General features: G+C 40.4%; 1 protein-coding gene across 12 annotated transcripts; it reads left to right on the forward strand.

The window, feature by feature from the left end:
* Window positions 1–5,720: 5,720 nt before the first annotated feature.
* On the forward strand, window positions 5,721–99,261 carry CA8 (carbonic anhydrase 8). Of its 12 annotated transcripts, none has more exons than XR_010410694.1 (9): window positions 5,721–6,097; window positions 7,271–7,462; window positions 18,286–18,410; window positions 49,557–49,652; window positions 55,194–55,256; window positions 57,948–57,996; window positions 59,607–59,719; window positions 68,239–68,550; window positions 71,474–71,607. XR_010410694.1 is itself a non-coding variant. In XM_045896511.3 (9 exons), the coding sequence occupies exons 1-8, from the start codon at window positions 5,998–6,000 to the stop codon at window positions 71,606–71,608; spliced, it is 873 nt and encodes a 290-aa protein (XP_045752467.1). In that variant the 5' UTR covers window positions 5,721–5,997; the 3' UTR covers window positions 71,609–71,643; window positions 96,623–99,261. The 12 variants fall into 12 exon arrangements, 7 of the variants coding, with proteins under 7 accessions (XP_045752467.1, XP_064444359.1, XP_064444360.1 ...); XR_010410695.1 differs by lacking the exon at window positions 71,474–71,607 and adding an exon at window positions 58,587–58,788 and having other exon boundaries at window positions 68,239–68,254; XM_045896511.3 differs by lacking the exon at window positions 68,239–68,550 and adding an exon at window positions 96,623–99,261 and having other exon boundaries at window positions 71,474–71,643.
* Window positions 99,262–144,179: the final 44,918 nt, after the last annotated feature.

Below are 144,179 nucleotides of genomic sequence, written 5' to 3' on the forward strand. Positions count from 1 at the left end.
TGTTGATTGGAGGAGGAGATGGCTATAAAGGACATATTTTAAACACAATCATAATTTCAGGGCTAGAGATCTGTACACGGTATATGGAAGCACTCTAACCACTTGAGTGGGAGTTTCATTTGGCAGAATACTAGGAAGGTTCCCTAAAAAAAGTTTTGCTTTCTAATACAGGTAGATTCGAGAAGCATCACTATAATGATCTCACATCCCAGTTGCAGCCTTTGTCATTTTGGTGCTAGATGTGGGGTCCCACGCATAAGTGGTATGACCTCAGAAGTTATAGCCTATGTTTACTTAGAGTGGATGGGGATTTCTGATGGATAAGGGCTTTCTCACTGTGTGGTAAGATTATGAGGATCCTACTTAGGGCCAGGGCTTCTAAGACCTTCGCAAGGTGGGATAAGGGCACAGCTTGAGACTGTTCAGTTTCCTTGCAGGCCAGAGAGGTACTTTTACGCTGAAGAAAAAGATGAAAAAAGCATTTGAGGAAAGGAAAATTATCCTTGGACTCACCTTTACCCAATGGGCTACTGTAACAGCTAGATTGTGCTCGGTTATGCTGCTGTAACAGATTATCCCCAGATTTCAGTGGCTTTTAAAACAAAGGTTTACTTCTCACTGACATTACATGTCAACTTCTGGTTGCCTGTGGCTCTGATCTATGGGTCTTCTTCATGCCAGGATCCAGAGTGACTGAAGAAGCAGTGCCTTTCTTGGATAATTTGGGGACAGATGGACAAATAGGAGGTGTAACCACATGACAACTCCTTAAGGCTTCTATTGGAAGTGGCATGTGCATATCTACCCATATTCAATTGGTCAAAGCAGGTTCTATGGTCAGTCAGTGAAGTATAATCTCATGGAGAGGGGCAGCGAATGACAGAAACAATAAGACAACCTGCCACAGCTACACCAAGCCTGAAGACTAAAAACTGATGTTTGGAAGACAAAGATCGAGAAGAGACCAAACCAAAGTAGGTTCATAAACAAAGCTGTAAGCAAGCAAAATAGATTAATCTGATCAGAAAAAATATGAAAGAATCAGAACTTCTTGCCTTATAAGCAAAGCTTGAAAGCTTCAGAAATCAAAATACACATAAGGAGGAAAATTTTGATGTGAAATTTAATAAAGGGAAGCCTCACTAAAATGGAGTTGGGAGGCCAGAGGGGGAGCACAGAAAGGGGGAGCTTTATTTCTCAAATGTCTAGTATAGGAAGACTCGTCAATTACAGACTTGAATAGAAGAATTGTCAACAGGAAAAAATCATCAGTTACAGGCCCCAATAGGGAATGATGTCTATTATATCTCTTACAAGAAATGAACCATCCCTGCAACTCAGCCAGTAAGAAACCATTATCACCTTTAACTCGTGCTTTTCTCCTATGGGCTTTCATTCAAAACAACCCCTTCCGACCTCTCCTTCTTCTCCATAAAGTAATATCCCTTTCCTTTATTTGTTGGACTTGCCTATGGTTTTGCCATTGCAATTCTCTGATATTCCTAAGTAAATCTATTTTTACTGGTAAAATAGGTGACTGCTTTGTTTTTAAGGTTAAAAATGTCTTTACTGACCAAACAAAAAACAGACTAACAAACTAAACCAAAGAAATCTCTTTCTTCAGACATAATCCCACTGAAGCACACTTTTTTTGAGTAATCTAGATGGGTTTTGGCAGGTCACGGCGGTACTTCATGGAGAAACGGATCCACAATCAGGACTTCCATGATTTGGCATCATTACTTGTGCTTGAAATGCTGTTTGCTCACTCACTGTCCTCTAAATCCTACTCATCCTTTTGCATTTGCCTTAAAAGCCATCTTCTCTAAGAAACTTGGCTCGATCATTCCCATCTGTATGAATTGCATCTTCCTCAGATGTAATGGTGCTTGCATCTCTATTAAATATATTGCCTTTATTATAGGTAATTATTGACTCCCCCTGCCCCCCCCCCCAATCCCAAGAGAACTATGAATTCCTTACTGGCAGAAGGAGTGTTAATTCATTTTGGGGTCTCTCCCACAGTGCACAATGCAGAGCAGTGCACATGAAGGAACACAATTCATTGTTGAAATTCAGAAATTTACAATCTAGTTAGAAGCCATTTTGACATATATATGTTAGCTCTGTCCTCGAGGTGCTCCCAGAGCATAAGATGCACATAAGAATTAAGTAATGATTGTTCGTGATGACTGTAGGGCTGAAACTCACCAACACAAGAAGAAAGCTTTGATAAGGTAGGCAAAGGATAGGAAAAGATTGAGAGGAGAGGGGTGTGTAAGTCAGGAGTGCTGTGAAGCAATCTTAGTGTCTCTTTGTCCCTGTGGCATCTAGATCAATTTGTCCCTTTTTAGGTATTTCTATTTTCTTGGTATCAAATAGTAATTTGTTATACAGGTCTTAGTTTTAACAAATTGTTCTACTGATGTGGTTTGACCTCAGTTATGCAAACACTAAAAACGAGCAATAGAAAGTTAATTTAAGGAATCAAATATGATATTAGGTTGAAATATTTTTAAAATTACATATGGGGATATGTGGAGTACTTATGTTCATAATAGAGAGCATGAATATTTTTAGATTCTCTGATATTAGATTTAGGTGTGCTTGTTCTAGTTTATAAATCAAAGAATTGGCCTATATCTTCCATCTGTGTGTTTAGGTTTTATGGTGACAGATACCTTATAATAACTAGAAATAGAAATTCCATCTTTAGCGATAATATAGTACAGGGACCTGAGAAGAGAAGGTCTTAAGGTGCTGTTAATTAGCAGAAATCTAAAGCACACAGTCTCAAAGCAATTAAGGCTGTTAATTGAATACTTGGATGCACAGTAGAATGGTTCATATGTTGCTGGGTAGGGTATCCTAGGCTTGCAGTGGGGAGCTACATTATACACATGATGTTGAATAATTTAGAAAGAACAAGTATGGGTAAACATATGTTTGTCTAGTGGTTAACTGCATTTATGAATAGTGATATATTGTTGACTATATACAAGATGGTCTATTAGCTACAAAATTCAATATTGGTAATTCAATCTTTCAGGCTGTCTGCAGTAAATATGGCACACCATTTACTCATGGAACATTGAGTTTTTTCCATGGTGATTTTGTTGTCCTCTGGTTTGGTAAACATCTCTATAATTCATGTGATACTTTAAATGAAACTGGTGGTCACACAACAGTTACAGTTTGGCATCTATGCACGCTTGGGCCAAGGGGTATGGACATTACTGATGAGCTCAGGGTGGCAAAATGATTTTATTATTTTCTACAGGTTGCATTAGCTGCAGCATTTGATTAATGTGTGAATATACTTCTAGAAAGGAACTTCAATGAAAATTTCAAGATTGTGAAAAAGTTTTCAACAATGGAAAGATAAATGAAACATTCCTTTTAGAAGAACTTGAGTGAAAATGGTTAATCCTTCGGGTAGTGCTTATTATTTTTAAAAACTATAGGGTAGACTTATACTTCTGTCAGTCTCAGGCTTATTAGAAGAGCAGAGGAGAGAGGCTATCCACTAAAGAACACCCTAAAGGCAGTGAGTGAAGAATGAATTTCATGTCTCTTAGACTGTGGCTCAAGTCCTCATAATGGTAGACTTTTTTAGTCTTTATGTTAAGGGGGATATAGGCCAATTCTTTTTTTTTTTTTTTTTTACGAGTGCTTGGAATCCTCAAAGCTAAAGCTGACCAATAATTTCACCTCTTTAGCTAATTGTTCCAGGAAGTGTCAGAATTGATTGATTTGAGGGTCCCCCGCCAATCCCAATCCACCTTCTGGAGTAATTTCTAATAACCTGTTAAGTGGCTTTTTTAAAAAGTGAAGGGCTGGGGCGCCTGGGTGGCTCAGTCCTTAAGCGCCTGCCTTCGGCTCAGGTCATGATCCCAGCGTCGTGGGATCGGGCCCCGCGTCGGGCTCCCTGCTCCTCGGGAAGCCTGCTTCTCCCTTTCCCACTCCCCCTGCTTGTGTTCCTGCTCTCTCTCTCTGTCAAATAAATAAATAAAATCTTAAAAAAAAAAAAAAGTGGAGGGCTGAGCAGGCACTGAATGCTAGGAGCACAGAACCTAAAAATCCCCAGGAGGAGCATCTCCATCCTACAGAACCTAAAAATCCCCAGGAGGAGCATCTCCATCCTATGAGGAATTAAGCATTCATAAAGATGGGATGATTTTTTTTTTAAAGATTTATTTATTTTTATTTATTTGACAGAGAGAGACAGCGAGAGAGGGAACACAAGCAGGCAGAGTGGGAGAGGGAGAAGCAGGCTTCCCGCTGAGCAGGGAGCCCGATGTGGGTCTCGATCCCAGGACCCTGGGATATGACCTGAGCCGAAGGCAGACGGTTAACGACTGAGCCACCCAGGCGCCCAAGATGGGATGATTTAAGAACCGGCTATTCAAACTGCTAACAGACGTTTTGGTGCGTGCACAGAGCATATAAAAACAAACTCTGCTTTGTTGAATCACAGACCTGTACCTCTGAAACAAAGAATACATTATATGTTAAGAAAAAAAAAAAAAGAAGATAGCAGGAAGGGAAAAATGAAGGGGAAATCGGAGGGGGAGACGAACCATGAGAGACTATGCACTGAGAAATAAACTGAGGGTTCCAGAGGGGAGTGGGGTGGGGGATGGGTTGGCCTGGTGATGGGTATTAAAGAGGGCACGTACTGAATGGAGCACTGGGTGTTACACGCAAACGATGAATCAAGGAACACTACATCAAAAACTAATGATGTAATGTATGGTGATTAACATAAAATAAAAAAAAAGTTAAAAAAAAAACACCCCCCAAAACAAATTCTGCTTAAGGTCCAAATCTGAGCTTCTAAAAATATGGAGTTAACCCGATCAGGGGTTATTAGCTGGGGCTTTTAAAACGCATTGAAACACGGGGGTTAAGGGATTAAGTCATTGGGAAGTCCGTTTAAGAGGTAACAGTGCGACCTCTTAGGATCAGGAAAGTTCCTGTTTGTTATGCAATGTGTGCATTTCATTATTTACACGATTTCACGAGGCGTTTGGGAGCTGTGTACACAGCAAGCTGTACTTGCAACAGCACCCCAGACTCTGAAACTAAAACCAAACACCCTTTCTTTATTGCTTGTCAGTACTCTTGCTTTTGAGATAATTTCTTTTAGGGAAAAAAATCTCCAAATTATATCCACTCCTCTGCATTAAAACAATTTTGTCTTACATGTTTTAAGAACTACAAGTTTCTTGGAAATTTTTCCATTCTCCTGTCCACCGTCCTTTAAGGACGAAGGATAAAGTAAATAGCCAATAATAAAAATCAGAGTGGGAAACTTCTTACAGGGTCTTCCCAGCCCTCTCTTTTCTCTTACCCATGGCAATTAATCTCTCTCCTTCCCGACCCACCCCTCCACTTTTTTTTTTTTGGTACTTCCTGTAGGAAAGCCGAAAGTTAATAAGGTAGAAAGCCCCGGGTCTAGGGCCTGCACACACGGGTCCTTGGGCGATTCGCAGGCTTCTGGAAGGTAAGCGTGGGAGAGCCGGGAGTGGGGAGCCAACCCCGCAGGTAGGGCGACCGGGCTTCCGCAGTTTCCCCTGTGGGGCCAGTAGCCCCAGGCCCTTTCTCTGCTGTCCAGCCCCCGGCGCCGGGCCACCGAGCGAAGGGGGCGGATCCTCCCGTGCCAGACACGCCCCGGTCGTGTTTATAATCCGCCCGCTGCAGCTCCTGGAGCTGCGGTTCCCCTCGCGCTCCGCCGGGACTCGAGACGCGCGCTCCCCGCCCCGGCCGCCCGAAAACTCCGGCCCAGCCCGCTCCCGCCTCGCGCCCGCCTCGCGCCCGCTCGCGCGCTCACACCCCCACGCGCGCGCTGACACTCACACACTCGCGCACTCGCACGCCCACGCGCTCCCGCTCGGCCTCACACTCCCACGCGCTCACACTCCCACTCCTGCCCGCTTCCCTGCTGCCGCGCAGGCACCTCGGGCGAGAGCGCCGAGGGGACCCACGGCCTTTCCCATGGCTGACCTGAGCTTCATCGAAGATTCCGTCGCCTTCCCGGAGAAGGAGGAGGATGAAGAGGAAGAGGAGGAGGGGGTGGAGTGGGGCTACGAAGAAGGTAACCGGCCGCGAGTCGGGTGGGGAGTCCGGGGTCCCGGGCCCCGCGTGCGCGTCCCGCCGAGCGCGAGTCCCTGCAGCTCTCGCGCGCTCCCGGCACCGCCGCGTCTCCTCTTTCCCACGTGCGTCCCTGTCGCTTTCCCGCTCCCCAGGCCCGATTTGGGGCCGAAGTGGCCGCAGGCAGAGCGGGCGTGCCCGCCACCTGCGTTCGCGTCGGGGAGCCGGGCGGCGCTGCCGCGCAGCAGTTGGCACCTGCGGCCATCCGGAGGGCCGGCCTTACGCTGCGCCTGGAACTCTTGTGTGTACTGAGTGCCCGCGAAGAGCTGTGTTACTCAGCACCTTAGGTACACGGTGTTACCGAAACTGTGCGTTTCTTGCTTGCTGTGCGGACCCTGCTGGGGGAAAGCATTCTTGCCACTACTCTTTGCATGAAGGGTACTAACAGTGTTCAACTCCAAAGAAGCCCCAAATTTCAAGCTGAATCAGTGGGCTTGGTCGGAAGGGGGTTGACTTTTAAAAAGTTTTGTTTGCTCCATTTATCGCGGAAGATGTAGGACTCGTAATAGACCAGTGGTGCTCCTAATTGACCACTGGTTCTGATGTCGAAACAAATGGGGAATTTATAATTTTATAAAATATGCTAAGAGAATATATGTATATACTGTATGATTATATCGGTGTGCGTATATATGCATATGCCCACTTCAGAATTGCTGTATTTGCATTTCTGATAAGAGGTGGTTATTCACTAGCATCAGATTTATGGTTTTTGGCTCTCATCAAGCAAGTTCAGAGTTTCAGGTATTTCTCAAATACTGCATGTAATTGAACTAATGAGCAGAGGAAATTTTTGTGGAACTATTGATTCTTTTTCAGTCACTTAAAGATGACCTAAATTTCCTAGAATCACGTATTATTACATCTATGTGGACAAAGACAAATAGAATATTTTGTTAGTACAATACTTTGTGTGTGGTATTTGATAGCATTATATCATTGAAAATATGAATGCAGAAATTCATACACATTTATCATACTTCATCTGTAAAGAAAGAATAGTCATAACCTTAATAATGTCAAGGATCATAAACAGTGTCTAAAGTAGCTTTTACATGTTAAATTTTGTTGGAACTTTCTTTTAACCTGTTCTAAATTTGCTTTATTTTGTGCTTAGGTGTTGAGTGGGGCTTGGTGTTTCCTGATGCTAATGGGGAATACCAGTCTCCCATTAACTTAAACTCAAGAGAAGCTAGATATGACCCCTCACTGCTGGATGTCCGCCTCTCCCCAAATTATGTGGTCTGCCGAGACTGCGAAGTCACCAATGATGGACATACCATTCAGGTTATCCTGAAGTCAAAATCAGGTATATTAGAAGATGCTTTTGCATGCCTTTATAAATTAGAAGTTCTTATGGAGCTATTGAATTGATTTGGCTTATATGACTTTAAAGGTAGAATTAACATACTACCATTATCAGGATAGCTTAGTGTACTATAAAATGCATTTCTAAAACGTTTTTGAAAGGATAAAAGGATGAAATTATGGAGGTGGTAGTTTGGTTGTGTTACATGATTCCTGGAACAATCTTAGTTGATCAACTTAAACTTTGTGAGATTTAAGGAAAAGTATATGCAGGTGTACTAATCTGCATTTTGTCCTAAATCGTTCATTAGCTTAATTCATTTAGAAAATTAAAATTCTCTGTTTCACTGCTTTGTAAAACTAAAGATTAGGATTTATTGACATAATCTGGCATTCGAGATAGACTTCTCAAATTAATTTTCTCTACTATATTAACGTGGCAAGGATTTTAATAGCAATCAAAAACATTCTCTAACCTTAGTAAAAGATTTAAATGGCCAACAAAACTCTTGTTTGTATTTATTTTTAGCTCTTCCTCTCCCCTTTGAACGTGTTTGAGATGGATTTGAAATGTTTTATGGAAAAGGTGTTGGAAATTATCAAGGAAATTGGCTTAAATGTAGGGGAGAAGAAAGAATTTTTTAAAAATTAGCATTATATTATGCTTTTCTTAGTGAATAGTTGGATTTCTCTCTTGGAAGGAATATAAAGTTAGAGTATGTTGGAATATAAAATTAGAGTATGTTGAAATATTAGGAAGTACTAATGAACAGAGATCACCTGTACTCAAAATTAATTCTGAATCAATACTTTTCAAACCATAAACTCTTCAGGTTTATTATTGGACAGGGCAGGCGTTGATTTTCACTATGGAATTTTTGTTTTAAAACTCATTTTGAATGTTCCTGAGCTTTAATTTAGAATCTACTAGCTAGTTAGTCATAGATTCATGTAGTCTTCCCTGATGTTCTCAGTTGGGTTAAGGTATGGGCATCATCCCAAACAGATCCTAGGTGTTATTATATGTAGTCAAAGAGAGACAGCTTCAGATGTAAATTTGAACTTAAATAAGATTTTTTTTGGGGGGGCTATCCATGAGGGACATTAGGTATTATTTTTAAACTATAGTAAAATTATTAAATGCTGACTGTCTTGGTTTATAAAAAGCATATTAATGTAATAAATGTGTGTTGGTGTGTTGACATGCCTTTGTATTTTTGGAAATAAACATTTATATATCTATAGAACAAAAATGCATTTCACATCAGGCACCGCGGTGAGTCTGTATGCGTAGACAAAGGCATAAGACCATTCTCGAGGATTTATAGTTTAGTGAAAAGAGAGTCCTTTAAAGTATTAGTATAAAGATGTTATGGAAGAGTTATGAAATATGGAAGCATGGAGGAATGACTGAGTACAAATACTCTCTGCTCTAAGATCCAGTTTACTTGATCAAATTGAATTTAACATTTCTTTCTGGTACCTTCTTAAACATTCACGATTTTCCTTAGCCCCTTCACTCATTCCCAAAACAGAGACTATCAAGCAGTGCCTCGACTCTCTAACCACAAGGTTTTTCCCTTGCAGTCCAGTCCCCTCCATCCTCCACCCCTGACCAGCAGGGGAGAGCTCTCTGTCCCAGCCTAATTTGGATACACATGTTCCAGACCCCTTACTCCTGCCTCCTTGGAGAGCTTGCACATTTAGATGCCCTGTCTCCTTTCTGCTGCTGGAATAATGTCGTCTTCGTTGTTTCTGCCTTTTCCATATTTCTCAAACTTAAAAAAGAAGGGACAAAAAAATACCATGTGTGGACCATTGATTTTCCTAGGATATTTAAGCTTTTCAAAGGAGTAGTCTGCAAGCCCCGAACACCCCATCCTTCATTTATTTAATTCAAGGATTATCTTTATCAAAATAGGATATACACATAATGTAAATAGTTGACTTGTGCTATATGTTGTTTCTCTCTGCCCCTGATGAGACCCTACCCCCCAGGCCCCAGCTAAAACTTTCTGCCCTGGTGACAACCACGTTGAATTCTTAGCTACTTCTCCTGTCTCCATCCCTTATGGATAGGTTCATACCGTCCTGCTTTGACATTTAAGATATCTGTGAACTCCCTGCTATGGGAAAGAGGCTGGTTCTCTTACTACCCTCCGCCATCATGGTTTGCCCCTCTGTTGTCCCTGTATACTTAAGTTACAGTTTTTCTCTAAATTCTCAGTATTTTTATCACTGTGACCGTGTAGCTGTTGTTTCCAGCTGAGACTATATTCTCTTTCCTTTATTGAACAGTGTGGAGTTTTTCTCCCCTGGAGTTAATGCAGTCTTGTTTATTTATTTTCTTATTTTATCTATCATGATTTTATTTCCAGATTCTGACAGATGGCACAGCTACACTGAGAAGTCCCTACCTTCCTTCCTTTGGTCCTTCCCAGCTCCCCTTGGAGGCCTCTCCCTTCTTCTGCCCCTCTGGATCGCTTGATCTCTAGGCCTGCCCCTCTAGCCATCACTTGCAGCTCCCTGGACCTTATGCCTAGGAGGTCCCTTTGCTTATCTCCCGTGTCCAATACCATGCTTCCTGAATGCTGGGCAGCCACTTTCGAAGTTGATCCCTCATTTCAAGGGGTTTCTTGGTTTATTCCCTCCTATAGTCCATCTTCCAGTAACTTCCTGAGAAGAAGGGCATGTGAGGGCTAATGTTTGGATACCTGTGTGTCTCTGTGCTGGGTGCTTGGTGGGCCTTTTGATCAGGATAACTGTGTCTTCCATTTCTTAGAAATTTTCTTACATTATGTAATTGATAAGTTCTCTGTTTTTCCTTTATTCTTTCATAACTCCTCTGTTTTTGTCTTTTTGTTCTACTTCCTGGTAGATTTCCTCAACTTACATCTTTTAGTCTTTTTTTTTTTTTTTTTTTTTTTTAAGATTTTTATTTATTTGACAGAGAAAGAGAGACAGCGAGAGAGGGAACACAAGCAGGGGGAGTGGGAGAGGGAGAAGCAGACTTCCCGCTGAGCAGGGAGCCCGATGCGGGGCTTGATCCCAGGACCATGGGATCATGACCTGAGCTGAAGGCAGACACTTAACAACTGAGCCACCCAGGCGCCCCTCTTTTGGTCTTTCTATTAAACTTTTATTTCGTGCTCTTACGTTTTTTACTTCTAAAAAAGCTGTGCTTCTTCTATGATTTTTCTTAGTTGCTCAAGTACAGCTTCTGCTATTTATTTTATAAATGCAGACTCTTTTTCCATTGTTTTCTGTATTGCTTTTTTTTTCTTCTGTTCTTTCTATGTCTCTATTCTGGGTTCTTCTATTTGTTTGGTCTCTCTCTTTAAGATGGGAGTTCTTCTCAAATGTTTAGTTATCTTTGGCTCTTTGTTCATATTTAAGAATGAGTCTAAAAATTGGATTAGAAGCTCTGTGCACATGGGCAGGGATTGTGATCTGGTGGATATCACAGTAATGTGATCATGTAAGGATCTGGCCATGTTGTAGAAGGAACGTCTGTAGGCCATGTTACCCATTTTTCTGGAGAAAAGGATGTGGGGGCTCACACCTGACTGTCAGCATTCTGGTTGTTGACCCACAGGCAAAAGAGTTGAACCAGAGTGGCACATTTGTTACAGTTGATGAACCTGTGTTGACACATCATTATCACCTAAAACTTACAGTTTACATCAGAGTTCACTCCTGGTGTTGTACATTCTGTGGACTTCCACAAATGTATAATGGCATGTCTCCACCATTATACTGTCCTACAGAATAGTTTCATCATCTTAAAACTCCTCTGTGCTCTTCCTACTCTTTCCTTCCTCTCTCCAGCTCCTGGCAATCACTCATCTTTTTACCATCACCATACTTCTGCATTTTTCAGAATGTCATATAGTTGGAAGCATACATTGACTTCTTCCACTTAGCAGTTTGCATTGGCTTCTTTTACTGGTTTTCTCTGGCTTGCAAAGACGTAATCTTTGTTTTACCTACCTGCTTTGGATCAGGTAAATAGAAATCAAGCCCCCAACCTGCCCTCAAGAAGATTACAGTGGTGGATTATGAAAGATAGATGTATAGGAAGAGATGATTTTGGGCTGCCATTATTAGGGGAGGATGGGCAGAGGAAGTAGCATTTGCAGTGATCACTGAAGAGTGAAGAGCATTTGGATGGGGAAGATTGGACTATATGGGAAGAGAGGGCAACAAGCAGAAAAGACATAGCGATTTGAAGGTCTCGACATTGGATGAGGAAAAGTGAATCTGAAGTGTATCTGGAAGAGAAGATTGATTCATGGTAAATGAGATTAATATACACATCGAGAGGCTGTGTTGGAGCAAACCCATGAGGGATCTTGAATCAAGTCTCAAGAGTATAACCTTTTTTTTTTTTCCCTGTAAAATATGTTGTTTTAGGAAAATTCACCGGGCCATAGTGAGTAAGACGGGATCTGGGAGAGAGGGGACGCGGCTGTGTTGGCAGTGCTAGTGGAAAATCAGGGGTGACACGGGGAGATTTCTGAGATGCCATCCACAGGAAGTCGGTGTTCGGCCAGGTGGGACAGGGGTGAGGAGGGACCCGTTGGAAGGATGCGCTGGGGAGGAACCCCTGGGACTGGACCACGCTTTGGGTCCCCGTCACTGTGCTTCGCCTTCTGCTCTCAGCATCTTTCAAGGTGACAGAGTGCCTCTTAACGTGGAGTTGAGCCGAGCTTCACATTCCGGGTCCTGTGATCTCCTGGAGTACGGAGAACGTTATTCAGGCTGCCGCATCTGTCATTTACTCTCTCTGTCGGACCCGTGAATCAGTGTAACACAAATTGCCACGTTTAGTGTACACGACTGAAAATCAGACGTGATACAGCGGCATAAAGAGTAGCTTAAGTATAAAAATATAACTATAGATTTCTAGCCTGAGTGGTTGGATACTTGCTCAAGTCATGAGAAAGTGTGAGACTGGCCAAGCTTCTGCAATAGAATGTCATTCCATTTCATGACAAGTTGTGTTAAGGGTAATGACATTTTTAATGGGCCATCGGTGTGGGAGAAATTGCTAATCAGGATAGGTCATTTGTGCCCTTCGCTGTAACTTATTATAGAAACCCTAATTAGACAGTTTACTTCTGGGTCTTTTCTAATTCTCAGTATTAAATTTAGGCTAGATTACTTTTATTATTAATCATACTTTTTTTTTTTTTCAAAAACGACAACTTTTTTGTAGTGCCTTGCTGATTTAAAGATGAAGTTGTCAAAAATTATTTTCACTTAGGAAGTGGCTCTGTATTGTTTACTTACATGAGATGTCAGGGTTGAATTTCTTTATGATTGTCCTTATTATTAGCTAACTTTGGGGGTCTTGCATTACCTGGACAGTTGCCTTAATCTGCTTCCCTTTGCTTATGCAGACCCAGGCTAACTGGCCTCCTCCCCATACTGCCCATGTTATCCCCACTCTTAAGACCTGACAATATTCGTTCTTTAATATGAAATGAAACTGTAGGTTAGAAGCTAAAGGGAGTAAAAGAATTGATTTTTTGCTTTTAAGATTTCAAATGCTTTTTAGAAGAACTAATTTATACCATTTTTGGAACGTTTTGTGAATACATTTTGGATTCCTTAGAAGTTAAACTGAAGTTATAAAATCTTTAGACCCATCGAGAATGAACTGTTTGGGTCTTTAGGGACGTTTGAGGGACGCATCAGGGACCATTAACAGTTTCGCTCCATGTTGGAGATACGGCTCTGGTGGACTCTGTCTCCGGACCTTACCATCTGTGCTTGGGTTATGACAGCCTACTAGTTAGGCTTGCGCTTTGCTGGTCCACTGTCCATGAAGGTATGGGAATAACACTTTATTTTTTTATTTTTTAAAGATTATTTATTTATTTATTTGACAGAGAGAGAGAGAGCACAAGCAGAGGGAACAGGAGAGGGAGAAGCAGTCTCCCAGCTGAGCAGGGAGCCCGATGCGGGGCTTGATCCTAGGACCCTGGGATCATGACCTGAGCCAAAGGCAGAGGCTTAACCAACTGAGCCACCCAGGCACCCCTGGGAATAACATTTTAAAATGTAGAAGATATTAGTCCTCTGCTTAAAAGCTGTTGGTGAGTCCCTCCGTGATAAACTCCCAGCTCTTAGGCATAGCCTACAAGTCCCTTCCTGGTGCTTGCATCTTGAAGCCTACTTTTATTCTCCTGAAATAGACCCAGGCCTTTCTCAGCCCCTTCTCTCTGCTTGGAATGTACTTACTCACTTCCCTTAGCTTCCTCTTCCAGACTGCTTAGTGATCTCCTCTGGAAAGTCTTCTCTGATCTTCCGATGCCACTGTGGTTCTGGCATGGCCCTTGCTTGGTGCTCTCCTGGTTCCTTCGCACTTTCCCTTACTGCTCCTCACGTTTAAATGACAGTATTAAATTTCTTAAGCACTGAAAATGTCCGGCCAGCACAGAGACTGTGTCCTTGTTTTTACCTCCTTGGTGGGCAACACAGGGCTGGGCATGGAGTCCAGCTTTAAATGCGGGTTGAACTCAAATGAGACGAGCGGGGATAAGCCTTGATCAGCAGCCTTTGAACTCTCTGGCAAATTTGTTTTCGGCAAAGGCTTATGGAAGCTTAGCTAGATTTAGGTAAATGCATATATATCATGTCTTTATGGGGTTCTCAGATTTTGCAGAGGCTTCTGAAAGGAGCTCTTTTTATGTGTATAAGCATAACAGCCATGCCTATTAAAGAGCATTAAAGAAAAAGCAGCTAGTGGAAATGGCATCAATTTATTTTATATTCTTTCCACAGTGTGTTATTCTAAGGAAGTGCAGCGTGTCATCAGTGGGAGTTTCATGTTGTTTTACTGTAATTTTATTGAACACAATGACATCACAACTAATAAACCTACCACATGGTGACAAAGTATCACTCAGCAAAATTTGATGCTCATAAATGTAGGAAAAGTGCACCCCTTTTGGTATGACGAGTTTTCTTATTAAAAAAATAAGCTGTGAAAAGGGAGAATAAGGCTTTAAGAGGATGTTGCCAAATGGGTAAAACAGAGGTGCTATTTATTTTTAGTCTATCAATGCAATCATTCTTGGGGGATGAACAGGTAATGCTTTTAGCTGGCACCTCATAAAATTCTGAATTCGGTATTTTGTTATTTTTTATGGCTTTGTACAGCCCATGTGATTTTAGTGTGGTTTAACTTTGGACTATTCATCTGCAGCAAAAGCAAAAGGTACCTGGAGCCTTGATTGCTGGCTGAAAGCGGCATCTTTGTCACCTCTCCCTGGGGACCAGGCCTGGGCAAAAGGCTTCCCTTCTTTGCGTTTATTTTTCAACCCAGTGGAGTGTAAGACCCGTGAGGGTCTTATTTCATTATAATTTTATTGAACATAATGGCATCACAGCTAACAAATCTGCCAGGTGGTGACCAAATACCACTCAGCAAAACGTTGATCTTCATAAACGTGCGAATTTTCATTTCACTCTAATAGAATGTAAGATCCATGAGGCTAGTGAATGTTGTCGTTATAGCCAAGTCAGTATATCTTAAGCATTTAATGTGGTACCTGGTATAAAAATATTAATTGAAAGGATGAGTAAATGAAGCCCTGTGGGCCTGGAACTGCTCCCTGTCAACACATAAATTGGTGCAGTTTGAGTTTCTAGGGCTTTTAAAATAGCAGCTCTGTCTTCAAGTTCTAAACTAAAGGCTTGGTTCCTAGGAAAGAAATACTGGGCATCGATCAGATGGGCGTTGTATTTTGGGGCCCTGAATTCACTGTCAAGGTCACTTTCCTCTGTTTCTGTAGGAAAGTATGGGTAGATGGCTCTATACCAGCTCAGAAGTATGGTGCGCTTCTGTGCGTGTGCCCTACAAAGAGGTTTGGGGGAAAGATTTTATAAATCCTCTTTTCCATGTCACATGTGCTTCCGTTCACAGTGCTGCCCTTTCTTTTTCCTCAGCAACGTGGAGCTAAGCCTCCTCTAAAACAATTTCCACCTTCTGTTGAAAGTAGAGTGTTAGGGGGGCGCCTGGGTGGCTCAGTCGGTTAAGCGTCTGCCTTTGGCTCAGATCATCATCCTGGGGTCCTGGGACCGAGCCCCGCATCGGGCCCTGTGCTCCACGGGAAGCCTGCGTCTCCCTTTCTCTTTGCCTGCTCCTGTTCTCTCACTGTCTCTGTCTCTCTCTCAAATAAATAAATAAATGAAATCTTTAAAAAAAAAAAAAATTAGAGTGTTAGGGAACTGGCCCCCACACCTCAGGTCAGGCCCTCGCTGCCCCATGAGGGGAGTGTGGGGAGTGTTTTCGAGTTCTGATGGTGGAGGCCGGGGTGTGGCACGGGATGTTACAAGAAGCTTTTTCCCATGGATTCTTTTTGGTTTGGGAGGTGGGGTACATTCCACCTCTGGGAGTGGGTACAGTCCAGACTTCCTTCCTGATTTTTTTAAGACCAACATCGGGCAGCCAGTGGGAAAGAAGTGATTTTTTGAGGTTATTTACAAACTGTGGCATTGCTTGTTGAAATACAAGTGTTTCATCCATAGTGTGGATGGTTATTGGAGAACATGCCGTGCGCTTGCTCTGCAGTTTGGGATATCTGTAAACCTTTGTGATCCACGTGTTCACTTTTTTTTTTGTATTGTTTTGGGAAATAGGATGAGGTGTAGTACTCAAAGGAGGGACTGCAGTTTAGAAGCCCAGGCTTAAAGAACTCATTGTTTTTTTCAGTTCTGGCTCACAGACACAGAGATTTGAATTTCCCTGTCCTGTCTCAGGGTGAGATGTGGGTCAGAAGATTGGAGTTCCAGGCTCCTGGAGCTGGCTAGCTGGGTGCCCCAGGGCAGGTCACTCTTGAACTGTCCCAGCCACACTTTCTCCCCTGTTCATTGGGATGGGGACACTGACTGACCCCTCCAATTTTTTTTTTTTTTTAAAGATTTATTTATCTGAGAGAAAGAGAGAGAAGGGGGGTTAAGCAGAAGGGTCAGGGAGAGGAAGAATCTCAAGCAGACTCTGCACTGAGCGCAGAGCCTTGATGTGGGGCTCGATCTCACGACCCTGAGATAACGACCTGAGCTGAAACCAAGAGTTGGATGTGTAACCGACTGCGCCATCCAGGCGCTCCTGACCCCTCTGATTTGTTGTACAACTTAAAATAAGACCAAGCACGAAGAAAACCTAAAAATCGTGTGTGAGATAGTGTTATCCTAACGTCCATGTGTCTCACTTCCTTTCCCCCTGGAGAGGAAAATTACAGTTGTGTTCTGCTGCTTGATGCTCTTTTTCTTCTTTGAGCTGGCAGAAAGAATAGAACCACACATATAGGGTACTTTTCATAAGGACTTCACGGCATTCATTTGTGCAATAGCCTCGCGTCTCCATCTGTTTTCTGTCTCTGTCTTCGTTTTCCCTTTGCTCTTCTTTCTGATTTATGCCTTCTGGATGGATGACAGGTACTTGATGTAAGAAGCCTTAAATTCTTCTTGGAACAAGTGATTAGAAGAAGAACCAGCCAGACAAATAAATCTTGCCACACCAATTCCCTTTCCTGTCCTCTAGGGTTTAGGGTAAGGCTGAACACAGGCCCGTTCCCTTGTGCAGCACTCAGCTCTGGGCGTACTGCTTCCCCCGCAATGCCAGCCCAAGTGTGAGTGCCCTTCTCTTTCAGAGACTGCTTCCTGGGGGAGGGGATAAATTTTGTCAGCTCCTGGACTAAAAATAACTTATAATTCTTAGCTGATACCAATTAGGTTTTTTTTTTTTTTTGAAGGTTTTATTTATTTATTTTAGAGAAAGAGAGAGAGCCAGCATGAGTGGGAGGGGCAGAGGGAGAGGGAAAGAGAGAATCTCAAGCAGACTCCATGCTGAGTGGGGAACCCACCGCGGGGCTGGACCCCAGGACCCTGAGATCATGACCTCAACCGAAACCAAGAGTTGAGACGCTCAACCAACTGTGCCACTCAGGCGCCCTTAGAATTCAGTTTTTATAGGAAAAATGCAGACAGTCTTCATTTGTGTCAAAATTGGTCATTTGTAACGAACGAAGTTTTTCTCTACGACATCAGGGTGTGTTTAACTAAGGAAAGTGTTTTATTGCCTCAAGGCAGGTTCTTTTACACAAATGTATTTTTCATCATCCTTTAGAGTGCTCTTGTTTGGGACAAAGTTCTGGGTCCTATCCAGAAATAAGAAATAGAGGCAGGGCCCTGTAGAACAAATGTTAACATTTCCCCCACCCCAAATGTTAACATTTTAAATATTGTTAATATTTTATCATAATTTTATTTCATTTGCATTTCTGTGGTACTAAATGGTAAATAAGTGTGATTTTGTTTTCGGAAAATCATATTGGTGTGAACATTCTTTTCAAGGGTAATTTTGTTAGCTTACACTTATTCTCTAAATTGAAAGTATGGTACAGATGGATGATCTGTAAACAAGGTTTAATTTATTGATTGGTCGATAGCAAATTGTTGGTCAGTCTGGGACGTAAACCCTGTCCTTGTCTCCTGAGTAGTGCTAAGTCTAAGTCTCAGAGAGATAGGTCCTCTGTGTCTTCTTTGTCTACTCCTTTACCTGAAACACAAGAAGTTGATGGTATGCAATATTACCAAGTATTTCAGAGTTTTTGAACTTTACTGTATCAGTGTGATAGTGTGAATGCTTCCCACAGTTAGAATATATTTCTCATTTTGGCTATATGAATTTAATCTTTAGAGCTCACAGGAGCTTTCTGTCAAAAAACGTCCCCCATGTTTATTCTACAGTATTCTACTGTACTGATGAATATGTTTTCTGTTATTTAAACAGAACTTACTTTCTCTTTTCAGTTCTGTCAGGAGGTCCATTGCCTCAAGGGCATGAATTTGAACTGTATGAAGTTAGATTTCATTGGGGGAGAGAAAACCAGCGTGGTTCTGAGCACACAGTTAATTTCAAAGCTTTTCCCATGGAGGTAAGAATAACAAATCATCTTGTAAAAATCTTATTGTTTATGTAAAGTATTCAGCGATTTACTGAGAATGGTTGAGTTTAGAAGTAGGTATATAGCGTTTAAATTTTATCAATTTATATTAAAATAACAAAGTACTTAAGGAAATGTATGCTTGGGCAGCAAATGACACTTCCCATCAACTTTGGTGAGCTTGGAGAATGCACACGGGCGATTGGCCACAAAGGTAAACTACACTATTAAGTTTCATTTCAGTATTGTTACTGTTCTAAAAATTCTGCTGCCTCTGCGAATTCAGTAGGTCATTTTTGTAGATGCTACGAATAGATGATAAACTGAAAACCAGTAACTTTTGGAGAAATCTCAACATTAGTCAAAAGTCTAGTTTAGCTCTGATTAAAATTGCTAAGTTGGTTTTATTCACCCCAGGCAATTACAGAGAGAGAGAAGGAGATTTTTAAGGTGTCATTCTTTTGTCTGAAGAATTCCCTCTCCACTTACCTTCTTAGTCAGTCCCTACTCTTTCTTTAATACCTAGTTGAAGTATCCTTTCTTCCATGGGACTTTTTCTGAGTCCCTTCCCTAAGCAGAATTAATTGCTCCCTCTTCTGTGTGCCCAGCATACTTGACACATTGGTGCCATGGCACTCATGGATTGTAACCTTCAGTGTCTACACTTTCACTGATCCTGTGGGTTCCCGTTATGGGCCAAAGTGTTGGTGCCTCTCCCCCTTCCCCCCCCAGGTGTATGTTGAATATGATGGTATTAGGAGGTGGGGCCTTTGGGATGTAATTAGGGTTAAATGAGGTCACCAGGGTGGAGTCCTCATGAATGGAATTAGTGCCCTTATAAGAGTCCAGAGAGAGCTTGCTCTTCCCTGCTCATTGCCATGTGAGGGCACAACAAGAAGATGGCTGCCTGCAATCCAGGAAGTGGGTCCTCACCAGACATCAGTTCTACCAGCCTCTTGATCTTGGATCGCTCAACCTCCAGAACTGTGAGAAATAAATGCCGTGTAAGCCACCCCGTCAGTGGTCGTTTGTTATAACGGTCCACGTTAACTAAGCTGAAAAAAAGTCTCCCTCCCATTCTTCTCTCTCTTTTTTTTTAAAGATATTATTTATTTGACAGAGAGAGACATAGCAAGAGAGGGAACACAAGCAGGGGGAGTGGGAGAGGGAGAAGCAGGCTTCCCATGGAGCAGGGAACCCAATGCGGGGCTCGATCCCAGGACCCTGGGATCATGACCTGAGCTGAAGGCAGACGCTTAATGACTAAGCCACTCAGGCGCCCCCGCATTCTTCTCTTTACACTCATCATTCATCCACTGCTGGGTACTCAAGAGACAGTCCGTGTTGGTGAACTTCAGGCGATGTCGCTGTTGGTCCAGGCCTTGTTTATGTGTCTTCCTGTAAGGACCCACAGTTCTCTCCAGGAAATAGCACTTTGGTGGCACATAGCAGTATATTTTGGGGGCCACCGGGGTGGCGGTCTTCGTTCTCTATTGTTCCCAACTGCCTGTATCCTTAAGTATGGAATTGAACATGGCTAGATACTGTGTCCAGTCCCACCTCAGTGACTGAAAATCACTGTTGTGTAATTCCTATAAGTGATATATGTACTTCATAGAATCAAGGTAGAGGAAGTATTTCTCCATATTACTTTAATTACAATTTTTAAAAAGTGCCTTTGGAATCTCAGGATATCCCTTTCATTAAAAAAGACTTGAATGCTTTTTTTTTTTTTTTTTTAAGATTTTATTTATTTATTTGAGAGAGAGAGAGACAGAGCATGAATGGGGGCAGAGGCAGAGGGAGAAGCAGGCTCCCCTGCTTCTCCGTTGTGGGGCTCGATCCCAGGATTCTGGGATCATGACCTTAACCCAGACGCTTAACCCACTGAGCCACCCACGTGCCTCAAGACTCGAGTCTTAAAAGTGAAATATTAAGTGTTTTAAGGAAGGAGGGGAAGGGGAATCGGTTGCAGTAAGTTGGGAAGCACCTGAGTATGTGATTGTGGATTGTGATAAACGCCTTGATGAGGACAGTCAGGACTTCATACGTTACCATCCTAGGGACATTTTTTCCTCAGTGCCTACAGACATCCTTTCACTTGTATTACCTTAAAACAATTCTGCCCTGTCTCTGTGTCACTTCTGGTTACTGCACTGTCCTTACCCAACATAAGAAGGAAAAGCACATACCAGGATGCATCAGAGAGGAGAGAGGACTCAAAGCGGTCCAAAACAGTGCAACCTGCAGGGTAGGGGAGGGCAGAGTGAGGGGCTGGAGGACACTGATGGGCAGGGCTGCTTTGGGTTTGAAAGACTGTTTCATCGTTTCCTCTTGACCCATCTTCAGAGAGGGAGAGGTGGGAGTAATTGGGTAGGCAACAACTTCTGGACGAGAATTTAGTGGCTTTGCTTGCGACACACAGAATTTACAGCCTTGGGAAAGCTTAATTAGATTAAGCGAGTCAGTGGTGTGTGCTTTTTGCTCTTGGTCGAATAGAATTTCCAGACCACATGTTCAGACTGGTCCTGTTACTTGGTGGCATTTTAACTGCTCTGGTCCATTAAACACAGGTAATGGTTTGTTTTGAGTAAAGATTAAATTCTGATAGGCTTTGTTTCTGCAGAAATATTTGTATTTAGGATAATGGAATTACTGGCTGTAATTTTTCCAAAATAGGTGATGAATAATATTTATATTCTTTGTTATCCCAGATTATCCCTGATTCAGTCCTAGAGAAAATACTTGTATCATCATCCAGTGTTTGTTTAGTGCTCTATCCTACTGAGTGCATAAATGCAGGGGCTGTGCAGAAGTAGAGGGAGAGATCTACAAGCCATGTGTTTTCTGTTTAGTTTGTTTTGCTTTGTTTTAATGGAGGCTGTGAATACTGAGCTGGGTTTTATTGTATTTCTTTTAAAGATTTTATTTATTATTTGAGAGAGAGCGAGCGAGAGCATGAGCAGTGGGGGGGGGGGGGGGGCAGAGGGAGAGGGAGAAGCAGACTCACCACTGAGCACAGAGCCTGATGCGGGGCTCAGTCCCAGGACCCTGAGATCATGACCTGAGCCGAAAGCGGACACTTAACTGACTGAGCCACCCAGGCGCCCCTGAGCTGGGTTTTAAGGAGGAGAGGGTTCACATGGTGTGCTGAAAGAGAGAAGAGACAGACGTCACGTAGAATAGTCCAGGAGGGAATGAGAAGGCTAACGTGGAGATAGGTAGGTAACTTGCCATTGGTCCCCTGGTCCTGAACTGCCCTCAAGGGCCACCTTGGAGACAAGGGCCACCTTGGCAATAGAATAGTGGAGAGTGAGGGGATCAGGTAGGTACCTTCTTGAGTATGTGATTAAAAAAAGTTTTAAGACCCTTTCCATATTTTATTTGCATTTTAAGACTAACTTTAATTTCCAGATCATATATGTGTACGTATTTCCTTTTTGTTTTTAAAGATTTATTTATTTATTTGAGGGGGGAGGGGCAGAGGAAGAGAGAATCTTAAGCAGACTCCACACTGAGCGCAGAGCCCGATGCAGTGCTCCATTCCACATCCCTGAGAACAGGACCTGAGCTGAAACCAAGAGTTAGCTGCTTAACCGACTGTGCCACCCCGGCACCCCAACATACTTCGTTTTTATTGATTTTGTTTAAACTTAAATGGATGGCTTACTAAACATTATAAACAAATAATTACCATGTCTGTTACATGGAACACAGGAATGGCTCCTAACAGTAGTTCATCAACCTCCTTCAACTTTGTAAAATTACAAATACAGCAAAAACGATCCTGAATATATTTTTGATACTACTAGTAGCCAGCATCCACATCATTTCCAAAAATTAACAGTTTGTGACTTTAAACAATTTAAACCGCAGCTCTTTCGTTAAGCAAGATGGATAAAGCAGGCCACTTCTGTTTTTTCTTCTTGCAGTTTTTAGTTTTGAGAAACACATGAGCTTCCACGGCATCTGACATTCTCACTATGCTTTCCTCTTGTAAACCTGGATTCTATTATTAATACTCGAGGTTTATGCTTACATGGCAGTGCCTTAGCAAGAGAAAAATAAATTGTACTGCATTTTTCTTCCTGTTACCTAAAAACCTAATGGGCTTGCATGTATTAACTATATTCTTACAAATGTCTGAGTCATGTCTACCAGCTGGAATTCTTTTACTTAGTGTGCAGATATTTTGCATCATGATATTTAATCAGGAAGGCAACAGGAATAGAAGGTTGCTGATTTAAGAGATCCAGTCAAACTTAGTTCTTGTGTCTTTGTCCTTCTGGTGGCCGCAGAAGCTTCATACCTTCTTTGGACATCGCTAGATACTATAGCTCTTAAAGTCCAACTTCAATGCTCTATGAATTGTGCCATTTTGCTCACAGTGGTGTGCTCTGTGCATCCACCATACTACCGGAATTATTTATTTTCCCGTTAATTTTTGTTACAAATCTAACTGATAGAGGAATTTCTGAGTATTGAGGTTCACATTTGACTTTCAGGCTGTATATTCTGATTTTGTCTCTTGTCTGAGAAGACTGTCAGCTTCTTTGTGACTTTGAGGTAGCCTAACTTTGTGGCCTGTATAGCTCTTGGAAATTATGATTAATCTTTACACATGGATCGCTACTTTCATACTTCTGTGGAAGAGTGCTTCCCAGGCATTTAGATTTTATGCTGTAGCAGTAAATTAAAAAAAAAAAATTAGGGGAGTCTGGGTGGCTCAGTCAATAAAGCATCTGACTCTTGATTTTGGCTCAAGTCACGATCTTGGGGTCATGAGATCGAGCCCCACGTAGGGCTCCGTGCTCAGCACTGAGTCTGCTTGTGTTTCTTGCCCTCTGCCCCTCCCCCTGCTCTTTCTCTCAAATAAATAAATAAATAAATAAATAAGTCTTTAAAAAAAAATTAGAGGAGGGGGAAACCAATAGTGTGGCCAAGTTTTATTTTTTCTAAATAAGAACATATTAACTGTGCTGTCCCTATCATTTTAGAGAGAACATCTTTACCAGCTAAATGTAGGAAGGATGCAGTCTGAGAATAAACATAGACTGTAAGTTGAACAGATTCTAGCTTTTAAAAAACTCACTACGTTAGTTCTATTTTCTCATTTCACTGAAGATGAATGATAGTCTTGTCAGGATGGGCACTGGTCCTGCCCACAGACCAGCAGGACATCATGCATGGTGGGTCTGTCTTTCTGGCCCTGTGGGCCTGAAAGTTTATAATTGGAGAGTGAACTACCAAGAAAGAGCATATTGTAGGACACATGCTTATCTTTATATTGCATATTTAAAGAGTAGCCATTGCTGAAAGGGTTCAGTGGTAACTGAGCCACATACCAGCTGTTTATGGGAAGTTGAGTGCATTAGGTAAATATTTAAAAAAAAGAAAAAGTAAGTTTGATTGTGTGCAGAGCAGGATTCTTCAGTTGCAAAGAGTCTAGGCCTTGGTTGCAAAATAGGCCAACAGAACATTGTGAAGAATGTTATCTCATGATATAGTGGCAATTCTGAATATTACATTCCCCACCCTCCAAGTCCCAAGTCTCCCAGTGATCCTATATTTCTCTTTCCTTTTCAGGCAAATACTAGTGTCTGCCATTTAAGTTTTCTTTTAGTAAAAATGAGCTGGCCTTTTGCTTCGCTGCCTCCCAAGTCATTTGTGTATTCGCCTGACTGAAAGACATTTATCTTGTATTCATTTATTTTACTACTCTGGGAAGATACCAGGAAGAGTTTGCCTGGTTAACAGTGAAATGAGGATCTTTTCAAGTTACATTATTTCCATTATTTCCATGGATAGCTCAAGTAGAGCTTCATGTTTGTGAATCGCTTCCAAATTAGAGACTTCCATTGACTTTCCTTGACTTCAGTGACAGAACGTGAGGAGATCAGATCTATGAGATATATAATCATTATTATTATTTTTTAATAAGATATATAATTAATTTATTTTCAGAAAGGAGCTTTAGAGCTCACCCAGCACAAACTCCTGTTTAACATAGGAGAAATCTGAAGCTCCCAAAGGTTAAGGGTCACAGGGCAACTTACCGGAAGCCATAATGTATACAGCCTGGGTAGAGAAGGGGGTATTTTGCTTAATTAAATATTCCATTTAAGAAAGAATTATCCTGTAATGTTGGTCTTGTCTCTAATAGGTTAGATCAAAAGAGACAACACAACAGTCTTTGTCTCCCTACCTCCCCCCACACACCCCGGTGAGGGGCTTTTGTGTCTGCATGCACCCACATTCAGAGGTGGGCATGTCATACCTTGTGTAGGATTGTTGCGAAGCTGTGGCATGGGGCCCTGGCTTTACAGGCTATGAAGACAAAACTCAGTGGCTCCGTGAAGGTACAGGACTGTGGTGTCACGAAGGTGGAATCCTTGCTGCCCCCTGGGGCTTGGGGTGGGTTTAATGGATTCTGTAGTCCCCCCACTTTGCCGGGGTGCTCACCAAGGTCTGGAGGAGAAGGAGACTAGCTCAGGGTCGTACACCTAGGAAATGGCAGAGGCCACACGACACCTGTGAACTGCCTTCTCCAAGGGGTGCTTTTTTTCTTTCCCACCTTTCAAAGCTAATTCTTACTGGGAAAATCAACAATAGTGTTGAGATTTTATTTGCAATGGTAGTTAATAGTTTGGATTGAGGTTGCTTTAGGAGAAGAAAAGGGAGGACGAGTAAAGACTGATAACTAAAGGAAATGATTCAAAATTTGAATGTTCAGTTTCTCTGGGAAGTTTTATTATTTTGACCAGAAAAAGGAACAAACTGTCAATAGAATGATTATTATGATTATAATTTGGCATCCTGGAATCTTCCACGGGGCTAGCAGAGTGAGCCTCGTGAAAGACAGATGAAGGAGTTAGAATCTTGTGCTATGGCCTTTCTGTGGTCATAATTGTGGAAACTCCCTCTCACATCTGGGTAAAAAAATAAAAACAAATTTCCTGTTTCCTGAATTCTGATGAACACTTGCATTTTTACTCCATAAAAATCACAGTTCCTGCTTTGATTTAGCATGTTTATTTTCTCATTTATGAAAATGTATTTAGTGTAGAAACTTCACAGTTTACTGAATAGAAAATAAATTACAGTGTTGAACAAACAGAAATGTTCTTTTAGCTGTACCACATGATGTGGCAATCTGCCACTCCCACTTAGAAATAGAAGTGTATAAGGCCAGCTTGACCTTTGAGTAATCTTTGAACTTACCTTTGATTTTATATTTGTAAATTTTTTTAGTAGATTTTTCTTTGTTGTTGTTTGAAGATGTATAAAATGTTTTTGGCAAACTAAATTTGAAAGAATGCTTTATATGTATATTTTTACAACGTAAGGCAAATTTGTACAAAATGAAAAATTGTTTTTGTAAATGTATATGATATATAATTTAATTTATAGGTGGTTATAGACTTGCAGATTGAAAATATTTTAAATTGGGTTCTAACAGATCTAAATTCTACAATAAAACATATCTCCTTAATATGTCTTCAGATAGGGGCACCTGTGTGGCTCAGTTGGTTAAGCTTCCAACTCTTGATCTCGGCTCAAGCCATGATCTCAGGGTTGTGAGATCGATCCCTGTGTCAGGCTCCCTGCTAGGCGTGGAGCCTGCTTAAGATTCTCTCTCTCCATCTCTCTCTGTCCCTTTCCCACCCTCTAAAAAAATAGTCTTCAGATAAAAAATAGACTCTGATTTAAATATATAGTCCATAACCAAGTGGCCATCTTTAAAATAACTCACCTCTGTCTGTTCATCTATTCGTCCGTCTGTTGTTTGTTCATCCATCCATCCATGCATCCATGCATCTGATCAAGTGTTTCTTTGGAATCTACTGTTCATGCTCTGGGCTAAGTGATAGGGAGATAACAACTGAGTGGGAAAGACAACAAGTGGGGTTTATTACACTGGGGAAGTCCAAATGCCGGGTATGCGAGTTGCCTCCTCCCACACCCCCCCCACCCCCCCAAATCGGTGAGCGTTTAAATCAGTTGTGTTCATGACAGTTAAAGGGCATCATTCCCTCTATCCTGTCAATGCAATATGCAGACTCTGGCTGTCAGAAGCTAACTAGAGGAAGGTTTTGAAGTCACTTGTTAGAAAGCAGATACATTATTTGAGATGTAAATGATTGTCAGCCAAACAAAATATTTATCGACTAGAATGTGAAAGGCACTGTTTTAGCTGTAACGCTGCTACAGGGTTAATTTAACTGCCATAACTTAACATAATTAGGCTCAGGGAGACCCATGATAGGAAAGTTTTGATGGTGAGGGGAAAGTTAAGAAAGGTCTTAGGTTCTGGAAAGCTCCTGGAGAATCCAGGCCATTTATTGGTGGGGCTATGTGGGAGGGGGGTCAGAGTGCTCAGGTTGGTGAAAGCTTGGGCTGGGAAGGCAGAAAAACCAGGACTGAGATCCCAGCTCTGCGACCTTGGGCAAACTACTGAACCTCTTATAGCCTTGATGTTCCTGTCTATGTAAGGGGCTCGAAACTAGCTCAGAGGTTGGCAAGGAGTAAACCTTTTCGTATATTAGAAAGGTATTATTATGCCTATTATTATGTTATTCCTGTGATTAGGAAGAGATGGGGGGACATCAAAGGGGCAATTGTAGTTGTGATGATAAAAATCTAGTGGAAATATCCTGAGGGGAAAACAAAAGGGTTTTTTTTTTTTATTGTTGTTGTTGCTTTTTGTTACTACATAGAATATGAATGAAGAAAAAATTTGAAGTCTTTTGTTTTCTTTAAAATCCCTGTTCCCCCCTTTACTTGAATATATTATCCTCTACAAGTCTGGTCAATATGATATTTCCTGAGACATCTTTTTATGATTATTATGTGTGTATATGCAGTAGAATTTATATCAGCTTATTTTGTAGTGAAAATAAAATATTTCCTGTGTAAGGTTGTTGAGTAATGGTATGATAAAACTTCTAATCAAACAAAAGAATATTAAGAGATTTTTAACTCTGTAAGATCTTAATTAGTATAAAAGCTATGTAAGTTTGTTTTGTTCTGTTTTTTATATTTAAGAATGACCGCTTAAGGGGCGGCCCTGGGTGGCTCCGTTGGTGAAGGGTCTGCCTTCGGCTCAGGTCATGATCCCAAGGTCCTGGGATTGAGCCCCGCATCGGGCTCCTTGCTCAGCGGGGAGTCTGCTTCTCCCTCTCCCTCTGCAGCTCACTGTGCTTGCTCTCTCTCTCACTCTCTCTCTCTCAAAAAAAAAAAAAAAAAAGAATGACCACTTAAAATGGCGCAGTGATGTTGGTAAGATAACTGTGCCCTGGCTACAGCTTTGCTGTGCTTGTATACATTTTTTTTTCTTTTAGCTTCTTAGGATGCCATGCAACAGGAGCTCCCGATGGAATCCTAGAACAATGCCATGAGCCCTTTGGGAAACTGGAATTTTTGGTGCCCTGGTTTTCCAAGAGGAAGCCTGCTCTGGTGATGGGTACTGTCAGTGAGGGAGAGCCACACTCATTCCGCTTCACCGTGGGGTTTGCTGTGGGACTTATGTGTGGCCATTTCAGCCCCATTCCTGCGCTGGTACATAAGGATAATACAGTTGCACCTACCCTTATGAAACTTAGGGAGCAACTATAAAAATTAACGGGGTTAATGCTGGAGCCACCAGCCACTTAAGTGTCTCATACGGTGGTTTAAACACAATCTGGTGTTCACTTAAAGTACTTTGTAAAAGCATTTTAAGGGCATAATTAGCTGTATTGGATGTAAACGTTGTAATTTATGACGGTATAGTAGTTGTTGTTGTTGTTGTTGTTTTTTTTAGAAGTCTTGAATAGAAAAGAAATCCAGATTTTAAACTGTTGAATGTAAACATTAGGTCCAGAAGGAACATTTATGCTTGTAAGGGCTGACAGATGAAAGATGAACCTATTTTCCATCAATTAATGTTTTCACTTGGGGACCCTGAGGCAAGTATGTTCTCCGAACACAGCTTAACGAGTCACTTAGAGCTCCGGGAGCTAGAGCTTATTCAGTGGAACCGATTTATTTGGCTTCAGAGTTAATGTATTTGTCGTGAGCATTCTTCGATGAGTTCTCTAAATTGATGAGTTCTCTGAGGAGATCCATAAAGGGATCCCTTTCTCCAGCCTGAGTTTTGAACAGATTAGGAAATAGGGTATTATTAGAGTCATCATAAGAGAACAAAATGTCACCTGTATCGTGACTAGAATGACAGTGGAGACATAGTTCAGCGTGAAAGAGAAAAGGCTCTGCCTGCCCATTCAGTTGCAGGCAAGGGGAGGAGGTGAGAGGGAAGACAGAGCTGATAGTGGTGGGGGAGGTTCCAGGTAGGGTTTATTAGCCTGCTCTGTAAGGGTAGCTCAAATTTCAAAAGAGGAAGAAAAGAAGAGGAGTTAGTTGAAGGAGTGTGGAGGAAGAGTCCTGTTTAGGGAAAATCCCTCTTTCTAGGAGCCGGGAACAGGGAAGAGGCATTTCCTGTTAATAAAACAAGACTCTTCAAAATTCTCCCTCATACTTTTTAAAATTCGATGGCACTCGACGCAGGAGACACCTAGGTTTTGGGAATCAGTGGAGGAAGTTCTGTTTCCTTTTATTGTAGGTTTGCTCATTTTAACCATCTGGGACCAAATCATTCCCTTTTTGCTTGCTGCTCCTTTGTACCGAAGATAGTCACACAGTTTCCCACTTTCTAGAACGAGCTGGGAAACGGAGTGAGCAAGGATTTTGATGCATGTGCAGGATTTAATTTTTTTCTTTCTAATTTACTTGGGTGGGTTTTCGCCCAACACAACATCTCAGCTTGGGCCAGTCACTGTTTAAACCAAAGCTATAGTTGTATTTACATATATAAATAACTGTTTCACTTTTCAAAAATGGTGAGCTGGTTCCAGGGCTTAGATTATTAATCCTATTCCAAATTTGGGTTGTACAGCGCTGGAACTATTTTGCAATAATTTTTAAGAACAAATGTCACTTACCCACCTTGACACGGAGAACAGATATCACACACAAATTTTTATCGGTGGGCATTGTTTCTAATTAACTTATTAGCCCTGATGTGCTTTAATGGTGCTCCCAATCTTGCTGTCTTCCAGCCTATCTAGAGCTTGCAGTGTCGGTCAGTGGCTTGGGTCTGGAATAAAGACTGTACCATTAGTAATGTCCGCTACCTTTTCCTCTGCTGAGCTCCAGGGGGTTACCTCCTTTGAGGCTTTCCGTTGCAGAGGCTGGCGTCCCCATGAGCAAGTGAAAGGAAAGCTACGACTGGGTTTTGAGCCTCTTAGGAAGGCAAGATGGTGGAGTGGTGTGTACCATTCAGTTAGCCAACATTTGTTAGGGGTCTGTATTTAAAGCCAAACCCTGTGAGGTACACAACATGTAAGACAACAGCATTTGTATTTAATGACTCTGTAGTGTGGTTGGAAGAGGTGGAATTAAGATAAAAACATGTGAAGAGATAATTGGAGGGTTAGATTTAAAAAGATTCAGAACACACTTGGGGGCAGCTGTTATGTATTTGCTGCTGTGTGTGGTGCTCCTATGTGAAAAATAACCCAGGTCCAGAAGAGGTTCGTATTCCCAACAGGGTGACAGACCCATTAAAAATGGCTGCTATGGGGGACCTGGGTGGCCAACTCTTGATTTTGGCTCAGGTCATGGTCTCGGGGTCTTGGGATCGAGCCCTGCGTCAGGCTTTGTGCTCCTTGGGGAGTCTGATTGAGATTCTTTCTCTTCCTCTGTCCCTCTCCCCCTAAAATAAATGAATAAATAAATTCTTTAAAAATGGCTATTATGTGTGAAAAAATCTTTAGAGGATAACATATAAAAGGGAACACATATCATAGAATAGTGGATTTCTGCTGGACTCAGAGAAAGCTGTGGAAAAGAATGGATTTTGGAGCTGGGCCTTGACAACTTTGTAGGAAACAAATGATACGGAAAAGGAAGAGGTGGACACAAGGCTTGTCATAAAGGACAAGTGGAATAGGGCTTGATGAGTGATTTGAAAAGGCCAATGTGCTGAGAAATGAAACTTGAGTAATTGAAATAGTCGTGGACAATTAATAGGAAAATGAGGGAATCAGAAAGTGAAGTACCACGGTAGGGAGAGGCTGATGAATTTGGGTTAATAAATGATACTATTTTAACAAGCGTCACTTGACTCAATTACATCCCTACTGCTTTTAATCCCAGAACACTCTCAAATTAGGTAAAAAAAACAGCACAAGTTGGGGTTGCAGTTCCTTGAAAGGTTTGTAAAGGTGCTCTCATCTGTAGGTAAGATGAAGAGAAAAATATTTGAAATTCTCTTTAGCCTTATACAATTTGAGTCTTAATGAAAGCAGGGCTAAGCTTTCTCTACACAACAGGAGAGTGCATTACACGGAGGATTGCCAGATTTTAGTTTGTGTTTATTGTTAATTGGACTTGATTTGTTTTCTCAGGGAAATAATTTTCAGCTTTGGGATTTTCATCCCCTCTCTTTAGTTTGATAGTCTCAAAGCATTGATCTTCACTGGGTAGCCTGTATTTCATTTCTGTCCTGGTTTTCCTAGACAACATCTAGCAGAACCTCTCCTTTCTGGTGGTGTTTTTGAAGAGACTTTCTCTTGATATCTGTGCTCCTTGGAATTGCTACAGTTTGCCCCTATCACTGCTGTTTCCAGAGTGACTCCTCCTCCTCCCTTTCCTCTGGCCATGTTATTTTTTAACATAGGTGTCCGTGCCCTGTCAGTGCCCCGATGGCTCTCAGAAGTTTCTGTATTTTAAAAATTAAAGTGGCAGAAATAGGAAGGATATTGACCAGGAAAAACATACAAGAAAGTGCATCAGGTTACGTGGATAGTTACATTTCCATATGTCTAAGTTTTATTAGAGACTTGATTTTGAGTTTGGTGCGAAACCGTATTTGTGCAAACAACACAGAATTTCGTTTTAGGTTATTAGGATTGGCATTACTGGCGTTACTGGTGTGGTGAGCCAGAAGACTCTGGAGAACTAGACTTTGTGCTTCTCGATACCAGTCAAATTGGAACCGCCTTGACAGGAAGAATTATCGTGGTTATTTGAGTCTAACATCAGAAACATCCTGGGTGCATCTCTTATTGAATAAATATTGAATCCTGTTGGGGACAAAGATTTGAGATAATGGCAGATGGCTTTGCCTTTCTCTTCCCAGCCCTCCTTTTTGGGGGTGGGGTTGGGGAAGATAGTAGGTGTAAAAGTGGGCTGGCCAAATATTGTAATTGGGGGGGTGATAATCTTTAGTGGGCATGTACATAGTGTTATGTTTGTCAAAAAGGAGTAGAGATTTTGAGCGGAAGGCTTGGGAGCACTGTGCTTTGTGAAATGACATGGGGAATGCCAGGAGGGAGAGGGATCTGGAGGAAGGATGTTAGGGTCAACTGAAGTTGTGCTGGATTTGAGATTGGTTGAGATTTTTATATAATTAAACTCAAAGGTAAATTCTAGGAATTTTACATTTGGAAGTTTGTTTGATTTCTAATAGAATCTCAAATCCTGGCTCTAAATAAATAATAGACAAGTGAGTGTGGAAGAATAGATGGGAAAGTTCTAGGCATAGTGCCAAGTTCTGGGGAGGTAAATAAGACAGTTATGACCTTCTCCCACCTGGGGGACTTTGTCCTTGCAGTCCCCTGGTCTGGAATATTCTCCACCAGGGAGGCATACAGCCTGTTCCTTTAGCACCTTTGGGTCTCTATTCAAATGTCACAAGATCAGTGAGGCTAACTTTAGCTTTCTTTAACCTGCTGTGTTTTTCTCCATTGTATTTCACAGTCATTTAGTAATATATGTAGGTATTTATACATATATACCATGTACATGTAAACATATAAATATAGCGATTTTATAGCAATCTATTGTAGCTGGAGTTTAGAGGATCTAGAAATTAAGTAGCTGTTTACATGTAAACATATAAATATAGCGATTTTATAGCAATCTATTGTAGCTGGAGTTTAGGGGATCTAGAAATTGAGTATGTTTTGAATGGCAGGTTGGGGACAAAGAATGGAAACTCTTAAATGTCAGGATTATACTGATACACTTTTCCTTGGTCAGATGTACGATGTATACATGGCATTTCACTAAGGGCAGTGGGGATCACTGTTCTACATTTCACAGTTACAGATTTTTTCATGCATTCACTAAATATTTATTGAGCACTTACTGTGTAGGTTGCAGGCAATTTAGGTACTAGGAACACACCAGTGACAAAGCATGCAAAAATCACTTCCCTGCTAAACTGTACTTCTAGTGAAATCTAATAATTTTCAATGATCAGAAAGGTGCGATGCTTTGGGGAAGTCATTTTAAAAACCAGATGTAATACAATTGGGATGATGGCCTTGACAAAGAAAATCAGTGTTAGAAACAGTGTGGGGAGAGAGAACATTCAGAGACCAAAAAGGGTTTTGATAGCTTTTCTGGAGATCAGGTGAAATGAGAAATCCGTGATTCCTCTAAGATTTGAGCCTCAGTAACTGGAAAAATGGACCTTTTAAGAAATGTCAGAAAGGGGGACTGTTTTGGTGGGAAATCGTAGTGTATATTTTGATATGTTTTGAATATGACCTCCGGGGGACTGTTGTGGTGGAAAATCATGGGGTATACTTTGAAATGCCTGAATTTGACAGCCGCCTTTCCTCCAAGTGGAAATGCCCAGGAAGGGGCTCGAAATGCAGATCTGAACTCAGAAGAGAGGTCACTAACCAGGATTTATTGCAGCAGCTGGTATTATTTACTTATGCATCTATTTAAATCTGGCTCTAGGTAAGTGAGTTAATATAAGAGTACATAGTATCTTCTCTTCATGCAATGTCATGGGAAAACATTTGCAGTTTTAATCACTACTGCTTATTGGTATCACAGGAGTATGTAATGTTCCCGAGTAAGCCTAATCATGCAGTACTTTACCAAGGGGAAATTATATTCTTAATCCTAGGTAATGGCTGTTTTAATGCCCTTAGTTTACATATTACGATTGTAGCTGTCATAGTAGCATATGTTGTCTTCATCCACATCAATAATTAATCCATTCTTGAAACTTACTAAGCTACTCACCTCAGTAATAAACTACTGATAAAATCCACTGCTTATTATTAAGAAATACTAATGTGAGCATAAGAGATTTAGGACTAGATTTATACTCCTGAAATTGCTGCAGCTGATGATACATTTTCTGCTCACTGATAACTGGTTTACATTTTTCATGGTATTAAAAATAACGATGTAGAAAATGCCTCTTAGAATATTTTTGTGAAAAGCTCTGTGAGAGCAAAAAGTTCCATCCACTTTTGTGTATTCTTAGATGGAACTTTATTTTCAGGAAATATTCCATTTTGTCTACCAGAAGCCCAAATTTGAATTGTAATAAAATTTTTCTTTTATTTATTAAGTTATTGTGCTATGTATACATCGAGGAGATTTGATGTAAGAAACCAACGGAGTGCTTTTGTTTAGCATCCTCCGTCTCTTTTAGACGAGTGTCTTGGTTTCAGGCAAGTAATAGGAGACACAGCAAAGAAATGATCAGACACTTCCCTTCCACATTACAGAAAGTCCCAAAGGGCAGTTCCAGGGTTGGTTAATTCAGCTGCTAAGCCATATTTCTAAGGGCCAGTTGCTTTGTTTTTCTGCTAAGGCATTTTAGGAGTTCGGCTTTTCGCCCTTGTTCACTCATCGTTGCAAGATGGCTGTATCACCTCTAAGTGTCACATCCTCACAAATTAGTGATTAAAAGTTATATTTTCCTGCATTAAAAAATCGTTTTACAGAGATAAAATTTACATACCATAAGATTCACCCATTTAAAGCATACAGGTCAACGGCTTGAGTATATTTACAGTGTTGCACAGCCATTACCGTGGTCTACTTTTAGAACACTTCCATCACCCCAAAAAGAAAAAGTTACTCCCCATCCCCTACCCCCCACCCCTCGCCCTAGGCAACCACTAATCTGCTTTCTGTCTCTATAGACTTTCCGATTCTAGACATTTCATATAAATGGAACCACGCGAAGTTTTCAAGGTTCATTTATTCATGTCGTAACCTGTATCAGTACTTTATGACTTTTATTGCCAGAAAGCGTTCCATTTGTATGGATATGCCACATGCTCTTTATCTGCCAGTTGATGGATACTTAGTTTGTTTCCACTTTTTAGCCATTGTGAGTAACGTAGCTGCGAACGTTTGTGTACGAGGTTTTGTACTGACACACGTTTTCATTTCTCTTGGGCATATACGTAGGTGTGGCACTGCTGGGTCATAAGGTAGCTCTGGGTTTAACATTTTTGGAATGGCTCATTTGTTTCCCAAAGGGGCCGCATCATTTCACTAGTCCCGAGAGCACTGTATGAGGGTGTCAGTTTTTCCACATCCTGGACAACACTTGTTATTGTCTGTCTTTTTGTATAGCCATTCTAGTGGGTTTGAAGTGGTATCTCATTGTGGTTTTGTTGCATTTCCCTGATGACTAGTGATGTTGAGCATCTTTTCATGTGGCTGCTTGCCATCCATATGTATTATGTTTTCATTTTGTTGAAGGTGTTGCTTGATGTCCAAAACTTTTTGATTGGGATGAAATCTGATTTACCATATTTTTTCTCTTACTAGCTGTGCTTTTGGTGCCATCTCTATTTTTTACAGTAAAAACATTTTTATAAGTAAATGATACATGCACAGAAAGGTTGCCCAAACCACAAATAGACAGTTCATTGCATTTTCAGAAAGTAAACATAACAGAAATAACCAGTAGCCCAGAAGCTCCCTTCATGGTTCCTACAAGGTTAACTGTGATCTTGACTTCCAGCATCAAAGATAAATTTTGCCTGTCTTGGGATTTTATATAAGTTGAGTCATAGCAGTTGTTATTTTGTGTCTTAGATTTTTAAAATTCTGCATTACGTTTATAGAATCTTCTACACCAGTGGTGTGTACTTTATGTTTGCTTAATTTACTTTCATTATATGAATTTTCCACAGTATGTTTCCACTGCTGACAGACATTTGGATTACATTCAGAATCTTGTCTGTCAGGATAGAACTTCTGTGAATATTCTAGCCTTTTGGTGCTCATACACTTTCAAGGGTGGCCCGGCCTGGATTGTAGGAAAGGCATAGTGCAGCATGGTGGATGCTGCCGAGCAGTTAACCAAAGTGTTTGCCATCATCCATGCTATTACCAGTCTTAGGAATTCCAGAAGTCTTCCTCACCCCTACCATCAGTCAGAATTCCCCTCCCGTATCATTGTCCAGAGTTTCTGTACATGCACGTTCCTGAAACGGTCATTTCAAGGTCAATGACAAGGCTGTAATTCTTAGCTTAATCAAGTTCACCCTGTGGGGCTGAGGGGGGTGGTCTAGCCTTCCCATAAGCACTTGGCCTCCTGATACGTATATGCAATTGAGGTTCTGTCTGCATGGAGGGTAGGAGAGGGGAACAGATGGAAAGTGGAATTTGGTTGTGTCTGCTGAAAGTAGGAACATACATTCAGACCAAAGAGAGGACTACCAGAAAAGTGGCTTTTTGCCCCACAAGACACCTCTTCTGGAATTATTTTCAAAATTTAACAGGCCTTTGGTTTTCAGTTTAGCTAAATACAGTAAGTCCTCAATAAATATGTTCTATAGTGATTACGCTTCTCTCATTTTCATTTGTATTTTTCTAACATTACATTTTCATTAGGCGTGCTATAATAAATTGAATGTCGACCTTTGTACAGGGTAGCAAGTTCTCACTCTTACCTTCATCACAGTGCCTTATTGAAAATGTGCTGGGGAGTGCCCACTATAAAGTAGTTACCATTTTCCCCACAGAAACAGGGTTTCCATTAAATTTTCATTCTTGTTTAAGGCTTAGCTGCAAATTAATTAAAAATCTCACATATGGTGTTCTGTAAAAGCAAAGGTAATAAAGTAACTCTACACCTGTAGAATAATTTTAGATAGCAAAATTATCTTCTGGGTTATGTTACTGTCGAGCAAGGAGGGGTCCTTGCTTTTCTAAGGGGCCCATCTCTAGGATTGCATGTACACACAAAAATACAGTTTTACTTACTGATACATTTCAGTGGTCTAAAACAAATATTCTGGGAGCCTGGGTGGCTCATTTGGTTGGGTGACTGCCTTCGGCTCAGGTCACGATGAGTCCTGGGATCGAGTCCCGCATCGGGCTCCCTGCTCAGCCGGGAGTCTGCTTCTCCCTCTGGCCCCCCCTGCCCCAGGCTCTCTCTCTCTCTCTCATTCTCTCTCAAATGAATAAATAAAATCTTTAAAAAGAAATAAAACAAGTATTCTACCTATACTAAAGACTTCTGGAAAAAAAAAATTTTGTTTCTGTTAGAATTTCTGTTGTTTTTTTGAGTGGTTTTGGATAGCCAAGATGATAAAGGTCTTGAGGAGTCCGTCCAGTAAAAGTACTGGTCTGACAACCATGACTGTGGACCAGGGGAGTAAGTGTCATAAAACAGAGACTCTGGTCAGTCCTGGAGAGACAGGCCTCATCAGTAGGCAAATTCAGCCCTAGGTAAGGGTCTCCTGTCCTAATTGGCTTTCCCATATCTGCCCTCTGAACATTGGAAGCACTGTGGTCATTGGTGATGATTCATTTTGGACTATGTGCCAGGTGTGATCATCTTGTTTTAGAAATGTTTTTCCCCTAAGTCAGTGTGAGCTATACAAAATTGAAGTGCACTGCCATATAAACGTAGGTTAAATTTCCTATCTGAATTGTTGTGCCTTTTCTGGTTCACACCCATTCATGCCTTTCCTGTTCCTAGTTTGACCTTTTTTAACTCGACCTGTTTTGGTACAAGTTCCATCTCAATCAAGCAAAGTGATACTTTACCTTGTCACGGTATTGAAAGGAAACTTGGACTCCATGTTTGAGGTCAGTAGTAGGTTAAAACCCGGCTTTTTAGAAGGCCCTTTAAAATAATTTGATTCGCATTTGGCTCCCTGTAGCATTGCTCCTGTGTTAGCAGGAGAGGCTTAACACATTTCAGGGAAACATGGTACCCCTTCGGTTAGCACTAGAATTGATGTGGTTTAGTGAGTTTCCTTGAAGAATGGTTCTTTGTGCAACTCTCTTGAGCAACAAGTGAGTTGGATTAGTTTGTTATGACTTTAAAGTAAATTACAAAACTTATGTAAATAAGGAAGTACTTTGTGGGAAAAACATAGGTGTAGATTTTTGCAGAGCTTTTTGTCTTGAGGATTACGACAATCCTCCGTTTTCATCTGGTTGTAGAGCCAGGGGGAAATTCCTCTATTGGTGGGGGGAACGTTTTTGTGAAAATCTGTGACATGCATTTCTATGTATACATTTATTTCTTTAGCCTGTCAGAGTTCACTCTTCTCAGAATATTCCGAGGATACAAGATTTTTGTTATTGTTGGAAAGTTTTATGTCCCTTGCATTATCTCATGTCCATGGAGTTAATGCAAGGTGCATTTTCCTGCAGTCCTCAGGGAATTGTGGAGACAAGCATTAATACTTCTGAAGACCACCCATGCACCAGGCATGTGCCATATCTTATTTAATCATTAAAATATCCCTTAGAGGTAGATGTTATGTGTATTTTTCAGTTGAATAATCCGGTCAAGAGGTGTTAAATAAGTTGCCCCAGGTACGTCGGTAATGGCTGAGACTCAGACCGAGTACCATTCTTTTCCCTCTACAATATATGCCTTCTCATATTTCTACCGAAATGATTCTGATTTTTGCTCTAGATAATTGCAATTCACAAAGTAAAAGTGAAAGCCTCTGAGTGTGCTGTGTTAACAGACAAGTACCTTTTCAGGTACAGTGAGGATTAAAATGGATTTTCTTTAACATTTTCAGATAAATGCATTTTATTGTGAATTGTAATATTTTGAATACTGTAATTGGATTTAAAATATATTTCCTGAAAATTAGGTTAAGAGGCAATGTATTAGGTATATAAAGTTGGAATATGAAAATTGACAGGTATTTTACAGAGAAATGAAATCGTGTTGAATTTTAAGCCCAATTAAAATCGTTTTATGTGTATTCTTATTACTGAAAAGAGCTTATTACTGTTATTGTTACCACCAACATATGTGAAACAGTTAATATATAATAAAGCCGGCACACTTTGGAAGATTATAGAAAGACATATTAAAGAGTGTGGGCTGTACCCTGGGAGCAGTAAGAAGCCTTGAATGAGCTTTCCTAAGGAGGGTGACATGATAAGATTTGCACCATATAACTGCAAGGTGAGGAATGAATTTGAAATGCCAACTTGGGAGGCATGGAGATTAGTTAAGAGACCTGGGCCTTAATTCTAGCAGTAGATTACAGATATCTTAAACTAAGGAATTGCTCATGGGAGTAAGTCCAGTGGATGGAGGTGGGAGATTTTAAGGAGGTAGAAAATGGCAGGACATAGGACATACCTCTTGGTTGTTTGTAAGGGAAGAAGATGATGAAAGAGATTTCTGGTTTAGGTCCGTTAACAGAGCTAGGAGCAAAGAGGGGGACACAGCTCTGTGGAGTGGTGGAGGGACTTCAATGATGAAAAGCTAATTTAAAAATATTTCGGTAGGCAGTTTAGTAAAGGGAGATAGACTCAGGGCAGATTTTGGTGAAAGATGTTGATTTTGGAATCATGGCCATCTAGATGGCCAGGGAAGTCCTGGGAGTGTATAGGATCATCCAACAGCAATATGCTCAATGGGAAGAGAAGAGGCAAGAGGATGTTTTTCCTAGCTCTCCCCCTCCTTGTTCATCACGTGCTTTCCCTCATTGATCGGCCTGCTTCCCAGAGGCATTTGAATTTTGCGACTCTGATAGAAATGATCCAGCTTTCTATAATGGAAAAACTTAGTAGTTACTTTTAACCTTGAGGACAATAAATAGGTGAGTTCAGCAGCATAATGAGAAAATAACCAAAAGAAAAGGTAGATGGGCATACCTTTGTTTTCCAAGACTTTTAATGCAGTTTTCATACGGTATCTTTCTGTTGGCACCTCCTGCTTCTCCCCACTCTCATTGGCTCTAGCCAGCACTTCGTTGACATTTTCCAGAAGCTTTCCATGTCGTATCTCTTGCCCTTGCAAGGGCCTTAAATGGTAGATAGTACGATCTCTCTTCTATAGCAGAGACTCCTAGAGCTCAGGTAGTTCCCCCGGGAGCTCAGAGTGAGTAAGTGTTCCTTCACAGCAGGTGTGCGCCTTGGCACCGTGTGCTGTTGGCATCAGGCACGGTGTGACTGGATTACTAGCCGTTTCTTGGTTTGTACACCCTTCATTCTCTCTCCCTGGTTTTTCTAGTCTCGAGAGAGAACGTTGTGTGTCGTTCCTCCACGCACTGTGTGAACAGGAGGCTGCGAAAGCTGCCCTGATCCTGATCGGTCTTCTCTTGCCCTTCCTCTTGGGAGTACAGAGCTGCCACGGAAGGGTGGAGCCCCACCGCCTGGGCCACCTCCTGGCTCTGTCGCTTGTTAGCTGTGTGACCCTGGACGGCTACTCTGCCTTCTGTGCCTCCGTTCCCTTCTTGTCAAGATGGGGCGTTGGTGGCAGTCCTAGAATCTGTCATTAGGAGGAGGTCATTAGATAGTGAGGATTGAAGTGAGGTCGTGTTCGTAATGAGCAGCGCCTGGGGGAGAATGCCACACATCAGAGCACATTAAAAAAATCAGACACCCAAAGCATCCTCCATAATTTACATTGCAACTGACCCCTTTCACTCATCTTTTCCTTCCGTTGAATTAGAAGTTTTATATTTTTGTTTATTCATACCCTGTATTATGAAAGGATTTGAGGTCTTTGTGTTTCCAGTGTTGAAAGCGGTGAACACTAAAGCCCAGGGATTACTGGTGCTCCGTAAATGTTTTGTTGAATGCCGCCATCCTTTCAGAACTCGTGTCAAATGTGTTTTTTATTTGGGGGCAGTGGGGAAAGAACACAGACATTATTTACTGATTCACCATACAGAGCAAACAGAGGCAGTCTATACATGACTTCTGTTCTATAACACCAAGACCCTTTGACATCCCTTAGCCGCCTTTATTTTATAGAATAACAAATGAAATATAGAGAATTTCGGTTATGGCAAGTTAATTGCAGCCCATAACCCACAATTCAGATTTTTTTTTTTTTTTTTATAAAATAAGACAGGGGACTAAAAAGAAGATGGGGGATATTTCTTGGAAAGCAAAGAAGCCGATGTCAAAGAATTTGTTTTAATTGCTTTTGCTCTTACATTAAATAAAAATTAATTCAAAACAATATGTTTGTTTTCTTTGATTCATGACTGCTCCAACAAGCCTTTTCCAACCTTTCCTAGTGAATTTCCTGAAGGAAGCTTCTGTTTTTGAGAGAAGAGCCTTAACAGTATTAAAATGCTCTCTTTCGGGCGCCTGGGTGGCTCAGTCGGTTGAGCGACTGCCTTCGGCTCAGGTCATGATCCTGGAGTCCCTGGATCGAGTCCCGCATCGGGCTCCCTGCTCGGCGGGGGGTCTGCTTCTCCCTCTCCCATTCCCCCTGCTTGTGTTCCCTCTCTCGCTGTGTCTTTCTCTGTCAAATAAATAAATAAAATCTTTAAAATAAAATAAAATAAAATGCTCTCTTTCGAAGACGACCGCAGCATCAAAGCAAACAAAAGGAAATTAGCACTCAAAGAGGTCCTTCTGCTTTGAAAAAAAACTTTTTAGAAATCACAGAGAACTCCAGTGCCTTTTGAATGGACAATTCCGAACCCTAAGAACACTATAAATAGCTTCTGATATTAATATATTAATAGATGAAGTTGCTCTGAAATGTCTTAACAGACCCTCCTATTTTCTTCTACCTATGTAAGAGGATACATAATTAAGTTTAGGCAAACGTGACCAGTAAGTGACAGTCAGAGATAGAATTTCGAATACTTTATTTTCCATTTCATGCTTTACAGCGCTTTGTCACTATTATATCTGTCTGCACCTTGGGTGTCCTTCTCTGAGTAATAGCTGCATAATATATTGACCATGACATCTGAAAGTACAGCAGCACCTGAAAAGAATACACTCTAAATCTCAGTTCATCTGCTTCATCTAAGGAGGAGTGGATCTGTAGAGAGGGGCTGCTTTTTCTGCTCTTTTTCACTTAATTATTGCTCCCACTTTGTTACTCAAAACATTTCACTTCCAGTTTCCCGTGCTTTTTAAAATTTGAATACTTGATGTCTTCTTCGTTTCAACCATCTCTGTGTTAACTGTAGCCGAGACATTATTTTTTCTTCTCCTTTTTCTCATTTCATAGCTCTTCCCGAGTGCTCTGATAACGGGTGTTTTGGAGTGTGATGGAGCGTGGGTGAGGTGACATTCTTGGCTTCTGAAACTCAGAATCTGGTGGGAGATGGGCTGCAACTCTCCATCGTTGAATTTCTTTGGGACTAAGGGAAGCAGTTGAGCAAAAAAATCAGGACCTAGGTACCAGGATCTTTTCTTGATGAATCTATGATAGGTAGTGGCCCAGCTCAGAGGAAAGTTCTCGATGACTATAGTTTGGCAGAAAAATGGTTTTTAGGTGCAATTGCATGTGAGTTCATAGGTGCATGGAATACTTCTGATTTATCAAAACTTACAGCAGTTTGTGATTCTCTCAGGTTTTACTTTTGTCCATTGAAAGAATAGATTAAAAGAATACTAAAGGCAAAGGTGACTTTTACTTAAACTCAAGCATACAGTTTGTCGTTATTTAAAAAAAATCACTTAGCACTCACTTGTAGTTACCTCTTGATTTGTTTTCTGATACTCCCTGCCCACCTTCTTGGATGAGTGGCCTTGCCCTGCTGGTTTTATCCTAACATCTTTATGTTCTGCCTCTGCTGCTTTCATTTGATTGCATTGCCTTCTCAGTAATCTTTAAAAAGAAATAAATCCCAGATCTCTTCCTTTCCTCATTTTCTTTTGTTTCTTTGTGGCTTTGTTGCAGAGCCTTGACACCGTTGACCATAATTTCTTCTAGAAGGATTTTTCTCTTTTGTCCAAACAGGACTTTGGAATATTCTGGTTTTCCTCCTGCATATTTGATATTCCCCCTTCTCTCATCTCACCATTTCTGAAAGCTCAGTCTTTGCCCTTCTGTCACTCTTTTTTGTGACTGGATCCATGGGTGAACGGACTCTGTAAGGCTGTCTCTCTAGATATCTAAAGATATCTGTAGTCTGTACTGTCAGCCTTTCTTCTTAAGGCAGTTCTTCATTCTGCATTGCTTACTCATGGGAGACCAGTTGGACTGTTGTGATGTAACTTTCAACTCCTCTCTACAAGAGAACTCCTCTTTCTTTTGGGAAGTGATACAGGGTGGAAACCCCAGTTATCCCTTTTCCTTCGTATCTATTGGTTCAAGTTGTATCTGTTTCCATCTCCCATCATCTGCATCTTCAGTCTGTCTGTCTCTCTATCAAATGCCTGTCGAGGACCAGGAAGATAGGTAAGTTTGGATAAGTCTCAGGACAGGATGGGGAACGGCATTCCAAGTGAGTGGAACATAAACAAAATAGGGAGGGTGTTGTGAATGGTCAGGAGTCTCACTTGTCTTGAGTATTTTGGAGATAGGATGGGGAGGGATGGGGTTAGAGAAATTTAATCTTGTGTGGGTAGGAAATAAAGCAAATCAGACATTTTTGAAGAGAGGAAATGTGGTGAAAGCTGCATGAAATGGACATCGGTTGAGCTTTATAATGCAAACAATTAGGAGCCAGGAAAGGCGTTGGTGAGTTGGAGATAAAGGGGTTTGGGGGGAGTCAAGGTCTCAAGCCCAGGAGGTTGGGGCTCTGTGGTGAGACAGTAAGAGGGCACCTTTGAAGGGAGCTGATGTCGGTTCTAGCGATACTCAGCTTGAGCTGACATGAAGCCGTTTGAAAGGAATTGTCCATCAAGCATCTGAGGATAAGCAATTTCACAGAACTTGTGCGAATGAGTGCACAGGGCTGGAGAATGAAGTTTGTGAGTCATAAGTGCCTTTTCAGCCTTTACTGCTTTTTCCATTCCTCATGATTCATTCTTTTGTACTTTAATGCTGTCGTGTTATTTATGTTAATAATAAACCTCATTTATCTTGAAGATAGCTTTCTGTTAGGCTGCCATGAAATCTTCAAACTTACTTTTCTTGGTGACAAATAAGTGATTATAAGGCTATGGCTTGTCACAGTTTCATAACTTTGGACAAATTTATCTATCGCTGTGAGTTAAGTACATTAAGATTAACGTTTCACGGGTACTAATGGCAGAGCGGCATAATCAATTGCAGGAAATTTGAATTTGTGAGCCCTACAGCAAAAGCTCCAAGATTTTCTCGGAAACTATCAAAGGGTGCGTTGCGGTTGTTATCGAATGGTCAGGTGTTTTTTATCTTTTAATAGGAAGGAATGATGGTCATGATGCTGATAAGAGGAATAATGGATCTTTGCTTTCTTATTTCTCCGTAATACGTACGTTGTTAACTCACATGAGGCCACATAGCTTGAGGCCTCGTGGTTAGGCAGTGGTGGGGTTGGGGGTGGAGAACAGTAAGAAGTGAGGAAAGACTTGGCTTTGATAGAGAAAACCACTTTCTTCTACTCAGACATGCCCACGTTGGGAGGAAGCCAACACCTTTTGTCTTTTGAGGGCGAGTCTCTGAAGGGAGAGTGGAGAACTGCCCTGTTTTTGGGTTGAAGAATTCTCCTCTCTTTTTCAACTACTGTTGTTGGTAGCCATAGCAGGAGTGGGGGTTCGGAGGGCAAGAGGCAGGCCCTCTGCCACCTGCTGTGCTTTGTGCTCAGGCTCCAGAAGGCCTTGGTGAGGCAGAGCCCTCACGGAGCGAGGCGGCCGCCCAGAGTGGGACTGTCGTGCGTCTAGGCGGCAGATGTAGCGAGAATGCCGAGAATGCCGTCTAACCCCTAGACTCCTTAGCAACGGTCAGGGGCATTTAAATACTTGGGCTTCACTCTCAAGTAAGCTGCTCTCCATTCTCAAAATTCATCACCCTGTTTCTATGTCTTTGCTGCCTGCATATAATTAATGCTAATGAGCGCGAACCGTGAGAGAAATCTAGGAATAAAGAGAGTACTCTGGGCGGGCGGAGAGAGGTGTGAAGAAGCCCAGCTGGGAAGACACAGCCCTCCTTATGTTACAGATCCTGATGCTCAGACAAGTTAGTGACTTGAGAAGTTCACAGAGCTAAAGAGCCGTGAACCGAACCAAAAATCCAGGACTTCATTGCTAGCTCAGAGACCTTTTGTGGGAGCATGTTGCCTCTCAGAATTTGTCAACAGAGTTGCAGAAGTGCCCAGCATCCCCGCCTCTGCGCTCTGTAGTGTACCACGGACCAGACACACCCCAGAGCCTGCGTCTACTGTTGTTAGGCTTTGAAGTTAGCTTCCAAGCTCCCTAGACTGATAAGAACTGCTTGGACCTCTACCAAAGCCTTCCTTTGACTGGATGGGCTGCTTCCTCATTTTCTAAACCATGTTCTCAAGTGTCCTACGCCTTTCCGTTCAAACTCCTTTGTCCCTCAGCGGATTTTGGAGCATGTATCCTCACTATTGTGTATATTCAGTAATAAATTATATTCATGCACTCATATGTATTTGATCTAGATCTTTTTCTGTACATATAATTATTTTGTGAGGCATAGGGAAACTGAAATTTTAAAAAGGACAGAAATAAATGAGCAGAAGTTCTGGTATGTATTTTCTTATCATCTGTGGATTGTTTCGTCCCTCTGTCCCCCATCCCTACTGGAACTCCACTTAGGCTTAGGAGAGGAAATTCCAAATACTGTCACTTTAATTGTTAGAGTCCTTTGGCTTTATTCCTATGGCTACTAGTCTTGTTCATATTTAAACCTCCATTTTCTTCACACTTTCTGCTTGTTCATTTGTCTTCACACTTTCTGCTTGTTCATTTGTCTCTACAACCTGTGTATTGATCAGGGTTCTCCAGAGAAACTATATATTGAGAATACGTATCTGAGACAGAAAGAGAAACTAAGATTTGTTTTAAGGAACTGGCTCATGAGATCGCAGGAACTGGCCAGTCCAAAATCTGCAGGGCAGGTCACAGACTGGAAACTCAGGCAGAATTTGTATGTTATAATCTGGGGGTAGTATTTCTTCTTCTTCAGAGGACCTCAGTCTTTTCTCATAGACCTTCAACTAATTGGATGAAGCCCACCACATTATGGGGATTAATCTTCTTTATTAAAAGTCTACTGACTTAAGTGTTATCACATCTTTAAAAAGTACCTTCACAGCAACATCTAGACTGGTGTTTTTTTTTTTTTTTTAAAGATTTTATTTATTTGTCAGAGAGAGTGCGAGCACACAAGCAGGGGGAGTGGCAGGCAGACCAGGCAGAGGGAGAAGCAGACTCCCTGCTCAGCAGGGAGCCCGACGCGGGGCTCGATCCCAGGACTCTGGGATCATGACCTGAGCTGAAGGCAGACGTTTAACTGACTGAGCCACCCGGGTGCCCCTGGACTCTTGTTGGACCAAACAGCTGGGCACCATAGCCTAGCCATGTTGACCCATGAAATGAGCCATCATGCACCTCTGGCATGATCTTTCAGCTGGAGCTTTTGTGATATCCTTCTAGCTTATCTTCCAGCCTCCTGTGTCCCATCTTCCACTTCTTTTCTACCCTCATACTGCCATAGGACTTTAGAAGGACGGACGCTGGCATGGGCAAATTTGATTCTAAGCAGCATAAGTAATAATAATAGTCACTGTGCTAATATATTTTTTAGTGTTCCCCAAAATACAGTTAGGATAACATTTAAAGTTCTGTGCCACCCGAACCCCTCTAACTTCCAGCCTCATCTTTCCTGTCACAGTCAGACATACATACGCTCTAGCTACCCTCAGAGGTACTTTTGGTTCTTCATATACACTGGTAATTTCCCGTCACTATGGCTTTGCTTTATGAGATAGAATCAAGACTAATATAAGGCAAAGTATAAGATGATAGGAATAAGGAGGGGGCTATAGGAGAGCAGAGGTTGATACGAATAGTTCAAGCTTTCGAGACCTGAAAAAACTTTCATTAAGGTGGGGAGAGAGGAAAGGGTGAGCTAGATAGTGTGATGGGCTGAATTGCGCCTCCCCTCCCCCCATTCATATGTTGAGGTCTGAACTCCTGCCACATCAAGATGTGACCATATTTGGAGACAGGATCTTTATAGAGGTATTTAGGCTAAAATGAGGTGGTTCGGGTGGGCCCTCATCCAGTATGACTGGTGTCTTTATATAAGAAGAAGAAATTTGGACACAGACACACACAGGGGAAAGATGATGTGAGGTCAGAGGGAGAAGGTAGCCATCTACAAGACGAAGAAAGAGCCCTCGGAAGAAACCAAGCCTGCTGACACTTTGCTCTTGGACTTTCAGCCTCCAGAACTTCGAGAAGATACATTTCTGTTGTTTGCACCACCCAGTCTGTGGGGCTTTGTTATGGTGGCCCTAGCACACTAATGCAGGTAGAGTGAGGAAGGGCTCAGGGAGCACAGAGTGAGCTGAAGCAGAGAGGCCGCGGAAATGTGGAGCGTTATGTTAGTGGGTCATGCAGCGAAGTTACTACTGCTGGGTTATAGCTGATTTCCAGAATGTGTTGGAAATTTGCCTGGTCCTTGAATTAACCACGTTCTAAAGGTATGGAAAGAGGATCTCTAATGATGTTTGGTCTTAAAGTGAGAGCAAGAGCCTCCAAGCGAAGAGGGTTTCCAGTAAGTACCAGAACAGGACTGTGTTTCCCAGTCTTGGGTCCCATGTTGATTGTGAGGGAAAAATCTCTTCTGCCACTGACCTGCTAAGACCCAGGTGGTAGAATGAGCAACAGGTGGTAGAGGTTCTCTGGTTAGTTCATTCTGTGTTATGCGCTAGTCACACAAGAGTCTTAGCGATCTTCCAATTACCCATTTTTAGCTTGGGTTGGCTGAGGTGCCAACAATTCCCTTTTTTTAGAGCACTTTTAGATTTCTAGAAGATTGTGGAGATAGTCCAGGAAGTTCCCATATAACCTATACCTAGTTCCCTGTTATTAACATCTTACCTTAGCATGTTATGTTTGTTAGAATTAGTGGACCGAAATCTGTACTTCATGAAGTCTGAATTTTATTCAGTTTCCTTAGTTTTAAATTAACTTCTTTTCTGTGTTGTAAGAGCTCACCTATGATATTATGTTACATTTAGTTCTTATGTCTCCTTAGGCCCCTTTTGTCACTGACATTTTCTTAGGCTTTCTTGGTTTCTGTTGACCTTGACAGTTCTGAGGAGTACCGGTCAGGTATTTTGTAGACTGTCCCTCTACTGAGATCCCTGTGATGTTTTCTTCATGATTAGACTGGGGTTATAGGTTACTGGGGGGAAGACCACGGGGGTAACATGTCATTTTCAGCACATCCTGTCCAGGGTGCATGCTGTCAACACGACTGATGACTGTGGATGCTGACCTTGCTCCCCTGGTCCAGGTAGCATTTGTCTGGTTTCTTCACTGTAAACTCACTCTCTGAAACAAAGTCACCTTGTGCAGCATCCACTTACGGCGTGGGGACCCTCAATTTTTAAAACACAAAAAGACCGTGAAGCAGGTGTTGAAGATCACGTGTGAGTATATGATGTTGCTGAGTTATAAGGAGTGGCAAGGCGAAACACAAAAAGAAACCAGCCTTTTTTTTTGGCTTGTTTTGTTTCATTAAAAATACTCTGTAACGTTGCTATGAGAAGTGAGAAAAAAACGTTCATTTGAACTCTGTGATTTGCCGAATAGAAACAGCTTTCAACCTTGGGCCTTCTTTATTTAATTAAGGCAGTGGGTTCTTATCTTTACACTGTACACTTATCTGTACCACTGGGACTCCAGCTATTGTTGGAGCCAGAAGAGGAAAGATTAAAATTGGTCTGTCTTTCATTATTAATTGAAACGTTATAGAGCATTGTTTTCTCAAAGGCAGTGCCTTGACAGTTGCATTTACTGGGCAGTCGTGGTCCGTGTTGGTTTTTCATGGTCTGTCCTAGCTTGGCCTTGAATGTGGTCTTTTTCTCGGTTCCTGTTTCTATTATAGGCAGAGGACTTCATTACCTCCCTCTAGCGGTCAGCTTTATAATCATGAATTCTAGTTAGGACAAACTCAGCAGGTAGAAAAAGCAAATCGGTGACTATTCCCGTGATGATTTGCCTTCACATTTTAATATGGATGCTAAAATGACATCGTGATTGAATTTTAGCTCTGTCCTTTTGGATCAGAACTGATTTTTAAACGAGACAGTGTTTTAACATGGTAAGTAATTATAACTTGATTAAAAGCTATAATGATGAAGATAGCATTCTAGGCAGAAGGTTTACCTAGCTACTGTTTTACTAAGAACCTCAGTGGGCATTTGATTTAAACCGGGGAATTGAATTTGGCTTCTTGCAAGTGTTTTATCAGTGGTGTAAGAGCAAGTACATATTCTAGATAAACTTGAAAGCTACAAAGCTTTATGAAGCCAGGAGTGCGGGAGTCCTCTAGAGCAATGTCTTTCATTCCTTCACAGATAAAATTTTATCTCCGGTGCAGGAAATGGCCTTCTTTTAGAGCTCTACATCAACATTCATTATATTACCATGACTTTAAGAAGATGCAGCATTACAGGGTGCTATCTCTGTATATCCTTAGAGAGTTGAAATAATTTACCAGAATTTGAGGCCGGCTTTGTCTTATTTTTGAGGGAAATACCAGGTGACACCGTATGTGATTTTGCAGGTACTGATACCTGGAATGAGTGCTGGTGTTTGTGCCCAGACCCGAAGTTTTGTCCTCTCGAGAACCAGAGGGGATGGCATTTAAGGAAAAGCAACTAAATCAGTGTGCAATCTGCCATTGTCCTTAGATGTGCTCCTGATTAGCACTAAAGTGGAACTCAAGAGGCCGCGACCCACTGAGCGTTGCCTCTGTTCAGAAATAAGAAGAAAGGAACTCCTACAGAGAACCTGGATTAAAGAAGTGGTCTATGTGTGCCTATTTGGGATACTTTTGTTGCATGTGGTACCATAGAGATGTAACAGATAACAATTAAGGAGAAATTGGTCTATCTTTGTGGTTCTCACTAGAAATGCATTACTAACGAGGCGACTTGTCTGTTGTTTACCCAGCTCCATCTGATCCACTGGAACTCCACCCTGTTTGGCAGTATTGATGAGGCCGTGGGGAAACCACATGGCATTGCCATCATTGCTTTGTTTGTTCAGGTAAATCATCCCCTGTCGTGACTGTTGTATTGTTCAGGGATGCTTACTTCTGATTCCTTTGCAGAATATTTTGTGTGCTCTCTCAATTTTATTACTTTTTTAAACTCCTGTGCAGAGAACACAGGTAATTTGAAAAGAGAACACTTGATTTTTCTGGCTCGTAAGAGGGCAGTCATAGTCATTGGTAGAAGATTCATTTAGTCAGTAGACATTTTCTTCCAACTGGCCTTCAGGGTCTTTGGAGAAATGATGTCGAAGATGTCCTGAAGGCAAAGTTCATTTTATTAATGAAAAAGGATTTTAGAAAATGTTTTTGGACCCTGGCTTGCTGTGAAATCGAAGAAAAATCGATGATGTAATCATGTAGTAGACTCTTTTAGCTCTTTGTTATTAATAATTTTCAGTCCAAGATGATTTGAAGTGTCTGATAGAAAAACACTGATGAAATAAGACTGGCGAAGATCTTGGTGGATACAGTCAATATAAAGTTTAGATTTGAGCTCGTGGTGGGCACAGGATATTAATTAAATTAATTTTCAGACTACATACTTTCAAGAGTAAAAATTTAATCTAGTTTTCCCCCGTGGATCTTTTAACTTTGTCTCGTCATCTGTTGGATGTCCTAAAAGATTAAGAGGTAGAAGAGACTCTGCTCTCTCCTTCCCCATCCTACAGAAGAGAAACCAAGGGCCAGAGAGGTCAGTCACTGGTCATAGACACACACAGATTTGGTGTCACCGTCAAGACCTGAAACCACTGCTGTAATTGCAGTTCTGCGTGGTTCTCGGCTGCCTCTTGGCGAACGTGGTACCTGAGTGTCACATTAGCCCGGTGATCGTTAGTAACTTAATTTTCCGAAGACAGCGGGGCCTTCACAAACCTGCCTTTTTTGGGTCGTATATATTTCATTAGTATTATTAAGCACAACAGTTTTCCATTATAAATTTCTCTCTCAGGTATTTGTCTGTTGATGTTTGGAAGCATCTGGCTTTAGCCTTTTAATATTTTAAGATCAGTATCTTGAAAGTATGACACATGTCATAGAATTTAAAAGCAAATTCTTACAGTTTTAAATGAACCTTCTTACTGTTTACTTCATGGTTTTTTGTTTTTGTTTTTGTGTTTTTTTTAACAGGCAGGGCCCTGTATTTCTTCTATTTTATAACTGCATTGTATAAGTAGAGTAAAATTATGGTATCAAGGTATCGGTAAAAATGTTTTGATAATCTCTAATGTACTAAAGTAGTAACTTTTGAAATCCATTTTTGTAACCTGAAAAAGTTAATAAAGCACCCAAATTTGAGAAGTTGAGGCAATAGAAGTAGAAGGCAGTGTCTTGTTATTAAAAAATAAGAATGAAATAAAATAATACAAATACCTGAGCAGTCATTTCTAGAAGGGAAGTAAGCATGTTTGTTTCATCTCTGGAGTTGGTATTCAACAAATATTTGTGAATGGAGTTAAATATGAGAATATTTTCACTTAACTGATCCTTAGCATAGGACAGGTGGCGTGGACTAATAGAGCACTAGGCTGAAAGCCAGGACTCTGGGAACCAGCATCAGTATTCCAGGAAGAAGCTCATTGTTGTAGGCCTGGGGAAGCTTGCGAGTATGCGCACTGGTTCTAACTTTCCCTGAGTTTGCTGTAAGGAGAGATTCTGGTTATCTAGGAGAGAGTAAAGTTACAGAAAGACTGAGAAGAATTTCATGAAGGAAAGAAGGACTGATGAGTGTCCACCGAAGCAAAGAGGAGAGGGACTGAAGTCCATCTGGGGCTCTCACACTTCGGCAGGAGGAGTGGGAAAATGGGAGGGGGTCAGCATAGGCAGTGAGCGTAGGTTTCCCTTTCAAGCAGCGTGGCTCAAGAAAAGAAAGACAGATGGGGTAATAACTCATGCTGATGTACAGGAATGTTCTGTTTGTTTCATTTCAAGATCTGCGATCTGCCTGTATTTTTATTCTGAGCAAAAAGCACTAGTGCAGATGCAGAGTTTAAAAATACTGGCAAAAAAAGGGATACTTGATGTATAAGAGGAGGAGACAAGAGGATGCAGGATGGAGAGCTTTTGTGGCTAGACTAACCTCAGAGACCAGGGGGCACCCACCCTTTCTCCAAAACAGAGGGTCAGGAAGAAAGAGTGGGTAGAAATGGGATGGATTTAAAGGTGAAGAAAGGCAGGAAGTTAGAGGAGCTCATGCCTGATGACCTTCATTATCTCTGAGACATACCAAGCAGAATTATTTCTAGAGCAAGGGAAGCATGGGTGTGGGATTGGGTTTTGAAATAGCCCAGGAGGGGAATGATAATAGACTTGACAGTCAGTGTGGGAGACCCACTTATGACAACATCATAGATGGTGCAGGACAAGATCTTGTGGATTCTTCTCTATCCAAGTAGAAGAGTAGGAAATTCTCGCAAATTGTTGCATTGATCTCTTTGCAGAGCAGATGATTTGGGGGGGACACAGGGATTAGAGAATTGAGGATGGTTGGAGAGGTGTCATTCAGTAGGTAGGAAGGGAAAGAGACAAAGCCAAGAGGCTCCTCGGAGCCGTGGCTCCTCAGATCAGTGAATGGCGAGAGAGAGAAGAGAGGGTAAGAGCTGCATGGATGAGGGGGCGCCTGGGAGGCTCAGTCGTTAAGCGTCTGCCTTTGCCTCAGGTCATGATCCTAGGGTCCTGGGATCAAGCCCTACATCGGGCTCTCTGCTCCGTAGGAAGCCTGCTTCTCCCTCTCCCACTTCCCCCTGCTTGTGTTCCCTCTCTGTCAAATAAATAAATAAAATCTTAAAAAAAAAAAAAGTTGCATGGATGAGAAGCTGGGGTCAGAGGGAATGGTTTTCAGAGTTGAAGTTTTTGGAGTGAAAACAAATTCAGGGAATGTTCTCAGGATGGTGCTGAGGTGGAAGGGGGCTGATAGCCATGGGCTGATAGCCATGGGCTGAGGGGTGAAGACGCATTCCAGGGAGTTGGAAGTCCTCCGTAGTGGCAGCAGGAGGTGATGGTGACAGGGGAGTGACTAGTGGGTCGTTTTTTAAAAAACTTGGCGACAGTTGAACTTCGCCACAAGTAGAGCATGGTAGTATCTGAGGAGGATGGTCCACTCGGAGGATGGCCTTGTGCCTGTGGGTCAGAGTATGCATCGGAGGGTACCCGCAGGGCACTGACCACAGCTTTCAGCCCTGTCTCTGGGGGAGACTGCACAGCGTCCACTCGGAAGGCCCGGGAGAGCTGGGCCTTGAGCAGCCCTGAGGGGTTCACACAGACCAGCAGGTGGTGGCACCCTGTTGCAGAGGGCACAACGGAAATGAGGTGAGGTTCGAGTGAGAAATGGAAAAGCACAGGGCCAGGGCCGGGCAGGGCTGACGGGTTGCCTTTTGGATGGTGAGCAGTAAGGAGGTAATGGGTCTCGTGGTTCTTGGCAGACTCCTGGTACCAGGCTGTGTTGTCACCTGGACTGCTCTAGGATTTGGGGGACTCAGCTGTGCAGAGTAGCGTCTATACTTGCTGTTTGGTGGTTATCACCTCTTCCTACAGAGATCTGGCAAAGAAGGAAAGGGAAGAGATGGAGTAATAGCCGGAGTTTGTTGCAGATTTAAAACTCTTGCCCATAAAGTACGGAATCTTTATGGAAGAAGGAGCCCGTGAGAGTTAAGTGCTAATATATGTAAAAACTGTATTTGATGCTGTTTGGGCATTCTGAGTAAGGGTAATAATGGGTGATATTAATTGAATGAGGACGGTCCATGTCCTCTTCTGCGGTTAAACCAGTACAGCGAAGGGAGGTCGGTTGCCCCGAAGATCGGGCCCAGGCTTCTGCACTCAACGCGTGCACTTGCCTGAAGTATTATTTTCTTAACTTTAGAGAATTCATTTTGCATCTTTAAAGCCTGTCTGAGGAATGGCAGACACTTGGGAAATAGTTGAAGTCCTGACTCTTTTGAACCGATTGGTCTGTCTTAGATTATGTAAGTGTCTTGTCTCTTTTCTTTGCTCTCTGATGCCCTTTCACCTGGCATATTTCTCACGTGGTACACATGGCAAGAAACCGGGAATGTGGAGATGTTGACAGCTTTCCTAACTCCTGTAGGTCATCCTGCACAAATTTGTGCGGAAGAGAAAAAGCAAATGATAACATTGTTTATCTCAGATTTTAAATTACCTCCTTTCGTTACTGTCCTCCATTATCATGGACCGTTGAAACCCGGTTGAAAAGTGGAAATCAGATGGCGTTTATAATTTTTAAAGTTAAAGTCAAGAATACTTAATGTCAAATTTCTTTTGAAACCTCACATTCTTTGGAGCATTTTTTACACTAAAAATGTGTAATGATATATAATGTTTTAAAGTAGAAATCTGTGAACAGCATATTCTGATGTGTGTAAGAATAAAATGGTGATTATATGATTATGTCCAATCTTTTTAAAAAAGGTTTCATTTATTTATTTGAGAGAGAGTGAGCACGAGTGGGGGCGGTGGGGAGAGGGGCAGAGGGAGAGGGAAAAGCAGGCTCCCCGCTGAGCAGGGAGCCCGATGCAGCAGGGCTCGATCCCAGGACCCTGGGACCATGACCCGAGCCGAAGGCAGGCGCTTAACTGACTGAGCCACCCAGGCGTCCCCAGCATAGGTACAGTCTTTATAACAATTATCTAGAATGCCAGAGGCAAAAATGAAAGGGTTTGGAATGTGATGAGCAATTTTAATTCAGAAATATCCTTGAAATGTTTACATTGCAGTATTCTTTCATTTGATATACAGTTGGCCCTTGAACAAACATGACTTTGAGCTGCATGGGTCCACTTAAACATGGATTTTTTACAGTACTGTAAATGTATTTTCTCCTTCTTATGATTTTCCTAATAACATTTTCTTTTCTCTAGCTTACTTTATTGTGAGAATAGAGCATATAATGCATGTCACATTCAAAATACATGTTAATTGACTATTGTTATCAGTAAGGCTTCTGGTCAACAGTAGGCTATTAGTAGTTTAGTTTTTGGGGGAGTCAAACATTATACGCGATTTTCAACGGCACGGGGGTCAGTGTTCAGGGGTCGACTGCAGATAGCACAGTGGGTGATAATCTGTACACAGCAAGATGAATTTAGAATGAGTTCTTTAAAATGTCTAAGAGCTAAGTTTTTTTTTTTTTTTAAGATTTTATTTATTTGACAGAGACACAGCGAGAGAGGGAACACAAGCAGGGGGAGTGGGAGAGGGAGAAGCAGGCTTCCCGCTGAGCAGGGAGCCCAATGTGGGGCTCGATCCCAGGACCCTGGGATCATGACCTGAGCCGAAGGCAGATGCTTAACCGACTGACCCACCCAGGCGCCCCAAGAACTAATACTTTCTTGTGCTAGCCTCTCTTACTTCAATTTCTCTATGTAGGTGCTGACCTGGTTATTAATGAAAAGGTATTTTACTTATTCCCTGAGAAGGAAATTCAGGTAGACTTGAGCTTCACTTTCTGTTAGTTCTTTTGGATGAAAGCAAAGTATTTAAAGATGGTTGTGGTATGGTTTATGCTTTATGTATTGCAGATAGGAAAAGAGCACGTAGGCTTGAAGGCTGTGACTGAAATCCTCCAGGATATCCAGTACAAGGTAAGTTTTTATTAAATAAAAATACTGGTTATGAAAGCAGACCCCAAGACCACTCTCAGATTTGATGATTCACTCCAAGGAGACTCATAGAGTAGCTGTTACTCTCATGGTTGTGGTTTATGACAGAGGAAGGCTACAGATCAAAAACAAGGACAGTGCAAACGTTCGTGGGGCCAAGTCCAGGAGAAACCAGGCACAAGCTTCCAGCTGCGCCCTCCCAGTGGAATCACGTGGGGATGAACCTAAATCTTTCGGCAGCGATGTGCCACAACGCATGTGAAGTGTGGCCAGCCAGGGAAGCCTAGCTGAGCCTTTGTGTATAGGGATTTTATGAGGGGTCAGTTATGTGAGCATGCAGTGTCTGTGTAACTGACCTCCGCTACCCTGCCTCCATCCTTTCCGCCCCCAGCCCCAGCCAAACCAAGCCTTCATCACAAATCACATTGTCGTCGGAGTAAACTCTACGGGTCCAACTGGTATAGCATGGCCCGAGGCCTCAGGCATACAAAAACACTCTTACCAGGCAGAATATCCCAAGACCTCAGAGCCAATCAAGGCCAGTCCTCAAGACAGGCAGCTTTTTGAGCAACCCAGGCCTGCTGAGTTAACCCCTTCCGCCCATTGGTTATAGGAAAGTTGTATAAATGAAGCAAAAATTATGGCGACTATACTTCAAAGCATTTATGTTAAAAAAAGAAAAAAGGCAAGTACACATAAGCTGTAAGATCACATATCTCAGAGAAGGTGATTTAGTTTGATACGACTCTGTAGTGATTCAGCCCACCTTTGCTGGGAAGCCAAGTTCTGTTGTAACCAGTACCTTTTATGCTCACGTTGAATCGATTGAATCTGAGTGGCCTTGGAGGGCAGTAGTTTAATCCTGGATGGCTACTGCACATACAGCACAGAGATTCAAAGACCCAAGGCCGATCCAAAAATCAATCTGGGAATGAAGTCTGATTAGCTCTAGGCCAGCACAAACCCAGGGCATCTTGGACTGGGCAAAAACATCTACCATAGATTTCCTGAGCAGGCTTAGAATGAATCCAGCTACCAAGGGAAAGCACAGACTAGTCAAAAAGCTGGTAAGAAGAGGGAAGGACATATTTTGACTGACATTTGTCCAATAGAAATGGGTTGAGAAATTTTCTTTTATTGCTTCAGCTCATACAACATCCGTCTTTATGGAATACAGGGGGCTGGTGGGAAGCAGGTAAGCTGGATTCTTTAATGTGTCAAATAGTTCTTAGAAGTAAGGAAGAGACTAAGAGGTTACACATTAACTTGCCCTGTTATGTCTGCATTGACAGAGTCATCTTACAAGAGACCTCCATCTACTACGACAGGTCTGTTTGCCTCTAGGGCCTGAGCAATTTAAGTGGCACTATTTAAAATAGTGATTGCAAATGTGACTGTTGAACAATGGCACAAATATTTTAGTGAAATTATTTTAATTTTATTGAAATTTATTTATTTATTTATTTATTTATTTTTAAAAGATTTTATTTATCTGAGAGAGAGAATGGGAGACAGAGAGCATGAGAGCGGGAGGGTCAGAGGGAGAAGCAGACCCCCCACCGAGCAGGGAGCCCGATGCGGGACTCGATCCTGGGACTCCAGGATCATGACCCGAGCCGAAGGCAGTAGCTTAACCAACTGAGCCACCCAGGAGCCCCAATTTTATTGAAATTTAAATACAACTTTGATAAAAGTTGATTAGAATTGAATTTTTTTTTTTAAAGATTTATTTATTTGAGAGAGAGAGCACAAGCTGGAGGGGAGAGGGAGAGAGAATCTCAAGCAGACTCCATGCTGAATGCAGAGCCTGTCTTGGGGCTCGATCTCAGGATCCTGAGATCACGACCTGAACCGAAACCGAGTCAGACGTTTAACCGACTGAGCCACCCAGGCGCCCATAGAATTGAATATTTTCATTCAGGTGTTAGTTTTCCCTCTTTGCAGGAAGAGAGCATCTACAATAGATCCTAGAGACAAGTTACCAAATGCAAATGAAACAAAATGAGAATTTAGGAGGCAGGTTGTAATGCCAAGATTAGGAGCTGAGGTCAGAGTAGCAGGGGGAAGGTCATTTCAAAAGCATTCTCTGAACCAACCAGGGTACAGGCATTTTACACCAAAGCCCAACTCTCTGGTGTGGATGTGCTCGGAGCAGGAAAAGTGGGACAGACAGACACTGGACAGACAGTTGTAAGTTTCACTCTGAAATTATAGGGGAAATTGAACTGTGGTCGCAAAGAAATAGCTATGGACTCAGAGCAGGAGTGTCTTGTTGGAATCAGCCAATGTGGCTCTGGTGAGAAGACAGAATGAGACAGCGCCAGATCTGTGCGGTCCGGAGTGCCATTTGAGAAAGATGTCAACCTGCGTTTTCAGTGCTAACAATTTTTTTATTCTAAAATTTAGTAGGAGTCTTGGGGCGCCTGGGTGGCTCAGTTGGTTAAGCGTCTGCCTTCAGCTCAGGTCATGATCCCAGGGTCCTGGGATCGAGCCTCGCATTTGGCTCCCTGCTCGGCGGGAAGCCTGCTTCTCCCTCTCCCACTCCCCCTGCTTGTGTTCCCTCTCTCGCTGTGTCTCTCTCTGTCAAATAAATAAATAAAATCTTAAAAAAATAAAAAATAATAAAATTTAGGAGTCTAATGATAACATATGGTGAATTCTTTTGTTTTTCAGGGGAAGTCCAAAACAATACCCTGCTTCAATCCTAATACTTTATTACCAGGTAGGTGTTAATCTTGATCTCATCAGGTGAATTTTAACTGTGTGAATATGATTGCGTTGTTTACCTCCCAATACATATAGCTATATGTTATTAGTAAAGTTTCTTTACAATTTATTTTCTCTGTAGTAGGTAGCACTTTCAGACTGCTCTACACATGGGAGTAAACCTTTTGAAATAATAAACATTTTGTCCCTTTTTCCATTATTCTCTGAGGAGTTTCCTTTGGATTTTCATTTGCAAAAATTGCTACCTCTGTGTAAAGCATGAGCATAATAACATAACTTTGATATACTTCTAGGATTGGTCAGTGAGGTTCTTAACTAATCTCTAGAGTGAATTAGATTTTATATCTAATTTTAATAAGGTAAACTCTACAGTGCTACTATCCTATAGATGTTATTCTAATTATTTAGGTATACCTACACAGGTAAGAATTGGGTATAAAATACTCAAAACATAGTTTGTAGTTAAAGGTTGTTTTGTACAAAATTTTGGTCTTCACATTTCTCTGCCTAAATTATATGCTGTTTCTTAGTGTTTTGTTTATTTGTTTATTTATTTTTAAAAGATTTTATTTATTTATTTGACAGAGACACACCGAGAGAGGGAACACAAGCAGGGGGAGTGGGAGAGGGAGAAGCAGGCTTCCCGCTGAGCAGGGAGCCCGATGCGGGGCTCGATCCCAGGACCCTGGGATCACGACCTGAGCCCAAGGCAGACGCTTAATGACTGAGCCACCCAGGCGCCCCTGTTTCTTAGTGTTTTAAACAAAACCAAATAGGCTGATGCACTGTATGTATCATCTACGGCTTACATTTAATTGCTTTACAACAAACCAGTTTTTACCATGTGTTGAACATTTATCCACCATATTTGATCGAGAGTTCTAATGCAGAACTTAAAGATTACATAGGAATGGTTTGTTTTGTCCTGTCATAATAGGACTTCCGTGTTTTGCTGTTGAGGGAGATGTATAGAGAGGGCTAAGACAGAATGTTTAAAACCACAGTCTTTGAAGTCAGACTGTTTAGTTTTGAATCTGGCTCTGCCAGTTATTAGCTGGGTGACCGTGGGCAAATTATGTAACCCTTTGTGGTTCAGTTTCCCCATCTGAAAAATGGGGCTAATAATAGTACCATAATAGTACCTGTCTCATTGGTTTGTTGTGAGGGTTGAATGAGTTCATGTGAGATGCTTAGAATAGTGCCTCCTATGTAGTTAGTATTGGGTTAGGTGATGAATAAGTCAGGTAAATCCTTCAATAAAGTAAAAAACAACACAGATCCACTTCTTCTAAAGTGACTAAACTGGATCTGTACGTACACACATATATGTATATATCAGGTTTGGATAGCCATCTTTGGCTTATATAGTGATACATGGATAGAAATCACTATGAATATTAGGAAGAGGGCTCATCGTATTTTCCCATTGGTTATTTTCTCCGTGATGATTAGTTTAAGAATGCATATGTGAGGCTGTAGTTGAAAATGACCTCATTCGGAAAAGTTGTTTATAGGCAGTTTGTAATTTTGAAGATTATTGTTGGCATCTTCAAAATTATTATTAATTAATTTACTGTTTTGTGACATGTCCACCCGGTTGCACAGATCCTTTGCTGCGGGATTATTGGGTGTATGAAGGCTCTCTTACCATTCCACCTTGCAGCGAAGGTGTTACCTGGATATTATTCCGATACCCTTTAACTATATCCCAGCTGCAGGTGAGTATAGCACTTCAAATCTTTCAGAAGAAGTTCTGAGCTAAAGGTTAAATACTATTTCTGTAAAAGAGAAATGTCTGTTTTATGTTTTAGCTTCCTTTAGATCAGTCACATCTTCGCAGATGAAAGTTAGATGTCTTGAACCAGTGAAAGCAATTGAAAGGTCAGGGATGAATAAAAGCCAGCTATCGTTTATGATCTGTATTTTAAAAGTTAGTTTTTATAGAGTAAATACAAGTCACTGAAATAGTCAGACTTTTGATTAGTCTAGTTATTTCTTTGTGTGGGATTCCCCAGGAGTGAAGAGGAGAAAGGTCTTAGAAGTGAAATTGTTGCTTATTTCTGTGAGTCATGTGGGCTTTGTACAATACTTCTTCCTTGGCTTGCACAGGAAAAAAGTTCTGTAAGCAGAAGGGTGAAGGAGGTAAAAAGAATGCTCTGGAAAGAGCTGGATTGTTCTCTAGCTCCACTTCTGGTCACCTACTTCTCACCTTGGGTCTTGTGTAGGTGCTCTAAATGCTGATGCACAGTGGGTGGGGGCACTGAGTTGAACTGTCATGGGATGTTAGCTGGTGGAACATGAGGCAACATCATTATAATGTGTTTAAATAATGATTTTGATATTATTACAAAAGAGGTGCTTTAAATGTCTCCTGTCCTCCAGGGATCTCAGGGATGTGTTCTAAAAGGCTGTATTTTTTCCTTCATGATCAACCTCAGAAGGCTTAGGCTGTACTCCAAACAAATGAAGTTTCCTTCAGTGACTTTTTACAAATTTTTATTACATCTCCTATCACTTTCTAAGAACTTTAAGTTTATTAACTACTCAGTAAAGCCTTCCTTTGCTTGTCCTTAAATCTTCAAAATCCTTTCAACCTTTAACAGTTTCTTCTTCTTTTTCTTTTTCTAAGGATTAATTTTAAAACTTCCCAATTCAGCTTCTCCATCCTTTTACAGACTTTGATCACACCACCTTTCGGCTTTCATATTTTTAATATGACAAATCCCTTATTTATTCATATATCCCTGTGTTCTTAAAAGAAACTATTCCTGAGTGCCAAGCAGACACACAAAGAATATAGAGATTAAAACACAGTCTTTACCCTCAAAATGTTTACCATAGAGTAGAAGAGGCAGACAATCATACAGACGGTTATGTTGATTGTGAGGAGTAAGGTGCACCAGACACACATAGGAAAGAAACCCAACCTGGCCTAGGTGGGACCGGGAGTAATTCCTGAAAAATATTAGGAGTAAGTCTGGTAAAGAAGAGGAAAGAAATTAGAAATTTGAGCCTAATGTTAGGGATAGAAGTTTGGACTAATAATTACGGGTTTGGATTTTAACCACAAAGATGGTAGCTGCTGTAACAAAGAAACCTCAACATTCCAGTGACCTCTCACAGAAGAGATTTATTTATTTATTTTTAAAGATTTATTTATTTATTTTAGAGAGAGAGCATGGGTGTGTGCACATGCCAACTCAGGGGAGGGGCAGAGGGAGAGAGAGTCTTAAGCAGACTCCCTGCTGAGCTGGGAAGTGCATTCAGGATTCATGTCCAGGAAGGAGAAGAAATGGATTTGATGATGAGTTGAGCCCAAGTTGAGGAGGAGACAAGACAGTCGGCTGATTGCCAAACCTCAGTATACCTGGAGGAGATGATACCATGCAGGGAGCTAAGAAGGACTTAAGGACACCTGAGAGGGAGTGATGTCCTGGGGCCCAGGATGGGGGAGAGGATGGCCAACATGTGGAGGAGGGGAGGGAAGTTAATAGTGACAGATGCCTCAGAGAATTTAAGGAGGGTGGGTGCTGCCTGCCCGAGTGGCAAATAACTATACCTTATAGAAATGGGCCCAGATGCCACTGGGTAGTTTTGGGATCCAACCCGGTTCCGGATGATTGTCAGTGGTTTGGGTGCTTAACACTGTCCCCTTTCAACTCCTGCCCTTTATGATATCACAGTTCCTTTGAGATCCTCTTTCTATATAAGACCTTGTCAGGAAAATCTCACTGGTACTAGAGAAGGTTTCTACCTTTTCGGCCTGTTTTGTGTCCTCAGGTGGAGGAGTTTGGTTTCTTTTGACAGAAACCAGAATGAGACCTTCAGAGGCTGAGGTGGACATACAGATTTAGGGATCATTGGCATAAGAGAAGGAGCCAAGGGACACAAACAAATGAGATGAAAGAAAAGAGTACGGGAAAAGAAGAGTGGAGAAGATGGGAGAAGCAGTCTCTTGGGAGGTTTTCCTGAGAAAATTTTTATAAGAGAACTCTTTTATAAGAGAACTCTTCCAAAGCTGGTAGGGTCCCATGGGACTTACTACTCTCCATTTGCCATCTGGTTACTCCAAGTCACTTCTCTCGCTGATACCACATTTCCGAAGCAGGGAAGAAGGTTTGGGATGAGCAGGTGGGCATGTGAAGGCCGTTGTTGGCTGACCCGTCCAGGTCAGACTGAGACTGCAGCCTCAGCTGTCCTAAGCTGGGGCGGGAGAGTTGTGATTGTTCTGGGAATGACGTATATCAAAGAGCGAACATCCCTCTGCATTTACTTTTCCTACACCTTGCTTTTAGGGACAGTGATACACATTTCCTCATTGTTGCAGTAAGTAGCACAACATCTTAGATGACTAAGTTTCAAACACTGAAGCTTAATACGCAATATGTTTTGCTGGGGACTCATTCATTGCCCTTTACATGTCCCTGATTCTATGAACACAAGCAAATTACTGATAAGGTAGTATGTTGCTGTAGTCCCATCTTCCTTTACCCTTGTCATAGTCAGATGTTAGGATGTGGAATTTCTCCTTTGAGAGTAAGGTGGATAATTTATTCGTTAATTCATGCATTTGTTGATTAATTTGGTAATTTGGCATTTTCTATATTCCAGGAGCTGTAGTAAGCACTGCAAATGGAGGACCAATAAGACATGGTTCTGACCTCAAGGAATTCACCATCTGGGGGGAAAGGCAAATATGTTCACATTGAAAGAATAGTAATTTCATGTGAACAGTGCTTTGGTATGACATGAATATGCCCTAGCACATAGGACAGGCATCTGATAAGATTTAGCCATCTGGTAGACCCTTCCCAGGCCAGATAATGGGGTGTGGTGTGAGTGTTAGTGGGCATTGCCGACTGGGGAAGAAGACTCTGCATGGGCACAGAGGCCTTTGGAGATGCCCACAGTTAGTATAAAGGGCCAGGGTCATGAAATGCAGTTGGAGAGGGGATCATGGGCCTGACACTCACCAAGAGCCTTGATGTTGTGCTGTGGAGGCTTCCTGAAGACAGCAAGGAATTACTGGAACGTGAGAAAGAGAGAGAGACAAGACCAAGTCTAAATTTGAGAAACCTCTCTGTAGCTCCCGTATGAAGATGTCAATCTGAGTTAAGATTGTGAAGTGGGATGAAAGGAGAGGAATGGCTTTAGAAATAATAAAGCAGTAGAATCAGTAGAATTGGTGACTGATGACATAGGAGGGTTTTCAGGGAGGACAAAGCCACATATTACTCCCTGGATTTTGGCTTGAGTGACTGATGAGTGTAATGTCGCTCTTCACCGTGACAGGGGATAAAAATGGAAGAGCAGGCTTTATGCAGAGTACTATGAGTTTGTGGTTGTAAATGCTGAGAGTTTGAGGATGCCTTTGAGATGTCCCAAGAAAGGGATGTAATACATAGGTGATGGATGAAGCCACATGTGGAGAAGAGGAGATCCTTAAGGGAGAGAAAAAGAAACAATGCAGAGCATGGGGAGGGGAGCTGATAAGGCCATGCATTGGGACAGTTGTCCCCATGGAATGACTCAAGGGGTGGGAAGAGCCAGGAGGTTGGTGGGAGGTAATATCTGGAAGCCAAGAGAGGTGTGAGTTTTAAGGAGGAGGGAGTGGAGAGATGGAAAGTATCAGATTCTGCACCCACATTAAGTGAAGGGCGGAAAAGTATTAATTGGATTGAGCCACAAGGAGAGGTCTCAGGCATGGAGATGAAATGGAAGAAGCTGAGTCTGCAGTCCCATTTGTTCAGCATTGCTCTATTTAGGGGTATTTTTTTTTTTTTTTAAGATTTTATTTATTTATTTGAGAGAGAGAGAATGAGAGACAGAGAGCATGAGAGGGAGGAGGGTCAGAGGGAGAAGCAGACTCCCCGCCGAGCAGGGAGCCCGATGCGGGACTCGATCCCGGGACTCCAGGATCATGACCTGAGCCGAAGGCAGTCGCCTAACCAACTGAGCCACCCAGGCGCCCCTAGGGGTATTTTTCTAAAAATAGATCAAACCTTTAGTGAAGAATAAAACTTCTATCAGCACAATAAATTTCTCTTTATTGGAAGTTAGCTGAGATTAACCTTGTTGAGCCACAAAAGAGAACATTCTTAATTCCTCTTGGAATTCCATTAAGGATTCCCTTGCCAGCATGTTAATATGTGGGAATGTTACTGTTGAAGTGTACTGTGAATGTTAACTGATGTTCTGTAAATGTGAGCAATAAAGTTTTACTCCCCTGTTGACTAGCACGTTATGCCAAAATTCAGAGACAAATCACTGTGCCTGCCTTTGTGTCTGGCTGGCTTCAAAGGGAACCTTGCTTTCTGTTATTCCTTTGAGTAAGGCCGGTGACAGACTCTAATAACCTTACCCCACCAAGTCATTTCCTCGATTGTTGGGAAAACCTATATCTTCCTAATTGGGAGCCAAAGCCAAAGGAATGTGTATTGGAAAGAATAACATCAACTGCTCTTGAAAATAGATGACTTTCTAATTAGCTGCAGCTTTTTAAGAAAAAAGATTTAGGTACTATTAGCACAAAGCTCCATTACAGCATCTGTTCAGAGGACAACGGTGTTAAAATGCGTGTGCGCGCGCGCACACACACACACACATTAAAATGCATTTTAGGTTGTTTTTGGGAAAAAAAAATTACAATCTTTGGAGAATGTAAATTAGTCTGTTCTTGACTCAAATGTTTTAACTGTTGCTGCTCATATAACTTCAGAGAAAGCAGAGCAAAAACAGAAAGGGTCCAGAGAGGGCAGTAAAAATGAGGACTAAAGGGAAAGATGGGATTCTAGAATTCAGACCAAGAAAAATTGAGACGTCTCATATTATTACCCTTAAAGAGGAACAGAGACGGAGGGAGGGATTATAAAATATTATTTGTATATAAAATAACAAAAGGAACGACCAGTAGTAGGTAGAATCTTTGCATAGCTGAGTATTTTGAGAAATATAAAACTTTGTATTGAAGAAAAAATGTTTCCCTTTAGATCTCGGGGTTAATGTATGTAAATTAAGCTGCTGGGTATTATTATGGAAACAATTGGTCTCTTGAAATGTACCATCTGCCATAGGATAAGAATGTCTGCACTAGCCACATTACAGAAAAGGCTCTAAATCATCATAGTTTTTAATGAAATGCACAGCATCTCAATTAAGGAGGAGTCATCTTTTGACGTGCAGCGTTGACAGTTAAGCCTATCATGGAACATTCACATCCTCCTGGGTACTCAGAATTCTAGAGTGAGCAACTGGAAGCCCCTGCTCAACTGAATTTTTTCATCTTATTCTTGGTTAGCATACCATATGCTAGGGGAAAAAAACATGCAACTGGATGGATTTCAATGCGTGTAATTTTCTTTTATTTTGCTGTGATCTATAACTGTTAAATTACTTTTCAATAAATAGTGGTCTAAGCATTAGGAAGCTGAAGGAAAAAATTTTTTCAGCTGAATTGTTATGTTTGGAGATGAGATTCCAAGAACAGAATAAAATACCAAATTTCATCAAATCTGTCAACAAATTGTAGGACCCATCCTGATTTTCAGAGACATGAAAATGTGAACAATATTCGGAATTGATAATATGATGGCATGTGTGCAAGTATGCACACATACACAGAGAAATGATTAAGTTTACTCTCCGTTTTCTACTTTGCTTCTCTCTTCCTTTTCTGTTTCCCCCTTACTCATCTATTCCTACTTCTTAGTTTATCTGCTTTCTCCAGTTAGATGCTCCTGTCTTTGTTTTTTTCTTTCTCTTTCAACTTCAGTAACACCAGTGAAGCAAAGGAACATAAATGTGTTCACTGTTTTTCACTATGTGGATATATGTCTGTAAGAACTTGGAAAACCACTTCAATTTTCTTTTCTTCTTGGTTTTGCCTCCTCTTCATCCTTCCCCGTTATATAGTTCTTAGAGGTTGAGAAGTGGAACTCTTCCTAGCCCTGACAGCCCAAGTCAGGGTATGGTGTGTGCTTGGCCAGTGGGATCTGAGAGCCCATCTGGTCCTGGGTGACGAAAGAGGTCTGATTAGGTCCAGGACTCAGCAGCAGGGCCTTTCTTGTCTGTGTGCTCCCCACGTGGGTTCTAAAGACCCAAGTTGCTGTGGGACCACCACATGGTCATGTTTGAAAATGATTTCAAGTGATTGGGAACATTTGTTGTGAATTTTCTTCCGTATCCATGATTCTCAAACTTGGGTGGGCTTGTTCGAACACAGATTGCTGGGCCCCACCCCAGAGTTGCCGATCCAGTAGGACTGGGAGAGGAACTTACTCCAGGAAGCACGCTTTGAGGTCCCCTGTTTCTTGTCTACTGGCGTTTACCTCCATGTGTAATTTAGAACCGCATTGTAACAGCAGAATGCAGAGTTTCTTAAGGGAAGCATTGAATATCCAGTGGAAACCATGTGAGCCACATATATAAGATTAAGATTTCTAGTGTCCACAATAAAACAATCTAAATATAAATAGCTGAAATGAATTTAAATAGTATATTTTAACCCAGTGTACCCCAAATACCATTTTAACATGTAATGAATATAAAAAAGCATGAGTGGGGGGCGCCTGGGTGGCTCAGTTGGTTAAGCAACCGCCTTCGGCTCAGGTCATGATCCTGGAGTCCCGGGATCGAGTCCCGCATCGGGCTCCCTGCTCGGCGGGGAGTCTGCTTCTCCCTCTGACCCTCCTCCCTCTCATGCTCTCTGTCTCTCATTCTCTCTGTCTCAAATAAATAAAAATCTTAAAAAAAAAAAGCATGAGTGGGATTTTTTACATGGTTACTTCATGCTAAGTCTGACTTCACGGTGTGTCCTGTGTTGCCAACACATCTCAGTTCAGACCAGCCGCATTTCAGATGCTCAGGGGCCACACTGAGACCGTGCAACTCTAGATTCTCCTGGGACACTCCTTCTTCCCTTTCTTAAAATGTGTGGTTTTTAGGCACTTGTGGGGAGTTTGGGATGTATTTCCTCAGTGTCTTCCATGATAGAGAGTGCTTCCTCTGTGGTCACGAACTCTATAGACAGTAATTCTTTTTTTTTTTTTTCTTTAGGATTTTATTTATTTGACAGAGAGAAAGAGAGAGCACATGCAGGGGGAGTGGCATGCAGAGGGAGAGGGAGAAGCAGGCCCCTCACTGAGCAGGGAGCCCGATGCAGGACTCGATCCCAGGACCCTGAGATCATGACCTGAGCTGAAGGCAGACGCTTAACTGACTGAGCCACCCAGGCGCCCTAGATTGTAATTCTTGACTAAGTTTGCATTATGTGTAGCTCCTCGGTAGCTGCCCTCAAGTGAAGATGGGAAGACCCATGGCAGAGACCAGGACTGGGAATTGGAAGAAGGGCAAGATGGCATCAGTTGTACTGGGCAGAGGATCTTCTCTGAGCTCTTCCTCAGAAAAATTAGAAAGATGAGACTAAGGAGTCAGTGACAGATGAGTTGGTTTATGGATGAGAAGTCTTTAAAAAAAAACACAATGATTTTAGAAAAAAAGTGAGCTAGTGTGTTGAAGAAAATGAAATAACAGTAAGACTGAGTACATGAAAGGTGGTGAGTCCTATCAGTGACATAATCTCAGTATATATATGTATTTATGGACTATTTAAGTATAGCTGGCTTTTGACTCTTTCTTGATGACTTCCATCAGGAATTATATTACTTGAATTCATGTATTTTGTTGCCTGATGATAAAAGAAAAAATAAGACGAGAACGTTGACTTTGATGTGTTCTTTTTCTCTTAATTTTAACGTGGTAACAGAGATGCAAGTGAAAAGACATTTGTTAGAGGATATGCACAGGAACTTGGGAACTTTTAAAAATAATTAATGCCAAACCCTAAGCCCTGTAAATTAGCACTTTAAACACACTCCTAAAGAAAATGTTTTTAAAGCTGAACTTTGAGCGAATAATCTGGTTCATGAGTCAGTGAAGGTTGGAGTCAATGCTTTGGACCAAGCAGAGTGCACGCCTGATTCCGAGAATAGCTACTCAACTCTGCTGCCTTCAGAAGACAAGCATGTCTCCCTGAAGCTTGGGTTTCTGTCCTCTCTTTCTCTCTTGTAAATTGGTTAGAAACCAATAGCCATGTTTAAGTAGAGCAGCATTAAAAATTGACGAAATCATCCCTACTGATACGTGAGATAGTCTCTGTACTGCCCTGACATTTGAATTTCGTTGCAGACTTTTATCCTGAAGTATCATTCTGCTCGTTTCTCACTCTCTCTCTTTTCAGTGGGAGATACTGCAGTACGCGCTTGATACCATTTGAAGTGACTAAAGGTTTTGAGGGGTGGTTACTTCAGAAAAATTGGCGTTTCAGAAAGACGTGTTTTCCCCTCCATCTCTGTTGTTGTTTGAAGTCTTCAAAGTGTTGCTATGATCAGAGAAAAACATTTCTTGTGAAATAGTTCTCTCCAAGAATGCAGTGATTTGAGACTGGCTGGCTGTGGATTCCGATCGTCTGTTCTAGAAGAAGCTGTTTTCACAGAATTCGCTTCAGGCTGAGGTCTGGGGCTTGAAAGATTTATTCGTCTCTTCAGAATATGTAAATATAAAATTAACCTAGTTTTAAAATAAGCTTCAAAGTCAATCAGAAATGGAGTCTTTCTTAAAATGTGCTTAGGCAGTACACTTTCTAGTCCGCATTGCTCATTGGTGACCCCGTGCATAGCGTGTGGATTCTGGTTGCCGCCATTCCTTGTGATTACATGTAGAAGGGGGTACGAGGAGGGCAGGACTTTGTTTTCTCAGTCAATTGGTTTATTATTTCCAGTATACTTTTTGCACAGAAAATTTTAGCTAAATATTTATCTCAAGATGCTAAAGGTTTGGCTTCAAAAGAAGTTGTGCCAGTATCTACCGAACCCTTCTGTGTGCCGTGGAAGTATGCTGAGTGATTCTCATGAATTATCTTGCTTCTTTTTTTTTTTTTTTTTTTTTTAAGATTTTATTTATTTATTTGAGAGAGAGAGATGCAGCGAGAGCAGGAACACAAGCAGGGGGAGAGGGAGAGGGAGAAGCAGGCCTCCCACTGCGCAGGGAGCCCGACGCGGAGCTCGATCCCAGGACCCTGGGATCATGACCTGAGCTGAAGGCAGATGCCTAACGACTGAGCCACCCAGGCGCCCCGAATAATCTTGCTTCTTACACTGTCCTTGCAAATGCTGTTATTGTCATCCCTTACATCCATGTGAAAACTGAAGCATAAAGAGGAGACATAGTCTGGCCGTTTGGGTCTTAGGTGTCCGAGCCAGGGTGTGAATTGGGCTTTTAAAAATTTTATTTTTTTTGAAAGATTTTATTTACTTATTTGAGAGAGAGCACAAGCAGAGGGAGTGGAAGAGGGAGAAGCAGGCTCCCTGCTGAGTGGGGAGCCTGATGGGGGACTCGATCCCAGGCTCCTGGGATCATGACCTGAGCTGAAGGCAGTCGCTTAACTGACTGAGCCACCCAGGTGCCTCTGAGCTGGGCTTTTGATGCATAGCCCAACTGCCTTCATATTCTCCTGTTTGAAAAAGCCTGACTAGTTTCCTTTCCACTCCGTGCTTAGAGAAAATTCAGTAAAAATACGTGCCACAAATAAGGACAGGGGATTCTCATGCAGGCTTGGCTCTGGAAGTTTTCCAGGTGCAGCAGACAGTAGGTGATGCTCATATTATATTCCCAACCTAAGATCCCAAGAAGGTCTAGGGAAAAACCACTGTGTAGATTAAACAGCTAATTGCTTATGTCACTGGCACTTCTGTAGAAGAATAGCACGTAGGTATGATAAAAAAGCAAAAAGCAGGACAGTACCAAGTGAGTCAGTCTTATCCCATGTAGGGAAATGAACATTTAGGGAAATCATTTGGAGACATGAGAAAATCAGGCCTTAGAGGTTAGATTTCTAACTTGCTTTCTAATATAACAAGCGACTTCCTTTTCCCTCAGCTCTGTTTCCCAACATGTATGCGAGTTTTTGGAATATTAGAATCCTGTGAGAGTCCATTCTTTTGGGGTCCGGGAGCCTCTTCTTAGGAAATGCACGTGTAAAATTTTGCATATCATTCAGGGGTTTCATGAGTCCCTCAAGTCTCTAGGGGTGTCTATATTTTTATTAGAACCCCTGAATTCGTGGATCTCCTGCATTTCATTTTAGTTCATGAATGGCAGACTTCTGTGTCTGTGCTGTAGGAAGAACTTCTGTAGATAAAGCCCTGTGATACAGACCTGGCGGACTTTTGGGGGATTGATGCTGTTTAAAGCAGTTCCATATCCTGCGATATATGGAAGATGCGGGTTATACTGGCTTGATGGGAATTTCTGAGGAGGTGGCAGTGGAGCTGGGAGAAGAGCAGGTGGACTTGGACTTGTCAGACCCAGCTAACGTGGAAACTCTCTTAATCTTTCAGTTTTCCTCTTTTGTGAAAGGAATGAGGACTGTGTCGTGTGACCATGTGGCATTTAAGCGAATGGCAGACGATGAGTCCTGTAGATAAATCGACTGATGGGAATGAGTCTGGCGAATGTTCATCACGTTTGCTTGTTGTTCAGCTACTCCTCGGAGGGTTCAGCTTCTCGGAGGGTTCAGCTACTCCTCAGAAGTTTCTTAGGGGGCACAGACCTGTCAAGTCGGAGAAACTGACCCTTGGGACTCTGGGACTTTCTTAACGTGTAATGAGAATCCATGGGATCTGGGGAGGCCACCTGAGAAAGGGAGATGAACGTGAAAATTGATACTGCCAAGGGGGGGAAGTTGGGCTTACATTTTTGGAAAGTCCAAGGTTTTCATTAGACCAGTGTTCTTCAGAAAGGTAGAAGAGCAGCAGAGAGAGTCTTGTGATGAAGGACACCTCCATCTGATAAATCTAACGCCTGATCAGTGCTAACATACAGAAATACTGGAATTCATTAATTAAAGCTATGCTTGGAACACTTACTCATTTGTTCGCCTCTTATTATATTACAGACAGGCGTGAGAACTTTTAGAGAGAGGTGTGTTGCATTTTGGCATGAGCAAATCCAGCAGGTTTCTGTGGCTGTTGGGGTTGTCTGGAGACCTTACTACCTCTCCTTCTGCTGTCTCCACTTCTTGTGCAGCAGTGATGTCTCATGTCTTACTAGGTTTGGAAGAATTAAGTCCGTCTTACTCTTCCTTTTTTTTTTTTTAATTTTATTTATTTGACAGAGAGAGATACAGCGAGAGAGGGAACACAAGCAGGGGAGTGGGAGAGGGAGAAGCAGGCTCCCCGCAGAGCAGGGAGCCTGACGCGGGGCTCGATCCCAGGACCCTGGGATCGTGACCGAAGGCAAGACGCTTAATGACTGAGCCACCCAGGCGCCCCCCGTCTTACTCTTCTTGAAGATTAATTTTCATTTTCTTTTTACAAACTGCTACAATTTATGCATATTTTAAGTCACTGAGGGAACTCCAGTCTTGTTCATGTCTAGTAAATAATCAAGCTGTTTTGCTCTGTTTTTATTTTCAGATCGAAGAATTTCGCAGGCTGAGGACACATGTGAAGGGGGCAGAGCTCGTGGAAGGCTGTGATGGGGTTTTGGGAGACAATTTTAGACCCACTCAGCCACTTAGTGACAGAATCATTAGAGCCGCATTTCAGTAGCCAGAGAGAATGGGAACAAGACGGCCTTCACCTGGGTATGTGCAGATTGAGTAAGGAAAATGGGGCTGCCAGTCCTGTAAACCTGTCACACCAGAGTTAGTCTCACGGTGATCCTGATGATGTAGCAGTGTGAGTGCACTTTGCTTTGATGAAAGGGATGACACGTTCTCAAACCCTTTTAATTACAAGTCACGTGGCTTTAAAAATTTCATGCAGTGTTGAAAAAGAACCTCCGATCCTTGTGTTTTCCCACCAGAGCAGCCTTTAATTCCCATTTTGCTTTACTACTGGCCTTAATCAGGTAAGGAGCCCCAAGGCAGAGAAGCATCCCCTCTTTATTCAAGGTAAAGAGGTAAAAGTCCTTTTTAGGGCTCCCTATGCTGCCCCCTTGAAATGGCAGCAGTCCCCTCCTGATGACTGAGGAACATAAAGGGATCCTCTGGAGGGGTTTGTGAGCCTCAGGGCTGACCCTCCTCTAATGCATGTTTGACTTCTTTATCGGGGTAGGCGAGGGCAGATCTGGCGTGCTTTAAAATCCTAGTCCTGTGGAAGTGCTTTTATTTGGAAGATCAAGAAGCACTTACTAGGTATATGAATATGGTATGTTTTTTTATTGACTGAAACATAATCTATGCATTTTAATATATTGGATTGAATATATGCATACCTTATCCCCAAAGAGCTGACAAAATAAAACCTCACAGACATGGCAAAGATCAAATATACATAAATGACTATATCCTGGATTATTTCTTTACCTCGTGAATTGCCTAAGAATGCATAACATAGGTCAGCGCACATAGCTGGCCAACTGCTGCTTCCCACAAGAGGAAGGCATCGGTTGGAAGTTACGTAGGTAAACAGGACAGAGCTTGGACTTGGTATAATGGACCGTGGTGAGTATAAGCTCACATTCTGTGCAAGTGGAACAGTACAGAGTGGGAGTCACAGATGAATAGAAGTCTCTGGCTTCAAGAAGCTCAAACAGTGTCTTGAGCTAGACCGTTGACATGGGAATTTTCAGAGGTGATCAATTTGTCCATGTGTTCTCCAATCCATTTTTCTTGCTTCTCTATTACTATAACCATATATATCCAGTACTCCGTCCAAACTGTCTTTTTTCTTTGTGAATGTGCTTTGCTCAGACAGTCCTTCCCACCCCTCTTGTTGCCTGTTGAAATCCTAGCTACCCTGCAGGCTCAACCCAAATCCTGCTCTCAGCACGGATTCTCTGCTTCTCCCTTAAATTGTACCTTTCTATTCACATTCTTTCTTCCATTTAGCTGTTTGTGTATTTCTTACTTTCTGTGTTACAGTCGAGCTTTTAAAGGGTTGAAACATGTTCATTTTGCTTTGAATCCATTGTGACACATAACACTTGGTGTCTTGAATGTCCGTTGGCCCATTAGCAATTCTTGAGAGCTACACGTAGCTTATATCAGCCAGCCACATGCCAGTCATTTCCTGACTCTTCGTTTCTGAGTTAGCTGGTATGGTTCTTCCTCTTCTGATTTTGGAGAGGGTGAGGGCCAGGCAAAGTTGCTTTGGTAAGGCTGCGAAGGGACTTTCTGTAATTCATATGTGGTAACATGAGAGAACGTGCAAGAGTGCTTTAAGCTGAGCCTTATGATGGAGGGATTAAAGAATTCAAATTATATTTGATTAAAAATCACTACCGTGTGATTGGTTCTGGGTATCAAAGGTCAGAAGAACAGATGTGTCTGCTCTCAGAAAACTTAGAATCTCCTGTGGGGAGCCTGAGAGTAGAAAAATAAATACTAAAATAAATACTTCAGAAAAAATACAACTACAACTTATAATAAATCCATGAATGAGAAGACAAAAAAAGGCAGTGAAGGAGATTTCAGGTGGAGGGAGTATCTTTTGCAAAGGCCCTAAGGGGCTATTCCCTGTGGAGGTAAGACTTTGATGCATTGAGGTACACAGGAAGGCCCTGTGAGTCTGGGGTGTAGGACTCAAAGGGGCAGGGCTCTTACCTTGGAGGCCTTGTCAGCCTCGTTAAGGCATCTTTATTTTGCTGTTGATGCATTGAGAACCTCTAAAGACTTCTGCTCAGGGGCGTGGCCTGACCTCATGTATGTTTCCAGTAGATCACAGTAGCTGCAGAATGAACAGATTGGATGATAGTGGGCCAGGGGTAGGAGTAGGGAGGTATTTTGGAAGTCTGCCGGGTAGCCGAGGTGAAAGACGCAGAGACTCGGGTACTAGACCAGGAGCCGTGGAAATGGGGAGAAGTTGAAGTATGTTTAGTAGACCTTGAAAGTGATAGTACCTAGTTGACAAATTGGATGATGGTGGAGAGAGACGGAAATATCAAAGATAACTTCTGGGATTTGGGGGCTTTAGAAACTGTGTGCGGGTGAAGTGCCGTCATCGAATGACAGCAGGAAAACTGGAGGAGACTCTTGGGAAGTTAAAGAGTTGAGTTGGAGCTCATTGAATGAGAGGTGTCAGTCGCACTAGTGGACCCTTCATGCAGCTAACTGGACTTTCAGAAGCGGAGATCAGAAAGGAGGTCTGAACCAAATAGGGGAGTCATTGAGTCATTGGCATGGAGCTTGGATATACATGTATCACATTCTAATGCTGCATGGGATCGTCTCATTAAGTGTTCACAAAATTTAATGTGAGACTTGGTAGGTAAGTTCACAGAAGCACAGAGAAGTTAGATCACTGGCCAAGATAACACAGTCTTTGAGCAGCAGAGCTGAAATTGGACCCAGGCAGCCTGGCTGGCAGAGCCTCTTTTTTACCCACTGCCCATCAGGGGTCAGGGAGCATGCCCAAGCTTGCCGTGAGGGTGGTGTGTCAGAGCGGAGTCCAGTGGGAAGGGAGGAGGGGCAGATACGGTGTGATGGCAGTGGTTGATGAGCTGGGTGGGAGGAGAGCAGAAGGCTGCGGCAATAGAGGGGGTGAAGGGATCCAGGGACACTTTTTAAACAAAAAAACCACTAGCCCTTGTCTGTATGTGGGGGTAATGAGCCAGTCGGTGGGAGGCGATGAAGATGCCACTTCTCAGGGGGGCTAATCCTAGCTGTGCAGTCTCTGAAGACTTGAGAAGGGATGGAATCTGGGGTGCCTGGCTGGCTCAGTTGGAAGAGCATGAGCCTCTTGATCTGGGGATCTTGAGTTCGAGCCCCACCCCGGGTGTAGGGATTACGAAAAAAGAAAGGTAATGAAATCCTAAGCAAATGTGGAGATTGCCTTTATTACAAGAAGGGACACTTTCTGGGCTGTAATAGGAAGGGAGACGGAGGCAGTGGTTTGTAGAGTTAGCATTTCCGTGACTTGCCTTTCTTATTTAAGGAAGAGTGGGGCTGCGGCTAGGAGAGGTGAGAGGAGAAGGGAAGGTGGGAGACTGGAGCAGAGGGGAAGGGGGATGGGGGCTCGCAGGAGCGACCCAGTAGGAGGGGCAGGTGGGCTGGCAGGAGGTGTGTGGTGAGGTTTGGTGAATGTGAATTTATTAATTTCTCCAGTCTAGGTTTTGTGTCCTCTCTGAGTATCAGTAACTGTAAATGACACTTTTTATGAAATCACATTATTACCATGAACTTTGATCCACATCTAGCCCTAGACCAGAGTTGCCTTTCTCTAAATATCTAAATAACCATCACTCTTTTATCTCCCCCATACGTGCACACAGACTGAAATGCTGTTGATGAGATTATGCGTATTTCAGATGCTTCATATTCCTTATATGATAGGAAGATAATGTATAATTTTTCAAGGCTTTAAATTAATTATGATCTAGGTCTTTTCAAAGGAGGACGGATTTGTATCCTTATCTTGGTGACTGAGATGACTTAAAAGGGGTCACTTTCCCCCAAATTCCTAAGAATGGTGCAGGAATTCTTTCAAAGGCAACTCCAGTTCTGACTTCATCCTTCTATGAATACATTTTTGACCCTTTTATCTTGAAATGTGTAATACAAATCTAGTCATAGTTCTACATAAAAACTATATTGGGAAATCAGACTTATGGATGTGTGCTTTTTATTTGATATTTAATAATGCCCTAAGGCAGGTAATTCAAATTTTTATTAAAGTGAAATGATTTGACAGTCAGACTTTGAATTTAATGCATGAATGTTTCACTTAAGCTCTTGGAACTGAAAAGGAAAAAAAATTTTTTTCTGGTGGTTCTCTAAAAAAATGTTTAAAATAATTCAGATTTATTTTAGCTATGTCTTACTAAAATAACTTTAGTTTTTAGACTTAAAATGACTTTTTTTTTTTTTTTGCATGACATGTCTAGACATCTGGAGGGCTTTGATAACCAAGACTTATTATTTCCATGAATAATCTGTGACTTTTTATATTACCATTTAAGAAGTATGAACTATGGTTTTATACTTGCTTAAAGAACTAGCACATAACTCATCCAGGTGCTGGAAATTCTTTAGTTTGGCAGCGCTAGTTCAGATTTCTGGGAGCCAGTGGACATGAAATGATCCTTTACCCATTGAATTTTCTGTATGAGAACCAAATATTAATAATAACAAACAAAAAACAACACCAAAGTTTTGGTCCAGTTTACTTGTTGCTCTTGGTATCTTAATACTGGTACTTAGTTCTGATGAGATGATTACTTGCCTGTTCCATGAAGTTTTAGCCCATTATTTAGAGCTTTTCTGACTACTCGAAGACTTGTCTGTTTCCCCAGTAGCTCAGATATCGTTAAGCTGCACATGTATACAGTAACTATACTTAATTATAATTATTTATTTTCTGTAAAACGTATGCCACAATGCTCTTTAAATAGTTTCCTTTCTTCCCCCCCCCTTAAAAGGGGGAAGAAATCTAAGTATGCCTCCAAGCAAATTAGGGGAAAAAATAAAGGAAGAAGAAAAAAGAGGGTTATAAACCAAATGACTCTGAAGGATCCCTTTTCAGGCTTGCCCTCATTTTTGTTTCTGGGTCTTTGAAGCTGTCCTTGACTGTGTTGAACTCTTCCCCCCATGTACTTTTGCAATTAATAATGTTGACTTTTTAGCTTTAATAACACTCACAAGCATCAGTTTCTTACCCGTTCTCTTTTATAACATAAAGAGTTATAGGTTAGAAAAGGATAAGGCGTTCTAGAAAAGGAGGGGCTGCGTGGGGAAAGGGAGAGCGTCAATTCTGAATGACCAAGTAGGGAAAAGCTATTATCCTTCCTAGACAAATGGAAAGCTCAAAGCCATATGTTCAGTCAATAGAACTTGGACTTTTCCTCACTCGAATAATTTAACTTGATGCACAGCATTAGGGTGAGAAATGAAAACTGGATGGATATAGCTGTTTTCTATTTACTGTATCCTATAGAATTTCTTGAAAATGGAATGGTTTCCTACAGGATTTCAAAATGATTTCAGGAAAAGGACAAAATATCAAGGGTGCTCAACCTGTCTATTATGTTTTGATTATGTGATATAAAAATTGTTATTAACCCAAGAATGAAAAGCATCAAAGCTGTATAGGCATTTCTTTAAGATGACTCAACAAGGCAAATAATCCTTACTTCCACATATATTCCTTTCTATGTTTTAGAAATGTTAATGATTTATTGTGGATAAAAATTGCAGAATGATTTGGTTTTTCTCTCCCCTCCCCCCCAATGAATTCAAAGAAAATTGTGTTTGGGAGGAAGAAAAGAGAACATTTTGCAGTCATGGGCCAACTTGTATGTTGAACATTCATATAGTCTGATACCTTAAATATGGTAGGTTTCATGATTTTAAACCTAGTGCATATGTTTTCCATAAGAAAATTCCTGAGACCAGGTGATCTCCTCTAAACATGTTCTCTTATGCCTTTTGCATCATGGGTGCTCATTTTGGGTAATTTCCTCAGATCAATTTTTTTAGCTCCATTTTTCCACTTAGAGACGAATTATTAAGAAAACCATACTCCTAAGGAGACACTCATTTCAGTTTCCTCCTCATTTATTTGCTGTCCATTCTCTCGAGTTTCTCTTTTTCATGATGGAGTTTACAGAGACTGAGGAAAGCAGTCATTCTGGAACTGGGGAGGTATAAAAGCTCAGCACTCAGCACTCAGACGGACCTTCCAGGAGGCCACTTCCGGTTGGAGTCCTCACAGCTCAACCTGTGAGGAGGCATGCTTGCTTGCTAGGGGACAGAAAACCTACAGTTTCTGTTCCCACCAACTGCAGATGACCTAGTCCCAGACTAGGTCTCTCTATTAAACTCTAGTATTGAATGCCCGACTGTCTGTCTGACTTTTCTTTTGGAGGTGTCAAAGACATCTTAAACTCAATATATACAAGGGTGTATTTACAATCTTTCTTCACAGACCTGGCTCTCTTCCAGTTTTCGTAGAACCAGAGTTACACTTGACACCTCTCTTCCTCTCCTCACCTCACATTTCTAACTGATCATCCAGTTCTGCAGATTTGCCTTCTGACAGCTCCCAAATCTGTCTCTGTGTCCCCATCCCCAGCATCACACACCATGAAGTTAGCCCCATTTCTCACCTAGACTGTCACAAAAGCACCCCCCTCTCTTCTACATAGGATTATTAAAGAAAGATTGATAAAAGACACGGAAGATGTGGTGTCTACATAGGATTATTAAGGAAAGATTGATAAAAATAAAAGACATGGAGGACATGGTGCAGTCAGGCTTGTGTGTCAGCTGTGATTGGTTGAAAGGGACAATGAAGCTCGCTCTCAGCACAGTGGGAAGGGGTGCTGTGACTAGTTGGCAACACCTGCCGTTGGGAGTTTGGTGGTGGTGGTGATTGCCATCCATAACGAAAGGTACTATTATTGGCATCTCATTTAATGTGTGCTTTTAAGGTACAGAGTTTTTTGAAAATGGGCTTTGGAAAACCTATCTGCATTAGAGCTACTGATCCGCAGCTAGGTGTTAGTAGTTATCCAGGAAACATGGAAGCATGACGAAATGACTGAAGTCCTCTTTTTAACATTTTCATTTTGTTATGCAGTAGTTATGGTCCTGACGATTATACATAGCAAATTGCTTACATATAGCAAACCTAGGGAATCTCAAATCTCAGCATGGAAATGAAATGGCATGAGGGTGAGGAAATAATTATGCCGTGACGGTGAGGAGGAAACTACCCCGGACCTCTTGAAAGCCATCTCCTGAAGAAGGGAAAACGGTGAGTTAGAGAAGAAACCATGTAAGAGAAAGATATTGATAGGACCCTCAAAAGGGTGAGAACATATTTTAAAATATTTTTAGTAAAAATACACCATAAAAAGGTCGTTTAACTGTATAGGTCTTGGAAGTGCGTGTGTGTGTGTGCGCATGAGTGTGTATGTGTGTATAGGTTTGCCTTATTTTGGGGGCTGCTTCAGTTTTTTTTTTTTATGTTAATCACCATTTAGTTTTTGATGTAGTGATCCATGATTCATTATTTGTGTATAACACCCAGTGCTCCATTCAGTACGTGCTGTCTTTAATACCCATCACCAGGCTAACCCATCCCCCACTCCCCTCCCCTCTAGAACCCTGTTTGTTTCTCAGAGTCCATAGTCTCTCATCGTTCGTCTCCCCCTCCAATTCCCCCCCCTTCATTATTCCCTTCCTACTATCTTCTTTTTTTAGAAACATATAATGTATTATTTGATTCAGAGGTACAGGTCTGTGATTGAACAGTCTTACACGATTCATAGCGCTCACCATAGCACATACCTTCCCCTGTGTCTATCACCCAGCCTCCCCATCCCTTCCACCCCCCACCACTCCAGCAACTCTCAGTTTGTTTCTTGAGATTAAGAATTCCTCGTATCAGTGAGATCATATGATAACATGTCTTTCTCTGATTGACTTATTCCGCTCAGCGTAATATCCTACAGTTCCATCCACGTCATTGCAAATGGCAGGATTTCATTCCTTTTGATGGCTGCATAATACTCCATTGTATATATATACCACATCTTCTTTATCTATTCATCTGTTGATGGACGTGTAGGCTCTTTTCCATAATTAGGCTATTGTGGACATTGCTGCTATAAACATCGGAGTGCACGTACCCTTTTGGATCACTACATTTGTATCTTTGGGGTAAATACCCAGTAATGCAATTTCTGGGTCGTACAGTAGCTCTATTTTCAACTTTTTGAGGAACCTCCATACTGTTTTCCAGAGTGGCTGCACCAGCTTGCATTCCCACCAACACTGTAGGAGGGTTCCCCTTTTCTCCACATCCTCACCAACATCTGTCGTTTCCTGACTTGTTAATTTTAGCCATTCTGACTGGTGTGAGGTGGTATCTCATTGAGGTTTTGATTTGGATTTCCCTGATGCTGAGCGATGTTGAGCACTTTTTCATGTGTCTGTTGGCCATTTGGATGTCTTCTTTGGGAAAATGTCTGTTCATGTCTTCTGTGCATTTCGTGATTGGATTCTTTGTTCTTTGGGTGTTGAGCTTGATAAGTTCTTTATAGATTTTGGATACTAGCCCTTTATCTGGTATGTCATTTGCAAATATCTTCTCCCATTCTGTCGGTTGTCTTTTGGTTTTGTTGACTGTTTCTTTTGCTTTGCAAAAGCTTTTTATCTTGATGAAGTCCCAATAGTTCATTTTTGCCCTTGCTTCCCTTGCCTTTGCTGATATTTCGAGGAAGAAGTTGCTGCGGCTGAGGTCGAAGAGGTTGCTGCCTGTGTTCTCCTTTAGGATTTTGATGGACTCCTGTCTCACTTTGAGGTCTTTCAACCATTTGGAGTCTATTTTTGTGTGTGGTGTAAGGAAATGCAGAATTCTTCTGCATGTGGCTGTCCAATTTTCCCAACACCATTTGTTGAAGAGACTTTTCCATTGGACGTTCTTTCCTGCTTTGTTGAAGATTATTTGACCATGGAGTTGAATGGGAGTCCATTTCTGGGCTCTCTATTCTGTTCCATTGATCTATGTGTCTGTTTTTGTACCAGGACCATACTGTCTTGATGATCACAGCTTTGTAATAGAGCTTGAAGTCCAGAATTGTGATGCCACCAGGTTTGCTTTTCTTTTTCAACATTCCTCTGGCTCTGCGGGGTCTTTTTTGGTTCCATACAAATTTTAGGATTATTTGTTCCATTTCTTTGAAAAAAGTGGGTGGTATTTTGATAGGGATTGCATTAAATGTGTAGATTGCTCTAGGTAGCATTGACATCTTCACAATATTTGTTCTTCCAATCCATGAGCATGGAACGTTTTTCCATTTCTTTGTGTCTTCCTCAATTTCTTTCATGAGTATTTTATAGTTTTCTGAGTACAGATTCTTTGCTCCTTTGGTTAGATTTATTCCTAGGTATCTTATGGTTTTGGGTGCAATTGTAAACAGGATTGACTCCTTCATTTCTCTTTCTTCTGTTTTGGTGGTGGTGTATAGGAATGCCACTGATTTCTGTGCATTGATTTTATATCCTGCCACTTTACTGAATTCCTGTATGAGTTCTAGCAGTTTTGGGGTGGAGTCTTTTGGGTTTTCCACATAAAGTATCACATCATCTGCAAAGAGTGAGAGTTTGACTTCTTCTTTGCCGATTTGGATGCCTTTTATTTCTTTTTGTTGTCTGATTGCTATGGCTAGGACTTCTAATACTATGTTGAATAGCAGTGGTGATAGTGGACATTCCTGCTGTGTTCCTGACCTTAGGGGGAAAGTTCTCAGTTTTTCCCCATTGAGAATGATATTCGCTGTGGGTTTTTCATAGATGGCTTTTATGATATGGAGGTATGTACTCTCTATCCCTATACTCTGAAGAGTTTTGATCAAGAAAGGATGCTGTACTTTGTCAAATGCTTTTTCTGCATCTATTGACAGGATCATATGGTTCTTGTTCTTTTATTAATGTATTGTATCACATTGATTGATTTGTGGATGTTGAACCAACCTTGCAGCCCAGGGATAAATCCCACTTGGTCGTGGTGAATAATCCTTTTAATGTACTGTTGGATCCTATTGACTAGTATTTTGGTGAGAATTTTTGCATCCATGTTCATCAGGGATATTGGTCTGTACTTCTCCTTTTTGATGGGGTCTTTGTCTGGTTTTGGGATCAAGGTAATGGTAGCCTCATAAAACGAGTTTGGAAGTTTTCCTTCCTTTTCTGTTTTTTGGAACAATTTCAGAAGAATAGGTATTAATTCTTCTTTAAATGTTTGGTAGAATTCCCCTGGGAAGCCATCTGGCCCTGGGCTCTTGTTTGTTGGGAGACTTTTGATTACTGCTTCAATTTCCTTAGTGGTTATAGGTCTGTCCAGGTTTTCTATTTCTTCCTGGTTCAGTTTTGGTAGTTGATACATCTCTAGGAATGCATCCATTTCTTCCAGATTATCTAATTTGCTGGCATATAGTTGCTCATAATTTGTTCTTAGAATTGTTTGTATTTCTTTGGTGTTGGTTGTGATCTCTTTCATTCATGATTTTATTTATTTGGGTCATTTTTCTTTTTTGATAAGTCTGGCCAGGGGTTTATCAATCTTATTAATTCTTTCAAAGAATCAGCTCCTAGTTTCGTTGATCTGTTCTGCTGTTCTTTTGGTTTCTGTTTCATTGATTTCTGCTCTGATCTTTATTATTTCCTCTTAGGACCGCCTTTGCTGCATCCCAAAGATCTTGAACAGTTGTGTTTTCATTTTCATTTGTTTCCATGAATTTTTTAAATTCTTCTTTAATTTCCTGGTTGACCCATTCATTCTTTAGTAGGATGCTCTTTAGCCTCCATGTATTTGAGTTCTTTCCGACTTTCCTCTTGTGATTGAGTTCTAGTTTCAAAGCATTGTGGTCTGAAAATATGCAGGGAATGATCCCAGTCTTTTGGTAGCAGTTGAGACCTGATTTGTGTCCTAGGATGTGATCTATTCTGGAGAATGTTCCATGGGCACTAGAGAAGAATGTGTATTCTGTTGCTTTGGGATGGAATGTTCTGAATATATCTATGAAGTCCATTTGGTCCAGTGTGTCATTTAAAGTCTTTATTTCCTTGTTGATCTTTTGCTTAGATGATCTGTCCATTTTAGTGAGGGGGGTGTTAAGGTCCCCTACTATTATTGTATTGTTGTCGATGTGTTTCTTTGCCTTTGTTATTAATTGGCTTATATAATTGCATGCTCTCATGTTTGGGGCATAAATATTTACAATTGTTAGATCTTCTTGTTGGATAGACCCTTTTAAGTAGGATATAGTGTCCTTCCTCATCCCTTATTATAGTCTTTGGTTTAAAATCTAATTTGTCTGACATAAGGATTGCCACCCCAGCTTTCTTTTGGTGTCCATTAGCATGGTAAATGGTTTTCCACCCCCTCACTGTCAATCTGGAGGTGTATTTGTGTCTAAAATGAGTCTCTTGCAGACAGCATATCAGTGGGTCTTGTTTTTTAATCCAGTCTGATAGCCTATGTCTTTTGATTGGGGCATTTAGCCCATTTACATTCAGGGTAACTATTGAAAGATAGGAATTTAGTGCCATTGTATTGCCTATAAAGTGACTGTTACTGTATATTGTCTGTGTTCCTCTCTGATCTATGTTACTTTTAGGCTCTCTCTTTGCTTAGAGGATCCCTTTCAATATTTCTTGTAGGGCTGGTTTCGTGTTTGCAAATTCCTTTAGTTCTTGTTTGTCTGGGAAACTTTTTATCTCTCCTTCAATTTTCAATGACAGCCTAGGTGGATATAGTATTCTTGGCTGCATATTTTTCTCATTTAGTGCTCTGAATATATCATGCCAATCCTTTCTGGCCTGCCAGGTCTCTGTGGATAGGTCTGTTGCCAATCTAATGTTTCTACCATTGTAGGTTACATATCTCTTCTGAGCTGCTTTCAGGATTTTCTCTTTGTCTCTGAGACTCATAAATTTTACTATTAGATATTGGGGTTTTGACTTATTTTTATTGATGTTGAGGGGGTTTCTCTGTGCCTCCTGGATTTTGATGCCTGTTTCCTTCCCCAAATTAGGGAAGTTCTCTGCTATAATTTGCTCCAATATACCTTCTGTCCCTCTTCTCTTTCTTCTTCTTCTGGGATCCCAATTACTCTAATATGGTTTCATCTTATGGTATCACTTATCTCTCGAATTCTGCCCTCGTGATCCAGTAGTTGTTTATCTCTCTTTTTCCTAGCTTCTTAATTTTCCATCATTTGGTCTTCCATATCACTAATTCTCTCTTCTGCCTCATTTTTCCTAGCAGTGAGAGCCTCCATTTTTGATTGCACCTCATTAACAGCCTTTTTGATTTTGACTTGGTTAGATTTTGGTTCTTTTATTTCTCCTGGAAGGGTTTCTCTAATATCTTCCATGCTTTTTTCAAGCCCAGCTAGTATCTTTATAATTGTCATTCTGAACTCTGGTTCTGACATCTTACTAATGTCCGTATTGATTAGGTCCCTGGCAGTCGGTACTGCCTCTTGTTCTTTTTTTTGAGGTGATTTTTCCATCTTGTCATTTTTGCAGAGGAGAATAGATGAATGAGAGAACAAAATGCTAACAGGGTAAACCGACCCCAGAAAAATATACACTAAGCAAATCAGAAGAGACCTGAAACCGGGGGAAAAGAAAGGGAAAGAAAGAAAAAGATAAAAAAAAAAAAAAAGATCAAATATGATCAGGCTGGTGCATAGATCAGTGCCACACGCTAGATTTTGGGCATATTTTGGTCTGTTAGAAGAAAGTGCCTCCCAAAATTTTAAAGAAAGAAAAACTTATATATGTACAAAAATAAGGGTAAATACAATGAAGGGATGGAATATGACTGTAAAGATGAAAATTATGAAAGATTTTATAGAAGGAATTGATAAGAAGTTGGTTGAAAAAAGAAGAAGAGGAATTAAAAGAAAAAAGGGAGAGAATGTGATCAGGCAGGAGACTAGAACAAAGCCATACACTAGAGATTTAGGGTATATTTTGGTCTGTTAGAAGAAACTGTATCCCAAAATTTTAAAGAGAGAACAACTTATGTATATACCAAAAATAAGGTTAACTACTATGAAGGGATAGAATATGACTCTAAAAATGAAAAATAAAAAAGATTTTTTAAAAAAGGGATTGATAAGATATTGGTTGAAAAAGGGATAAAGAAAAATTCAAGAAAAAAAAATTGAAAAAATTAACTTTGAAAGACTAAGGAATCGGGGAAGAAAGCCATGAATTCTCTGCTGTATTCCCCTTGCGCTGGAGTTCTGCTGTTCTCATTGATCAGTAAACTTGGTCTTGGCTGGCTGTTCTTTTTTTTTTTTTTTTTAAAGATTTTATTTATTTATTTGAGACAGAGAGAATGAGAGACAGAGAGCATGAGAGGGAGGAGGGTCAGAGGGAGAAGCAGACTTCCCGCCGAGCAGGGAGCCCGATGCGGGACTCGATTCCGGGACTCCAGGATCATGACCTGAGCCGAAGGCAGTCGCTTAACCAACTGAGCCACCCAGGTGCCCTTTTTTTTTTTTTTTTTGGCTGGCTGTTCTTGCTGATCTTCTGGGGGAGGGGCCTGTTTCCATGGTTCCTAAATGTCTTTGCCGGAGGCGGAATTGCCCTGCCCCCTCTGGTTCCGGGCTAAGTAATCTGCTCAGGTTTGCTCTCTGGAGCTTTTGTTCCCTGCAAATTTTCCGTACAGCATTGGAGGAAATGGCGGCCTCCCAATCTCTGCCCCGGAGGAGCCAAGAACTCAGGGCCCCACTCTTCAGTGAGCCCCAGAGAAAAGCAGTCCATCACTCCCATCTCTCCGGTCTCCGTCTGCACTCCGTGCTCATCCGGCCTGTGACCGAGTGTTTTCTATCTCTGGCACACAACCCCGTGTGGAGTTTCCAACCCCAGCAGATCCCTGTGGTGCCCTCCCGCGCTGCTCCTCTCAGGGGAGAAAAGGGAGTCTCCCCAGATCCACCACTTGTTGGGTCCCTGCTGGAAGAGCAGTGGCCCGACTGTGCCGCAGAGCCTGGTTTACAGCAACCCCGAGCTGAGAGCCCGCGCCTCAGCTCCGTCTCTGCAGCTGGCTTCCCCGCTCCAATACCTGGGAGCTCTGCCGCACTCAAGGACCCCTGGTCTTTCTGTGACCCCGAGGGTCCTGAGACCACACTGTCCCAGTGAGGGTTCCACCCCCCGCTTAGCCACTGGAGCTACATCCCTCAACGGAGCTGACTTCTAAAAGTTCCGATTTTGTGCTCCACTGCTCTATGACTTGCCTGTAGCAGCTGACAGAGGCCCCCTCCCCCATCTATCTTCTGGAATATCGCCTCGAATTCACTTCTCTGCACGTCCTACCTTCCAGAAAGTGGTTGCTTTTCTGTTCAGAGAGTTGCTGCTATTCTTTTCTTTGATCTCCTGTTGAGTGAGTAGGTGTTCAGAATGGTTTGATCCCTATCCAGCTGAATTCCTGGGACCAGACCAAATTTAGGTCTCCTACTCCTCCGCCATCTTGCTTCTCCCCCCTGGGGCTACTTCAGTTTAATTAAACATTCCAGTTAAAACTCGTTTTGATAACATACAAAGCTAAAATAATCTAGACAATACCCAATATCTTGGGGCAGAATCTGATATCCTTTTAGGTAATGTGGAGGTTTTTCTGATCAAGAAATTTGCCACTAGGTAGGTAACACCTTCTCAAAATAAATTGTTAAAACAAGAAAACCACATTGGTTTTTGATGGGTCTGTTTTCCATTTCAGTGCTTCTTTAACCGCCTTCAAAATTTCTGAATTCTTGTTGTAACTTTAGTGTTTAGAAACTCATAAAGGTCTTTAGGGCTTGTCTAAAGAAATTCTTTTTAGGACATCTTGGAAATACAGAGTTGAATTGGACCTGAAAAAGTTACTTAATCTAGTCATCTGTGGGAGGAGGTCTTCAACTCAGTTATTTCAGATGGCTGCTCCCCGTATCTATAAACAAGCAAACAGACCTTTGTTGTTGGAGAATATCTACTTCAGACTTTTTTTTTTCACTCCTGTATAATGCACAAAGGGGCAAAGAAGAAAACCTTTCATGAAAATAGTCTCTCTGTAAAGTATTTACTGAATTTGGTATGCTATTTTGATAGTAATGTTTTTATGGTTTGCCATAAATATTTTTTATTAATGTAACTGATTATATTCCAAAGTTACGTTTTTCTTCTGTTGGCAGCATTTGAGAATTCCTGTAGCCTTTATGCTTCAGAGAAACTCATCTAGTCACTCATGTGAATGTTCATTCTGATTTTGGTACAAAATGATTTTCTAATGGTATCTTTTCTTTAAAGAATGATTATATTTAATGGGTCCCAGCAATAAAAATCACTGTAATGAGGAATAAAAGATTGTAAATAAGAATAACAATGTTATTAATCATCTAAATTAGTTATGGCACATTCCTGTACCTGAAATAATGCTAAAATCCACATTTACTTATAATTAGACATAATACAAACCTTCTCTCATTGTAATAGTTGTCCAAATCCCAATTCAACTTAATTTCATTGACTTTGATTTCTGGACTAAAAGCATTAAGCTTGAACTAGTGAAAAATGTATAATATGTGCATTCAATTAAGAAGTAATTAGATACTCAATCACCCTTACAACACACCAGGGATTAGGGAAGAAAGAAGAAAAACGTGACTCACTGTAGTGTATAAAAGTTTTGTTAATTGGTTTACAGCTAATTGAGATTGAGGAAGTGTCAAAGTATCATAACATAGGTTTACTACTGAACAAACTTAAAAGCTAAGTTTAATGTTTTATGATACTTGGATGCAGAATAATGTAGAAATTACCAAGCTGTATGATTTATTTTAGAGTTCTGATTAAAGTTTATGTATTCATTCTAAGTTAAACATATTAGCGAGTGGTGGGAAGAAAAAGAATTGGGTGCTTTGTTATAGTTCAGACATGGTACTATATTTTATCTCATTTAATCCCCACAACAATCCTGTGAGGCCTGTGTTTTGACTTAGATTTTAGAGATAAACCGAGGCTGAAAGAAGTTGAGTAACTTGGTCAAGGTCACAGCCAGTAAAGTACAAAGCAAGGATTCAGACCCAGGTAAGTTTAACTGCAAACCCGGAGCTCTTGTTACTGCACCACATTTCAAATAACAAAGGGCAGAAAGTTATGAAGTCCTTGTATATCTTTGCCTCCTTATCTCTTTTAGATAATTTCCTGGAAATGAGATTTCTGGGAAAAAACACGCATGTTTTCGTTTTTGGTAACATATTGCTAAAATACAGGGTTATGATAATAAGGGTTATGCTAATGATGCAGGCTGGCTGGGTCCCCGAGGACCCAGAGTGGGTCCTGCAGGACCAGCCAACATAGTCCTTGGCTTAGTGCAGGATACAAAGCAAACTCGAGCCAAGACGAAGTGAGAGCAGAGTTCACTGAGGACATAGAGCGAGTGCAGATACAGTGTCTCGGAGACTCGGAAAGGAGAGGAGAGTGAATCTCGTCGTTACTTGGGGTCTGGGGTTTTTACTGGGGATTGTGGTCTGGTGCACATGTCTTCTTAGACATCCAGGAACAAAGATGAGTGTTTAGATGTCCTCCGTAAGTCACGTGTGCCCTAGAGCTGGGGTTCTTGGTGAGTCAATGGTCTTGGAAAACATGACCCTGCTTGGTCACTCCTAAGATGTTACCTATTTTGCTGAAGACTCCAAAGAAATCACTAACTCCTTGACCTCTGCAACGAGGACAGACATTATCTGTTACGTGAGGCATGTGGAAGGCAGGGGTATGGGTCCTAGCAAGAATAAAAGCAGAAGGAGCAAAACAAAACAAAACAAAAAAACCCCAGCTTTTCATGGGGTCCCTTTATGTATGTACGCTTGTACCATTGATCAGATATTTTATAGAAGTTGTTTCTGCCAATTTTTTTTTTATCATTCAGTATACTTTCCACCTCTTTCTCATCTCCTCTTTCCTCCTCGATTTCTTGAGATGTGTTCATCTTCCATCTACCTCTTGAAATTGCTGTGGCAAGAGTCGCCTTTGATTTCTTTCTTTTTTTGTTCTTTGTTCCCATGTGTCTAAATATGATACATGTTCATGACAAAATTCAAATAATACAGAACAAACTAAAGAAGAAGCAATGATTTCTCAAACCCTCTGTGAGTGACGGCCGTCACCAGGATGTGAACATGAAGGCCCCACAACATAGTGGGGATGTCTCAGGTTCCATTTTGACTCCACCACTAATTAGTAATTAGTTGTGTGATCTTGAAAAAGTTACTAATTTCTCTAAGTTACTTTTTTCCTCAGTTAAGTCCATAAGTACCTCATAGTGTGATTGGGAAGATACAATGAGATAATGTAAAGGGCTTAACATGTTTTTGGTCCACGGTGTAGGTATTCAGTGAATACTTAAACTTTATTGTTATTTTTGTCCATTTGATCTCTTTTTATGCATTTATCTTCTATGGGATATGTAGACATAGAATGTTCCTTAGTGGATTATATTCAGGCTATTTTTCTTTTTCTTTCCTAAAATTTTTATTTTATTTTTTTATTTTAAAGTAATCTCTACACCCAACATGGGGCTTGAATTTACAACTCTGAGATCAAGAGTCACATGTTCTATTGACTGAGCCAGCCAGGCTATCCAGAGGAATTTTTTTTTTTTTTTTTTTTTAGGTAGGCTCTCTATCCAGTGTGGGGCTTGAACTCATAACTCCGAGATCAGAAGTTGCATGCTCTACCAATTGAGGCAGGCAGGTGCCCCAGGCTGTTTTTCTGTCTGTTTGATAATGTATCTTTTTATACCGTCGAGTAGATATATGCCATACTTTTAAATGATTGCCCTTTAAATAAGTTACCTTTAATTATGTACCAAAATTTTACTGAGCTGTTCCTCTATTATTATTCATTTAGGTTATTTACAGTATTTTGCTATCAGTCATACTGTGGTTGATTTATGCAACTATTTCCTTAAAAATTTCTTAGTAATGAGTTACCAGGTCAGAGAGTTTCAATTATAGTACGTATATATGCAGATTGCTCTTCCCAGGAGTTGTATCCATTTATGCTTCCACTAACCACAGTTTTCCTCACCTTCACCACCATTAACTATTTTCAGATTTTTCATCCATGCTCATCTGACTAAAAAGGATAAAAATATGTTACGACATTGAATCTTGTGACTACATGGTTCTATTCCTGAAGTCCCTCTCCTGTTCCATCCACCTGCCTATTGATGAGCATCGCTCACAATGTTTATGGCATTTGTGTATGTTTCAGTGTTTGGTAGGACAAGATCCCTTACCTAGCCCCTCCTGCAGAATTTTCCTGGCTATTTTCTTCCCCTGTGGCATCCCCCCCCCCACTGTATTCACATGCTTAATTCTTCCAGATAATCTATAGGGTCATTTTATCAGATGGGTTGAAATAAAGAGTAAAAGAAAGGGGGTGTGTGAAAAGAGTTTGAGAAAAGAAAAAAAGAATCTTGTTAGAATATTTCATTTGGATTGCACTGAATATATAATTTTAAGGAGAATTGGTATCGAATCTTTCTATCAAGGAACAATGCATAGGTCGGTGCTTATTAAAAGTTTTTATGTTCTTCATTCATTGGATGGTTCTCTCGTCACGACTAGACTTATTACAGTTGTGTGTGCACTTGGGCTCTAGAGTCAGCTTTGGGTGTGGCTTGATGGGGAACTTGGCATCACCACTTACTCCACAACTTGGGCAAATTAATGATATACTCTGTGAGCCTCAGTGTCCTCATCTATGATGTAAAGATACTAAGAGTAATAACCTCCTAGAGAGGTTGTGAGGATTAAATGAAATAAGGTAAAATGCACAGCGTGGTGCCTAGCTGAGGTTAGCGTTCAACAAATGTGAGCTATTACTATTATTATTTTCTTTTTCTTTCTTTACTGTTATTGTTACTGCTGTCATTATTGATTTTGATTAGTGTCATTTTCCATTATATTTTTCTATGGGTTAATATTTCTTCATTGAACAAATAATTGCTTAGGTTTGTCCTTGGCTTTCTTAACTGACCTTTCACATAGTTTCCAGTAACATTTTAGCTGATTATTTTGAATTTTTTAAACAGACCATGATCACATATGTAAATAATGACAGTCTTCTCCTTTCTAATTTCAGTACTTACCACACCATATAGTACTTTCAGAATAATGTTAAATAATCTGGCACCCCTTTCTTATTTCTGATATGCTTTGATTTCTCTTTCCAAATACAATGGCATTTTCCTCACTCTTTTCTTTGAATCTTCAAATGCATTGGACACTCCTGACCTCTTCCTTTCTCTTCCTCCTTTCTCTCTTTCTTTCCTTCCTCATGACCTGATGTTATTAGTGGGTATGTTGGGGGGGGGAAAGGTGGCCATGCATCTTTGTTTGTCATGGAAGGACATTTATTTTTAGCCTTCTGTTTTGTGTATGGTGGCATTCTAGGGGCTGTGTGAAAATAAGAACATAATCAGACATATATAGACTCTCCCTAAAGGGGCTTACAGCCTAATGTTGGTAGTAAATCAGGTACATGGCTAATTCCAAATTAAAACAGCATATAAAAACTCCCCCAGGAAAGTGTTCTTTTAGTGTACAGGACAAAGAGACCATTCTGAGAGAGAGAATCCTCATGTATAACATATTCCTATTTCTTTTTTTTTTTTTTTTTAAGATTTTATTTATTTGAGAGAGCCAGAGAGAGAGCACGAGCAGGGGGAGAGGCAAAGGGAGGGGCAGAGGGAGAAGCAGGCTTCCTGCTGAGCAGGGAGCCTGACGCAGGGCTCAATCCCAGGACCCTGGGATCATGACCTGAGCTGAAGGCAGATGCTTAACTGACTGAACCACCCAGGCACCCCTCTCCCTATTTCTTAAAAGATTCTTATTTTGGAGATTTTACCCTGAATTATCTTACTTAAGGAGGGAAGCTTTAATGTGTTATCAGTGAGCTGAGCCAGACTAACACTTAGGTCAGTCCTGAGACCTGCAGTGACCTCTGAAGTAGGGCACGTGGGCATGCGTGCCTTTTTATTATTTTATTATGTTTTTTTTTTTTTAATTTTACGTGCTAGTTTATTTTTGATAGCTTTTCAGGAAATTCTCCCAGTAGTGATTTGATTTGCACTCATTCCCTAGGGTCTCTTCATGGAAGGTAATTTAAGGTTCAGAAATACTCACATGTGAAAGATAGCATCTGTTACAATTATACTGAAATACCAGATGATTTAGAGGACTTCTTAGGATATGGCCATACTTCAGGGTCTCGTTATGAACAGTGATCATCGTATAACAGAACATTCTTTTTTAGAGTTAAGCTTTCTTATTTTTTATATATACATAAATGGGTATTTGAAGGAAGTCCCAAAGGGGAGCAGGGAGCAAGTCAGTCTGATTGCCTTTGTATGTTGAAAGTATCATTTCTTTAGATGGCTTTTCTGAATAAATATATATTCTGATTATCAAGTAATATAGTTATGGTAGAAACTTGAGAAAATACACAAATGTATAAAAAAGAACTTTTGTATCACATAATGGTAATCCATTGATTGTAGGCAATTAATTTTGTTTTCCACCACAAATTGCATTAAAATAACAGGAAAGGTTTTTTTGTGTGTGTGTGTTTTTTTTTTTTAAGTGCACAAACCTCCAAGGATAGAGAAAACAAAAGAGACAGCAGCAAAAATACTTTGGAAGCTGGAAGCAGATGGTTGTGACATGACAGACTTAGCAGATGTGAGGAACAAGCCTGTTTACGTGATAATCTCTCAAAATCTCAGGAATTGGTGGCAACAGATAATCTCTAGAAGTTGGAGTGAGAGGAGGCTGGAATCCTGTGTAGTTAAAAGCTGATGAAGAGAGAATCTGCCTATTAGGGGACCTAGGTGCAATTGAGTATCAGGATACCTCTCTGAAAAATAGGATAATTAAATAATATCCTCATGTCTTGTGTTTGGTCCTCCCCGACTTGGCCTCCAGGACACTGGCAGAAAGGCCTCTACTCTCTAGACTGGGGGCTGGAAGGGTCTTTCTGGAGAATCTGAGGAACCCCAGGGACTTCTTAATGAAATGGCCCAGCTGGTACTTCTATGGTGAAGGCAGGACAGATAAATAAGTGCCTTCTGTGTGCTCGGAGCCTCCACTCTGGATTTTTGTTGTGGTGGTGGTGGTGTTTTTATGGTGGTGGTTCCCATTCTTAGGTATGAACAGTTACGGACATTTGAAGAAGGCATATAATACATAAGAACCCAAAACAAATAGAAGAAGGCAAGATATAAGAAATAAATACTTAGGAAAAGTTCAAAAAATGATCATATCTTCAGAGAGGTAAGGGAAGAGATTGCAACCATGAAACAGGAACTGGATGCTGTGAAGAAAAGGAATATTCTAAAAAGCTTTTGGAAACCGAAAACATGATAGCAGGAATGAAAACTTCTATAGTAGAATCAGAAAGCAGAACTGAAATTTCTTAGAAAATAGAGCAAAACCAGGAGATAAGAAAATTGGAGAACCTGCGCAGGAGGTCCATTGTCCAAATAATCAGAAAACGAGAGAGAGAACAGAGAAAATAGAGGAGAGGAAGCAGCAACAAAATCATTTAAACATTTTCTCAGGACTCATGGACATACATTTACAGTTTGAAAGGACCCATTGAATTTCCAGCACGGTTGATCGAAATGCAAGGCACTACCATTGTGAAATTCCTAGACACGGAGGGAGGAATTACAGGGAGAAAAAACATTGAAAGAACCTGAAATTTGAACATCAGACTAATAGCAACACTGGAAGCCAAACGTCAAGCATGAATTCTGAGTGAAAATTACAACTGATCTAGAATTTTTTACCCAGTCAAACTTACAGTAGTCATTTTTAAATATCAAGATCATTGAAGATTATTTCCTAGGAAGCTACTAGAAGATATGCGTCCCCAAAATGGGGAAAACAGATGGGGAATTTGGGAACCAGGAGATCCGGCAAAGGAGATGCCCAGAATGTTTGTGAAGTAGGGTTGTAGGGATGGAGTCTTGAGTCCAGATGTGAGCAAATGAGAAGGTTCTAGAAATTGATGGTATGATATGCCTTTAACTTCCTGAGTGTCTCAGGATTGGGAGGTAATTTTGGATTCAGTACATAGAAAACTAAGGTGGAAAAACCCCAAGATAATCACAGTTATTCACTCCAGAAGGGGAAAAGAAGTGCAGGAAGAAAATGATACATTAATACACATAATTCAGCTCTGGATAAGATTTACATCATCACAATAATGGGAAGAATAGAATAGAAACTGATCCAGCCATAGTTACTACATAACTGTATTGGAAGGATGGAGTGAAGGAAGGGTTTATATGCATGTGGGTGGTGTGTGTGTGTGTGGCGGGGAGGGGGTGGGTGTCTGACAGGAGGAAGGAGGGTCAAATCTTCATTCTCCATGGGGAAAGTCAAGAGACAATACTAAAAATGGAAAAGGAGTAATACAATTACACTATTTAGCTCTTTGGTGTAAATGAAATAATCAGTTAAAAGAGTTGAGGAAATTGGTGGCATAAGAGACAGGGACCTGCTAGTTTTCATAAGAAACATTCTAAAACTATTTAACCCTTTATGTGAATGTGTAATTTTGATACAGATTTTTAAAAATTAAAATTATATAATGAAGTTGCCCCTGTCATTTTGTTATACTTTTTAATGTATGTACACACACACACACACACACACTTGATTTTCTTGGAGTGCTTGCTATGGGCCAGATACTGCATTGGACCTTGGGAACACAGTGCAAATGAGATCAAGTGTAATTTCCTTCCATGAAAACTTTCTCTGAAATTCTGAAAAGTAAATTTTGAACACATGCTATGGAAAATAATAGGCCATAGCATAGGTCAACTTTCAGCTCGTGAGATGTCTGTAGAATCAACCGAAATCCTCACTAGTAGCTCAATTATGTGCCTGCGACTCACTGTTGTCACCTTTTATCTGTTGTCCTGTTACATTCTCACACAACCCTATGAAGGTTCTATCTGGTTCTGCTATCATCCGAAGCTCAGAAGGGGTGAGTAGATTGCCTAAAATCTCACAGCAAGTTGGTGGCAGAGCTGGGATTTGAACCTTGGTCTCCCTGATTCCAAATCCATACCGCAGATTGCAATCAGTTGAAATATTTTCCCAGGTAACTTGTTCTCTGCAGTGAACAAGATCAAGCATCCATCTTTGGGGGGAGCTAACATAAAGATCATCCTCACAGTGCCTTGTTGAGGAGAATAAGCCCAACAAGCAGGGGGCATTATTATCTTTAGTTTCTTCTTGAGGGAGATTTTAGCAGAGTGAGTACCTAAATTTACCAGGAAGAGTCCACACTCTGGTAGACCAGAATTCACTTAGCATCTGTTGAGAACCATTTACATCAGACCCTTAGAACTTCAAAATGAACGAGACACCAACGGGCATGTGCATCTCTTGCACTCTGGGTGTATGAACATTCAGTGTTAAAACGCTTTGTGTTAAGACCTGAATTTGTATGATTAGGGAGACTGCATATTAACTATCTTTTGTTTAATTGGTATTTTGGACCATGATAGTTTAATTTTTAGAATGGCTTCATATATTCTTAAAATGAAATTTCGTTACTCTGGTAAACTTGGAATATATATTCCTGTCGACTAGCCTTTTCCAAAAGTGTTCTGCAGAGCCATTAAGATACCCATTAAGATGTTTGTTAAGTCAAGAGCTGATAGTCTACAAATTTGGAGAATCCTGAATATCATAACCTCCTTTAGGAGATTTACAGTGCACATTAGCATGTTAGGTGGTTTTGTATATAAGAACTCTGAGGTGGTTTTACATATAAGAACCATATGTTACTGTATTTAACCAGAGTTTCCAGTTTTGTTTTGTTTTTTTTGGAACACGGAGTCATTTTTCCAACTAATTTTTACTTACGTGGAACACATTTTAGGTAATGGGGGACTCCAGGTTATTTTTCTTTTGCAGAAAATGTATACATCATGACCTTTAGGCTCCTTTTAGCTCTGAAATGCTGTGGCTTCACAATTTTGATTATCAGTTTCATTTGAGACACTTTGACTTAAAATTTGCTGGGTTATAATTGTCAAATATATACCCAAAGTCCTATTTTACCTTTTAAGTTCTATCTGAGATCTTAAAGATTTGATTAGGACTATATCTTCTTTGAAATGTAGTTTGGAAAAATATACCCCAAATTACAAATACTTTCTAATAAATTGTTCCAGAAATTGCATGTATCTGTATGTACATATGCATATGTGGGCAGACACGTGTATGTGTGTATGTATAATACATCCATACACACATAGCCTATGTGGACATTTTTCAAGTACTCTATTGTGTCCTACTCTATACTTGATTAAGGAAGGAAGTCATTTAATTGCTGCAGTGAATATCCCGACACAAAATCTTCGTATGATTGGATGGTTTATCTGTACAGTAAGCTTCTAGGAATATAATTTCAGGTCAGAAAGTATATGCATCTGAATTTTAATAGGTATTTATTGTCCAAAAGAGTGGACCAGTTAATGTGCAGCACCTATATGAAAGTTGGTTTTGCCACTCCCATGCTGGCAATAGATGTTATTGAACTAAAATCTTAGCTGGTTTTTTTTTTCCTAAATGGGAAATTCACTATCTCAAAAAAGACTATGTGTCATGTATTATTTTGTATTTATTATTTATCCATTTACTTAATAGAATTGCAAAGTTATTTGGGGGCTAGCAAGAAGTGGTCTTTGTGTGCAAGCAGTTACCATCTGTGATTAATATACATGAAGTTAATGACAATAACTTAAAGCTGAATTTTATTATTAAACATGGTACAGAAATGTTTAGTAGTTCAAGCATTTACTTCTGTTGAAAATATTTCTGTGAAATTTTGCACTAGTAGATTCTGCCACAGAAATAAAATGATGGTAGACTTTATGGGAAAATTGCAGAGATGACAAACGAGCATGAAGATATTTTTGAAATTTCCACATTTTCTTATGAAATCTTGTTCTCACTGTCTCTTGTGGGACTGCAAAAAAGACTTTTCGGTCTGCTGTGGAGGGATGTCAGTAACATAACTGATTCATTCTTTTTGCCTCAAGGAGGAAGACAATGATCCTATAGTGCCCTTCGATGAGAAACGGAAACTTTTGAGCTGCAGCTACAGTTTATCCTCAAAGCCTGCATTGTTTGTCTTCATCTAATCCAGCTTTGATGGACATCTGTGACGGTTGCCTCTACACATGCTCTAATGAAATATTAGAAATGGCTGTACCTTCAAAAGAAACCCAATATTCTATATTCACACCACTGCTGCTAGGACTCAGATTTTTGCACATACTGTTTATTGCTTATGTGTAGAAGAAATGAAACTAGTTTTCAGAGTTGTTATTAATATGAATATATATCATGCATTAATACTGAGACAGGAAAAATACACTCCCAGTGTTAGCGATCCTTCATTTCCTGTCTCTGAGAGAAAATTCACTCATTCAGAGAATAATGTAATTCTTAATAATAAATAAGACTTTTGATCAGGAACAGCATACGGCTTGGAAATGGAATGTGAAGGATTAGTAAAAGTCTTATCTCATGTTGTTTCTCAGCCCTCATGCCACAATTAATGTCAGGCTGGTTATTATACAAAACAATTTGGGAGTTAATGCAAGAACAAAATCACTTTATATATTTCTCAAAGGATCAAATTGAATGTATGAATCTAATTCTATTCTATTTGACATATTAGAAGCTCTGGTTTCTAGGAGTTTGAGAAAGGCATAAAAATAGGATTAAAAGTAAGTGGGTACAACATGCCAGAAAATAGCTTTATTTTCCATGGTAGAAACATAAATTTAATAGTATCCTATAATAACTTAGTGTTGTACATTTTGTAAGACCTTAAAATATTTTATTCTATGGATTTTACTTTAGTATGTTGAGACATTGCTTTCCAAGATAATCAACAATATATTTTAATTAATTTTAAGTGCTACTGGCAAATGTAAGCATATATGCTTAGAAGCAGTTAGATGTGACGGAATGAAATAATTTATGTAAAGCAGTAGAGTGCCTGGCACAAAGCAAGTACTAAATAAATGTTATTTGTTGTTATAATTATTGTAAAACTAAAGACTTCATAGTCCTAATTTGGAGGGATTTGGGGATGCACAATGTCTAAGTTAGAAATCATACAGGTGCAAGAAGTATGTGTTGGGTAGATTTTAGATACTAGATGTGTTGGGTAGAGGCTGTAATAACGAAAGCATTAAATACAAATAAAAATCACACCGAGTATCCCTGAAAATGGCAGCAAAGGAAGATCCTGGTAGAGCCTTGTGCAGGGAGAGAATGGATGGGCATGGCAGCAGAGTGAGGAAAAGCGTGGGGGCTTGTGAAGGTTTGGGGTCTGCCCTGAGCCCCGCACCACAGGAGGGCAGCATCGGACAGAGCCTCTAAGAAGTGGAGAGAAGCCCTGGATTCTTCTTTCTGTAGTTTCTCCTATGCAAAAATGAAGAAATGGCAAAGCATGGTTGCAAAAACTGTAGCATATTTGAAGACTTCTCTCTTCTCAACCAAAACATGCCACACACGCCTAACATGGGTTGTAGGTGTTGCCTCATTAGTAGTTGACATCTAAAGATGACCTCCGAAGATTTCATTTTCTTGTGCATGAGAAGCCAGTCAAAAGGCGCCCCGGCAGTCTTTTGGTAGAGCCTGTGTTTGGGGCCTGAAAGCAGGGTGCAGGTACCCAGCCTCTGCCCCTGATGCTGTTGGTACTGAGCAGCTAGGGGATCGTCTTGGACTTAACTTCTGCTGCTTCCTATAGTCTCCAACCGTCTGTCCCTGAAAACCACAAAATAAACATAACAATTCAAATGACCTGTAGGGAAATATCTCGTTGCCCATATTTCCCCCTCCAATGTTTTTTAATTGAAGCAATCAAATTTATTTACCATCTATGTTTTGAGTCAAAAGACTGACATGAACTACTTGATTCAGCTTATGGTAGCCATTGGCAAGGTTGTGTGGAGGCTTACTAATCTTTAATATAGGAAAGCCCTTCTTCCTTCCACACTTTGGTACCTCAGACTCAGAATATGAATGCTGGTGAGAGTATGCTTGTGTAGGAATGAATTTGAAAGTGTAATTTGTAAATCAACACAAGTGCAAATAACTGATCTCAAATCTATCCTGCTTTGATGGTGTCATGGGAAAGAAAGTAAAAGGTATGTAATGGGCCCTGAAATTGAGGAAGGAGCCTCTCAAAGCAAAAGTGTGTGTGTGTTGGGGTGTAGGAGGAAGTTAACTTGGGATAAATGACAAATTTCACGGATCTTGAAATATATTTTAGGGTGGATTTGTTTACCTAACAGGGAAAAAAAGCGCAACAAGCTGAGGTGCTTTTTCACATAGCTTACACATCTGAAAGTGTCTCTGATTCATGGTGATTAATGTACCTGATGGTGTGTAAAGTAATATTGTCCTCAGAAGTTTTGTCAATTAAGATAATTTGAGTCTTTTCTGTAGTTGGTCAGTTGAGCTAAAGGCTTGCCAATATTGTCGCTCTTTCAAAAAACTAGCATTTGGTTTTCTTGGTTGTCTCTGCTGTGTTTCTATTCTCTATTTCATTAAGTTTTTCTCTAATCTTTATTATTTCCTTTCCGCTCGCTTTGGGTTTGGTTTGTGATTTTTCTAATATCTTAAGGTGGAAGATGAGGTTATTGGTTTGAGATCTTTTTTTTTTAATAAAGCCATTTACAGTTATAAAATTTTCTCTAAGCATTGCTTTCTGCTTCATCTTATAAGTTTTGTTTGCTATGTTTTTGCTTTCTTTATCTCAAAGTATTTTCTAATTTGCCTTGTGATTTTTTCTTTTACTTAATGATTATTTAGGTGTGTGTTGGTTAATTCCCACATATTTATGAATTCCCAAATTTCTGTTCTTGATACATAATTTCCTTCCATTGTGGTGAGAGGACTAACTCTGCATGTTCTCAATCCTTTTAAATCTGTTGAGGCTTGTTTTATGGCCTAGAATGTGGTTTATCCTGGAGATGGTTCTATGTGCACCTGGGAAGAATGTGTATTCTGCTGTTGTTGATGTGTTCTGTAGATGTCTATTAGGTCTGGTTGGTTTATGATGTTGTTCATGTATTCTGTTTTGTTGATCTTCCTATTTCTATTATTGAAAATAGGATATTGATGGCTCCAACTATTATTTTTGAATTATCTATTTTTCCTTTCATTTCTGTCAGCTTTTTCTTCAGGCATTTTGGGCTCTATTGCTAGGTGCATATATGTTTCTAATTTTCATATCTTTCTGAAGGAGTTCTCCTTATATTATTATAAAATGTCCTTCTTTATCTCTAGAAATCTGTTTTGCTTTAAAAAGTACCTTGTAAGATATTAGTATAGCCATTACAGCTTTCTTATGGTTGCTATTTGCATGATCTGTCTTTTCCATTCTTTCACTTTCAGTGTATTTGTATTTTTGAATCTAAAGTGTGTCTCCTTTTTTTTTTTTTTTTTAAGATTTTATTTATTTATTTGACAGAGAGAGACACAGCGAGAGAGAGAACACAAGCAGGGGGAGTGGGAGAGGGAGAAGCAGACTCCCCGCGGAGCAGGGAGCCCAATGTGGGGCTCGATCCCAGGACCCTGGGATCGACCTGAGCCAAAGACAGACGCTTAATGACTGAGCTACCCAGGCCCCCTAAAGTGTGTCTCCTGTAGACAACTTAAAGTTGGATCTTGTTTTTTCATCCAGCCTAACAATCTCTCTGACTTTTGATTGTATTGTTTAACCCATTCACGTTTAGTGTTACTGTTGATGTAGTTGGATTTATGTCTGCCAATTTGCTTTCTGTTTCCTACACGTCTCCATGTCTTTGTTGTTCTTCTGTCCCTCCTTTATTGCTTTCTTTTGCATTAAGTGAATATTTTCCATTGTACTATTTCAGTTACTTTAATGATTTTTTTCTTTTACTTTCTTTGGACTTTATTTTCTTAGTGGCTGCTCTAGAGCTTACCATATATATATATATTTTTAAGTTTATGTATTTATTTATTTAGAGAGCATGAGCAGGGGGAGGGGCAAAGGGAGAGGGAGGGCAAGAATCCCAAGCAGATTCCATGCTGAACTTGGAGCCTGACATGGAGCTCAGTTCCATGACCCTGAGTCACGACCTAAGCCAAAACCAAGACTCGTATACTTAACCAACTGAGCCACTGGGGTGCCCCATAGAGCTTACCATATACATGTAATTCATCAGAATCTACTTCAGATTTATACTAACTTGATCACAGTGAGATCAGAAATATTACCTTTATATTTCTCTATTCACTCTTCTTCCTTTTTGTGCTATTACTGTTTTATATATTACATATATATATCCTACAAATCCAACAATATATTGTTATAATTATTACTTTATAGAATTGTTTGTCTATTAAGCGAAGCAAAGAAAGGACAAGTAGAATTTCTTATTTATAGAATTTCTTATAAAGTTAGCCTTCTTATTTATCATTTCTCGTTCTTTATTTGGCCCTGTGGATTCACATTGCCCTCTGTGTAATTTTCTTACTCCATTTTCTTACTTTGTTTTCACCTACCTCCTATGTTATTATTGTCAAATATGTTACATTTCTGTATGTCATAAGCCTAATAGTGCAATTATATAATACTGTTTTATACAGCTGCTTTTTAAATAAGAAATGGAAGAAATATGCACTTATACTGTCTTTTATAATTACATAATTACTTTTACCAGTGCTCTTTGGTTTCTGGTATGGATTCATATTGCTGTCTGGGGTCACTTGGTTTCAAACTGAAGGTTTTCATGTAAGGCAAGTCTACTAGCAACAGATTCTTTTTGTTTATGTGGGAATATATTTATTTTACCTTTATGTGTGAAAGATAGTTTGTTGTATATAAGATTCTTGATTAACAGTTTTTTTTTCTTTTAGCACTTTGAGTATGATATCTCGCTGCCTTTTGGCCTCCACTGTTTCCATTGTTTCTCATGAGATGTCAGCCATTAAACTTCTTTTTTAAAGATTTTATATATTTATTAGGGAGAGAGAGAGAGCACAAGCAGGGGGAGTGGCAGGCAGAGGGAGAAGCAGGCTCCTTGCTGAGCAGGGAGCCTGATGTGGAACTTGATCCCAGGACCCTGGGATCATGACCTGAGCCGAAGGCAGACGCTTAACCAACTGAGCCACCCAGGTGTCCCAGATGTCAGCCATTAAACTTAATGGGGTTTCCTTCTACATGACAAATCATTTTTATGTTGCTGCTATCAAATTCTTCTTTTTTTTCCCTGCCCTTCCTGTTACCTGCCCTCTCTTACGCATTCTTACTATGATGTGTCTGGGTGTAGATCTGTTTGTGTTTATCCTACTTAGAGTTTTTTGTGCTTCTTAGATATGTAGATTAATGTTTCATCAAATTTGGGATGTTTTTGGTCATTCCTTCTTTCAATATTTTTTTTCCTGCTTCTCTCTTCTCCTTCTGGTACTCCTGTTATGCAAATATTAGGACATTTTTCTTTTTTAAGATTTTATTTATTTGAGAGAGAGAGAGAGAGAGCACCAGAGCAGGGGGGAGGGGTAGAGGGAGAAACAGACTCCCCACTGAGCAGGGAGCCTGATACAGGGCTCGATCCCAGGACTCTGAGATCATGACCTGAGCCAAAGGCAGACACTTAACCAACTGAGCCACCCAGGCACCCCTTGTTAGGACACTTGATACTGTCCCATATTTCTCTGATCCTGTGCTCATTTTCTCCCCTTTCTCCCCATTCCCCCCGCCGCTTGTTTTTGTTGTTTGCTTTGTTTACTTGTTTAATGACTTGACTTTTTTTTTTTTTTATCACATCTATTACTCTATGCACTGTGAAGCCTATGATGTAGCTTCTCAGAGAACTGCAATTCTGGGCATGTGCACAGTCATCCTGGGACGACAGTGATGTAACAGGACTCTCTTGGGTGGTCTCTTTCCTCGATTTCTCTGCTAAGCTCTTTGCCTCACAAACACCCTAGCTCTTATGTCCACTACTTCCTGGCTGGTTGCTTCATTGTTTTTGACAATGCCCTGGGGCATAAATTGCTCCACATCTGGTTCAATTAAATTTGGACCCCTTTGCTAGAATGGTTTTGAGGCCAGCTGTGAGATTTGTTCTGATCCTAGGAGGGTTCTTGGCTGTCTCTTTCCGTGATTCTGTCTGATAAACTAGCTAGTGATTTAACTTGTTACCTTCATACAGTTAATATTCTCCTCTTAATTACTTGCCACCAAAATCTCCATTGTTTTCCAGAGCAACCTCAGGCTTGAACTTCCCCACACTCTGTTATGAGTAAAGTTAATTCTTTGGAGAAGTTTTGGTGCTCTTTGCTCTTACCAACTGCCTCTTGCCCGAGGCAAAATCTTTAAGTCACAGCTCTTCAGCTTAGGGTGGGGTCAGTGGCTTGCTTCTTATGCAAGTGACACTCCTGCTTTGCAAATAGGTCTCTGGGTAGGGGCAATAGCCTCGGATCTTTGTGGCTTGCCTCTCCCAGGATGGAACTACCGCTGTATGAGTGAGCTGGAGCTAAGGTGATCAAGACCCCAGTATTCTCAGCTTGCTGTATCTGGTGTAGAACCTCTGCTCTATGAGTGGGGGCTGTGGACGAAAGGGATCTGTGAGCTCTTTGGCTGTAGTCCTCAGGGGCTCAGCCACTGTAGCCTGTTTAGTATCCCTTGATTGGGAATTGAGGTGAGGCCCATCTTCTCGGTCATCCCCACCAAAAGTGGAGATTTAATTGTGCTATAAGCCTGGAGTAGGGGAAGGGAAGGAGTAGGTTTATGGCTCAGATTCCAAATACTCTTCCTGTTCTTACTGAGATTTAGGAGATTTTCTTGAATAAATGTTTCTTCTTTTGCTGTGTGTCCTTAGAAAAATTTTCAGACTTTTAAATTTCTTCTGTTTTTTTTTTTTTGTTTTTTTTTTCAATTCTATCAGTCATGGTTGTTTTGCTGGGGAGCAGGTCTGTGAAGCTCTACATGTTGTCATTCTGGATTTAATTTTCTCTCATTTAAGATAGTGTATTAACTTGAAATGTCTGGCTATCATTTCCCTTTTGGAATTTTCACTTGAGTGAGCATATTTTCCAGAATTTTGTGTCAAATATCATCATTGTGATTGAGGGTAAACTTGTAGTTTTTGGTAAAATTTCTTAAAATGAAAATGACCTTGACATAATACTAGTCACTAACTTATGGAATTAATTACCCTGAGATCTTATTTCTCTATTTAACCAACTAATTAAAAGCAATTAGCTAACATGTGCTGATGATTTTCAAGTTAACTCTACAAACTTAATCCTAAAGTGGCATGTGCATAAATAGACTCCCGATAAATCTCATTTTCCTTAGAATCTATTCACTTTTTTAGAGCATATTGATATAGCAAATATTCCTGTGATAAAAAGCAACATATATTTAATTAATTAAATTTAATTAATAGTGTAGAACGTTATGGAAAAGATGAGGTATTGTACACTGATGATGTAATGTGACCCCTGAGGATATGCACAGGGAAACATTCTTTCCTTCCTTTCTATGTTCCCTTCCTTTGTTTAGAGTTGTTTCCAGTGTTACTTTTGTGTGAAACTCTTAACTGGCACTCACTGAGGTAGTGAGGTGGTGAAATAAGACCCTTCAGACATTTTTAAGAAAGATAAAAACAACACAGAAGAAAGGATTTTAAATTGGAAATTTTGTGTTGTATCAGGCTTAGATTATGTTTTATTAAAGCATACCAGAAGTGTTATACTTCAGGTTGTACAGGAATGCCCATTTGGAAATGACATTATCAAGTTCTAAGAAACTTTTCAATGACTCTGTATAAACTGCCTTATAAGGCTTTTGTCCTCCCTCCCTCCACTGGAACACTATAGTTTTAGTGAGTCAATAGAACTTAAGAAATTTCTTAGAGCTGCTCCAAAGACCTAATATGCTTGTTTTACTGCCTTTGGGCCTGATTCATTTCCAGAATAACTCTACTGCATAATTCCTTTGATAAACCTTAATCGCTTTCAAATTATATTGGAATTCAGTCAGCCTCAATAGGAATTTTCCTGTGAAATTGTATTAGAATCTGGCCCAAAGGGATTTTCTTAAAATGCAGATTAAAGTCTATATGTTGCATGAAAAACATTTTATCTTTTATAACATAACGATGCTTCTTTATGGCATAAAAGAGATCTACAGTATTATTGTAGCATAAGACTGAGATGAAAATTGAGCCCTTGAAATTTCAGTCATATTAAATAAATTTCCTTATGAATACTTTTTTGAACAAATCTCATTTGAATGAAATGATCTTCATACAAAAAAACTCCTATAATATATGCGCCTTCTTTCCCCTTTTTTCTACTCATACTTAGAAATTATTTTCATATGAAGTGGTTCCAAATATCCAATAAATATATTTGAGGCATTATTAAAAAAATTCACATGCAAATATAGGGGAGTGTTTTATGATGGCTTTGCAGAAAGGAACTTGCCTCTGCTCTTAGGCTCAGTAGTCAAGATGGCCAAGCTCAGCCTTCACCCATAACCAGAAATGTGAAGCAGTCTGGGAAAAACAGAGACTAGTTAAGAGAAGCCTATAACTCCACAGGTTTTTATTTTCTAAGTCCCCACAAAGCAAATGTAAATATAGTTCTTGTGGGGAGATGGGTCTTCCCAGGAAGAGAAATTAATACTTCAGAGCCCCAAGGAGGTGATTTTCTCATTTATGTAAATGTGAGAAAACATCCTAAGTGGTACTCTGTTGTGTGGGACAAGAAGCAGGTGAACAGTTAGCTCCAAGGGATGGTACATCACACCTAGGTTAGGACCATTATTACTGCTAGTCCTTGCACAAAACCACATATTTGAAAACATCTTATGGACATTGATTACACCTATTATTTCTCACTGCAGTTCTGACCCTTGGGTTCCAGTCTTGCATTGCTCTATTCTCAGAGCCTCCTTGAGACTATAGGATACATTGTTGCTAACTTACACATCTTTGGCAGGATGATACATATTTTCAGTACTACCCTTGGAGAAGTTTTCTTTCTTCTGGCTTACTAACAATTGGTCTGTATTTTTACATTCTCACACATTTGTATTAAATATATTTTTTTCTCATTGTAATCTCTATACCATAGGAATTAGTTCAAAGGAGGCAGAAAATATTGAGTCCAGAAGAGACTTTTTTCTTTCTTTCTTTCTAAATCACTTTTAAAAACTATTGAGAGGATGACATAATTGATTTCTGGAGTTTATTAATTCTGTCCTCTGATTCAGCCAAAGGAAACTTTCTTTCCTTTTTTTGACCAGAAAGGAAAAAAAAAAATGTGTCCAGTACCTATGGTCAAACCTCTGCATCTGATGAATTATTTGTATTTTTTATTTCCTTTGGAATCTTTCCAATGCATTGCACAATGCTCTTAACAAAGCAGACTTGCCTCAACAGCACTAGTCCCCACTGTTACTGTGTGAGGTGGGAGAATCAGGAATAGGAAGCTATGACCCATGTCTTCCAGCTGATGTGCGGAAAGAAAGCCCCAACATATAGACAAATGGAGGGAAACCAGGGCCTGCACGTGGAAAGTGACATATAGTAAGAGCACGCACCTGGGGCAGGTGCACGAATGAAAGGAGGTGAAGACGTCACAAAAGGAGCAAAGAATTTCAGTGAAGCCAGACCCACAGTAAAGTAATGGCTGTAATAAATACAGGTCAGTACCTTAGATGATTCAAAGTGGTATTCCTCACACCATTCACTGGGCAAAGTTTTTGACTGACTCCCATTTATGTGCTCACCTCGTGTCAGGTGGTCACATGGGCTGGTGTTCTAGAGGGTTCCAGGCATAGACTGGAGCCAGACTCCTTGATTTGAATTCTGCGTCGGAGTCCTCCTGCGAGTGACGTGTGACCTAGAGTCATGTACTTAATCACATTGGTATCAGTTTCTTCACCTTTGGATCTCAAGATTTAAATCTTACGTTGTTCGTTTTTAATGCTGTAACTCTCATGGGAGCATCTAAATCAAGTGTTTGCTGTTACTACTCCATCACTTATAGGAATGTCTAAGACCTTAGAGAAGCCCTTTTACCATATAGTTGTCTTAATCATGTATAAAAGATGTATTCACTTGTGCAACCACTGTTGATTGTGCAGTTTTATAAGTCCCAGGCATTGTGCGAGGTGATGGGGATATAGTGAAGAATGGGTCAGAGCAATCCCCACTTTTGTGGAGTGTCAGTGGGTAGGCTGCCTGGCAACCTCAGCTTGCCCACCCATCTTGCACTCTTTCTGGAGACTTTGCAATGTGTACACCTCTGCATTTAGCCTCTCAGCGTATCCAAGACTGCATAGATCTCCCCAGATCTCATTTCATATTCAAGAGGATTGATATCCAGTTCCAGTCTTTCATTTCTTGGTCAAAACATTGAGAGGTAGGTTTTCTCTAACCTTTAATAGTCTGATGACAAAATAGCAAACAGAAGCTTTCATGACACTGAGTACGATATAAAGACCGAAGAACTGTAACTGTCTGGTGTTTCATTGCCTTACCTTGTTAATGACACGTATTAACTCTGTCATAAGATTGGAATGGACCCTCCTTATGGTTCTGTGCTTTCTTCGTGATGGTTGGCAGGTCTGCATGTCCATGGATGAAGGAGGCACTTCATACCACCAGTGCCCAAGAGCCCTAGGCTTTTGGAAGGGGACTGTGTTGGGCAGTCTTCTCTTCTTTATCATTCCCTTTTGCCTTTTTGGAAGGATCATCGGTTTTGTGCCCACTGGCTCTCCCTGGGCTTCCGCACAGACAGGACCTCCCTCTCTGGCACATGCCATATTAGTCACCCCCATACTGAGAGAGAGGAATATCATTCCCCAAGGCAAAATCTCCTGAGGAGTTTCTCATCATTTTTCTTCTTCCCACATGCTGGGCACTAAAAGTAGCTATAGTCCTTAGGAAGGATCAGCCTCAACTAGGTGCCTGAATATTAAATTACTTGAAGGAAGATGATGAAATAATTTGTGAAGGACGAGTGAAGCCATACTCTGAAATGAGGAATCAATAGGTTTACTTAGTGTCATTTTATATGTTATTGTCTGTTGATGCAAATAGCTTAAAAAGCTGACTGTGCCTGCTTCTTGTATGGTTAGGTAGAGACAGTCTCCCAAGGTAACTTCCTTGTGTGTCAGAGTCGCTGAGGGACCCCCTCTTAGAGATGCACATGTTGGCATGCAGGTACACCTCACTTGGAGGGAGGTCACAGAGGAGTGTGACAAAGGGGAGCTCCTATCTGTAAGGAGAGCTCTGGGGTAGAGTTGACACTATTTCCATGAAGAGCTAGGGTCCTTCTGGGGAGGGAAGAAGCTAAGACTCTCAAGTGAGTTTGAAAGTTAGAGGAACCTGGTGGTAGTTCACTGCTTGGGAAGGGCACCGGAGGCCCAGCAAAACAAGGCACCACGTGGGAGGGGCAGGCTGATCTGGTGACATCCGATGAAAGCTAAAGCCTAAGGGTTGTGGGCTTAGGACTGGTGGCAGTATTTTGGGGGCTGAGGCTGGAATCTTCTGTGGATCTCTCCACCCTTCACCCTCTTGGATAACAATGCAGAATGTGAGTGACTCTGAAGGCTATGGGAGAAACCAGAAGTGCCCAGACTGGCTCCCTTGGGATGTAAATGGTACCTGCTTGGACAGCTTTCCCCAAGGGGGTACTTAGACTTTCTATGAATGAGGCTATGTGGAGCTGCAAGTCCACACTAAAAAAAGAGGTGAACAGTTTTGATGCTCACACTGGTAAAGGTAGTCCTACTTATTATTTATACCCAACAAACTGTAAAGGAGACACGGGAATCAGATGTAAATCTGCAGTTCCTCCTCACTAAGAAGTGTTGTCAGTCCTTAAGCAATGTGACAAAAGGAATCAATGTCGTCCTCTCTGGATCCTGTCCTTGTTTGCAGATTGTTCTCTTCCAAGCCAACTCCCTTTTTCCTCATAATTTTTTTCCTCAGCCCTGATAATTCTTTGATTTTTGCTTACGTACTCATTCCAAATGCAGTTGTCAAGTCCTGAGTCTTTCTCAGCAGATTGTTTTGAAGGCTCTCTTCCCACCATAATGTTCCGCGAGATGGAGGCTGCTACCTAGACTTGTTAATGGAAGTGCCCACATGAAGCCACAGCTCTCTGCCCCTCCTGTCCTGGAGGCGCTTTCGGTGTCCTCCATGGCAGCTTCTTTCTCTCTGGTGATATCATTCTCCACTACGTCATGATGGATGTCATACTTAGCACCAATCTGGTTGGAAAAAGTCACTTTCTGCTTGGAATCTGACTGGAATCTTATCTCCCACATTCCCTCACAACACACCAGACTTCCTAGGCAGCAACATGAAATCTGGGTAGCATGGGGCAATATTTTTTAATCCATGAATTCCCAGGTTTGTGTGTGCTAGCTAATGGTTAGGTTAAGAATTTTTAGCTTGTCTTATCTCAAATGGAAGTAGAATATTTAATTTCCAAGAGCCACTTAGGTGAGAAAGAGTTGAAAACTCTGTGAAGGTAAGTGGAATTGTTATCTGGAGAACTTCCTATATTCACTAAATATCAACACTCATTGCTTCTGCTTCCAGTGGAGAGTCGGCATTTGTTTAGTCTGTGGCCTGTTCATTGCCCACATTAATGAGGCCTCTCTTGGGGCCAGGTGGGTGAATGAAAGTAAGCTCTTCGATTGGCCATCTACATTGATAAATCAGACTTCTTCATAATGATAGAGCACCAAAGGCAAACAATTGCAATGCATGGACTGTTTGCTTCATCTTGGGGTGTGCATAAAAATGAATAAGTCTGCACAGAGGTAGATTTTCAGTTGCCCTTCATCCACCAAGCAAATATACAATGCTAACAGAACTTTCCTGTTTCTGCCTAAAAACACTCTAGCAAGAGAATCTGAAGCAGATAAAATAGATGGTTATTTGGTTCCTATGGACTCAAAGCTACTGAATTTGCTCTAGTTCTAGTACATTAAAATTTTAGTAGCTTTGTGTTAGCTGGGTTTTAGACAAGGTTCTAAAAAAATCAGCAATTACTGAATTATTGAATCGCATAGTTAGGAAATGGGCAGGGCCCTTTGCGGTAGCACATTGAGTACAGAATTAAGTGACAAGGAGACTTGAGGGTCACCCTGGGACTGAAAGTCTCATTCGCGTACACAATGGACAAGTCCCTTCTTGGACAGGATGTCGGTTTGTGGGAGGTGATCCAGAATATAAGTGTGAGTTAACAGTAGTCCTTTTAATTCCATTCTCCCATATTTCTAATTAATCCCACACTATTGGAACACTACCTTATTGTGTTCCTTTATACATTTCTATCACAGAACACCAAATTTATGGTATCACCATTGGTAAGTTTTCTTAATGTACACATTCCATTTATTTCCATGCCAATTCTCTAGTCAGGACCACTGAAATTTATGTAACCATATATTATTATATGCTTCTCAATTTCCACCCATCAGAAATATTTAACAAATGCCCTATATAATACTGTGAAACTATTCCTAAAGGAAATTATTTTCTTGGATGCATTTAGTTGATGCATTATCTTTTTTTAGAGATGTAGAGCTTTCTAGAGAGCAGTCCCACTGACAGGGGCCCCTAACTGATTGGGGTAAGAGCTACTGCTCACTGAGATCCCTCCTGGGATGATGGCCAGACTCACTTTGAAGCCGAAGATAGAATAAGGTTTACATGTTGTTGGGGTCAGACAAGCCCATTATGATAATTTTACTTAATGCTTATCATATAGTCTATAGTTATCTTTAATACCATGCATGTCCTGATGCAGATTTGATGTTTCGGTGAGCAGGCATCTCTATCCACAAATGCAAGGGCTGTTGCACAGTAAGAAGGGTATATACAAGGTGGTTATGATGGCCTTGGAAACCTGGCAAAGTCAAGTGCAGTAATACGCTCCTCCTTCTGTTTGTTTCTCTTCTGTTGTAATTAAACATGATTGGTAACATCTGACATTTCTCCCTTGGCAGTGAGGGTGACAGCATGCAAGCATATCATTTATGTATTCCATGAATACTTACTGAGTTCTTACTGCGTGTCAATTAGTGTCCCGTGCTAAGGGAAATTCACTTCTTGCCTGACACACACCTAAATATAATTCAGAGCATCTTTTAAAGCCAGATGGATGGTGCAAAGTATATGCTCAAAAAAGAAAAAAAAAGAACATTCTGGGGTGAGCAAGGACTGTTTAATGGGGAGGGTGGCATTGGACTTGAAAGTTGGAGAGGAAGGTTAGAGAGGCAGGTACATAGATCAGAAGAAAGAGGAAGAGAGGTGTGAGGAGGGTGGATGGGGTACAGAGTTGGTAATGGGCCATTTTCTCTGGATCTAAATATATGCAAGAAAGTGGAGAAATATTACAATAAAAGGCAGGTGAAGGAATCGCACTGAGTATTTTGAGAGCTAGATTATGAAGTTTGACCTTTATCTATCTACCGGAGATAATGGATTCATTATGCAAGTTAATTACAAGCACGTAAGTAGCATGCACCATAATAGACACTGGAGACACTGGAGGATAAATGATACAGAGCCAGCAACAAGTCCCAGAAGAATTTTGAACAGGGGATTGAGGTTTCTGGAGATTAGCCCCCCATGTTATTCATGGTGGTCTGGAAGGGGGGAACCTGGGGGCTGGCAGGCCCATTGCCCACAGATGTGGGCAGGCAGAGACAGATCAGGGCCAAGAAGCAAGATGGAGAAGCTGATGAGGTGGGACAGGTGCCTGCTCCACCTCCTGGCTTGAGAGCTGGGGTATGAGGCTGCCTCCTTACTTTGTATAAGCTCTTCTCCTCATGAGTCACTCATCTGACGAGCAGATGAGTGCATCTATCCTCAGCTTACTTTGTGGGACAGGTCATCTACAAACATTTCCCGTTACTCCACAGACTCCAAGAAATAGAAAATAGTTCTCTTGCGTGCTTTAAATGTCTTACTTCTAAATTGCCCTCAAAAAACGGTATTGGGCCCATGTCTGCTCCTCGCAGGTAGCATTTAAACACCTCCAAAGTAAGGACTATTTTCAGTCTCTTTGATAGGTTCCCACAGCATGTTTTCTCCCATACACTTCTGATGCTTGACAGATTTCCCAATGAGGTAAAAGATTCTGAACTTGCTACCAGACACAAACAAACCTCAGTAACAACTAAATACAAATTTACTTATCTTTGTGGGAATGTAAAACATAATCTTTGTGTGTGTGTGTGTGTGTGTTTCCCCCAGCCCTCATCTCTTCTCAGCAATCCTTGCTGAATCCATGATTTCACAGTAGAAATATTTGTGATCTGGAAAACACCCAGCAGCTTCCTGGCCCTTCACGTGATCCTAAAGCCACATCACCCTTCTTTTTTTCGATTTGCTGACAACACAGTTGTTCAGGGTCATATGCTCAGGATGGGCGTGTCTTCTTGATAAAAACTAATGGACCATGTGGTAGTTCTATCAGCTTCTGACCTTGTTTCTGTTTTCTAAAAGTGTTCTTTAAGAGGATGCATGGGCCCGGCCCCCTCGACTTCCCCCTCAGCATCCTGTAACCCTGTAGGTTCCCCATTTTCTCCAGACCCAGCAGACTTCTCCGAGCCATAGAAGACAAATCGGAAAGGACTTTGGAGATGGGCATCCACAAGGCAAAGCAGAGGAGGTGGGCACTGGGCCTTCCTCTGCTGGCCCATGGAGAGTTATTTGAACACAGAGGTCCCCAGGCTGGGGGAGTACTGGGTAGGGAGACAGAGCAAGACCAAAGGGTGGGCAAACCCACCGTGGTGCTCTCATGGGCTCATCCCTTACCTGGTCAGCGTCCAGTCTTCCACTCTCTTTTTTGCTTATTTTTACACAGGGCTCCTTTGCATATTTGTATTCCTTTAAAAAATGATTTATTCTATCTGCTTTATGCCACCCAAGTGATTTTTCATTTAATATAAGCTAATGCACTATTTCTCATTTTGATGGGGATTTGTCTTCGAAATTAATCTCAGTCATTTCTTCCTCTCTTCATATCTTCAGCAACTTACAAATATCACTTGGAAAGCCTAGTTTATATGATTTATTGGATCTTTAAAAAACCATTAATATCTCTTCTTATTTCATAATTATTTTACTTAAAAGCTTGTAAAGTTATACTTTTTTTTTTCTTATTTAGAAGTGAACATAAGAAAACAGCATCATTCTGTTTATGTGGTAAATACAGGGTAAAAAAATTACCAGGATTAGCTTCTTGTGTCCACATACTTCAGTGGATTTTCTTCAGCCTTTGCAAATACAGGAGCAATACTATTATTTTTCTCTGACTTTACACCTACCAGAGAAAAGATACAGCCTTAAGCAGTTTTTCAATTAACTTAGTCTTTCTTTTCAAAAGGGTCTAACAAGAGTGTTACCCGGAAGCCTTGTCCCTTGATGTTGCAGTGAGGAGCCATGACATCTTTCTGGAATGTCTGTGGATGGATGAACTGTCTTAGAAGGACAGCCTCCTGTGATTCGTAATCCCAGTACTGCAACAGTGGTCAGAGCTGCATAAGACAAAAAGGCTTTTCCCAGCTTTGTGTGAATCATCACTCAAGCATTTAAAAACATGGAGTCTGCTATTTCAGCACAAAGCACTCCTGCTAACGTTAATGAAAAGTCACACATTTTCCTCCTAGCCAGAAAGGATGCCTCAATCTTTCCCCAGGAATCCTAGATTATAAAGAAAGAGTATCTGTCCTTTTTGTATCGGAGCGGACTGGAATAATGAAGCTTAGGCAGAGTCTAGCAACATTTAAAATAAAGTTCTCCATTTGTTGACACTAGAAAAACACTTTAGTGTCAGAACATAAATGCAAATGGTTCCACCTGTTCTTGATACTTTTTAGGCTTGTTTCTCTTTTTCTCCTTGAAGTGAAAATAAAAATCATTTGGACTTTTACAAGATAAAAGGGAGGTTTAAAAACATTTTACAGATGTTACCCACTCATTTTCTCACTAATTCAAGTCAAGTGTCTTATCAATCAGAAAAGGAGAGGGGATAAGACATACTAGATGGAAGACAGAAATAGTAGCAACATGATGGTCCTGTTCCTCATCTCTTAAGGGAGCGAGTTCTGTCATTCCTATTGAGCGAAACTACTTCTGATGTTGGCTGGCTAAGTGCACAGAAAATGAAGCATTTTCAAACTATTAGATCAATTAGGAAATCCTTACAACCAAGAGTAATAGAAAGCATTCGACAATAGGTCAATATTATGTAGCACTGTTCTAAGAATGACCATTTTTATGGTTCAGTTTTCTATGTCAATTCATATGGTGAATCCTATTCACTTTGAGAACTTGGGGGTAGTTCTGCATTTTGCTGAAAATACAGGAGGCTACCCACATAGTAGATGGGGCATGGGTTTGGGAGTTAGAACACAGGCTCACATTTATTTACTCAGTAAATACTTATGTGTTATGCACTCAGGTGCTCAGCCTCTTAGTGGCAATGGAATTGTGTATGTGGAACTGAATTTTTTGGGCTTTGGTATTGAGGACAGTCTGTCACATTTCATCTGCCCAGCAATTTTCTGTAAGAACTCTCTCTCTTCTACCTAACAAGGTGGCCGATACCTGGCCTCCTCCATAACATGATGTGGACTGGGGCAATGTAAACACTCACTTTATTGGCCATGGTGATTAGTGTGGGATGGGTGGACACATGGCCCAAACTGGCGCAATCTGGGAATTTTGCTAAAGTTTCTTGGAAAGAGGAATAAGTGAGCTATTTTTCTCCAAGATCATAAGCTATAAGGATGGTATTAACTGAGTTTCCAGTTATGGAACTGGAATGAACTTACCTGAGACTAAATTTTAACCCGCAGAGAAGGAAGCCCACAGAGCTGAGAAGAGCCCACATGACAGAGCTCTGACATGTTTTGAGTCACTGATTCTAAACTTAACCTGGATCCAGTTCTGGACATTTCAGTTACTTGGAATCAACTTTTTTTTTTTTTTAACCTTTTTGTGTTTCATTTTGTTTGGACTAGTTTGAGTCCTGACAAGAACATTTGGGTTCTTCATTGGTAAAATTGGAATAATAATGATAATAATAATAATAATGAGCATTATTATTCTCCTTAAAGATTAGCTGTGATGATTGAATGAGGTAAGGTAGATGCAAGTAAACTACATACATTACCTATGGAATGCATCACTGATCATGGGTGAAGGACTTGGAAAGGCCCACTAGCCTTGAGACGGGGAAGTTAAGGGAGTGAACACTTTGCTGAAGCTCTCAGATACTCTAGTGAGATTATCAGCTCTTAAGCTGAATCTTGGTCTTCTACTCAAAGGTATCATCACTATTCCAAGTGAACTATGTTTATAATTTATACTAACAGGAAAGTTATAAAAATCCGACAGCCACTAGTATCCATTCATTTAACAAATATTTGAGTGCTTCTATGTCTCAGGCACTGTTCTATGTGCTGGTGCTGGGGCGCTAGCAGGGGGGATGTGTGAATCAGCTTCTGTTCCCATGGTGCTTGCATTTCAAAATAGAGGCAGGACTCTACTCAGGAACATACTCCAAATGGGAGTCAGCATTTGGCTCCTGGAAATATGACTAAGGATTTCAGCTTCATTGCTTAGCTACTCATGTTCCTGGTCAGGAGCACCCGGTTTTTAAACACCAGGTGATTTGATTCCTTTCTTCAGTTAAATATTTGTCCAGGAGATCCAGGTCTGCCCTGACTCTCTTTTCGCTAAAATTGGACAATGGAAAGACAATTTTTACAGAGGGTCTCAGGATGCATGAATGAGGCATCCACAGATACAGAGTAAGACAGTGAATATTGCCCATTCAGCAGGGCCCTGCCCACATTGCCAGGTTGCCTCATGGATGGACCAGGTTTGTTTGCTCAGCCTTATGCTCCCAGGGAAGATCTTGGTTGGAATAATGTAAAATAAACCTCTACCAGTATAATATATCAACTGATTTATCTAAAGCTTACATCTTCACTTTAGGGCTTGTGTCGAGTTTGGCTTTAACTGTTTTAATCATCCTAGCGTTAGGTACAAAATGCAATGTTCAAAAATAGTGTTGTGTGTTGGGTGGAAGGAGCGCAAGCTTTGAAATCAATCAGATTAATTTGAGTCCTGGTTCTGCCACTTAGCATTTGGCAAATAAGCTTTCTTAATCCATTTCTAAGTCCACAGAATTCTCTACTGAACTCATGCCACAAATTTCTGTGGAGTTGTTTTTCCATTTATTCTAATCATCTTACACCTAAAGCCAGAGGTTATGCCCAGATTAATGTTGCCACAGTCTGATGGAAAGAGGTAGGGGTCTACAAAATTGTTATAAGGGTCCACAGAATCAGAGATACTTCCTCTATTGCCTATAAACAAAAATAGTATGCTACTATTTTTCAAGTATTGAAAGATAATTTTGAATTAGTAATTAAGTAAATCTTCTTGAGAAATATTGCCTAATTCAAAATAGGTTTTTGCAATTATTTTTTTCAATCAGTGGATTTTAAATGCATAAATAATATCATATAGGACTTACTGGGGTTTTTAAAATTCAAAAGGAGAGCTCTAAAAAGTTAAGAATATTTTATTTATTTATTATTTAAATTCAGTTAACCAACATATAGAACATTATTAGTTTCAGGTGTAGAGTTCAGTAAATCATCAGTGCTCATCACATCACGTGCCCTCCTTAATGCCCATCCATAACCCAGTTACTCCATCCCGGCACCCACCTCCCCTCCAGTAACCCTCAGTTTCCTTCCTATAGTTAAGAGTCTCTCATGGTTTTTCTCTCTCTGATTTCTTCCCATTCTGTTTTTCCATCCCTTCTCCTGTGATCCTTTGTGCTGTTTCTTATATTCCACATATGAGTAAAACCATATGAAAATTGTCTTTCTCTGATTGACTTATTTCACTCAGCATGATACCCTCCAATTCCATCCATGTTGATGTAAATGGTAAGGTTTCATCCTTTCTGATGGCTGAGTAATATTCCATTGTGTGTGTGTGTGTGTGTGTGTGTATATATATTTATCTTTATCCGTTCATCCGTTGATGGACATCTGTAGTTCTTCCTTCCTTCTTCCTTTCACCTTTCTTTCTCTCCAACTACAGGTCTCTAATTTCTGTGTCCTTAAGCCACTATTGGTTAACGTTATAAAATAGCCCCCCTGCAAAAACACGTTGGCCGTTGCTTCTTCCCTTGGGGTTTCTTTTAAAGAGTCTGATGAAGTATATAAAGTATACAAACACTTCCATCCCATGCTAATGAAATGTCGGTTTTTAAATGGCTTTTTATCCCCTCAGCCCAGGTCCTCCTTGGGGGTTCACAGTGCACATCTCAGCATACCAGTTTTGTTTTATATATATGTAAATATATATGTATATATATTTGTTTTATATATATACTACATATAATATATAAATAATAAAAGCAATAGAATTTTATATAAATATAATAAATAATAAGTGTGTGTATATATTCACCTCCACAGATTTCAGGGTGCATAGCTTGAGAAGGAGACTGTATAAAGTCACATTTACTCAGCTCTGATCCACTCATGATTCTAGTGTCTTTTCTCCATCACCGCTCCAAACAAATCATTTTTTAAATTCTCAGGCTTTGAGTTCTTTTTATTTTACTTTTACTTTGGACAATAAATTTGTAAATTTAAAATTTACAAAAAGCTAAAACAATGATAATGGAATTAAGAATACTGACTTTTTTATCACCAAGAGTTAAGTATAAAAAAAAAGGTGTCATATCTGCGTTCTTTGCTTGTTAAAAATGTGAAACATAACATGAGGCTGACATCTCCTTTGACCATTATAACCAGTCCCACCATTTAACCTGTTTTCCTGAGGCAACCACTATGATTAGTGTGTAGCTTTCCAGTTCATCAAAATGCATGTAAAATTACATAGTATTGCATGTTTTTATTAATGCATTTATTATGTTAGTATCATTTTATCTTATCTTTTTTACCCAATATTACATTTTTGCTGTCTCTGCATGTTGTAGAGTGTTCTATCTTATGCTTGTATTTTGTTCATTTGTTCCTGACTTGGTGGCCATTTAGATTGCTTCTTTCTAAAGATGTCAGAAATATCCATCTTTGTAACTGTATGAGACCTTTTCTAACATATAGCATTTTTATAGGATTTTTTAAAAAGATTTTATTTACTTATTTGATATAGAGAGAGGGCATAAGCAGGGGGAGGGGCAGAGAGAGAGGGAGAAGCAGGCTCCCCGCTGAGCAGGGAGCCCAATGCTGGGCTTGATCCCAGGACCCTGAGATCATGACCTGAGCCGAAGGCAGATGCTTAACAACTGAGCCACCCAGGCACCCCTTAAAGGATTTTTTAATAAAGATTTTATTTATTTTATTTACTTGACAGAGAGAGACACAGTGAGAGAGGGAACACAAGTAGGGGGAGTGGGAGAGGGAGAAGCACGCTTCCCGCGGAGCAGGGAGCCCGATGCGGGGCTCCATCCCAGGACCCTGGGATCATGACCTGAGCCGAAGGCAGACGCTTAGCTACTGAGCCACCCAGGCGGCCCACCCCTTGAAGGATTTTTAAAAAATATTTATTTAGAGAGAGAGAGCGTGCAAGCAAGGGAAGGGGCAGAGAGAGAGAGAGAGAATCCCCAAGCAGACTTCCAGATGAGTGGAGAGTCTAATGCAGGGCTCAGTCCCAGGACCCTGAGATCATGGACTGTGCAGAAATTAAGAGTTGGATGCTCAGCCAACTGAACCACCCAGGCACCCCTAACATACAGCATTTGTAAATTTTGTACTATAGGAAAGATCTTTGCACAGTGTTAAAACCTTAGCCTTCCTCCTGTGGTAGTTATATTGATGCCAAAATTCTTCCTTTTTCGGCATTGATAGCATTGCTTTGTTTTGCAAAGTTTTCAAAATTTCTTTCTCTTTCTCCCGCCTCGATTATCTGCATCCTTCCACCTGTCTCCTACCCCTCCTCATAGATCTGCTTGCAAGCCAACATCCCATTCCATTAATGCTTTACCCAGGGTGGCTGCTCAGACGATGTACATACATATTGCTTTCTTGTGACACTTTCCTTAGAAGTAGCAAAAATAAGTCTGATGGAAAAAAAAATCACAGAGAAAGATCTATTCTTTAAAATGTCAGCTATCAGGCTGATATGAATGACTCAGATTTAGGAAGTGACAAGGAATGTATTGTCATTTTTGAAACAGAAATTACTAATCTTTAACCCTTGACCAGCCAGATCATCACATGTGAGATTCCTTATTAGTCTGTAAATGAGGGCGGCAGGCAGCCTACTCAGTACAATGCATATTCATTCCTCCATATATCAGACCTCAGCGGTGAATATTTTATGACGGTAGCCAGGTAATTAAATATTTGAAGGAGAAAAGGGTCAGGTGACAGGTTGAGGAGGAGAAAGAAAGTCTTAGATGCTAACACCTTTATATCCTAGAACTTAATTGGATTAAAACTCTTAGACATAAATAGACAAAGTATTGTATTTTGACATATGAGGAACTTTTATATTTCACTTCTCTGGTTATACGTGGTTCTTGAGGTGGAAACTGAGGTCTGAATGGAGGCCACACAGATCTTACCAGTGGCAAGATGACACTGAATACATGTGAGCTGCTCCAAGTTCAGTGCTCTCCCCCATTGCATGACTATGTGGGCTGTAGCAGTTGTCTCAAAGGATAAATACTTCACTTCTCTATGCAGGTTGTAAGTGCTAAATGTCATCACGAGGAACAGGATCACTGGGTGTAGACAATGTAATGGTTTAGAAAGAGTTTGAACTTGCAATCAGAGTCATCATGGTCTCTAATTAGCTCTGTGGCCTGAGGCAGGTGCTCCTCTATTCCTATCCAGAAAGTGAGCTAGTATTACATACACGTGAAACTCAGATTTCACCGTTGTCAAACATCAGCGTCCTTTCTTCTGGCTTTTTTCCCTTTAGAACTCCAGCAAGTAGCAAATGTAGTTGTTGAAGTTTCGGGCATAAAACTTAGTGTTATTTAGAAAAGTTGTGGTTGGGTGAATGAATGAAAGCTTTATAGGATAATTTTAAAAATTGAGATGTATTAATTGCAAAGCATACATTTGCACAAATAACAGAGTACATCCAGTATCTCTTTTAAAGATGCTTTGCTAGATGGAAAACATGATTTGTGATTATTATTAAAATCCTGGGAATAAATATCTGTTGGTGTATGCTATTTAAATAAATTTAAATGTGGGCTGCATTTGCACTATTAATTCCCAAGAAAGCATAAAATAATAGCTAGTGCAGAACTTCTACTTCTGCCCATGAAGAATCAAATGCTTTGGAAATCACTCTCCTTCCATGAAACCTAGAAAACTGGACTGTGACCCCAAGAGAAGGAAAACAATGGAGTGAGCTCTACAGTCGCCCCAGGTTACTGCTGAGGGCCAGTCTCCAGGCCATGGCACAAGACAGAGAACACAAGTGGGCCCAGTGGTTTGCTGACTGGGGAGACAGAGACTGTAGTTTGGAGAGGCAGCAAGTAGTCTCAGTTCATAGGCAAAGTACCAGAGGGGGGCCCCAGAGAAGGAGAGCTCTGGAGATCTACATAGGGTTGTCTCTGAATCTGCACATGCAGGTGGGGGTGAATCTTCATAAGCCAAGAAGAGAGCCACCAGAAGGCAGTGGGCCAAATAATTCCCAGAGCTCACGTGGATCTCAGGGGGGAAGTTTGGCTTTGCACCAGCCTGGGTAAAGAAGCCTGGTATGACATGGGGTTTGGGAAAGAATCCTCAGAAAGGTCATAATATTGTTTCCAGGCAATCTAGCCCTAAAGCAGGTGCCCTAGGCTCACTGTGATAAAGCTTAAGCAAGCCTTGAAAAGAGCAAAGTGATATGCAAGTAAAATTCTGTAAGAAAGCCAAATACTAAAGGAAAATAATAAAATCCAACACCCAATGACATGAAATTCACAATGGCCAGGAAATGATTTAAAGAGATCAGTCTGCTTGCAAATAAGTAGGAAAAATATGCCTGATACCCAGGAGAAAGATCTATCAGTATAAAAGAAACAAAAACCGACAGAGATAAAGGAATCGGGAGATAAAGATCTTAAGACAACATTTATAAATCTTACATATGCTCAAGGATATAAAAGGAAACATGAAAAAGATGAGGAAAGAAATGGTAGATATGATAAAGAACCAAATGAAACTGAGAGGTGAAAAATACAATATCCACAAAGACAAACAGACTGAATGAGATTAACATGAGATTAGACACTGCAGAAGATAAATGAACTTGAAGACAGAGCAATAGAAAGAATCCAGAATAAAGTGAGAGAGAGAGAGAAAAGTACTGGAGAAAATGAACAAAATCTCCTGACCTATGATACAATATCCAGCAGTCTAACGTATGTTTAATCAGAGTCTCAGAGTAAGAGGAAAAAGAGAGGGTGGTACAGAGTAATTTTTTAGAATCCAAGAAAATCCATAAACCTCAGGAAAAATAAAAATAGAGAAAACCACAGTGTGTCACTCAGTGTCCAACTAGAAGAGGGAAAAACCACATGGTAATTTGAAAGGAAAAGGAATTTGAAAGGGAAGGTTTAATATCAAGAATTATTAACTGTAATAGGGGATTGGCCTAATGAGAGATTCACTAGTGAGAAATAAAGAGGATTCTGAGGAATATAGGAGCAGCAGTGTAAGGAGCAGCCTAGGGCTGAGGTAGAGTGCTCAAAGAAGATACCATCCAGGGCTGAGATCCAGATCTCAATGCAGAGGCACAGCTGTGGCTCACTGATGGCAGAGAAGTCACCGTGGTGCCATGCTGTGGAACTTGCTGGAAATGTGCCCTCTGGAACTTGCTAACATTCCATACTCTAGGGCACTGGGGAAAGCTGTTCACGGGGAGGTGTTTCGCTAAGGCACTCTGCTACAAAACCACCTGAGTAGGGTGCCAGGGGAAGTTGCTGGCAATGGACTGCTGTTGGCTGCATGCACTGCAGAGTCCTGCCAAATGAGCACACCAGAACCCAATTGAAAGCCCCTTCCTACTGCAGTGTCTTTCCCAGCACCCTTTATTGACAAAACTTACAGCCACTGGCAAAGGAAAAAAATAGACAAAGGGTCCAGATCTAGTTTTTTTTTTTTTTTTTTTTTCAGACTAGACAGTGAAATATGACTTTGGAGCTGAGACACAATAAACCGATAACTGGCCCAGTCCACCTCTTGACTACCGAGCTTCCAGATGCACTTTTCTACACGCATTTGAGCTTTCGTACATCATCAGAACAACTCTATCTTTGCACCTAATAAGATCCATCCATCCATCTGACACGTAAAAGTTCCTATCCTTTCCCCAAAAGGAAAAACCTCACTGTCCCAATAATCATTGTATCCATTACTAAATTATATTAATTCCTTCTCAAATTTAGCTAGACTATTCTATTACTTAAGAACTGAAATCTAAATGCAATTTCTAATAACTTATATATAAAATAGGAATGGGAAGAAAGAAGTAAGTGGCTAGAATAGGCAAATATATGCACATAACAAAGAAAAAAATATGGAAAGCTCATATAGTCATCACTTCTGTAGTTGGTCACAAGCTTATTGTTGGCTATGTCTTCTTCGACTGCCTATCCTGTATCTCCCTTGCTCTCAGCCAGAATCTCAGCTTCCCTGGGTTCTTTATCTGGTGGAGTGAGCCAAACATTCTCTCCTGAATGGCCTGAGTCCTCACCCATTCTGTTTCTTTTTGTATTTTTAAAGTAATTTTTACTATTGGGCATGGAAATACCAAGAGGCATCCCTGAGGATCCCCTGGGTTATTGATGTAGTTTTCCTTGCCTCCACTGTCAGGCAGCAACTCAATATTCCTTTGGTACCTGGGAATAATCACCCCAATTAGTAGACCAACATCTTTTTCATCTCTTGGCTCGGTGGTATAAGGAGCCCCAAATGGCCAGATAGAAGTTTTAGTGATGTCATTGTTGCATTCCTGACAGAAGCATTTTCCTCTTGAGAGCCTTTGCCAGGATTCTATACGCAGCAAAATAGTCTTCAAAAATAAAGGCAAAATAAAGACTTTTTTCAGACCAACAAAAACTGAGAGTCATTGATTATTTGTTCTTTTGTGTTAAATAAATCTATCCTTTATTCACTAGCTTCTTTTAAAGTTGTATATTTGTTTTGATTTTTTTCAGTTTCACTATAATATACATGTGTATTTCTTTTATATTTTCCTGCTTAGCATTCATTGGGTTTCACAAATATGTGAGTTGATATCTGTCATCAGTTCTGGAAAATGTTTAGCCATTGGTTTTTTGAATCTTGCTTCTGCTTGATTTTTTCTGTTCTCTCCTGAGTCTCCAACTAAACCTATGATAGATCCTTTTCTTACTATATATGCTGTTCACTTTTGCGTATCCTACACTTAAAAAAATATTTTCTGTCTTTTCATTTCTTCATGTTTCATTCCGCTAATTTCATCTATCTTCTGGTTCACTAGCTCTCGCTTCAGCTGGATATAATCTGATAAACCTTTTCATTGAGTTGTTAATTTTTCAGTTTTTATAATTTCTACTTGGTTTTTCTCCAAATCATCTATGTCACTGTTTAATAGTTTCCATTTTGGTGTTGATAATTTTAACCTTGGCTTTATAATAATACTAGTTGTTCCATAGTTTGTAGTCTGGATCTATTTCAGTTTTCTGTCATTTCTGCTGATTTTTGTTCACAGGGTCTTGGTTTTTGTATGCTTAGTTGTCTATTGGACACTAAAGTTATGGAATAATTTGAGGCCCCAGATGATAAATCTTATCTTGAATATCTTTAGGGTCTTTATAAATTATAAAATTCTGTGGTATTGGGACACCTAGGGGCTCCGTAAGTTATGTGGCCAACTCTTGATTTCAGCTCAGGTCATGATCTCAGGGTCCTAGGATTGAGCCCCGCATCAGGCTCCGAGCTCAGCAAGGAGCCTGCTTCGTGATTCTCTCTCTCCCTCTCCTTCTGACCTTCTCCCTGTTCTTTCTCTCTCTCAAACAAATCAATAAATCTTTAAAAAAATTCTGTGGCATCTATCTGAATTGATTAGTGGGCTACAAATTGAGATTCCATTGTGTTGTTAAGAAATATATGTGTACATCTGCCTTTATCTATTCATATTATTAAATCTGTTAATTTGGGAGAAGCTAACGATCTAATCGCTAACTTTGGGCCAGGGATTTATAGTCATGCCTTTTGCATATTTGATTAAAACTTATTTGATTAATGTTCTGTTTTCCCTTTTAAGCTCCTTGTTGTATATTTTAAACATTAAATAAAATTATTCTAGATTTAATATTTTGGGTCACAGGACTTTTAGAGTTTTAACTGATTAATATTTATATTGCCTGAGTGAAAAAAATCTTTTCTTTTTTTTTAAAGAAAGTTCTATATGCGATCTTTATTTGTTTCTACTACTTTAGAAGATAATCAAAAAGTACAGGTAATGGAGCAGTAACAGTGCTTTTGCACAAGAATAGCCACACAGATATTACACTGTAATTTGTCCTGATTATATTGAGGGTGTCTTACAGAATCTGAGAGATTTGATCACAGTGATATGGTCCCCGAAAGACTATCCAAGAGCTATCTGTCTGATATAGACTGCTGTCGATAAAAGAAATAGTATTAAAAGTTACTTTGAAATAACCTAAGTACATCAATTGTTAAGCTTGAAACTCCCTCTTTTCTAAGAACTGCTAATAATTGTGCTTTCTTGAATTCAATATTCATTCCAACAAGAAGATAAAACCAAACTGCAGTGAAGTCATAAGAATTTCTCTTCTTTTCTCACCCTCATTTCTTGCCAGCCTGTCATCTGATTTATTTTAACTCTTTTTTCAGTTTTATCACATCTAACCAGAAATATCTTACAGTTATCCCTCTGATTATACCATTGTTCCTTTGGGAAAAGTGAGGCTTTGAATTATACTATTTTTCCAAATGCCTCCAGGATTAGGAATATAATGTTACTCAAACAGGTAATATGCATATCGGTATACTTCAAATTTATTTCCTTTGAAATGTGAGGATAAATGTTGCTCTATTTATAACTGGATCTCTTTTTTTCACAGGGGACAAAAATCATTCTCAGGACACGTATACATGAGGGAATTAAAGTTATTATTTTGAATCTATTATCTTCCTTTCTGCCCCATACTTCTTCATTCTCTTCATAAAGACTCTGTGTTTAAAGAAAAGAAAACAAAAATGACACGGCAGACGCAGAAACATGTTTTTTCTTCATTCATACACAACCCCTCCCCTCCGTATTTTGGTCTACTTTGGGGAGAAAGTAATTTAGCTTATCTTCTATTGAAGTATTTCTTATTTGAAGTATAGACTAGAAATTTCTCACTTCAGTGTAGTTTAGACTTTAACATATTTTTTTTGAAAGTAGAGATAGTCATATCATCTTCTCATTAACTTTCTCAAGAATTTAAAGACTTTCTTTGTGTGTTGTGAAGTTGGTACTTAAGATAATTTTAATACTTTAGTTTTTCCCAAAACAAGTATTCCCAGAAAGCTCAGAGGGGTACAAAGAGGAGGGGGAATAAAAAAACAAGGTAGCTATCCAAATCAGTTTAACCTAAGATGATATTTCATAAGTCCTCTTAAGTTCTTTAACTGTGTAAGTTTCACTGAGTGTTTGGGATGGAGACACACTTGCAGCCCTGGGTCAAGAGATGAGATGCCAAGACAAGGGTCTGAGCCTCAACACCATATGACAGCTCCTGGGTTCATGACCTGATCCTTGCTATCCAACAACTAAACTGGAAACACTTTGAGTACTTTACCAAACTATTATCACACTAAATTAGGTAAACGAACAAACAAACAAAAACCCAACTCATCAAAAGGCCTGGATTATATTATGGTGTATGTATCAAGTAGCTGAAAATATAAAATAGTATTTTAAAGAACCAAACTCCTTCTCTCTGTGGAAGGAATAATATATTAGTGTTTTTTTCTTCTCCCATGACTGACCTCCCTGTATCCTACCTGCTGTCCAAGTCAGTGTGTACACATCATATTGGTACTGAATGTGTCTCGAAACCTTCAATTATATCCTGTTCCCCTTGGTGCTTTTATAAATACAATATTGATTTCCCATTTCATGCAGTTAAAGCTTTTGTTGTTTAATTTTTGCCTTTGTAGAGCCCATTGTTAATAGCATCATAATGCCTTTGGTACTTAAAATCTGGACAAAACATTCCTTTTCTTCTTTGTGTTAAAGAATAATTAACAGGCAGGGGATATACGGGCTCCAACACTTCCCTGGCTTAAGAACTCCGCTGAGCAATTCTAGTCTAAGTGCCCACAGGATAGATGCAGAAGGTGGGAACCAAGGTGCCAGGTAATTCAACCCAGCATCTGTGGGAGCCCCACCAAAACCATTGCTTCCCTATGACTCTTAAGTATTATTGGGTGAAGTAACCGAAAAATGTCAGTACCAAATGGCTCCAGAGATGAGTCTGATAGTCCTGTTATATTGCTATTATCGCATTCATCAGAAAGAAAAGTCTTGGTAGTTGGGGTTACCATTGCTATTCATGTCTGATCAAAACCTTGTATCACACAGTTCCAACCAACTTCATCATTCCCAGAGAAACTAACACTCTCATTACAAATGGTCAGCAACCCCACACCATCATCTTTGTGACCCTTCAGCCAAGACTGAAAAGGAGGCAGCAAATCTGTGGACTGTCAGGTTGGCTGGAATGAGAGGCAGGAGGGTCATACTGGTCGTTAGTGGCATTATTCCAATAGCTCTCTTCCTGACTCTGGTAGGCAAATTAATAGTCCCCCGAAGGTGTCCGTGTCCTAATTCCAGAACTGGTGAATGGGTTGGGTTACATGGCAAATGGAATTAAGGTCACAGATGGAATTAAGCTTGCTAATTAGCTGACCTTGAGATGGAGGGGTTATCCTGGATTCTCCAGGTGGGCCCAGTGCAATCTCAAGGGTCCTTAAAATGTGGGAAGGGGAGACTGGAGAGAAGGTCCGAGGAATGCAAGGTGAGAAGGGCTCAACCTACTACTGCCAGCTGTGAAGACGGAGGACGGGGCCATCAGCTAAGAAATGCAGGTGGCTTCTAGAAGCTAAGAATGGCAAGGTAGTAGATTCTCCCCTAGAGCTTCCAGAAAGGAATGCAGCCCTGCTGACACCTTGATTTTAGTCCACTAAGGCCCACTTCAGACTTGTGAATTGCAGAACTGTAAGATAAATTTATATTGTTTTAAGCCACTACATTTGTGGTGATTTGCTACAGCAGGTGGAGGAAACTAACACAACAGCCTTAATGATCTCGTCATTCATGAAGCTTCATGATGAAAAGCAGAGAAATAATTTGTTTAAAATTATTTGAAGTTTGCTTATACTACTGTGAGAGAGACGATGTCTACCGTCCAAACACCCCAAAACCATCATCTGTGGACACAGACATTTTCTATGACATCAGGAGCCCTTTGTAGCACTTAGAGGTTTTAATATAATTCGGGAAATTTCCGCCTCTGGAATGTCCCTGAATGACTCAAATAGAAGATTTTTTTTTTTTAATTGAGAAATAACTTCTAACCACATAAGTTTAAAAAAAAAAAAAAGTAGGGCTAGAGTCAGCGAGGTACTAGAACAGGATTATACTGACTTGGAAGAAACAGTTGTTAATGTTTTAGGAATTTTGCAAGGTGTGTATTTGCTTGTCAGAAATCAGCAGATACTTCCACAGGGGGGCTTGTGCCAGACCCGTATGAGCACAGCACCGACTAGATTTCTCTTGGACAAGCATCCTTAACACGAGTTGTACCTCCTCGCTCTTAAGTTTTACCACCACTATCAATACACTATAAATCTCCCAGATGACTTTCTGTGTATTTATATATTTTTGGGTTCCAGATAAAACATATAATTTTGTTAGCATTTTTTTTCTCTTTACTTTTTAATGTGTCACGATAAACTTGCTGTTTTGTAGCTTGCTTTCCCCCCCCGCCTCAGCAAAATCTTGGACATCTCTCCGTGTTAGCTCAGAGAGGTCTGCCTCATTTTGTACATTGTGATAGAGCATGTATCATATATGTGGGATGCATATACTATCACGTTTAATTTATGTAATGATTGCTCTATGAATATGTGCATAGTTCTAAATTTTTTTCCACTACAAACACTGCCCCAGTGGATGGCCTTGTACTTGCTTTCTGGCCATTGCATGTCTAGGATAAATAAGGACATTTGGAATTTCTGGGTTTAAGGGCATGAGCATTTATAATTGTAATATATACTGTCAAATCGCTTCCCAAAGATGTCATAATACCACTCAGATCTACCAGCAGCGCGTGGCAATGCAGTTTCTCTAATTTTGACATAGATGTAGTTAATCTACATTTGCCAACAAAATGAATAAAAAGTGGTCATTTTAATTTGTGTTTCGCTTAACATCATTTTATGTTTATTGAACATTTTGTGTGTTTTAGGCAATTACCACTTCTGGTGTTTTTCCCACTTTTCTATTTTTGTCTTTTTTCTAATAAAATTGGAGGCTATATTCTGGACGCTAATTATTAGTTTATTATTATGCTACAAGTATTTTCTCTCAGGTTGTCCTTTTTTTTTCTTAGTTTTCTAATTTAAATTCAATTAGCCAGCATATAGTACATCACTGGTTCTGATGTAATGTTCAGTGATTCATCAGTTGCGGGTAACACCCAGCGCTCATCACATCACGTGCCCTCCTTAATGCCCATCACCCAGTTGCCCCATCCCCCACCCGGGTTGTCCTTTAATATTATTGTTTTTTCATCTGTAAATAATCTTTTGATTTTAGAATAGTATTCAGTTTGCAGAGAAGTTGCCAAGGTGATACGGAGCATTCCCATACCCCCTTCATTCAGTTCCCCCTCCTGTTAACATTTCACACTGCTAAGCTACATTTGCCACAAATGACAAACCGGTATTGATACATTACTATTAACCAAAGCCCATGCTGAGTTCACATTTTATTAATTTTCTGCAAAACCCCTTTTCTGGTTCAGCTTCCGTTCAGGATGTCAGCTTACATTTAGTGGTCAAGTGTTCTTAGCCTCCTCTGATTTGTGCCTCTTGTCAGACTCCCCACCCCCCACCTCTTTTTTTTAAATCCAGGTCCTTACAACTATTTTTTAAAAGATTTTATTTATTTATTTATTTATTTATCAGAGAGAGAGAGACAGCGAGCGAGAGAGAGAGTGCACATGCAGTGAGAGAGGCAGGCAGAGGGAGATGCAGGCTCCCCACTGAGCAGGGAGCCCGATGCGGGACTCGATCCCAGGACCCCGGGATCCTGAGCCAAAGGCAGATGCTTAACTGACTGAGCCACCCAGGTGTCCCAGGGTTCCCTTTTTTCTAATGATCTTGACAGTTTTGAGGAGGACTGGTCAGGGATTTGGTAGATTGTCCTTTGATTCAGGTTTGTCTGATATTTTCTCATGGTTTGGCTGGGGTGTGTTTGGGGGAGGAAGATCATGGACGATCACAGAGGTGAAGTGTCCTCTCACCGCATCCTCTCAACGTGCATGATCTCATTATGACTTACCCTCAATCTCCTGCACAAGGGACTGTTTCAAGTAGGAGGTATTAGGTGAGTCGTAGACTTGCAACCACATGCCTGCTTTTTACTTTCCTACTATAGAAATTGAAATTCACCTTAGCAAGAGCTAATTGGCACAAAAGGGGGAAATTAGAATATAGATATTTAAGTTTATTGAATAATCCCAAGTAATTGCATGTTTAATATTTATAAAGTCTGGGGGTTTTTTTTGTTTTTTTTGTTTTTCCAGTTTATTTAGGAAGGATGGATTTTGCCCACGGGATTACACTGCTTAAACTTTCTCTGAGGCTATTGGTAAAAAGGGATAGTTTCTTATGTGTTGTTTATTAATAGTAATAATAAGTAATGTGCAGGAAATACACAAAGTAAAGAACAGTACATACTGCGTTTATAATAGTATAAATTTGCAATTACATCTAATGACCAACATTAAGTACAGTGTATTAAATTATTCAGATTGCTCTTCGGTATAAATTACGCCATTGATTAGATTTACGGTGGTAGCTATGAGATGTAAACTAAATATTGTGACATTCTTTAATTGAAATAAATGCTTGTACTTCAATTAATGGCAATTTTTTAGCTCATTAACTCTAGAAATTTGTTTTTATAGTCTATTCAGAGTTCTACAATCAAATGAATTGAGACATAAACAGCATGGGTTTATTAAGAACAAATCAATGTCATATGAACCTGATAATATTTTTTCAATATAATGATAAGGTATCACATAAAATTTGCAATGCAAAGAAGTGAAAATATCTGTGTTGGTCTCTCCTAAATCTTGTTATGTCAGATATGTCTACTTCTTTCCAAATAATGATTTGTGGGCAAATGATATGTAGGCCTTAACAGTGTATGAATTTTGCTCTTCTATTGCTTAACGCATCTTAGAATTCTTCGTCAGCCCCATTAAAATGCAGCCACGTTTTTACCTAAAGTACAGAGTAGGCAAAGTTAGTATGGGTGTCATCTGAGGAAAGGGCAGTACCTGTATAAAATATCTTACAAAACTCTCCCAAACCCTTATCACTCACTTTTGCCGTGGTAAAGGAGTACAAACTTTAAAGGACACGGAACAAAATATCAACGTCTGAATGACATTTCTCAAAGTATAGGCCAAGGACCCATATCAAAATCACCTTGAGTACACATTAAAATGTAGACCCACTGAATTAGATGCTTAAGAATGGGGGTGGGGTGTCGGCATGTTTACTATCTCCTTAGCTATCCTTATGCAAACCAAAGTTCAAGGTCCACTGGTATGAAAGGCATTGTTTTATTTATAATATGTGAGGGAGAATAAGAATGAGTGCATGAAGTTCTCAATTAAAAAGGGCTTCCTGGGGGCACCTGCATGGCTCAGGCAATTAAGCATCTGCCTTTGGCTCAGGTCATGATCTCCAAGTCCTGGGATTGAGTCCCATGTGGGGCTCCCAGCTCAGCGGGGAGTCTGCTTCTCCCTTTCCCTCTGCTTCTCCCCCTGCTTGTGTTCTCTCTGTCTCTCTCAAATGAATAAATAAAATCTTTAAAAAAATAAAAAAACAAAAAGGACTTCCTTCTTACCTGATAGAATATTTGTGACAAGCTCTTTTGTGTTTCTGAGGATATCATATTCCATATAACTTGTCTTCTTTGTTCCCTTCACACTTTGTGGTTGAAGTGTTAACCTGTGGTGCTCCACTTTGTACTTTGATGTATCTCTATTATGCCAGACTATAACCTCCTTGAGGACAGGAGTCATGTGACTTCATCTCTACATCCTTACAGCACCTATTTGATTGGGGGTATATAAGTATTTGATGATCTGAATTGAGAAAACAGCTAGCTAGTTAGATTGAGATAAAGTTTAACCATTGCTGAACATTTGTGTTATTATCAGGCCCCATGGCTGATTATGATAAATAACACTGAAAACAATAGGCATCGTTTCTGCCCACCAGAAATTAATACAATCAGTTCTGGTTATTTGCTAACATTTTCTTAGTTTCTTCCCTGGCAAACCTCTTCCATCATTTTGCTTTACATTTATACAACGCTTTTGCCCCCAGCCTTGAGGGACAATTTGCTTAGGCACACAAAGGAATGTTTATGAGGCACAAGGGGATCAATGTCTGGATTAAATGTACTGACTCTTATAAATATTATTTATGGCTATTTAGGCAATAATAATAATAATAATAATAAAGTAATACAGAAAGACATATTAAAGATACTTAATTCATTCTAACCTAGTAATAACAGGTGAATAAATATTGATTTCCACGTCTACCTCTTACTTGTTAGAAAATTATGAGATCTCCTTCCCCTCACTGAACTTAAAGTGCTTTTCTTGTTCCTTGGGTTTGGGGGTGGTGGGGGTTCGGGGGAGAGCAAGTGTTTTTTATGACTTCATCAGTCCAGGCCACACAAATAGCTAGTGAATGGCAAGATGATAGCACCGTTTTATAGATCAACTACCTCTGGAGATGTTATCACATGGGGAATTATTATTTTGTAAATTTAATATTTTTTAGCTCCTGACATCGAAGAATTGCCTCCATAAGCTCCTCTCTGAGTAGTCCGGTTCAGCCACTGTAGGTCACACTGGGAAGTATGTTCCAACTCAATCCTTCCAACAGGGGTGCTCTAACGTTAATGTCCTGCACTTGGTCTCAGTATCCGGTGCGTAAGGTGTGTCTGTTTTCCCTGGCTTTCTGTGTGTGCTTAGTCCCTAGGCTTTGTTATGGTGTGTACTCTGGCTCTCTGGTGGACTGGGAGTCTTATAAATGCCATCTTTCTTGACTGGGACCCCAGGCCAGGCTCAACTCTTTACTTGAATTGGGTATCATCCCAGTAATCACTGGATGCAAGGGCATGGTCAACAGTGGCTGTGGACTTGATCGTCTTTGTCAATCAAAGGAGGTGTCACCTCTGTCCTATGTAGTCCTGCCTGACACCTTGAATTATGAAGCAAATCTTCCCTAAAAATTTTATTCATCTTTTTCTTAGAAGGCCTGTGCCGTGTTAAGATTAAAAACAATATTAAATTTTTGAAAATGTACAATAAAAAAAAAAGGCGAAACATTGAAAGTGTACACAAAAAGGATTTTAAGTAGAGTTACATGGTCATGGTGCTCTAAATCCAACATCAGTTGAAGGGTGGAAAGGCACATGCTAAGGCAGGGGACCATGGCTTGGGTGGTGGGCAATTGCCATCCAGTTACCTGCATACATTATCCCTTCTCCACTCAACTTCTCTTTGAAGAAATGCTTCTCCCTCAGTGTGCCTAGTCTGGGTGGGATGGTAAATTCAGGTGCCTGCCTTTTGTGAGGGAAGCCAGTGGAATCTCTGTGTCTCTTTCCTCCAATCCTTGTCACCATCATCCTGCACATGGTGAAGGTAAACCCATGGGAAACTGCAGAGCTGCCTTTTCTTGACTTTTCCAAACTGGGTTTTTCAGTCTGTCTTCCAGACTTGGGAGCTTTCCTGGATTTTTCTATTAAATTACCAATTTTGCTGCATCCAGCCAGAGTTCAACTTTTGCTGCTTGAGATTGAAGAAATGCCAACCAAGTAGAAAGGGTAAGTGGTAGGGGGCATTGCGTTGTCTGGAATGTACTGTCGATTATCTATTTTGTTTCAAATAGGGCAAAGGATACTTCCATCTTTGACGTCATAGTATTGTTATTTTTAACCTATGATTACTATAATAATGTTCTAGTCTGTGAATCAGGAACACGTGTTCATATTTATCTTCTTAACATCCTAAGGAATTTACAAAGGAAACATTTACAAAGTAGTAATTCCTTTGGATGACGACATCTCTGGGAGCCAGAAGCCCAAAAAAATGTTGTCAGTACCATGACATTCAACAGCTAGTCATGTGCCACATCCTTTAAACTTTACATTAATCAAAATCATTAATGAAATTAGCAACACAAGCCAGCCTCATTAGTTTTAATTCATTCTATGATGTGTAATAAAATACAAAGAACACGTAGCCTGGATCAGGCGGCATGATGATCTCAATAGCTCTCATCACTGGTTTAAATGAAGACTGCTTCTCACCTAATTCACAGGTTTCAATTGCCACATAAGCTTAATTAATTCATAATTGATGCCTTAGACCTCCCATCCCTGGAAAGACTATCATTGTTTACTGATTTCTATAATTTACTCTTGGAAAAAACAAAAAACAAAAAATGCAGTCTCTGTGGGGTTTGCAGTTTTGAAGCAAAGCACTCAAGACCACAATCACCAGGTGAGGAAATGTCATTTTGCAGCTTTTGAATCTCCAACTGTGATGATTGCACAGCTTTTATTAAACTTTAATTTTTGTGACAAATCCAAACAATGCATTTTGTTTATCTTTGTGGAATACTTTGTCATTTTTATTCATAAAAATTTAGGGTTTTTTCCCCCAGCTTTATTGCAATATAATTCACAAATAAAATGATATGTACTTAAAATGTACAGTGTGGTGGGTTGATATATGTATACATTGTGAAGTGATTACTACAATGAAGTTGATCATAGCTACCGTGTGTGTGTGTGTGTGTGTGTGTGTGTTTGTGTGGTGAACATGCTTAAGACCTACTCTGTTAGCAGATTTCAAGTAGACAATACAGTATTGTTAGTTATGGTCTCCATGCTGTATATTAGATCCCCAAAACTCATTTATCTTACAACTGAAGGTTTACGCCCTTTGACCAGCGTCTCCCCATTTCCCCATCCCCTAAGGCCCTGGCAACCATCATTCTACTTGCTGTTTTCATGAGTTAGAATTTCTTCTTTTTAGTGCAGAATAATTTTAAATACTTACCTTTGTAGAATAATAATTTGTGTATCTTTGTGGAAATTTGCGAAGAAGGGTCATATGAGACTTTGCCTTTCTAAAAACAGATTTGTAAAGTCTCTTCACAGATTTATACCTGTGGTAGAAAAAAAGTGAAAAAAGCAAGTCCTGTGGCAGGATGATGCCACCATGTGTTAAGAACTTCGACAGCGGAGTGACTAAAATATGTGGCTGGGTAGTTGAAATGTGTTGAAAGCAGCAGGTTTCTCTGTCATTATGTATGTTTTCTGGGAAGTGTCAGTGGGGAGGAATGGGGCTGGCAATGAACCTTTAGTTATGTGGAAGCTGATGATTCCCACTGTCACCACCAGAGGATGTTCGAGGCACGTTTTTTGTCAGAGCAACACTGACTAAAATAGCCAGTCCTTCCAACAGAAATAGCATAACGGCTCTGAGGATGTGGAAAATCTCAATGTCAACAGCAGCTCATAAAATGGAAAAGAACATGGGATCGGCTGTGTTTAGAAAAGTCTGAGGCATTTAGCCTAACTGTTCTTGAATCATTACCATGATACTGACAAGCAGAGATATTCCTGAGAAATCTGTCAGATTTAGTCCCTAACTGCATGGTTAATAGAGAAAATAGCCAGGCTACCCAGATTACAATTCTTTTTGAGTTTTGGGAAAGCAGCCATTTTGGTGGTTAGATGATGATGATGATGATGATGATGATGATGATTACTGTAATTCTTGTGGGGAGACCAGGGTAGGAAGAGACACAGGGAAGTGAGAAAATACGTTTTTAGGGGAATTTTAGTGTAGTGTTCCTTAGATAGAGGAGGGGAAGGATAGACAAATCTGCCTTACATTCACTGGAAAAATCAGCTATAAAACACTATCAAAAGAGTGGCAAGAGCACCTGGTGTAGATAAGAGCTTTAAAAAACTGAAATCTTATAGCAAGGTCTGCTATCAAATGTCAAATGTCAGAAACTACTTGGAGGTTGAATCTCATGTCAGCTCAAAGGATATATAGTTAGGTTGAAAAGCAATGTGTTTCCCATCAGTTTACTTCATTATAGAAATTATATCCTTTTTGCATGCTGCAACAACTCTAGAGAATATGTGATATATATTAAAATATGTGATATAATATAAAATGTAATATGTTGTTAAAGGTAAATAATTTATTTATGTGCATGTGTGTGGGCATGAACATACATACACACTGAAAAGCCTTTTTAAAAATGTTTTCCAAGTTTGAGGATGTGTGCTTTAATATAATATTTAAAGGTCATTCTCTGTTTTTAATAAAAAGGCATATTTTTCACATTTATTTATTTATTTATTTATTATGGTAAGAATATTTAAGTTCTACCCTCTTAACAGATTATAAGGGCACAGTACAGTGTTGTTATAGCCTAAAGGCACAATATCACTCATACAGCAGTTCTCTAGAACTTATTCATATTGAATAACTAGAAGTTTATACTGACTGCTAAGCAACTTCCCATATCTCCCCATATCTCCAAGACCCTGATAATCACCACTCTACTCTCTGTTTCTATGAATTTGACTACTTTAGATACCTCATATAAATGGAATGATGCAGAATTTGTCCTTCTCAGCTTATTTCACTTGTTTCACTTTAGCATAATGTCCCCAAATTTCATCCATGTTGTCACATATGGCAGGGTGTCCTTTGTTAAAGCTGAGTAGTATTCCATTGTATTCATGTTCCACATTTTCTTTTCTTTTTTTTTAAAGATTTTATTTATTTATTTGAGAGAGAGCATGAGAGGGAAGAGGGTCAGAGGAAGAAGCAGACTCCCCGCTGAGCAGGGAGCCCGATGCAGGACTCGATCCAGGGACTCCAGGATCATGACCTGAGCTGAAGGCAGTCGCTTAACCAACTGAGCCACCCAGGCGCCCTCCACATTTTCTTTAGCCATTCATCTTCAGAAAGTTTGAAGCATCACATGAATTAATTGGAAAGAAATCCCCATGAGAAGCCTTTCTGATCTCCTTCCTAGAGCACATCTCACCAGAATCACCAATTGTATTATTTAATTGTTGCTACCCTGATGATTCAGGATAGGCTGATTTAATCAAAGGGATACAATTAGGACTAGTGGGGGCAGCCCAGGGCAAAATAGGCCTGAACAGGGATCACCCAGGAGGTGCAAGTATCAGGCAGCACAGATTTTAGGAAAACACGCCAAATGACAGAGCACTTGATGGGGGTGATAGGAGGGGTGAAAGGAAAGAGAGAGATGATAGAAAAAACTTCCCCTCTGCCCAGTGTGATTTGGTATCCAAACTAGACTATGGTGTTGATATTTATTACTATGGAACAGTTTACCTTTCTTTTTTTATTTTTTTTAAAGATTTTATTTATTTATTTGACAGAGAGAGTGAGAGAGCACAAGCAGGGGCAACAGGAGAGTGAGAGGGAGAAGCAGCTCCCCTCCTAGCAGGGAGCCCGATGTAGGACTCGACCCCAGGACCCCAGGATCATGGCCTGAGCCGAAGACAGATGTTCAGCCATCTGAGCCACCCAGGCACCCCACAATTCACCTTTGTAAAAAAAAATATTTAAGAAGCCATCTGGAAAAAGTATCTGAACCTTGTCACTACTTATTAGAAACAAAGGCATTTATCAGGTCTTTCATGTCACATCCTTCTTCAATTTATTTCCTGAAAATATGCTCATTAAATTCACTGCAACCAAAAGTTGCTAGATTTTACCAGAACTCCATGTGAAGATCGTTTCCGATTAAAATGCTACAGTAAAAGAATTTGGATCTTAAATTAAGGACAGACATTATTTTGTTTAAGTGTATTTTGGTAGGGAATCAAACCTAAAACCTTATTTTTAACATAAATACATAAATAAGAAAGGAATTTGGTACATGACTTATTAATTTATGTACGTATGTACATAATGAGTAACTTCAATTTACCTTTTCTCTACTCCAGCAATTCTCTGTGACTTTCTCTGTTGTCTCTCTCTTTATTCTCACTTTTAAGTCTAGATATTCTTCTGTGACAAGCTCCATGCTCTTGTTCTATTGCCTTCTCATTTCTTTCTTTTCTTTTTTTTTTTTTTTTTTTTAAGATTTCATTTATTTATTTGACAGAGAGAGACACAGCGAGAGAGGGAACACAAGCAGGGGGAGTGGGAGAGGGAGAAGAAGGCTCCCCGCTGAGCAGGGAGCCCGATGTGGGGCTCGATCCCAGGACCTGGGATCATGACCTGAGCTGAAGGCAGACGCCTAACGACTGAGCCACCCAACGCCCCTGCCTTCTCATTTCTTGATTGAATTCTTCTCTCTCTTCTACATCTGTAGTCTCTGTGTCTTCCTTGGTTTCTTTCCCTCAGCCACCAGTTGCCCTAGAATGCCTTCCATTGATCTTCTAACTTTCTAGCTTTCTCCTTGTGGTCACCCTCCAACACATTGGCAGAGCAAATAACCGGGGTCTGTCTGTCAGAACCACAGAGCACAAGGGTGCAGAGGTAGTCAGGCAGCCTTTCCCTCAAGAAGCTTAGAGTCCCGTAGTGGGAGACAACCATGCAAATGCACTGGGACTCTCAGTGCTGTAAGGGTAAGCTGGCCATGAGTCAAGACTGCTTTCTCAGAGGTGAGATCTGAATGCCTGCTCAAAGATGAGCTGATATTTGCCAACTGGACAATAGTGGCAGCAAGAGGACAATCCGCACAGAGGTACGAGTAAGACTTAAGTTGGAAAGAGCATGAAGCCCCAGGCACGTAGGGAAAGCCTCAGGTGATTCTGTGTCACAGGAGTATGGTGGACAAGGGAAGTACTTGGTAAGAAATAAGATTGAGAGGCACAAGAGGCATGACCAGCTGAACTCTTTTTCCAGGCATCTAATGCATCTTCAAGGGGTTCCCCATCTCAGATCTTCCCTTTAAATCTGGGGAGAGGCAGACTTTATATAAATTGGGCTTCTCACTAAAGTCCCCTTTCTTAATATTGTACCTTTGGATACTGTCCTCTTTATATGTTCATGTGTAGATAGCCTCTGGGTCAGTGATGATCAGATGTCTATCAGCACTCTTCTCCCTGTCTGTAGTAATGGGACTGCAGGATACATGGCCACCTGCTGGAGACCCCACTTCTTAGCCTCTCTTACAGGTTGGTGTGCTCTATGTGACTGAGTTCTGCACACTGGTGTATAAGCAGAAGTGATGCTGTCCTATCTCTAGTGCATGTCTCTAAAAAGGGACATGGGTGCACATCCTTGGCTCTTCCCACTGGTTGGGTAATAGCAAGACCTAGAGCAGCTGCTCCGGACCTGAGAGAGAAGCTGTGCACTGAACGTGACTGAGGCACCCAAGCAGCTCTAGAACGTTCTTCATTGGCCCTGTTACATAAGCAGGAAGTAAAGTTCAGTTTAAGCCATATTTGCATCCTATATAGCTGGGCAGCCTATTCTGAAACTAACATAATCACAGAGTGCTATACTGGGTTCTAAAGCATTGACTCAAAATAATATAAATGACTTAGGAATATTCAAGAAAGAGCATCTCCATTTTTTTTTTAAAGATTTTATTTATTTAACAGAGAAAGACACAGCGAGAAAGGGAGCACAAGCAGGGGGAGTGGGAGAGGGAGAAGCAGGCTTCCCGCGGAGCAGGGAGCCTGATGCGGGGCTCGATCCTAGGACCCTGGCACCATGACCTGAGCCGAAGGCAGATGCTTAGCTACTGAGCCACCCAGGCGCCCCAAGAGCATCTCAATTTAAAGCAAGTATCCTAATGTTGGGGATCCCAGATACCCAGGTATGTTCATAGAACACACCTATTCAGGCAACCGGGGTCTTATAGCACTTTCTAAACTACATCTCAAAAATAGCAACCTCAATTTGAGAATAACTTACAGAATAACTGCCTGTATACTTCAAAAATATCAGGAGCAAGAAACACAAAGCAAGGCTGAGAAAGTATTTCAGATTAAAGAAAGCTAAAGAGACAAGACAACTAAATGCAATGTCTGGTCATGGACAAGGAAAAAAAGCAATAAGAGACATTATTGGAACAACTGATAAAATTTGAACATGGACAGTCCATTAGATATATAAATTCTAGGAATCTTGATTTTGATAACTGTGTTGTAGTTATATAAGAAAATATCCTATCCTTAGAAAATAAACACTGAAGATTTAAGTTGAAAACATCATATGTCTGCAACTTATTCAAACGGTTCAGAAAAAATATGCGAACATATATATGTATATAGTACATGCATATACTACACACACACACACACACACAAACCACACAGAAAGAGAGACAGAAAGAGGGAATGAGAAAGCAAAATGGAATTGGTGAATCGAGTTGGTAAAGGGTAATATATATATATATATATATATATATATACCAGAAATCTTCTCTAAGTTTAAAATTATGTCAAAATAAAAACTGATAAAGAAAAAGACGTAGAAGTATAATTTTCTCTTTCTCAGTCATCAGCAATATCATCAATAGCCACACGCTTGTTATTTGAATATGGCCTGTCAATTAAATTGTTGCTGTTGGCAAAACATTTGGCTGGGTGCTCATGCATGTGACCCTTCCTTTTGAGCCCATTTCCAATGTTCCAGATTTTCCCTGCAGCAAATTTGTCAAAATGGTTGTGGAATAAGTTCGCATTTTAGAAGTTGGCAAAACAAAACCACTCTTCGTCTTTTATCTAAGAACAGATGTGGACTTTGGGTCTGCACAGCAGTGGAATTAGAGGCTGATTTTAAGCATGTGCTAAAATTCAGTTAGTTTGATTTTGATGATATGCGTATATCCTAAATTTAGGGACCTGCTACAGAATAACTGCCTAAACCCCTCCATTTCAAAAGGCAAGAAACATCAAGTAAGACTGAGTAACTATTTCAGAGTAAAGGAGACTAGAGACAGGGCAACTAAATGTAATATGTGGGCACTGAAGACAGAACTATAAGGGCCATCATGAGAACAACGGGCAAAATTTGAACATGGACTAATAATGAGATAATATTAATTCTAAAAACCTTGATTTTGATAACTATGTGACACACACACACGTGCAGAGAATGACAGAGAGAGAGAGACAGAGAGAGAGAGACAGAGAGAGAGGTGGTATTAGGAAATGTGCTTTACGGTCATTTTTATACCACAAGGGCTATTCTAAGTCAGAAATATCTTGCAATCCAGTAACATCATCCTTCACTTGTTGATGCAAAAAGACACCAGATTCATTCATACCCAGACACCCCCGTAATTAATTTTTAGTTCATCGATAAGCCCCAAAAGATGGTTAGATTCCTAGACAGTGGATATTGGGTAGTACCTTAACTAATTTTCTCTGAACCCTGGTTAGAAATTCATGCATTCATTCATTCATTCAGCAAGCCACTTTTTTTTTTTTTTAAGATTTTATTTATTTGACAGAGAGAGACACAGCAAGAGAGGGAACACAAGCAGGGGGAGCTGGAGGGGGAGAAGCAGGCTTCCCTCAGAGCAGGGAGCCCGACGTGGGGCTCGATTCCAGGACTCTGGGATCATGACCTGAGCCGAAGGCAGACACTTAACGACTGAGCCACCCAGGTGCCCCTCAGCAAGCCATTTTAAGCACTGCTAATTGTCAGCCACTAAGTTAAGTACTGAAATGACACCGTTTACTCTCCAGCTGCCTACAGTAAAGAGAATGAGGGAGGTAGGGTTAGTTACATAAGCATTCATGTTTTGTCATGCAATCTTCCTTTCATTTTCCAGCATTTCCTCTTAAGACACATAGGATAGGTGCATATATAAAAGCACACATAAATACTGTTCACAAAAGTCATGTATGGAAATCACACATAGTTTCCAGCTAACATTAAAGGTAAAGTTAGATGCATATAGGGGAGATGTTGGTTAAAGGCTGCAAACTTCCAGTTAGAAGATAAATAAATTCTGGGGATCTAATACACAGCATTGTAAATATAGTTAAAGATACTGTATTACGTACTTGAAAGTTGCTGAGAGAGTAGATCTTAAATGTTTTCACCATAAGAAGAAATGGTAATTGTGTGATGTGATGGAGGTGTTAGCTAAGGCTAGGGTGCTAATCATAATGCAGTATATAAGTGTATGAAATCAACACATTGTACAGCTGAAATTTACACAATGTTATATGTTGATGTCGATTGCATCTCAGTAAAGCTGAGAAAAAGTTAAACGCATGTAATAACTTCATGATAACACAAATAAATCTAAACTTAAGTTTTACTTTCTGGCCTAATGCCATGTTTACAGTTCAAAGCATGATTTTGGTAATTTTCTTACTTATTCTTCTTTCCTTCATGGCTTCAAGCAAAGAGATTATTATATAGCAGTTCTTTTTTTTTTAAAGGTTTTATTTATTTGTTTAACAGAGAGAGACACAGTGAGAGAGGGAACACAAGCAGGGGGAGAGGGAGAGGGAGAAGCAGGCCTCCCACTGAGCAGGGAGCCCAATGCGGGGCTCAATCCCAGGACCCTGGGATCATGACCTGAGCTGAAGGCAGACGCTTAACGACTGAGCCACCCAGGCGCCCCTATATAGCAGTTCTTAATAAAATACTGATTTATTAATAGTTGATAATCATTCCATCTCTTCCAGCACAGTCCTCTTTGGTAATATCTGTGCAGGAGAACATGGCTCAGGCTTGAAACCTCTCTTCGGAATCTAGGATGACTGGATCTGAGAAATCTGCTTACCCCATGGAGGCAGGAAGTGAAAGATGGCCTCAGTGCGTGGGTGCTGATCCCTCCCACTGGGAAAACAAAGTCCAATAAAGATGTCATGTTTTGGCCAATAGTAACATCTTTTCATTTGAGGGCAGGAGGGCTAGGCAGGGACCATGGGATGGGAGCCAAAATTCCCCTTTTTAATACTTCACATGGTCTTTCTTAAAGATTTGTTGGGTGAGTTATAAATTTCTCTATGGTTCTAAGCTTCCTGAGAACAGAAACCACATCTTAACACATTTTTGTATTGTCTCTATCTATAATAATAGAGACTAATACAAATTTGCTGACTGATTAACTTTAATTGCTTTATACTTTAGATGACATTTTTTTAGAAGGTATTTTGAGATCTCCAGGTCCCTTTAGGACATAATTATGAACATCAATTTCCATTGTACTGTACATCTACACAAGTCTTGGTTAATAGATATTTCTGGATAAAGTAGCCTCTATAAGACTATAGAATAGATTATTCATAGTTTTTTAGTATCTGTGTCATTATGGAACAACATTATTCAAAAGCATGAAGCTATTGAGATAATTACTCAAAATGAAGTATAATGCTAGCTGTTTTTGGACTGTTTTAATAGGAGGTTTATGTAAATGGACTAAGCAAAAAGAAAATTATACCTATTGAAGGAACAACTTTCTGGAGACTATGTTTGGTACAATTAATTATTTTCCTCCAGAAAGATCTTCTCATCAAGCATTAACTTTATATAGTTACTTAGTCCAAAGGTCATTTACCAAGAGGCATCTGGAAGATTTTCTGAAGGTATTTTGTCCATTTCTTAGTCTAAAATTCTATCCACTCATGATCACTTTAGTGAGTTTCTTGTGGCTCTGTGTTATCTCATACATATTCACACCCCTCAAGTATCTATTTATATTGCTTTGCACATAATAGACACTCAACAAATATTTATTAAATGAATTCATTGTCCTACCTTGAAGAATTGGCTGAAAAGCAAGGTTCCACAGATATAGAGCCTATTTATTCTGTCAACATAGCTGACCCTAGTTGACCTCAGAGTCAATATGTTAATCTCCTTGATTAAAATTGTGGAGAATTAGATTTGACCACATAGACCTGAATTTCCTGACAAGATCTTCTCCTGGTCAAAACATCTCCTAATAGAATAACATTTCTGTTTGGCTAACAGAAGGACATCATACACACGTTCACAGCTTAGAAAACTCAGTGAGCACATTCGTATTCTGTGCTAAGAACTAAGAGATGATTAGATTGTTGTAGCACTGCAAGATGGTTAATGATGGACAGACTGTCAGTGGGTTTATTCCTAACTCTAGTTAGAAATTAATTACCTCTTTAACTTATTAGTTTATGTAGACAAAAAGTTATTGCTATTATTTAACAGTCTCTGTGATAACTAAGGATATAGCAGTGATGAGTTTACATTTAGATACACCTAAGATAAGGCAGAGTTTCACTAAATTGCAGCTGACTATTGTGTAGTTTCTGGAATGATGTATTTTATTTTATTTTATTTTATTTTATTTTATTTTATTGTGTAATGTTTCTTGAATGAGGGGTCTTGGTTCTCTTTCCTAAGGTCCAATACTCCTTTAAGATATTTCTTATTTTGTGTTTGTATTATGAAGATATTTAAAATATAAGCAAAAATAATAACCTAAGGATCTTGTAGATGACCACTCTGGGATTGAGCATTTTTATGTACTAGAAAGTACATAAAATATACTTAATGTACATAAAATGTCTGTGATTATACTTACATGTGAAATAACACCAAAATTTCCACACCAATAATCTTGCCCCTCTGGGGATCTAAAGACATGCACTACTTGGTCCAGATATGTGAATTTGAAAAATATTACTCTAGAATAGAGCACTTGTGAAGAAGTCCTCAATCCTCTTAGGTCAGAGAACCTAAGGGAAAAGATTCATTAAAAGAAACTTAAACTGTTAACACCATAGATGCTTCAAGATGCTGTTATTGAGATTAACTGAATAAGAATGGCTTTAGTGTTGTTGAATGGAGTAATCACATCCACCATAGAAATTCTGGAAAGCTGTGTCATCAACTCAGTTACTAGGGGTTCTATACATATCAAAAAGAGCATTGCTATGACATGGTGCTTTGAGTTTACTGTATATGAACAATGGAATCTGTTATCTGAGTATCTAAAGAAGCTTTTAATTTTAGATCCTATAATAGGTGAATTTTGAAAAGTAAACATTTTTTAAATGGTCTTTTTCAAGATGATCACAAATGAATTTTCCCTCAAGCACATTTCTTCCAGATTTGTTTCCCTCATAGACATTTAATCTGCATGCTTCTGATTTATTTACACCTGACTCATCAAAATCTGTTTTAAAGTGTTCTTTGATGTCCAAGGAA

Source organism: Mirounga angustirostris, unplaced genomic scaffold (genome assembly GCF_029215605.1).
Source record: "Mirounga angustirostris isolate CCGP_5_RB_7025 unplaced genomic scaffold, mMirAng1.0.hap1 SCAF_4, whole genome shotgun sequence".
In the NCBI taxonomy this organism is placed as follows: domain Eukaryota; kingdom Metazoa; phylum Chordata; class Mammalia; order Carnivora; family Phocidae; genus Mirounga; species Mirounga angustirostris.

Bases quoted from the DNA above. Each gene is read 5' to 3' on its own strand.
- CA8 (XM_045896511.3), top strand. From the start codon at position 5,998: ATGGCTGACCTGAGCTTCATCGAAGATTCCGTCGCCTTCCCGGAGAAG. The intron at 7,463-18,285 runs GTATATTAGAAG...TTCTCTTTTCAG, and splicing joins TATCCTGAAGTCAAAATCAG to TTCTGTCAGGAGGTCCATTG. The intron at 49,653-55,193 runs GTAAATCATCCC...TATGTATTGCAG, and splicing joins TCATTGCTTTGTTTGTTCAG to ATAGGAAAAGAGCACGTAGG.